This window comes from Lissotriton vulgaris, chromosome 7, assembly GCF_964263255.1.
Source record: "Lissotriton vulgaris chromosome 7, aLisVul1.2, whole genome shotgun sequence".
In the NCBI taxonomy this organism is placed as follows: Eukaryota; Metazoa; Chordata; class Amphibia; order Caudata; family Salamandridae; genus Lissotriton; species Lissotriton vulgaris.
The window spans coordinates 1,589,633,034-1,589,777,212 of NC_141695.1; the positions used below are offsets into that span (position 1 = coordinate 1,589,633,034).

Below are 144,179 nucleotides of genomic sequence, written 5' to 3' on the forward strand. Positions count from 1 at the left end.
CCTTGAGCACAGTGGGTCATGATCACTCTCCACGCGATCTTTCATTACCTTGCTAATAGTTCTTTTCTAGTTATACTCATAGAACTTATAGACTAGAAGTCCTTTGAGGCCTTCTACATTTCCTGGTGCATCTTCACTATGCTTTATTCTCTAATATCGCAGATCCTCCCAGTGTGGTCCATCTCATTTCTTGTGGAGACATATGCCAGAAAATATATCTTGATTAGAAAAAGTGTATCAAGGCTAAGCCTCAGAAATGTGTACCACATCTGCAATATTTATGAACTACGTGTTTTCATCTACAATATAAATCTCTTTTTAAATTCTAAATGAACATTATACTTTGATTTTGATTTTGATTTGAAAAATGAAATTGAAACCAGGTGGTAGCTTCTGAAGTGGCCCAATGCCATTTTAAATCTCAAGTATTTCCATTATTCACGTCAAAAATCTTTAAATGTTGGACAGGGATACGATGACACCGAGGGAAAGAGGGGTGGAGCCGCTCCACGCTTTCAATGAGGCAATGGGCTTGATTGATCTCTGGCGGTTGCATAATCCGGGTATTTGTCAATATACCTTATACTCAGCTGCCCATGACAGTTACTCACGGCTAGACCATTTCTTGACCCATAGAGGAGGAGAGGCGTGGATATCTAATGCATGGAAAGGTCCACTGGATATCGTGGATCACTCCCCTATGGAAGTAGTGGTGAGAGGTCCGATTCGTCAATATACTCTGCCACCCAGACTAAACGCATGGTTCTTCAAGAACAAAGAAAATGCCCAGAGTGTCAGGGAAAGAGCTCCGCTTTATTTCCAATACAACAAGGGGTCGGTAGATGAGGCGTGTACCCTCTGGGAAGCGTTTAAGCCTGTGATGAGGGGGAAGGTTCAAGCATGTATAGGAGTAGAATTTTTTTTTTTTTTAATTGTGGTAGGACAGGTTAGAAACCGAAATAATTGAAATCGAAACAGCCTACCTGGAGGGTGGGAGGCATGACAAGGACCTTGCCCTTCAGTTAGACCTTCGAAAACTTGAGCTGCAGGAATTGGCAAATAATGCTGCCAGGGCGGAGGCACGGGCAACTCGGAAAAGAGTATACAATCTGGGAGACAAAGCTAACAAAATGATTGCCTGGCTGGAAAAGCAGGACAGAGAGCGGAGTTGGGTGGCGGAAATACGGGATAAAAGTGGGAATGCACACTCCGCTGGGGAGGCACTGGCGTGAGTCTTTGCTGGCTATTATGAAGAATTATATGAAACAAACCCCGGCCAGTCAGCTGAGGACTGCTATGAGCTGCTGACGGAGTAAGACAGAGGTATTCTCGAGCGGCATATATCGACGGAAGAAATAGTGGGTGCCATAAAGGATCTGCAGGCAGGAAAAGCACTGGGACCTAACGGTCTACCAGTGGAGCTTTTCAAATGTACAGCTAACACGATGCCCCACATCTCTTAGCTATGTTTAGCGAGGTGAGAGATCGAGGATGTCTGCCGCTTGAACAGTGGACGGCGACTATTGTAGTGATCCCTAAAGCGGTCAAACCAGCGGACCGGTGTAGTTTGTACCAGCCTATATCTCTGATAAACTTAGAGGTTAAAATATTGGCCAAAGTCCTAGTGAACAGACTTCTGGTGCCGATCACGACTCTGATTCACCCAGACCAATCAGGCTTCATGCTCCACCGAAGTACCAGACTCAATCTTCATTGATTGTATGGGGTGATGCATATGGTAAAGACCAACCCTGGGGTGAAAGCAGCGCTGATGTCTTTTTGGCGCCCGTATGGCGTTCGATAGTATAGAATGGCACTATCTATTTGAAGTCTTGAAGCAATTTGGTTTCGGCCCTCAATTTCAATCTTGGATCAAGCTGCTGTATAGGCAGCCCCTGGTCAGGGTTCGAGTGAATGGCTCGGTGTCCTGTTCTTTTGCTCACCGGAAGGGTAAGAGACAAGGGTGCCCTTTATCACCGATCTTATTTGCACTAGCACTCGAACCACTTTCGGCCTGGGTCCGGTGGGGACCCGGTGATTTCGGTCATACATGGGGAAGACCAGTGGGAAGATAGAATATCTTTATACGCGGATGACATTCTCTTGTATGCAACAAGGCCATGGTTCACAATTAGCCGGCTCCTGCAGATCTTTAAGCCTTTTGAAGGATACTCTGGATACCAGATCAACTGGGATAAATCACTCCTGTATATTTTATCGAATGGGCTAAACCCTCCACTGGGAGCAGACTCCAACCTACAGATTAAAGATAGTTTTGAATATCTGGGCATACAGATAGGAAAAACAGACTCTGAGATTTTGGCAGAGAACGTAAAGCCTCAGCTGGAACATTTGAAGAGAGATGTAGCCCACTGGAGGACGTTACCAATTTGCCTTATAGGTAGAGCAATCCTCTTCAAAATGATGTCCCTGGCACGGTTATTGTACATCCTACAAAATACCCCCTGCCCAATACCGGACAAATTCTTTAAACATGTGGATTGTGAGCTAAGACAGTTACTGAGGGATGACGGGGGAGCACGGATTGCATTGGCCAAATTACAGAAGGGGATGTATGAGGGAGGCTTGGCTAACACGGATCTTCAAAAGTATTACTAGGCCTCGCACCTAATGGTCATTAATGACTGGGTATTTGCAGATAGGAATGACCCGCGTATAGGGTGGATCATTTGGCTATGGGGACTACCGGCTATTTGGGGGCACTGTATGGCCGAGTGAGACAGGGACACATGCCCACACATACTCAGATTGTATTGACAGTGTGGTCAAAGACCAATAGGTTTTTGGGTTGGACCAACCGGCTAACAGAACAGACTCCTCTGTGGAGCAGTGACATGCTCCGGGAAGTAGGTAGACTGCAGGACTTCTCAATATGGAATTTAATAGATATTGTACACCTAGGAAATGTGTGGAAAAGGCAGGCCATGGTTTCGTTTTCAGAGCTACATAAAGAATATCAATTGGCGCCCACAGAACTCTACAGATACCTGCAACTGAAGCATGCGCTGGGCAGACACCTCAATGAAGGGGATCAGATCCCTGAATATAGTCCACTGGAGAATAGGTTACTACTAGACCCCATTCCAGAGAAGGCACTGTCATGCACATACAAGAAGATAATAAACGATTCCCCAGACCTACTCATAAAGCTGCAGGAGGCGTGGAAATCCGATGTGGGCTTGTTAGAAGATGATGATTGGGCGGAGGCAGTGCAGAGTCCTAGGGAGGAGGCGATCCAGGCACGATTTAGACTGTTCCAGTTGAGGATCCTGCATAGGTCATATTATGCTAGCACATTCATGTTTAAGCTGGGGTGTGGACTTTCATAAATTGGACCCCCAAGAAGACGCAGGACGCAGGAACTCTTTCTGAGCGTCTTTATTTTACCGCGTCTCCATACAATCTCCCCTTCCTCCTCTGCTTCTCCCTGACCCCTCCAATTCCTGTCTTACCTGCCCTGTCTGGATAACAGGGTCAGGCATAACGACACGACATATACTAACAGAGGAATGTCAGAGGGGGTGCACTCAGAGGGGTACATTCTTTCATATCCTGTGGGAATGCCCAATAATACAGAAATATTGGAGGAAGGTGACCCAGATTATGTCAGAAGTGATTGAACAGGAGGTACCCCTAGATGCCAGGTGGCACGTGCTATGCGTATATGGGGAACAGACTTGGCCCAAATATCATAGGATTTGGCTGCAAGTGGCTGCAATGGTGGCTAAGAGAAATGTTGCAGGGGCATGGGGGGCAATTCAACCACCAACAGTGTCACAATGGAAGAGAGATATGGACTGGTCCTGTGCAGCAGAAAAGACAATCTATGAGATATGCCCCAAAAAATGGGGAAAAGTTTGGCAGCGATGGGAAGATTTTAGGGGGAATGGGGTGGGATATTTGATAGATAGGAGGGGAGGGGGTGGTGGGTGGTTGGTGTCATCCAGGAAGAATCCAAAGGTGTTATGATTATTCCTACATGTGCATAAGCAGCAAATTGTGAAATGTGTACTATAATCTGTGTCTATGTAAATGTATATGGATAATGACACTTGTTTAATAAAAAGAAGTTTCTCAAAAAAAATCTTTAAATGTTACTTACGACATTATATATATTACATATGAAACAATTGGGTCTATGCAAGTGGTTCTCTCTTTTTTTTTTTTACCCATCTGTATCTTTGGTTTTGCTACCCAAATGAATGTATGCTCTGAACGCATTATCATCCATATTTTAACCTGTCACGCATCATACTTCGATATGAAGGGCTTTTTCAAATATAGGAAAACGAGAATTGTATTTTACTGTGAATAGACATCTCCAAGAAGCGCTTCAGAAGACAGATTTCAAGGTTCTCTAATCAAAGAGCTCTGGATTTATTTAGATTTATATGAAGCTTTTCCATTTATCTCCTGGCGAACTTATTTTTCCTTATAATGTCAATTGAAACATTCATTTCTGAATTATTCTAAAACATCAAAAAATCTGTTAATCCAATGAGTTTTTTAAACTGAGTCATAATAATTGGCAAACTCACTCCAAATCCAAAGATCACCTACTTTTTTTCAGAATAATGGAACTGTTACCTTGATATCTTTGGAAATTGTGATCATGAATCTCTTTGTGGTACCACTACCTACAAACAACATAACCCCCCTTTCAGCTACATTGTTTGTGTATCCTTAACAGGCATTTCTTGAACCAAAGCCTCTAGTGTATTTTGATTTTTCAGAATAGTTTTGACTAATTGTATAAGCCATTCACATTGTAGCTAATTGCCTTGTTTTACTAGGAAAGGTATATCCCAGAATAGAAGCTGTGTGCCAATAACAAATTATTTGATTCAATTTTTTATTCAAATCTCCTTTATTGTAAATACAAGTCATTCCTGTATTCATGTAAGAAGTAACTGTTAGCATGTATCCCCCACTGCTACTGCCAGGAACCCCTAAATGTTGTTCCATTATGCATCACCTCACCCTCACCAATTTCTTCAACCACAATGATCCTGTTAGGCTTTAGTGGCCATAATGTTTCTTTCATTTTCCTTTTTCCTTTTCCCCTGGCTTACAAATCCCTTAAACATCTTTTCTTCACGTTATTACAATGACAATGTACTAAAGTGAGTGTTGTCATGTACAAAATCACTTTCAGATCTGTAATGTTTTGAATAGGTGAAGCAGCTGTTAAAAAAAGTTTAGTTGATTATTAGATTACAGAGTTACCACTATTTGCTGGCTCAACACATACAAATATTTTCCCTAAAGAAAATCTGTATTCCATCCAACACATATTCTATAATATAGCAACACTTGCATTGTTTTTTACATAAATGCATTACCAAAAAAAGATCAACATTGTTAATAGCTTGTTGGCAAAGAACTAGATCTCCTCAACTTTACAGAAAAAAATATCAGTGTTTGAGTCTGAAAAAAATTAAATTACAAAAGCTTTAATATCAGAAATGTCTTTTTTCTTCATGGAGCTCTAAAACACTTCAGAATTGAACATCGGGGATATTTCTGAAGAAGTGAAAAGCGATGACTCAGCTACTGGTAAAAAGATTTGTCTCAACAAAAATTATTTGGGTGGGGCATTGTGACATGTGTTCAATGTTCAAAGTTGCATTGCCTCATGGCAAAAAAATGAGGGGCAGCTCAGGGCAACAGTGAGATCAATCTATGTCTTGCGTTGATCCTTCCAAAAGCGTGTCCACACTGAAATATTAAACACTGACAAAACCAATATGCCTATGCGACCCATCGACTTTGTTAATGTTTTTTTCCAATGCTGCATGAGGAGCAATACAGGAATGGGGAGCAATGTGGAGTGGTGTGGCTCACTGGTTAGAGGCGGCAGACACGAGAGCAGAGGACGGCCCGGACCAGGGTTCAATTCCCGACGCGGCAGGGTCGTGGACCAGGGTCAGCGGACTCGATAATTCTCATATCGGTGCCTACTCCAACCAGGGATCACACTTGGCAACTCTGGGCATTAGCTTGCCTCATCTCCACAACGGGCCCCCACATACGCCGGGGATGCCTGGTTTCACCTTGGAGATGCCCAGTAGGGACCATCTCACAGGGAAAGCCAGGACGGGTTTCACAGCGGTCTACTGGGCAGAGATACTCCTTCGGGAGACGATTCTAGCGCATTACAAACCCACAATTAATGTAGGAGCTTGAGGTAGAGGGTTGACAAAAAAATAACGGGGAAAAATGGACAAGATGGGGTTGAGAGGAGGAGGGGGCAATAAGAAGCATGTGGGCTGAGGTGGTATTTGAGTAGGGAAGCAGCACATTTGGAAGGTACCAATAAAAGACTGGCATACTCATGGAGTGCTGAAATAAAAAAAGTAGTTCCCTGAATGTGAGCAATGGAAGGATACAAGTCATCTAGTGAAAGAATGATAAAGAAGTTATGCTCCAGGGGACAGATAAACACATGTATTGGAAAGAAAGCCATTGAATAAGAAGCAAGCAATGAGAATTACAAGAAAAACAGACAAATGTTATTCACAAGGCTCGGCCGAAGCACACTGAAAATTGTTGTTATGGTCCATAAGAGGTCTTTTGGCAATGGTGAGACCTAAAAAGACCTTCCCACTAGAAGTGGTTCTCATCTCTCGCACCATGCCTGCCCTAACAAAGCACCACAACCCATTTTAGGAGTCCTCGTCTGCACCCACCAGGGGTGTCCCTTGGGAGGTGTGCAGGGTAAGTATAAGGCATGGGGCTCCGCCCTCCGCATTCATCCTTTCCTATTTGGAGGACTGTTGCAGGATATCAAGTGGATGAAAAGAAGGAGGATTCCTACTGCACCTCCATGGGACACCAAATACAGGTAGGTGCTTTATATAGGTGCTGCTTAGTATGAGGAAATTGGAAATTAAGCTTACTAGCCAATGTATTATAGCTGATTCAAATTTTTAATCGTAGAGGTCAAATTTGAGTTGGATTTTGCAGAAAGAAAGACAAACAAGTGCAGATAAAAACAATAAGGAAAACGATAGGCATTTTGGCTAAACAGGAGAAAGGTAAATGAACTGTAAGTCAAGGCAGATGAGATTGTGCCTTTGAAAATGTGCAAGGGAAGAACCAACTTATAGACATTTTATAAATGCTATAAATGACCAAGCGAGCTAAGAATTGCTCTTGCCATCAGTTATTTAAAGAACACACATCAGGGATGGATGGATTGCTTAAATTAATCTCAGTCACTGGTAATTATTTGGGATGCATCCAGTCCATAATTGTTTGCCCTCCATGCCATCTCAGATTAAACCCAGCAATATGCAAATCAGCCTCAATCCTGCTCCAATAGGAACGGCCCAGCTCAAACTCCAAGCCAGGACCACTCTGAACTAGAATACAAGCAAGCCAAGACGGGTTTTGGCCTAATCGGGCCTCTTAAGTCAGGTGCAGCGTGGTTCCAAAGGCGTAGTGAGCTCTGGACCAAAGTCTGGGCATACTTATCACACTTTGGGAGTCTCCATGAAGAATACAAAAAAGTGAAGGATGGAATGCTTGAATTAATCTCAGCCACTAGGTATTACTGAGGCTGAATCGATTGCCCATCGTTTATGACGCCAGTTATTTGGCATGGTATTGATCTCAATTTGCAAGACACAGTCTGCAAACTCTGCCAGTGTTTTAGATTTCAACTTCTATGTGTCTTTCAATAAGCTTATTATTCATTGTCTCTCTTCTGGTTACTGCTCGGTGTTGTTCTTTTGTATTCCCTTCTGGTTGTTCCTTGCCTTCATCAGATGTTTCAGTCTCTTTCAGCTGGCTCCCTTACACGAGATACAAAAGAAAAGAAAAGGAGTTATTTCTTGACCTCATCATGGTATCAATCAACGTAGTTGAATTTGAAATCTTTTTACCTCTGCTTTGGCTATATAGAAAATCATGTCGCCCAATAGCAGTGTTCTTCGATATTATGTTCTGGGAGTTATTTCCATTTCTGAATGCAAATGGCTAATACTGAATTCCCCCACAGCAAGTGTTTAATCATTTTCATCTGATCCAATCCATTTTGGTTTTTATGTAGCTTCTTCATTTGTGCTTCATTCCTCTTGTTGTCTATGCCTCATTTATGTGCAATGTAATGTAATGTAATGTAAGGAATTATCTATAGAGCGCAGCTATCACTCCAAGGAGCATCTTGACGCTAAGAAAATAACCAGACGAATGGAAGGTCTGGTTTCAACTGCTCATTATGATGCACCGCACAAATCAGATTAGGCTTTTGCACTGCACATCAGGCAGGCTATAGATCCAGGTTTTTAATACCTTCCTAAACACTGATTCAAAGCTGATTTGACGAAGGTGCAGGGGGAGTTTGTTCCAAGCCTTTGACCCTAGAACTGCCAAAGCTTTTCCTCCCCTGGTGGTCAGTCTAAAGGAAGGAATGGTCAGCAGGTTTGCGTTTGAGGATCTCAGAGTTCGCGTTGGAAGGTATCGCTTAAAACTCTTTTGAAGATATGTAGGTCCTTTTGAATGGAAAGCCGTAAAAGTAATTAATAGGACTTTAAACAGTACTCGCTTTCAGATCGGTAGCCAGTGGAGGGCATCCATTGCCGCAGTAGCTGATGATTTTCTAGGCCATCTCAACACCAGTCTGGCCGCTGCATGCTGGACCATCTGCAGTTTGTGTGTGACCGCTTTGGTTGTACCTGCATATAGACTGTTGCAGTAATCTAGCCGAGATGTTATAAGGGCCACTGCTACCGTGTGCCTGGCTATGAGTGGTAGAAAGTCAAAAAATTTCCTCAGGCCTTTGATGATACTAAAACAAGAACCCGCTATGGCTGGGGCCTGTTGCTTGAAGGACAGGGCAGCATCGAACTTAACTACTAAATTCCTCACTACATTAATTGTATTCAGGGGCACTGTAGCATCTTTAGGCCACCACTGCTTGAGGCTAAAAGAATTACAGAGGCCAAAAGGCAGGCTCTCAGTTTCCCCCGAGTTGCACCTCAGGTGATTATTACTCATCCATCTAAATGTGGCTGAGAGGCAGTTTATTCGGTTTTCTTCCACTTCTGTTGAAACCCACATCCAGCACCAAGATGAGCTGCGTATCATCCGCATAGGAAATTGTGTTTATCCTAAAGGATGATATCAGTTCAATCAGAGGGGTCATATATAAGTTAAAAAGTGTTGGGCTCAGACCGGATCCCTGAGGGACCCCTGAGGTAAGCTTTTTCTCCTCTGAGCTAAAATGCCCCAACACGATAACTTGCCTCCTGTTTTCCAAAAAGTCCTTGATCCAGCACAGCACGTTTCCTGCTATACCTGCTGCGGCTAAACGATCCAAGAGTATTTCATGTGAGACCGTATCGAAGGCCGCGGATAAGTCTAATAGTACCAGGGCGGCCTTCTTGCCCTGGTCCATAGCAGGCCATAGTGTTTCCGGAGTAAAAAGGAGAGCTGATTCTGTGGAGTGTTGGGCCCTAAATCCCGCTTGGTTAGGATGCCAAACATTCTTATCCTCCAGAAAAGAAGTGACCTGTTTGTTCACAATTTTTTCTGTTAATTTGCAAAGCGTAGGTAGGAGCGAGATAGGCCATAGATTTGAGAGGGTAGTGGGGTCAGCTACCTGCTTTTTTTGAAGGGATCTTACCGCCGCTAGTTTCCATTCTGTAGGGATCCGTGCCTGGTCAAGTGAAGAATTTATTATGTTATTGATGGTGGGATTTAAAATGTCCACCATGGACTGCAAGACCATGTGGGGACACTGGTCAAAGGGAGATCCTGATTTAATGGACAAAATGGCTTTATGGGTTTCCTCCAAATTGATGGGGCCAAAGGAGACCACCCCAGCCCATGCCAGTATGGTTAATGATGACATGGAAAGAGGTGGCCTATCTATTTAAAAGACAACAACCATTACTTTTTTGCATTACATTTCCTTTTGCTTGAGTTGGAGATTGTTACCCAAAGGTTACTTGTATTCAAGGACCTGATCCAATAGATTTGGGATCCACTAAGACTCATTTTCTACTTTGTCCCTCACAACAGCTTGCAAAGATGATGCAAAAAAGTGCAGCGATTGCTGTGTTGATCCTAATCAGAGCCGCAGGTCTAGAGGTCTTACCCCAAAGAGTGCTATCAAAGTGCTGCCAGCTTGGTTCTTTGCCACCATGGATGTGGGGAGCAAGTAAAGTGTGGTGATAGGAAATGCGCTCCCAGAGGGCCTCGGCGAGTAGGGAAATGTGAAACTTGAGCTGGAGTGTGCTGAAGCACCTAATGGTAGGGAAATGAAAAGTATGAGCCACAGAAAGCAGCTCATTTGGGATAAGAATTGTTAGTGGGTCCGAGCAGCAAAATGTATGAGGTCCGAGTGACAACAGCAAGAGGGAGGAGGGACTGTGATTAAGACGGTGGAGTGTATGAAGGACAAGATGAGCAGGGCAAAGGGGTAAGAGCACTCAAGGGGGAAACAAAGTAAGAGAACAATATTCCATGTGTAGAAAGGAGCTTCCCAGCCACAACAATGTCTGGGCATGGCACTGCCACACGCCCAACACAGGATACAGTTGGGGGGGCAAAGTGCTCGATGTAGAGGAAGAAGATGGGAGAACACTGTGCTGCTCAGCACTGCAAGCCTGGTGATCATATTGTTAAGGAGGTGGTAAAGTCCAGCAGGAGTGGTCAATTGCTGCAGTAATAAGATATAGGGGGGAGCCTGGAAGAGCAGGAGAGTGAAAAGTATGTGAGTCCAAGGAATCAGGCTGGTATGTGAGTCCAAGGAATCAGCCTTGGCTCGAGAAATTAGGCTGTCTGTGATCAGGAAAGGAGTGATCGAGAGGAAGACAGACTCATAGGTGTGAAGGGCATTCAAGCAAGACTGTGGCTAACTAAATATGGAAGAAGGGTCAGGGTGGGTTATGGCAGTCAGGCAGCCTATGAGGTCCTTGGCCTATGAGGCAGTAAAAGGTGAAGACCATGCAGGGACTGATCTGAAGGATGAGGAGGGAGGATGGCACCTCAGAGGGAAAGCAGGGGACAAAAAGGAAACGTACTGCACCTCACACACCCTAACATAGACCCTGAGAGTTGCAACTGATTTAAAAAATGTAGTACAGTATATTAGTGGCAACCATGGTAGGTCATAAAAGTGATGGACAGAAACCTGAGATTCAAGGGGTTCTTAAAAAATGAGAGAAAGAATTGGTTAAGTGGCCAATTGAAAGTTGGGCTTTGATAGTCCTAATTCGGGCAGTGTTTATTGTGAAAATGCTCCATGTCGTATGTGATCTTTTTTAATACTTAGAGGTCATAAGAATTGCCAGTGGTTTCTAGAGGATGGCCTGGTTGAGTATGAGAAGGAATTCAGGCCCTGCCTGAGAGAAGAGCATTCTCTAGTATGCAGCAAACTTGATATAGGCCTCTGTTTACAATAGATGGCCCCAACCAGGACAGTTGAGCCGGTAGATTTAAATATCCCTTCTGCGCACTCTAGAAGGTACACCACGCAAAGAGGGGCGGGCGAGGGCTACAAACAATCTGGTCCCTTAATATATGGCCAGCTGTTTCACTCTATATCAGCCAGTGATAACACCGAGCAGAGAGGGTAAAACCCTCCTATATGTCCCTTTTTTAAAACAAAGGGATGGGAGGAAACAGCCTTCTCAAAAACCATTAATCTGGAACTCCCTTTTAAAGTTTTAAAACATTATCTCAGTTTCTTATCCTTTAGAAAAGCACTTAAGTCTGAGATGTAAATCGGTAACAAGACACCCCTGGGTTTAGTATGCAATGTTAGGGTGATGATGAGGAAGAGCAGAGGAAATGCAGGGGACCTGGGACATTGGCACGCTGGGTGTTGAATATAGTATACAGAGATAGGGATACTGTGAACGCCAGATACCTGGTACTATACAATTGTATAAAAATCATTATATCACCTCTCTTCCTTTTTAACAAAAAATACATTAGCCTTAATAGCTGCTGAACTTATGGACAATGAAAAAACTATGGGTGTAATGTATCTTTAGTACAGCTCAAGCGGTCTACCCTTAATATCACCTTATAATCTAATTTAAACAAAATGGCCCTGCACTCAAATATACAAATAGGTGATTAGTAAAAGGATGTCAGTGTTCATAGTCCATCACAGAGAAATAAAGTTGTATCTTCCCAAATGAAAAACGTTAGTCAGCGTTTTTGCTGCAGAAAAGGGTTCCTTATATTCTTTTAATCCATAGAAATTCTTTAAAATCACAGCACGCATTTGACAAGACAGCTGACGTGTTTCGTCCCTCTTGGGACTTCTTCAGGGCTTAACATGTAAGAGACGTATACCATATGCTCTTTGAGGTTTGTCCTTAAGAGAACGAGAAAAGTAGTAGTACGGCAAATGAATGGGATATGTATCTCCCAGAAGTCGGATATAGCATCCAGTTCAACATTAAATCGGTAACAAGACACCCCTGGGGGTAGTATGCAATGTTAGGATGATGAGAAACAGCAGAGAATTGCAGGGGACCTGGGACATTGGCACGCTGGGTGTTGAATATAGTATACAGAGATAGGGATACTGTGAACGCCAGATACCTGGTACTATACAATTGTATCAAAATCATTATATCACCTCTCTTCCTTTTTAGCAAAACATGCATGAATCTTAATAGCTGCTGAACTTATGGACAATGAAAAAAACAATGGGTGTAATTAATCTATAGTATAGCTCAAGGGGTCTACCATTAATATCACCTTATAATCTAAAGTAACTTGCAGCTGACAGACCTCGCAAACAAAGCAAAGCAAACATTTTGTATTTTCTCATGGGTTTAAATTTTGAAAAATATTAACGGTGCAGCACTCTTTAAGCTGCACCTATATAGACAGTTGAGCAAAATATTTCTAATGGCTATTGGCACCTCGACTGCAAAGTGAACAACTAAACAATCATTAATTAGGGAAATGTTCAGACAGCTATCGGAGTCCAGTTGAGTAAGTGAATGATTAATTTTAAATTGATGTTTCAACCCAGTAGCGTAAGTACTAAAGCCTTCAACAGGACTTGGAGTTATAAGTTTGTGAGCACCCACAGAAACCGATTAACTAAGTTCATAAGATTTACCAAGGTAGTTGAGAAAAAAAGGCTATGATAGTTCACAGCTGCACAAGTCATGAAGCCAAAAAGACCATAATAGAACTGAGAAAGGCAAAATATGTCTAAAAAAGGCTTAAAGTTGGCGATAAGTGAGAGCGAAACTATCCAAATTATTTGGTGGCAATAGTGAGTATTCGTGTTAACACGGTTTGCTTCTTCAGCAGGGAAGACCAAAGCAAATTAATATTCTAAGTCAATGAAAACTATTTAAAACACTATTTGTTTTCCTCTATCTCTAGTGTGTTACCTGTGGATATTAACACTCCTGAAAATGTGCCTTTCCATAGTTGGCCAGCACTCTACAAGCTGTCAATTTTTAGGAGTGAGCATCCTATAAATGTTTAAACTTCTATGCATTTTTTGTGGTTGGGGTAGAAACAAAACAAGCCACAGGCTCTAGCCATTATGGGGCTGATATACAAAGTAATGTATGAATATGTGTAAGAAGTCCTTTAGGGGTACTAATTAATGTACCCACAAATACTTTTATTTGTTTAACCTGAAATGTCCAACTACCTGTTAGTAAAAGGAAAAAAACTACACAATTCTTCCTATTTGTACTATTTATTACTTTTCTCTAAATATTCTCCACATATTGCCATTTTAGATGATTTTGGGGCCAATGTGCAGTTATTTATGAGTTTATTTTCATTTTCCATTCAAATTCTGGGCCTTTAACTTCACTGGAAATTAAATGAGGTGGGAGGGTTTTTTCTAGGGTTGGTTGATGATGTTGTGGGTGAGCGGCGGGGGGAGGGGGCAGCTAAATTGTGGAAAACGGAGCAGCTCGCGGAGGTCGAAAGGTGTCAGCCTTTCTCTCAGAAGGCCCCGGGCCACTGCTGATACTCACTGTGACACCGCAGACCCGCCCGGGTCAGACACAATCAGGGTCCCAGGTGAAGATTTATGGGCGCCAGAGGGCGGGCTCTAGAGGCAGGCAGGCACCTTGTTTTCACACAGCCAGGCGGCAACCTATGGAAAGATACAAGTATTGTTTAATTTAGCTACTGCGCTAGCATCACTGACCCGGAAACGCGATTGCAGATGCACTGCTGTGTACCATTTTATGCAGTATATGGAATGGTGATATATGAAGGAGGGACGGGTGAGGAAAGAAAGCAGAGGCCGTGCAAGGGAGGGTGTGAGAGAATAGGGAAGAAGAGGAGGCGTGAGAATGGCAAGGTTATGTGAGAGGAAGTGTGTAGAAAAGTAGGGTTCACACGTTATTCACTATAAACACACAAACATATGTATATATATATATATATATATATATATATATATATATATATTCATCGTACATGTACAGAAAGACTGTTTGGTATGCTAGAAAAAAGTGTCAGTATACCCATAATTGGGGATTTGCTTGCAAGGTTGTGGGTCGAGATGTTCCCCGAAAGTTAATTGAATTCTACACTCTTTTTTTAGGGGGGGGGGAGGGGGCTTATTTCCTCATGTCGTGTCGATTTGGCTCTATATGCAGGTCAAAGACAAGTGGAGTGCCTCTCTGACAGTCTGCAATTACTCAAAGCTTGGGAACAGTGAGGAATTATCGAAAATCATAAAAAAAACACATTCAAATTGAGAGAAGAAGATTGGGGGCGACAAGAATGAATGGCGTATTTTAATATGGAGAAATCTTCAATTGCCTGGAGCGAACTGGATCCGATCCAGGATTTGAAAACTGACATTTTCATTTTAAAAAACCTGAATGCTTGCGAAGAGATTCGGAAATATAAAAAGTACCCTATCGAATTTTTAGTAAAATGTTTGTATTTTTGATTGACTAAAATTTCACTTTTAGGACTGAATTGTGAATACAGCGTTCTAAATCAAAGCGTTATTATATTTAAGAATATTGACTGATGTGCAAAACGAAATTACTCAATTATTCTTTTAAAAAAATCATTCACTCTCGAAGGAAAATATTTTTTTAACAAGAAATTTAGTTTTTATATTAATCTTTGTAAACCAGTTTGACATACTCCACATGTTGCGCTGCTGCTGCGAACACTGGCAGGCGCAAGAAAAATGCCCAGCAATTTATAAAAGGTTCATTGATATGTTTACACTCCCAGTTTGCTTTCATCCTTGTAAACTTTACATTTTTAGGTACACGTTTCCGACCATCATCTGTATTCCGTTCTGGCACACCGGTGTCCTGACTTCTTAATTTTTCCAAGTTTCGTTTGATCTCTGCGAAATTTACAATTGTGATTTCTAAGGTCAAAATATTCTCACCCGTCTGTTTAGTGAATGATTGTATTAAACAGTATTTATTACAAGCTGCACGGAGGGACGCGAACATACGATTTGCAACTTTTTTTTTTAGTTTACGGATTTGTCTGCTAGTGAATGCTGAAGGGCATGAAATTGCCCATGGGGGTATGGGTGCCCTGTACACCAGCAATCTAGAAACGATCAGAGAAGAACAGAGCACGGATGCTGCCTGCAAGAGACCTGTCCAGGATCACAGGCTTCCAATTCCAGGATGCCAATTTGTAAGAGGGCGTGTCCTGCACCCCCTTCAGCTTATTAAAATGGTAACAGTGTTCTGCAAACTGCAACAATAGAGTAATATGTGCCAATGTTACATATGCAAGCCAATGCTTACCGGTGTGAACCACCACTGCTCACAAAACGCTACAATAAACCACGCCCATTCCGACACCAGTTTCATGTAATTTCATTGTATGTATTGGCCGATATGATACAAGAGGAAATGAAATGTACCTGCAGCGGGAGCGGATGAGGCATAAATGAATCTTGGGTCTCACGCGGGGGGGGGGGGGGGGGGGGGGGCGCTAGGGTGGTGTTTCAAGCGTGAATGGTGTTTTTTACAGGAGGATGTCCAATTAATGTTCGCTGTAAAGGGACACCTGCAAATTTATTTATTTTATGTATTGTTCGTATGCGAATATATGTATTTTATTTATGTATATTTTTTCATCCGTCCTTGCTTTTACAAATAGTTTTGGGTACATGTTTTCCATTTATGCAAATTTAGTTTATGTTTTAATTATGTTTCTTTTTAAGGTGTGCATTCTTTTCTGTTTATGACTTTGTCAATTATTCAACATATATTGTTGGCCCCATCTTTTATAAATGTATATTTCAACGTATGCGTATTTTTAATTATGCATGCTCCATGCACTTTTAAATTCCTATAGGTGTTTAGGTCTCTCTGTCAATACATTTTATGGCATGATTTTGAAATGACTGCTTTTTTGCAATATTTTGGAGGTATTCGGTTTTCGTACCAGGGCATCTATTTTTTCCCGTCTCTATGTTTAGGGGTATCCTTTCCTGTATTTGTGAAGAATGCATTTTCCTGCCTTCATTTGTATGCCTTTATTTAATTACGGTCCTATAGGTATGTTTGTTTCTAGTTCTATATGCATCTTTTGCATGCATTGTTTATTTATTTCTAGGTATGCACGTATGCTTTGATAGGTATGTATATTGTCTATGGTGCCTTCTTATGTGCGTATGATTGCGCAGGATTGCATTTTGCCTATCCAGACATGTTTTTATGCCTATGTGCATTTTGTGTGATTTTCTATACTGTATGATTGTCTGTGCTTTGTGCAACAGTGTTTATTGTTTGTGCATGAATTTTCCATGCCTAAATGTATCTTGTGTATCCCTTTTAATGTATGTGTGATTCTGTAGGTATGCTTTTTGTTGCAACTGTATACATGTTGGGGCATATTTACAAGCCCCTTGCACCACTTTTGCGTCACTTTTCCCATGTTAAAAATGATGTAAAAGTGGCGCAAGGGCCTTAGTCTTTGCGAGGCTTCTGTCCATATGTCGTGAATATGCCTTTCAGTACTTTGATAGAATGTTGTTTTCCGTGTCTATGCGTTGTACGTGCCTGTCTTTTAAGTGCGTGTTCATGGTGTCTGAATTGCACTAAGTTGTGCATGTGAAAAGCATGCACTTCTGCAGAGAGCAGCAGCTCAGCCGGGCTGGGAGCTGCAGTGACATCAGGCCGGCTCTGCAGCAGCAGGCAGGGGGCGGTGGAGGAGGGGGCGGGGCAGGGCTTCACCTCACCTGGTGAGCCACCTCGGATCCCGCACTGCGCATGCGCCGAGCCCCAGGCAGCCAGTAGTCCAGGTGCGTCTCTCTGACTTAGGGCGCAGTTAAAGAGGCAGCAGCTGGAGGGAAAAAACAGCCCCCAACACCGGAAAACCATGGCGCTACTGGGGAGGACCGAATGGCAGGTATGTGCCTTTAAATGTGTACCCCAGGCTACCCTCCCAGCGCCCGAGAGCTTCCCTGGACCCGCGGCAGTGGCGGTAGTACCGTATTTTTGTGCCACCAGGGCCGTGGAGGCGTGCAGGGACGGCAGGTCCAAGGCATCCGGTCCTCAACTTTTTTTTTCTTCTTTAACACAAATACTTATTTTACGTGTGTTAGTTCAGTTCCTTTAATTGAAATAAACGAAGACTACAATTCCCAGAGTGCACTGATTTGTTAAAAGAAATACCAGGAGGGCCAGCGTAGTGTCCTGGTGTGGGTGTAAAGTCCTAGGACACGGAGCTAATTCACCTACCCTGAGGTCAGCATCGTAACTGATGTAATAACTGGGCGGTAACGGACTGTAGCCAAGTGGCCCTGGAGGTAACCTGTACCCCAGATCCGGGTACCAGTTCACTTTAGGATAATTTAGTTACTACGTCCTTGAGGCGGAGAAGAAAACACGGGTGCCCGTGGAAGTCCCGTCCCTGTGGCGGAGAAACAGCCTCCTGCGAAGAGTCCAGATCGCTCGGAAAGTAACCCCGTTCCTATCCAGTAGTCCACCCCGTAGGACCGTGTATTATTTCACTCCCCGCGGCGGTAACATAGTGCCCGAGCAGCTAGTCCAGACATTGTGGGGTGAAATAGCGCCCGGGCCGAATGTCTAACCTCTTTAATGCACTCCACCTGAAAGTAATCTTGTGACCTTCGAAGTAATCCAGTACCGGTAGTCCACCCCCTAGGTAGTAATCTAGTCCGGTGTGTCTAGTTCATACCCCGTGGCGGTAACCTAGTGCTCGTGCAGATAGTCCGGACAGCATGGCGGTAAAAGAGCGCCCGGGCAGATAGTCGGTCACCTTCAGTCCCTCTAGAAGTGACCTGGTGGTCTTCTAAGTTATCAGGGTCCGGTGGTCAGTCCCCCCGGCGTTAATCTAGTGCCTGTGTGTGTGGTGGAATTCTTCGATCCTTTCGGTTAACTCCCGGAACGCTCTGTGGTCAGAGTAGCTTGTTACAGAGCGCCTAGAGGCCTCGCTTGTTGCCGCTCAGCAGTTCAGTCCCTCGAGCAGCGCATGTTTTACCGCATCGGCAGTCCATTAGTGAATCTTAATGACTCCCATCGTGGTGGAGGTTAAGAGCGTCAAGAAGCGGCCGTAACGCGAATGACTTGATGTTAGGCAACCTGCTGGGCGTGCTTGATGTCGAGGCGCTGTGATGGCAGCTTAAAATGGGCTATCACATTTGCCGTTTGAGCGCCTCGTCGCTGCATAGAGTAGTGAAGCGCTATGAAAATGCGACAGCATGAAAGAAGTACCTGCCACTGAAAAAAGATACTCTTAGCAGTACTTCGGCTGGTCAATAATTGCGTAGTGTGCAGACTGAGAGAGGTTGGGGAGGGTTCTCTCCCCCATCTCTGTGAACTCTCTATAGCTCCTTATTTTACCCTACTTCCATTCAGATTTGACTGGAGTAAATCAAACATGGAGTGTAACGATGGCAGAGTGTCTGTCCCGTGGCTAAATGCACGTGTGCATTTACCATTCCTATTATTGAAGCGCCCAGAGGACCCGTGGTGGGCGCTGTAGGCATGTTAACAATCTGAGGTGTTGCAAGCTGCTCATTCATCCTACGTACACCGATATACGCCCCCTCATGCCTGAGTAGCTCTGTGTTGCGAAACTGGTGTGTGCTGTCCGTATTGATTTCCACACAGTGAGTGTTTCTCTCACACGTTACGCGGGGGTGCTCTCCAGGCACCTTTCAGCCCCAGGGTGGCCGGGCTGCCCGTAAACAGAAGCCCCTGGGGTCGGTGAATCATTGCAGCCCTGAGTTTGAGGATAATGTGCCCTGCCTGCGGTGTGTGGCGGGGACTGGCCCTGTGTGCACCCCCCACATGCACGGAAACCTGATCGGGGACTCTGTGTCCCGGCCGTGCGCTGATTGCAACAATTACTCGCCCGGCTGCACATGCCCTTATCGGAGGCGGCATCGCATCAACGGAGTGTGACAATGGGGGTGTTTCCGCGTTGTGCAAGAGGCATCTCCCAGAGCGGGCACATTTTCAAATAGCAGATAGATCTCCCCCCCAACGAGCACAGGTGTGTATATATTACCATTTTTTGTGTATAGAATGATGATTGGCAGGTGACCAGTTAGTAGAAGTGGGCCAAACTTGCATTTAAACCTAGATTTGCAGGAATAACGAAAGGGACCACGATCACGTTCCCCATATAAATAATCTCTACGCACATTAGATGTACAGAAGGCTGGGCTCACCTGTTATGGAGGGCGCTATACATCACGAGTAGTTTCTAAGCCCCACCTCTGAAGTGACGTTGGGCCTCTGCGCAGGTATAATACAGAGGTCTTTGATTTACATTTGAGCCCATCAAGATTGGGTACATTTTAGGGCCACTGACATTACCCCGCAGCGGAGGAGCGATCAACAATGCAGCAGTGGCATTGAGGCCCACTAGGCCGGAGATACTTTTTCAAATGTTTATAAACATCAAATTAGGGCTTGGTGGTTCTTCCTTTTGCCTGTTTTGGGGACTCGGGTGCATATTACCAACAACTAGCGATATTTATCTCTAAATGGGCTTAGCGAGTTTTTTTTTTTATCGCCAAGCATCGCTGGATATTATCGCAGAGATCACGTGCGATTAGCAACGTTTATCTCTAAAGCGATAAAATATCCAGCGATAGCGGTGAATATCGCTGAGAATACAGCGATATTCACGCATTAACGCCAATAGGGTCTTAGCCATAATATCCACCTCCCATTGGATATAATTGCTAAGAACTGGTCTAAGCAGGGGTTAGCTTTTGGAGATATTCACGCTTAGTGCGAATATTTACATTGCTACGCCTGCGTTGATAAGACAATAGCGATGTTAGCGACTGTTTTCAGTCACTAACAGGTTGGGTACACCCACTTTGCATGTCATTAGCGATAATATCGCTGACATGCAAATCGGGCCCGCTCGCTATCGCCTCAAAGCTGTCGCTAACAGGGCGATATAATTATCGCAGCGAAAACGGCCACTAAAGCGGCGATAATCTAAAATCGCCAGGCTTGGTAATAAGCCACTCGGTCCGCCTTTTTAGGCCACTGGGCAGTGGAGGGCCAAATTGTGGCTAAACACGTGACTGAATTATGTGGCAAGAAAATGCTGTGCACGCTTCTTGTAATAAAGGGTGTGCCTCTTTTATTCTGTGTATTCCAAACTGGTGTTAGGGTTTAATTTGCGTAGACCCACTATGAACCTCATGAGCATCTTTCCTTTTAACCCCTTCGAGGCTAATGACGAGCTGGGCTCGTCATGGCGCTTACCTGCCGTGCGCGGATGACAAGGCCAGCTCGTCATGGTGTATAGGATTTATGTTTTTTTAGCGCAGGACGGGAAAACGCCTAGCAGCCAAGTGGTTAACAGAACCCCCCTCCCAAGTCATGTGCACTGAAAATATTTTGGGTAAGTAACTAGGAAGCAGTGTAAGGTACAAGATATGAGAACTTGAGGAGAGAAATAAGGATTTATTTTATTAGATTTTCTACAGCGAGTCTTATTTTGAACAGAATGCTACTTTCAGCATACTGTATGTAGTGTAAATGAACTTACACAATCACAGAAGAACATGTGTAAAACAAAGGTGTATCCGTCTTTTGCCACGTTTACATCTTAAAGGATTATTTCATGTAATACATGGACTTGTCCATCACCCCCCCCCCCCTTCATCATTTAGGGCATTAATACTATCTTTGAAACATGCTTAACTCTTACCAGTTTAACAGAAGTAACCAACAGACTTTATCGATTTGTTTTCCACTGCATTACACCAGGCGTGCAGTCATTTCTCGTAACTATTGATCCTTTGATCTTGAAATATTTTTCGCAGCAATCTGCAACTCAAGCAGCTGATGGGGCATTATGTGACAAGTGCCACATATCTATTATTGCATGGAAAACGCCTAGGCTGCAGAAATGCATGATTCCAGGAGCCCTGGACGTTTTCAGATGTTAAGTAATACCTTCCAACTGGGAGCTTTTAGCACTTCAGTATGTTTCTCCTCCACCATGGAGTGAAGATTGAAGGGGAGACCGCATGTTTTCCCAGCCCTGAGGTTTCTCAGAGGATGTTAGGGTGCAATTAGCTCGTGTGCATTGGCTGTCTACAATTTGCTATAGTTTAAAGCACTTAAAGGAGCTCCTGGCCTAAACAGCTGCACTGAGCAACCAGCAGAGGGTTTAAAACGTAACCCGTGAACTAACAACATACTCCTGAATTATATTTTTTTAACCAATGAAGCCAACTTTTGTACAGGCCTCTGACCAGAGCCGGTGGAATGGCGCAGCAAGGTTAGCTAAATTATGTGGCAAAGAAAGACGCATTGTGCGGCGTCATTCGGCATTTTGCTTGTCACTGTATTACATCATTGTTATTTCTTACAGAGGTGGCCTCTCATTGGTATTATTTTAACTGCAACAATCAGTAAAAGAAAGACCTGTCACCGCACATTAGAAGCGCAAAAACAGGCCACTCGGCCGCAACGTTCGGCGGGTTTTTAGTAACTTGATCCACTTGAGCTACAAACAATTTTCTTTCTAAATCTGCAAATTATGTGGCAAATTAATAACTATGGGGTAATCTCATAGTTCCAGTGGGCCAACCTACAATGCCACCTAGGGGGTCCTTGAGCTATTTCCGGAGCACTCCCCTTCTGTCTCTTGGTTGCATATCACATGCCAACAACTCCAGGTAGGCCCTCTTGGCGCTATGACAGAGTTCCACGTACTCCCTTCTTCCCTTATCACACAGTGGAGCTGACGGGTATATGTGTGTATTTATAACTTCATTATTGTTGTGAGGGGGTTGTGCGCACAGGCTAGTGGTTGGACACAAGGGACAGCATATTTGATGACATATAGCGCCTTCCACACTTTCAGAGAAGTGATCATTACACTGTTCTGTTTCGGGTGTTCGAGGGTGAGGTGAATCGGGTCTTTCCTTCGTGATTTCCCGATGTTTTGCGCCACGCACCAGTGATGGGGACAACGGCGCGTTCCTTTGCGTAATTCGTCAAAAGTTGCTATGTCGACACAATTTCGCTACTTTGTGCTCTGCCGTCACAATATACGTCTACATAGGTGACACTTTGTCATGGAGCCACTTGTCCTGTTCAGAAGCTGGATTCCTGTTTTCGGACGTTTGTTCGTGCTTCTTCCCAACAACCGCCCCCTCCAAGGCACGTTAAAAGGCGGATGAAAAGCGGTCCATATTTACGTCACCGGATCCTCGTTTGCAGGCTGCTCAAGTTGGTACTTAGTACAGGTGACGTTAATACTGAACTGAAGGAGAGTGAACTCGGCGCTACGATGCCAAATTAATGGCCACGTAGCGCTACACAAGTCTTTGTGAACGTTACAACCTGGGATGCCAAGAGCATTGGTTGAGAAAAGCAGGCCTGAGAGCGCCATGGCAGAGCAACGTGTGACCTTGGTGTTGGCGTGCGGTGTTATATAAATAAAGTATATTGTGTGTGGGGGCTACAATATAATTTATTTATATAATCATAGCACTTTAGAACCGATTTTCGCTCACGTTAATCTATCGTATTTCTGTGTGTAAACAGCGGAAATCCCCTTCACTGTAATTAAATGCCGGGTTTGTGTCTGCTATTCACAGATGAAACTTTTCGTAATTCAATACCATACATTCAGTCACCACGACTCTGCTACGCACTTGCACCTCACTAGGGTCTTTTAAGCGATTTTTTTTTTAAAGCGGTGCGGCACGTGGAGCTTTTTGGGTGGCGTTACGAGCCTCAGCTGCCAAAATAAATTGGATTTGATCACAGTCGGCTGCTATTAATAAACATTGACAGGTGCGTTTAGTTGCCAAAATATACCCCCCCAAACTCCTCAGAGGACTCTGCCGTGAAGGCCCTTATACCCCCTACTGGAAGTAAAAAAAAGCGGTTTAAATGTAACGGAAAATAAGTTTATCGAATCAGTTTCTCGGAGTCTGACGCTTACTTGTGTTGTGTAGACTGTCTCTCCCTCTTTGTGTATAGTCTAATAAAGGATTATTATGAGGGTGTTGGGATTAAATAGAGCTTTATTCTCTCAAGAGCCCTGCCCGCTGGAATGCTCTTATAAAAACACCCCCGGGGCCGGGTATGGTAGGGCCGTGTACACAGTGCGCCGAATGCAAACCTGCCTCCTTGGAGGGGTGCGCGGAGCAGCGCCGCTTCCAGCGCGCAACCGCTTTAGTTTAAAACAAGCGGTGCTACGAGCGATTTATAGAACGAATCCTTCATTAAGCCGGCTGCACGGGAGAGTTTTTCTGAAATAATTTCTCGGCGAAAATGCCCATGTATATACCTGCACAACTCCCCGGAGCGAGCACCTCGCCTTAAAACGGCAGCATGATAAATCGCTTGTGTCGGTTAAGGAAATCGGCCTTCCACCTTAAACATGCATTTAGAAAACAAAGTATAAATCTTTTTGGGACGTCACAACCCTTTCAAGTATATACATACCTTTAAACGGGTTACTTTGTAGGATACCTTGTCTTTTTTATAAAGCGCTAAGGGATTTGAGGCGCTGTAATTAACGCGCGTTAAGATTATTATCCATGACCAGTTTATAGTCTTTTCGGGATTCAAAGACGGTAGCTAAAACCACTGAATCTTTTCCCCTGAAACGACCTTTACGTGCTTGGGATCCTACAAAAACCCATAGGTAATAATAGTCTTATGGAACTAGCACATTCCTTTCTAAAAGCGGTGGGAAAGTTACATTTGTGCATACCGAAGGCAGACGCTTTTCTTGAAAAAACGCACGATGCTGGAAAATTATAGCAGGCCTGGACTTGGACACCGGAGCAAATTATTTTCAGGTGGAACAGTGGTTCGAAGTGCCCATATAACACGGGGTGCTTTTATAAATCTCTTACGCGAACAAACCGATCAATGACCTTTAAAAGGTGAGAAACTCGTATTTACATGTTCTAGGCTAGGCGAGGACGTGTGGATAAACGGGACTTCACGAGCGAAATAAAAAATCACAACCTTGGAAAATATCGAACTGCAATTTAGCCTTTCAGAACCGGTTTATTGACTCTCTCCTCTCGTAAAACCTCTTACAGATGCACGTTTGGTACATACATAAACCCACAAGCTCGTTTATATAATAAATCCCTAATTAAGCCACTGTCATGCTAGAAATGTGGGACTCCGTGGTTCCTTGTGTTGCTATTCGAGAAGCCACACCAAAGTGATACGAACTCTGGAGCGGTTATAAACCTCTCTGTGCATCAGCTATAAAAACCGGGGCACAGCCCCCACGCCCTTTCCCGGCGCTATCTGTGCAATAAATACATTATTAAACAGGTTGGGGGCGCGAACTAGTCCAGAAGTCACTGACTCCACGGGGCTTCAGAGTATAAGCCGCTTTATTGCCAGTTCTAGGAAACACAACATATGCCAGGGAGGAAATAGTCAGTCAACCCACTTTAAAGAGTTCTGCCAACAATATAAACCTCGCCACCACTCGGGAAGTTATACAAGCCTCTTGTTAAACGAGCTCTGAATGTGGGAACAGGGACTCCTGGGGCCTATTTGTGGGGAAAGACATATTAAACACGCCAAAGGTAGGGTACGATTCTATGTTGTGTACACTGCAAAGCGGTTTACAATATTTTAATTTGCTGCAAGGCAATTAACTACCGCCGTGTGATAAATTCACACCTCCTAAAAAGAAAAATCCAAACACTTCCATGTTTTGCAAATTGTCATCAACGAATGTGAGATTATACAAGCTAATCTACTTGCTATGTACAACTCCTGTCCAATCATTTGGAGTGCGTTTTTTTCACACCTTATTGATAAGACCTCCCTGGATAAAAAAAAAAAATGAAAGTCACAAACCTTTTTAAAGTAACTGAGCCTATATTGGCTCTTCACATTCGTAGGAAAAGTCGGGTGGAATAGGCTTGGAGTGCAGTCTCCGACTTCCTGAAACATGTTACACCACCATTTGTTCCTCATTGTTTTGCATTTAAATTTAAAACCAGGTTCGATCTTAATGCCATTTCTTCTTGCATTTCTTTGGGTCCGATTACACGCATTGCGTGGGCGGTACAAACTAATGTGTGTTTAGCACCAAATCCGCCCCATTTGCAGCAAAACAAATATAGATAGAAGACATAATGCCAATTTTTTTTTTAATTGCTTATTATTTGTTATGAAGCTGCAAAGCAGCACGGACGGTCTACAATAATAAACGGGAACAAAATGCAAGCTACCTCCCCACCATCACAATGAGAAATCTCGTACGAAACAACACCACGGTGCAGATTTGCGACCCCCGAGCTGACACAGGAGCCAAGCCCTTTAAAAGGAAAAGCCCCATTGAAGACCTCTCCTCCTCTCTGGTTTGTTTACGGTTTCCCTCGCAGGATGAAAAAGAAAACCCAAAAGTTGCCATTAAGAGAATGCAGAGCAGATAACAGGGTTGGTCTCATAATAGGGCTGAAGTTGGCTCCAACAAAAGGGCGGCCTGTGGGGCACCATTGACATGCAGGGATCCTCTAAGGCGCGCGCATTGGAGCCCGCTGCTATTGGCTTTGGATGACCCGACGCTGCCCGCCGTAGTGACGCCAGGCCCCCTTGGGACGTCTGTCTGCCTTCCAAGCGCCCCGGGGGGACAACCAGCAGATCACCTATGCGTGCATTTCAAAGGGCTTCTATCAAGGGACAGCAGTCCTCCGTGGGCCCCACCAGAAATGCTAATGCGGATTAGGGTGCGTCCCGCAGTTTATGGGGCTGTAATGGGGCTGCTCTGAATGGGCACCTGTATGAAAAGAAACACCTTCCCTTGTACTCTGGCAGGCAGGGGAGGCTTTGCGTAGGTCCTAGTAGTGGTTTCAGGGCCCAATGAAATGGCAGCGAGAGGCGCCGTGAAGTGCGTTTGTGCGTCTAACGAAAGGGGCCGTCCGGCGCTGGTTTCGTAAATGAATACTCGACGCAACTGCCCCAAAAACAAGGCTGCAAATGATAAATGACAATATTCAAGAGAACCTTTAGGGTTTTTTTTCACGTTAAACTGAAGATTAAAAAAAAAGCTAATGGAAGTACATTTATGACAGTTGTGCTGATGTCACACCGAATATATTTGTATTGTTTGTCTCTAAACCAAATATTATTACAACTGCATCAAGTATTTACATATTTTTTGAAATGTTATGCAGAATGGACTTTGAATGCAAACATTAAATTGTTCAACAAAATTGCTTTTACTGTTTGGGGGTGAGGGGGTGGCGGTTGGGGGTCATTGAATAATAACAGAATGTGATTCATCCCTGGAGAATGATTTACTTGAAAATAATAATAATAATAGTCGAATCATACATGCTTGAACACTTCAACTGGAGTACTTCCTCTCTAGGGAAAATTGAGCCCATAGCTCGATGGACTCAAAGGACCGACCAAGGGGATCCGAGTGGTCAGATCTTAGTGCCCTCACAGACCCGGAAGGGTGTCGTGCTTCATCATAGATTGCTCCTCGTCAAGCTGGCGCTGCAATTCTTGATGGGCCTGGGGGCTCTTTATCCGATTTTTGATACGTAGACGCGGTTAGATGAGTGCATGTGAGGGATTTTCAAAACTAGGGTGGTGACAGAAGTGAGAGTAAAAGAGTCTAAGGGAACCAAGGAGATATTTGTGGGGTAGTGGTCCCTTGACCCAATAAAAATAAAAGGTGCTATCCTGAGGTCACACTATACCCTAATAGCTAAAGTGTGAGGAATAAGGTGGGCTCGACATGTTTCATGCCTATGTTGCCAGGAGGGTCAATCGGCATTTCATCAGCATATAATTACTCCTACCCTATACAAGGGTGTGGGCCCACCTAAAGGCCATGGGAGCCCACTAGAATGAAGGATACTGCACTTGAAATTCTGGATAGAAATACACCTTAGGTGAGGCAGCAGGCCCGGACTGGGCGTTGCGGGCACCGGGCAATCCCCCGGTGGGCCGCACGGGTGGGGGCCGTTTTGGTTCGAGGGCCTTTTTTGCAGCTATGTAACAAAATCGGCAGAAAACCGACCCTGGCAAACAGCGGCCGCCCCCCTCCCCCGCGGGCTGGCCGAGCACTTTGCCAGGGCCGGTTTAGGTTCCCAGTCCGGCCCTGTAAGGCAGAAGTCCCCAACACAACTGTGGGAGAAAGTGATTTTTGCAGGAGATTATCCCTGGACCTCCCCTCCTAGGTAATCATACAGACCAACATTTTGAACATAATAAGAGGGAGGTATTGGGGGGGAAAAAAATTATTGTGGGAACTGATTTTCTTTGTGTTACATTGAAGTAGAGGAGGTTTTAGGCAGGAGACACCTAAAATTAAGTTGTTTTGGAGTTTTTAAAAATCTGACCCCCCCCCCCCCACGGATTGGGTTTGTTGACATGTATATGATCAATGCCTTTCTTAGGCAGCCACAAGAATTAGACTAATCTAGTCAAAATGGAAAATAATTGCAGGGAGTGACATTCCCATGAAGTATGAGTTTGCATCCAGGGCTGTTGTGGAACAACAAAGTCAAACCTGTAAATTGTTATCAATACTTAAGACTCTTCTGTCCAATTACTAAATCACCTCTGTCTTTTTTACTTTAATTGCTTTTCGTAACTCCTATCAATCTGTAGATCCAGCTGCTTAATTAATACATCTATAAGTATATGTTCACTGCCACTTAGCGTTAATTTGCCAAGAAAACATTAGTTTCACGGTGAAGCACTGTACAGACATGCATAAAACACATTGCAGCATCTTGGTGTTTTTTGTAACTTCATTTGTAACCACACAAACACATGTATTTCTGAGGTGAACTTTTAGGAACTGTGCATGATATTTTTTTTCGATCTGCTATTCTCCATTGTTTCCATATCATTTTTCAATCTGTGGTGTGTTCAAAAGGACAATAATTCTTTGTGTTTTGGTTAATCCTTTTATTCCTCCACTGCAGTATTTTAAAATGTGCTTTGTATTGAAAATATATAAGGATACATTAATTGAATAGCACCAAGATTGTTTAGTCTAATTCTTCTTGCCCCAAGTGTCAAAAAATAAGTTAATTGCCTAAAGCACAAGTAGCTCCAGTAGGTTGTCCAGGAGTACAAGGCTGGGGACCAGCACAGAAATGCAGATTAGAACTCGAGCCTCCTGCTCACATTGCTGGCCATTTATATTTATCCACACACTTCCCTGGCAGAAATAAACAGCAATTTGCTCCACCTCTGCATGGCAGTGACTAGAAATGACCTAGAGGTATGTTTGGGAAGGTACTCCTTCCTCGTTGTTGCGAGCCTGCCTCCCTTGTTGATACGTCGCCTTGTGCAAAATAACACCAAATGTATGTGGATTAGGTGCCAATAGTTCACCCCTTAAGAATGGTTATATATATATATATATATATATATATATATATATATATATATGTATACATACATTTTTTTTTAAATGTCTGGTTCTGGGGCGGCCCAGGCTGATTCCTTAGAGCAGGGATACTCAAAGTATGGCCCAGGGGCTGCATACGGCCCTCCTGACTGTTGATTGCGGCCTATGGTAAACAGCAGCATTTGGTTGCTGCTCACTTGACAGAGCAGGAACGTTCAGAAAGCAGTGAAACAGGCATACATTATTTACACATAAACTAAAGTAATGGTGAAGATGTCCTAGATGACTGATCTCTAAGAACACCTTTAGTTTTAAAGACATCTTGCACTAAACATAAAAAAACTAAACTCTGTGCAAAAATTCAAAAAAGTGTCTTTTATTAACGTTCATGAACATGCTGCTTTAGTATATCAGATTAAAGCAATGTATTGAGAGGCCTTTATTAACAGTAACAGTTTTCAAACATTATCTTGGAAACATTCATACCACCACCCCCCCATTCTGAAAACAATGCCATTAGTAAACCAAGAGGCAAATCATTTGTCAGGTGCACCTTCTGTGTAGCCTTGGTTGTTATATAATTGGAACAACATTATAGTGTATTGAATAAAAAATACAAGTGTTTTTTTTTTTTAGAGCTCCTGTATGTGGTAATAAAGTAAAAGGAGGCAAAGTGAAATTAGCCAATTGCTTAGGTTCACATAATTTGGTAAAGTGGGGAAGCCAGGACTGATACCAGGTTTTCTGGTTGCGTATTTTGAAATTCAGCCATCAGATGAGTATCTCTTTTCCTCTCATGTTTTACATTAAAAGTTAATTATTTGACTTTAATCTTGGTGCATGAGAATAGATCGTTAGTTGGAGACAGCAATCACTTGAAGGTTCGGTTTGTTGTCCACACCATGCACCTGCTTCATGTCCCCCCCCCCCCCCCCCAAAACCCACCTTTGATCACCCGACCCTCACCCTGCTGGCATAGGTGCAGCCATCGGGCGTGCCACAGACAGAGCTTTGTGGCCCCTGGGGAACTGTTTGCGAGTACCCATGCCTTACAGAAAGTGGGAGAATATACATCAGGATGGCCTTCTTCAGCATTAGCTGTGCTAGGCGTGCATAAAGCACATGGCTACCCAATGGGTTTCCCAGCGTTGAAATCATGTCCTTCTTCTTGCCAGCACAGTAGGTAGATCACTCAGAGTTGAGTTTTGAGAAGCTCCCTGAATTTGATTTCATCGTTGGTCGATCTTAAAGGGAAAGGGTTCCAGAGCTGAGCTGCCAGAATGGCAAAAGAACGTCCACAACTTCCCTAACCCCTTGGGCACGGCCACGATTCTGCGCCTGTGCGGCGCTTTTAATGAGTGGGCAGGTTCATGAGGGCGCCCAGCCGTCATCAGCACACGCCCACCGTGGTGCATGATGGACGGGGGCCGTCATCAGAAAAGAAGGGGTTAATTAGAGTTGGAAAATATTGACACTCCCCCTAAAACAAGATTTGGAGAGTTTCCACACCAGGGCAGCTTCTGTACATATGCTGGGATGTGGCAAGTTGTAGGGCTTGCCATGCCTCTGTATTATAATGGTAAGGCCACCTCAAGGGTTGTTAGTGCCCCAGGAGAGGCAATTTTGCCCTTCCACCTTCACCCTTATTTTTTTATATACCTGTGTAGCTGCAGCTGCAACTCCGTTAGTGTCACAACACCTCCATCACCCTCCCTGACTGGCCTTTATATATTATCATTACGTTATACAGCTGAGAGTTTGATGGGCAGCGGATGTTTTGAAGGTTGTATTTGATTTCTGTATGTATATTTCCTCAGGGGTGGGATGGTGGGTCGAGACATAGTGTATGGCACGCTGCTTTAGCTACTGACTGCACTCCAGAGTGTAGAAACTGTTGCTTACGTGGGGGAAGGGTGCATGTCTGGGCCACACATTTTGCATTTTGAGCTGTGCTCCACGATTGTCCCCTAGAAGTTGACACAGAGGTGGTTTTGGCCATGTGATGGGTTGGCATGAAATTGTGGTGTTCAGTCTTTGTAGAGCAAAACCCCCACTAATACATTTTAATATTGTAGAGAATAGTTAGAATATGGTTTTAACAATGTGTGCCTAAGAAAATGGGAGATCAGTGCAATGATGTGTTGAACTTTTATTTCTTCAATAATATTGACCTGTGAGAACACATGCAGTCTAATGTTCTGGCTGGCATTGTTTGGTATGAGTGAGAGGGTGTCTTGGGACAGAGCTTGCCACATCCCAGCATACTTACTGAAACTACCCTGGGTTGGAAACTCTCCAAATCTTGTTTTAGGGGAGTATCACTATTTTCCAACTTTTCCCAGGAGTTAGAATATAAATGCTGCATATTTTAAAAATAATTTCTACATGGACAGCATGTATTGTTTGTTCATACCAGGAAAGGTGGACTCGCCACTGTTCATTTACAGACGCAGCCGATGGAATTGTGTGGCAGGAGAGGGCCAAATTATGTGGCAGGGTTGAGTTAATTATACAGGAATAAAAGCTAAATTAACTCTGAAAGTGTCAGAAGACTTCATTATTTATTTATAATATGAACTCATTTAAGTATTTGATATAATGCAGATTGAGCTCCAAGAAGCAGCAGTGCTGTTTTTCTTACTTCACACATATTTGCACTTAGGGGTTGGATGCTACCATGTAGCCATTCCTGGAATTTTTTGTATAAATTATTTCATATACGTTGATTGAGTTCCTTTGAATGACGTAAATAGAGATGTTGGGTTACAGAAGGCATGGATTTGTTATATGAAAGCGCCAAAACTAAATGCATTATGCCCACTGAAATGCTGCAATAGGACTACCATTTATCATTTATTAATGTCTATTTACCAATCTCCAAGGCTGGAATTAGAATGCAGGCCGGAAGTATAGTGACTCAGTCACTTGACCACATTTTCCACTTACACCTGGAAATTGCAATCCTTTGCTTTCTACCGTATATCAGAAAAATACAAACAGCCTGGCAGGCGTCCTTACGGCACTTAGGTAAAATGACCACTGATAGAAGGCTGTCTAATGAGGGAAAACCTCAAAAAGAAGGCCACAGCCATCATTCACGTAAATACTTGTGTATGTAAAGGTTCTAGTTTAGTGCACACCTAATTACGAAGCAACAAGGAGTTGTACTTGGGGGGGGGGGGGGGAAGGCTCAGTGAACGGTAAAAGCAATTTAGAAGAATTTGAGGAGTGGCGGATAGTGCTTATTCATAATATATATATTTTATTCCAGTTAGAGACGCAACGTTTGCTTTGGTTGCTTCTCTGTGGAACTTGCCCTCGGTGCCCATATGAGTTGGCGTACATGTGAGATCTTTAGGCAAAAACTGGAAACCATCCTCTACTGCCGAATTCTTACCTCACTGCTTAATTTGTGCAGGTGGTGGGCACCGACTGTTGTCTTTGAGGCCGGGATTTTTTTTCCATCAACTTGCTCAAAATGAATGTAAAGACCGAAAAAAGGAGCAAGAGAGATTTAAACCATAGTGACGAAGCAGGAGTGAAAAAGAACATGCAGGAGTGTGATTAAATGACAACGTTGGGTACTGGAGAAAAAGACATGAGGTAAAATAGACTTTGGAGAACTGGTATTTGGAAAATTCAGCCTTTGGCAGCACCAGAGGTGGTCTCCTAAGAAACTGTTTATGCACTTGCATTATCTTTCGCAAAGTAAGAACTGGATCATCCAGACCATATCATGAAACAGTGGCTACAGTACTACCTTTTATTCCACAATATCTGTAGTAGTATCAGTGGTTAACTTTATTACGTGGTTCGTCTGCAGGAAGGGATGAATACAAAGACATTACAGAGATGACAGGCTGAACCAAATAGGTAAGACCAGGCCACTGAATAATTTGCTACTGCAGTTTTTTCTGTTTATATATATTTCTCACATTTCCCATAATCTGTTATCTGCTGCATCATCTGCAGATTCCCATACCCCTCCCCCCCCCCCCCCCCGGCCCTTCTAAAAAAAAAATGGTTTCTGGTTCCGATAGATTAAACGTTACTAAATACTTGGCGACACGTGTTTCTGTGCAGTGGAAAGCCCACCGTAAAGTTTCAGATCATCTCTAAATTGCTTATTAGTACCAGTTTAATACTACAACACATCAATAAGGTGACATTTTTTTGCCAGTGTTACCAAAAAAGTCAAAATATTGAACTAATACTATCAAAAAATGTGCAGCATCAGGCCGCATACTTGCCTGTGCTTGGTGCATAATTTAGTCCACTGTAAATTAATAAGGAGATGTAGGTAGTGTAGCAGTGATACTCAAAGTACTGGCCACATGCAGCCCCCTGCTGAACAACTGCACTCGGCTGCTGTTTACTTAAAAGGTCTCCAACTTTCAGAAAGATGTTAATTAAACAGGCAAGCATTTATTTACAAGATAAATGAAGCAGAAAAAAAACAAATAAGGTATCCTGCATCACTTCTTACAACAAATGTGTATAAATGATAGTCTCTTAAATTGAAAAAAGTTTATTTCATTAACATAAGGAGCGTTTCAAGTTGAAGCATTACAATTATATCTGTGCACTGAAGTATTTTTTAAAAGTGATAGTTTGAAAAAATGAATGTAGAAACATTCGTTCCTCCTCCCACCCTGACAGCAATGCCAATTGTTAACTAAGATGCAAGTCAATTGTCCTGTCGAACCCTCTGGGTGGCCTGGGATGCAATTACACATGGGCAAAATGTTCGTTTTTTAAATCAAACACAGGAGAATGTTTTGTACAGTGCATATCTGTAACACACATTTTTCAAGCTGAACCTACAAGTGGTAAAGAAAAAAAGGAAGGCAAAGTGACCTATAACAATTGCCTGGAATCACACAATTGGGGCAAGGTGGGAAGCCAGGATTGGTCGTAGGTTTTCTGGGTTCATATTATGCACTTCTATTTTATTCCAATTCAGTATTAAAGGATTTTTTTTTTTACACAACTCGCCCAAGGTGGTGATACCAAGTAGACAAGGCTTACCTCCAGGTCCAGTAGAGGGAAAGGTATTCATATATTGCATAGCACAGTATTGTCAAATCTATGACTCTCCTAGAGGATTAATTTAGATGGCAGTATGGAATAAAACCCTCAAAATAACCCCGTGACTCACTGACCACACCATGCAATTGCTTCGTAACCCCAATGCCCAACTTAACACTCCACCCCTACAAAGCCCTACTCCCACCTAGCTGGCATGAATGCGTCCCTCAGACACACCGCAGACCATACTTTGTGACCCCTGGGAAAATGTTTGCTAGTACCTATGGTGTAGAGTAGAGGCTACTCCAAGCAGTACACCCTGACGCATAGTTCTAGGGACCCTGGGATAAACTTGTTATTAAGAAGGTTCACACAATCTTTAGATTGGTATTCTCTGGAAATCATCCATTTATGTGCATTTAAGTTTAAATGGGGGGGGGGTGTAATTTTGAGTGATCTTTGAAGCTGCCAAGCATGATTGCTATCCCACTAACTGTGCAGACTGACACTTAGGGGGCAAGCGTTCCTAAAGAAGGTTTTAAAGGTTGTAGTTGTGCACATGGTTGTACTGGAGTGCTAATGTCATATGAGTGTATGACCTAAAAGCAACGCATTATCCTTGGCTTCTTATACATGAAAATCCATTGGGTATCCAATTACAAGTGTGCTTTTATCTGTGAAGTGTGAAAAATACGTTTCTGGTTCATTTTTTTCCCAAAATGTGTGGATAATTGTATATTAAGAGTATAAAAAATGGATTATTACTCTTGAAAATATTAAAAAAATAAATACCATAAAACTAGGGGACATAATTAAAAGTGAGGAAGGTAATTCCATGCCTGAGGTGCATGCATTACACTTCACTGGTTGAAACAGGAGGGCAGGTTTACATCAGCATACTTAAACTAGCATAGTTACAACAGGGTCTTTCAGGGGCACAGCTATACAATACTTATGTACGAAAATCCTCACTGATCAAACAGCTGTTACTTGAGGTTACAAAACGTAAGTCTGCTGAGGCATTTTTATGCAAATCCTACCTTGATGGGAGGTAGGATCTTCAAACTATTCCTGCCAATTTATGGACCATCTGGCTATTTTTGCAAAGCCCAAACCCCACCACCCCCGCCTTCGCCCCCGCAGGGTTTCAAAGATTGAGTAAAATTGTGTTCAACAACATGGATGAGGTATCAACTGGTGAGGCTTTGGTATGGAACCAAAGCCCATGCTGATATAAATCAAATTGGGGGGTGGGGTGGGTAAGGGTAGTTAATTTCTGAATTTTAAGAGTTCGAAGACAAGGTAACTGATTCAGATACCCTCAAATAAGGCCGGCAAAAGATTAACATTTTTAGTAGTTTCACTGGTGGCTCCAAGTTCAACATATGGGCTTGAGTGTGTTACAGATTTGTGAGAGACCTACATTTTGAGGGTTATTAGGTTAATAGAACATTTCTAAAGTGCACTCAAAACTGATGGGGTGGCTCTCGGCCTCTTTTGTGCTAGCTGCAATGCAGAACCATTCACAAAAAAATTAGGAATCACCAGGCTCAATCATGGAGTTTTCTCTCTGGTTCTAAATACTCTGGCTCTTTGGTTTGGTCTGCACCCTCTAAAAAAAAAAATATATATATATATATACACACACACACACTTACTTTTATAAAACCATGTTCACCCTCTTAAATGAGACATACAGTGATTGAGGTTACAACAGATCTCAACATTTAACCATAACTCATCAAACAAAGTGACCCTTTGGAATCTTCATTGCTGGTGATGTAGACCTAGGTAAACCTATAACTAGATGGCTTCTCTATACTGAATGGATGGCACTGTAAAGCTACTCCACAAGGTATATGAATTGCCCTACTATCTCTGCAGCGGAGCTCGTCCACTGTATTTCATGACAGTCAACTAATGTTGGGAACGTTTTTGCTTCCCTGCTCCAAATCTTTGAGTTCATTACTCAGGATAGACCAATGCACATTTCTAAATCATGCATTCCAAGCAAATGCGCCCATCTTAATTTGAAAACCGGTCTTGGGTACCTTTGTTGGATGTTGATTGGCCAAAATTGGCTATGGTGGCAGAAGATCTTAGTGTAATTGGTAGAGTGGTGTGTTATACTGGTTTCCCAGGGGAATCTTCTTCAGACAACCGGCAGAAGAGCATAACCAGGGGGGGCTTGCATGTAAAAAAAAGTGGGAGATTTCCAAACCGAGATGGGCCTCTAGCAGTCAGTTTGTCGGGCATCTGTCAGAGAATGACTTGTGGCTGACTCTACTACAGTTCTACTTTCTGCCAAGAAAGTTCCTAATGCCCTCATAGGCCAGTCTGCCTGTGGCCTCCACAGCAGGCCACTGACTGCAAGTGATTGGTGAGTAACAAACCGTGCAGATTCCATGAATTCTGAAAGGATGTGCTCTGTGAATACAAGCACTTCAAGATGAACACATTGGAATATGCTTATGAGGCCCAGGATAGGATTGCCAAAGTAGTTTTCTTGTAAGTTTAAGTTTAGACCGCACATCCCAGCCCACAGTGCTGTTGCTAAAAAGTCAGGAACTGTTGATTGGTGACCATCGTGACATTATGACATGAGACCAGGCTGCATCAATGAGGCTGAATCTGTGAACAAGCTGCAGAGTAACTATTGCAAAGTGCAGAAAGTGGGGCCACTGGGATCTGCGAAAGTGAAAAGGATTTTTTTGCATGGAGTACACATTGCATGCCGCACGCCCATTACCACGGCATTGTCTCTCCATTCCCCTTGGTACATAGCACCATGGTGGGTGACCAATGATGCCATACGCTCCTTCACAAACTTCATCTTTCTTGGGTGATGCTCAGCAGTGGGTTGTAGTAGGGGAAGGTGCAGAGCCAGATGCAGTTCAGAGCCAACAATGTAAAAGGCTACATCACAAGTGTCGTCCATACACTAAAGGCTGCTATTGTGACCATAGTGCTGGCACACTTGGGCACCAAAAATTTAACCTGATTCTCCTGCTGACATTTGGGGGGGGCGCTCTCCACATGTGTGCAGATGGGGCTGACCCTGAACCATGGTGGGCACTGAAAACGGATGTGCAGGTCAATTCATTACAAAATGTTTATATAGTGTGGACTATGACCAGACAAGGGTAAGTGCTGTGCATAAGAAGCATCAGCTATGACCAGGGTAACAAACTCCTGGTGTGAAAATAAGGAAATGGCATAGAGGGAATGTATATTCTCGAAGGGTAGTTTAACAATATAATCTGAACAGTAGGTTGATGGGTAGATTTGTAATATACATAAAAGTACATGTCTTTCAATAGTAAGGAGATAAAAAAAATGATTCTCATGTGGTTTCGACTTGGACCCTGATTATGAGTTAAGCAGAATTCAAATGTGAGATTCCCAGCTGCAGGGTGCTGTCGTCCAATGGAAGTAAGTCCATTATGAGTCAAAACCCTCAGAAGGAAAAAATAACTGTGTGGTTGTGGATTTACCATACAGTATTTAGTTTACCGAGCAGTTCAATGGCACATTTACCTCCTGCCACTGTATGGTGGGTGACCGATGAGGGAAGGGACACTTAATTGATTTGTGCTGGTGGTTGCAGGCGGGGTGCTCCGGCAAGCATTTTGGGGAACAGAACTTATTTATCATCATCAGACTTTGAACCCAGGGAAGAGAGAGAAGGGGAGAAAAGAGGAGGAAGAGAAAGCGATGAAAAAAAGAGCCTACAAGAGCCAGGAAGATGAAGGAAGTATAGGGTGGTGGATACAAGAGGCATGAGGTGAAATCGAGGCTAGCAGTAGCGCTTCGTTTGTTTGGCCGTGGTTACCGGGGTCGGGCACCAGCACTTAATTGTCCGCTCCGGCTCTAGTGACAGTCCACCACATAGTGGCGCTGTCTGTTAAAATAAATTGGAGGTCAGCGAACGGCGTTTAATAAGTCCAATATACACACAAAAAAGACCCCTGTTGCTCACACCATTACTATAGCTTTTGGTGGCCTGGAATAGTGTGAATTGTGACCCTTGTAGGAGTGTGGTGGTTGGAACACGTGTGGGTTCTGTCAATGGCAGCGTTGGCAGGGGCAATGGGTGGTACAGGGTCTCCCAAGATGGGCCCTGGCACTTTCAAAAACAAATGTAGCACTGCCAGCCTTCGTATTTGGCACCCCCGGGTTGGCCCTACACTTATTTGTAACTCCAAAGGCACTGGGGTCTAGGTTTGGTGTACAGCACAGCAGCATGTGACGTGTTCTCAGCTCGCGACGGTTGGGGTGAAAGTGATTCGATCCTCTTCGGCGATCCCACCTGCAGGGGTCGGGTGCACCAAAGTCACGTGGGAGGATAACTGCCTTGGAAGCCCTCGGCATCGTGCTCTCGACACCTCTGAAGATCGCCCTGCCCCTTCTAGGCGTTGACAACAGGTGTGGGCACTGTGCCAATGCTGCCAGCCCCTACAGTGACTGGGCAGATGGACCCCACTCTCGACTTTCTCGCATCCTCAGCGTGCTCGCCAGCTCTGTGTGCGGGCATAGGAGTGAATCTATCAATGGTGCAGCGGGTTCAGTTGCACCGGGGCACCCTGCACCACAATGATTGTTTTATTTAAGTGTCCAACCACGGTTTTGGACACACGTGTTTTTTTTCGCTTGCATTGTGACCCTTGACACCCTTGCCAGACCACTGTCAAGCGCACAGACCCACCGGTTTATCCGTTGGCCCATCCAGGCTCCGGAAGCGCCCAGAAGCCCGCCCGCATCTAAAAGTGCACCTGACTGATTTACCTCTCTCAGCCATGATTTATATGAGGCAGAATCTTCATTTTTACAACCCACGATCCTCCCCTGACCGGTGTGGGAAATTGCCACAGCGCCCAGAAGCTCCCTCCCTCCCCTCCCTGCTAGGCGCCAGACCGATGACGGGGACACCCCACTGCGCGCCAGCCTGCCTGCTTTGGGGCACACTGTGTTGTGTGCCAGGCTGAGGCTCCCACACTCTCTCCACCTCCTCGATCCAGCCCCTCCGACTGTAGCGCGCTTCCCCTCCCCAGGGAGGAGCTAGGGTAATGTATCGGGGTGGGCGGACTGGGAGAGGGAAGGGCAGGGGAAAGCTTCCCGTGGCCACTAGAGACAAATCACTTCTGAACGAGCTCCCATGCTTGGCACCTCCGACTCGGGGACCGCCGCACACCTCCTCTCCACTGCCACGGATTGCACCCCCTCTGGCCTGGATCTGCTTTGGGCTTTTATTGGACACTGGACGCCATGCTGTGGAAACTAGCAGATAACGTGAAGTACGAAGACGAGTGCGAGGTGAGCAGCGACATTACGCACCTGATAAGGAGGCGATGGGCACGAGACTAGTGCCGCAGATCACACCTGGCGACGGCCCCTGGTGTCTCACGCGCTACTAAGATAATTAGGTGCTAATTCCCTCACCACAGCTCACGGGCTCCACCTCGCAGAGGCGGAACGTGGGAAGTGTTGCACGTTACACGTTTTAGTGTGGCTTTTACCAATTTAACTATTTATTTTAAAAATGCCAGTTTACGTCCTCCAATTATTAGTTCAACATTTGCTCTACATGGACTAAGGCCGGATTCTTTGAAGCACAGAATGGGAAGTGCCCCCACTGTGGAGCCAGGGCGCGATTTGTAGTTTTGAAAGTATTTTTTTGCTGATCTGCAGTTGGGTTTTGGGGGGCGCTTCTCCCCTTGCAAAATGAATCACAAGTTCTTGCACTATTGACGATGTAGTTCGGGGCTTCCTCTGTGGATATTGTATTCTCTTCCCAGGGTTGATTGCTTTGGAGGAAGCACATCGGACGTGAACGAGGAAAATTAAGGTTTTGGGGAAAAGGTGTATCACACTCCGAAGTCCGTGTTACAGTGTGCTGCGGCTGAAAGCAGGCGTGTCTCACTTTTTTACACAAGGCTGGTGCACAGGCACCAGGGATCTCAGTAGGAACGGAAGGCACTTGACCGCAGAGGCCCTTCGCGCAGTATCGCTGATGAAGCTGCGCAGTATCGCTGATGGAGCTACACAGTTTTAGGCGCTACATGTGCTCTGCTCGCGCCCCTCACATTGTCTGCCTCGCGTGTTTACCATAGGCCTGCAGGATACAAATGCATTTTTAAAATTGGACACCGTCAACCAACTGACACCGCCGCTCGCAGATAAGACAAACATGCCGATGAAAACTGAGGGCGCGGGGCAGGGAGAGTTGATGCGGGTGAACCAGCCTGTCCGACCGGTTCGTGGTTAAAGGACCTATCCTCAAAGCGCTGCTCACTCCTGGCCGCCAGAGGGCGCGAGAAACACACTTATGTGAGCACAGAGAAACGAGTTCACCAACCTCAGTCTATTCCTGAACCCGTGAGCGATCGTGGAGAAAAAAGCACATAACGCAGAACAAGCCCTGCATATAATGCAGCTTAACGCAATCCCCATTTTTCCCATGGGGGTTGCGTTTGAATGATCCCAAATACCGTGCCACTATTAGTTTGTATTCTAACTGGATGGATGTTTGTGTGTATGTAGGAGTCTCATTCATGCCCCGTTTATACAATATTGGCAATTAAAATTCGCAATGTAAACTTCTCAATTTTCGTTGATTTAAAAAGTTCGCGCCGTATATTCCGCACATATGTCGCCTGGGCTTGCACCTTTCTCGCCATGTGGTGAAGCTGTGAAGGCGATAGCCGTATACATTTTCCCATGTCCCAGATTGTATCGCCCTCCCCATCTCCACACAAGGCGGCACATTTAATATTTGTTTTCCCAAAAGCATGTTTATACTAGGGTGATGGCTCCACGTGAAACGCTAGCTGCCTGGTTTCACGGGTAATGTCTTTTCATTTACGATGTTATGTTCAACCCCTATTAGAAACGCATTACACGTTTTGCTCCAATGTCTCACTTGTTTAATCAAGGCAATACCTGTTGGTGTTTAGTTATATGGTGGCACCGACCAATTGTTGTTCTGCCGGAAACACCACGTCTCCAACCTTAAAAGAACTAAATGTACCACTTTGTGTATTTGGTTCTAGGGACCCATGTGGTGCCCCCACCCTAAGGGAGGGGTCTTAATGTGCCCACTGGCCTTGCTCCATCTGATGAGCAGCTTTCATTCCGGATCAGTGCGGCCTCTGAACTGGGAAGGGCCTGTCCGCACCCTTGGGCCCGCCTTTTTTACTGACTGAGGAGCCAAGACATTTTAATGACCCTGACGCTGTGAGCTGCAGCTCCTCGGCTCACCTCCAGGCAAAGCATCCCCGGGCAAGGCACGGACGGAGCCCTGCGGGCGACTCCTCATCCTCCGGGACAGGCTACCAGAGGCTAGTACCACCTCGCGACCCCACAGCCCGGCGAGCCCTCGCCTGCACCCACACACTGCCGTCAGCCTCTACCCTGGTACCCCCAGCGGGCACAGACCCCCCCCTCTGGAGGAGTGGTCCCACTCGCACCCACCCTCCCAGACACGTGCGCCCCGACTTGCACCCACATCACCAGTGAGACCCCCACTCCCCCTGGAGCAGGAGTCGAACCCTTCCGGAGTCGAGGAAGGAGTCGCTCGCCTTCAGTCCGTGGACTGACTTTGGGAAGAAAACTCTCTCAACTGAACACCATGCCGGTGGTCACGCACCAAGAAAAGCCCAACCGGATTGGCTACACGCAGGTAAAAAAAAGACACACAAAACCAGACCGCAGCATGCAATACGGAACTGCACATCATATTTATTTTTTCGGAAGTTTTTATTGGTTCGTGCCATTCACGTTGCTTTGTGCTCTGTGGTTTTGCTTTCGTACTTTTCTGCATTACCGTGTCTATCTAGCGCCTGCTACCTTGCCGTGGGACTCTAAGCGTTTTGAATTGAGTGGTAGGCATTATAGTCACCCGGTGGTATCGGCAGCCCAGTCCTGGGACTGGGGTATATATAACGCGAAAAGAGGGGTCTTGTTAAGAATGCACCGAGGGGCCGCCGAGTCTTTTATCTCGGATATTCATTGACCATGCGTTGAATGGGGCCCATTTGAATGGTTGTTGCCCCTGAGCCTTCACGGGGCTTGTGTCATGTCGCTGTTCTCTGGCAAGGCTTTCTAGGCGCTTCTTTTCCTTAAGTCTTACTGGGCCGTTCCGGCTCGCTCCCTCCACTAACGTGTGCTCAAGGGCAGTTCCCTTGCTCCAGCCCTTCCGGCTTTTTATCAAGTAACCATGCGCTACTGTTTACCGATGCCTCAGTCAGTCGGCGTGTACAGCTGTTCCCATATTTGTAATCACCTCTCAACATTTTTGGTCTTGGTTCCTATTCATGTCAATGGATTCGGGGAGAGGGGGTCGTTTAAGACCCCAGAAAAGCCCGTTGAAAGGGACTCTCCTCTATATGATTGTGAACTGAAGTGTCTTTTGGGAACAGAATGTATTGAGAAAAAGCGCAGGTTAAACAGGTGCTCAACTGTCATGCCTGAGATAAAAATGAGAGAATTAATATATATCTATATCTATATAATCACCGGAATTAGTTCTACCTTATCGCAAACTCTTGCAGACATGAGATTAAAATGTTTATTTGCGCTCAAAGAAAAGTCGCGGCCTTTATCCTTTTGGGCAGAGCATCTTAAACCGAACTCTGGCAGTACGCGTTAGTTCATATCTGGGCATTGCGCGGAGCTGTAATATACGCATCCATAAAACCGTTTACACTTTTTAAAAAAAATTGGGGAGGAAAACGGTCTCAGCAAAATAATTTGCACACATGATTTGTTCTACTTAAGGTGTACAAAACGGCGATTTCTTCGTCGCGGAGGGGTTCGTCAGCTGGTTGGTGCTTGCGTAAAATTAATTTAGAAACGGTCGTTTTCAAGCGTCGTAACTGCAGTATGTGTGCGACTATCTTTAATTAAGTATTTGTGTATTTCCAGCAAGCATCGAGCGGTAAAATCACGGCACAGTTTCTTTCCGTGAGAAAATATGTTAATCTGTTTTTCTTCGCACTGGAAGCGCCTTGCCCTCGGATGACAGGCTGAGCCACTGGTGACGCACGTTTTTTCTTTAGGCAACCAGTCTATGTTTTTAAATTCAGCAATCGTTTGCAAACTAATCTATGTATTTTTCCGCAGTGGGACCCCTCACCCCTAAAAAAAAAAAAAAAAGACTTTGCAGCTTTCCCCGTACTTCTAAAATACAAAGCACACCGCTGAATTGCATTTCTTGGCAAATGTGTTTTTCCTCATACATCAATTGATTCTTTACACCCGAGAACTGGTGCTCAAATGCCATTATAATCTCTGGTACGTTCCCCGTTTGACTGATGTGGCGTGTCTGTGGTGATTACCGTGAGCTGGGGATGTCATTTGTGTTGGAGAAGCACTGTTTGAGCATTAATGCACATGGAACGCGCTGTCATACATGTGATCAAGGCTACATTGTAGTTTACGCAATCCCGAGTCCAGAGTTTTACAATGTTTTCCAGCGCCATCAAAATTGTGTGATCCTGGGCAAATCGTGTTTCTGTCTTGATTCTACGAACTTCCAATAGTGAGCAGGTATTGGATAGGGAGTATCCGGAGCTAAAAAAACGCAAGGAGTGAATTCCATAGTTCATTTTTAGATGGATAATTGATTTTATTGATGCATATTTTGTCCCAGCAATTTTTGGCATTAGATTAATCTGTTAAATATAGCTATATAATTTCTTTTTTTTTATATCGATGATTGAAGTGAAAAGCGCAAAACTGAATATACGAAGCATGCGCGCGGATTTTGAGTCCTTTTTCTTTCTCAATTACCTACATCTTGTGTTTTCCTCTCTCCTCAGGACCGACATGATGGCAGCAGCAACGGGAACCCGAGGTTACCTCACCTTTCGGCCATGAGCCAGCACCTGTACAGTCCGGCCCCTCCTCTCTCTCACTCTGGCTCGTCTGACTTTCAGCCTCCGTACTTCCCGCCCCCCTACCAGCCCCTGTCGTATTCCCAGTCGGCAGACCCCTACTCCCACCTCGACCCCTTCTCCATCAACTCCCTCCACCAGCCTCACCAGCCCTCCCCCAGCCAGCAGCAGGGCTGGCCCAACAGGAACAACCAGGACCCCTCCGGCCTCTCCCACCACTCCAGGTCCGGCCTTGTCCAGCACCTTTCGGCTTTGGATGCGGGATCTGCGGGGCTGAGGCGGGACGCGTACCGGCGGTCCGAGATCCTCCTGCAGCATGGCCACAACCTGGACTCCGCTAACCTGGCCGAGAACTTGGGTCTGCACGAGATGGCGCATCAGATGGAAGAGGTACAGGTGCTCTCAGCGTGGGCAGATTGCCAGGGGTTAGTTATCCAGGAAAACAAAATGGCGTCCCACCTTCAATCGGCCTGTTTATTGGTCGAATCCAAGTAATCGCGCATAGAGTGGTTGCACCACAGGGACCGTTTGATCTAAACTAGGGCTCCAAAGGGCGTCAGCACCAATCTGCAGGGCTTTCCTTGGTTTACTTCTGTTTCGGAACCAATTGGGTTAACATAAAACATGACAAATAATTGTAAAGTCTGTCACGTGTAACCATGTCAGGCCCATACCCAAAGAGACATTCTAGAGAAGAAAATGGGCTGTCTGCCTGGCTTGGCCTTTTCATTGGTTGACCCCCCTCTTTGACACCTGACCCCATTCATTGATTGGCTGAGACACGATAGGAGAAGGCATGCCTGCGTATTATTTTGGAGCTGAATGACCTTTATTTCTAAAAGATGGGCAAAAAATATTTCTTTTGATGTAACCAGAAACCAAAATTAAAGTGTACAGTCCCTTTCAGAATGTGAATTTGATGTAATATTTTAGCTGGGCGCCACTTAGTTTTTTTTTCTGCTTGTGTATAAGGCTTGATATGTTAGCATTTTAAGAAGCAATATTTTAGTACATGCACACCGAGGTCATTGGTATTACACTGTAACGCCTATGTATTTGGGTTTTCCAACAGCAGGCACTGATCCTCATTTTATGCAGGTCCTGTAAATTTAAGGATGTATGCACTTGGAAAACAACACCTAATGTGCCACATTAAAAGCTTCCACACAATTTAATAACCTGCTGCTAAACAAGAAGCTCAAATCCGAATATACCCGATTAATTATCTTGAATAGCCAGTGCAGATTTTGGATATCTGATGCACAGCTCTAATGCCCCAAGGCACGTTGTTGAGTGAAAAATTGATACCACTTCAGTATGAGTGTTTCCAGTTCATGGTATGCAATCGGATTCAACCCCAGGACTCCCCGAAGTGTCGGTGCATGCTTATTTAAATCTATCTGCATTACAAATTAGTAGTTATGACACAACCAAATTCCAGCCACTTCACTTCGTTAACCCTGTGGATATTGGGGGAAATTTCGACCTAATCCTGCAATCTTACATAGTCTGGTATTAAATCATTTCTCCCCCATCAGACCTCCGGTTCACACTGAGGAAAAGTGCTGTTTCATGTATAACTGACATGGAAAAGTCTACATTAGAACTACCCGTAGTGAAATTCCTTGATTATTCTCCAGCTCTCACTTTTCTCTTATCAAGCTATCAATCAGGAATTTATAAAGCAAAACAGCTACACCTAAGAATGTCCCGGCGCTACATAAACGTCACCAATTCACCACATTCACTGAGTAAATCCCTCAAATGCCCCGATGTAATAGCCACGTTTTCACCGGTTTCCTAAAGAGATATGCCCCCCCTTTTCCAAAGCTGGAGGCATTTGTTGAACTGCAAGATAGGGGATTTGTAACATTTCAGTTATAGGGGTTCCTTTCTCCCTGCCCAGCATTGAGAGATCAAGCAGACTAGTATGGCTGTTTTCATTTGCGTGACTGACCCATAGAATCGTTTTTTATTCATTCCTAAAAAACATAACTTTTACAGTAAAATTGTGCATTCGAACTCTAAAAAGGGTATCTTTCAGAACTGATACATATGTTCCTTGGTGTCCTTGTTTATGCTATTCTAGATGGTGCTCTACTCTTTCATGGCACCATATTGGAATTTCTATGGAAGTGTACAATCTTTAGCAAGTATGAAGTGTAAGGTGTTGGCCAGACTGTGGTAATAACTTTAGAAAAACCTGCACTGCAGTATTGAAGGCTAGTTTGAGGTGGGCATAACCAGGTGAAAGTATGAATCCTTCATGATTTCCTGTCTTAAGGTTTAATTTGTCTAAAATGCGTATTCTGCCTTTCAGAATGTGGAAGACCAGAATTTAATAATGCAAGACCAGACTGTCATTAAAAAAGGTGGGTTTTGGCTTCATTTGAATACTATTCAATTTTATGTTTGTTACTTTCTCTGCGTATTTGTACTTTGAAGAATTGCTGTCCATCCAATATAGATAATAAATGTTTATCCAATGGTAAGGTTTAATGTTGCGAAGTTTGAGGTATAGTATGCGATCATACTTTAACTAGTGTTTGTGTTTCTTATAAATAAGTTCCTTAATTGACCCTTATTTTGGAGGGAAAATGGTGTTTGAATTAGGTATGACAAGATGGCAACGGTTTATTTGTTAAAAAGTGGATAGTTAAAATGCAAAGATCACAGCTGTGCCATTTTATTCCTTACATGGCCTTGTTTGTCGCTGAGAAGGATACAAAATCAGTTATATGCTGGTTCCACACAAATTAAGTGTTTCGCTGAAATGGCTCTTTGATCCATATGCCATGAAGGCTGATTATTATTTTTTTTTTAAGACTGGATTGTCAGAAGTACTTGACTATTCAAAATATATCTATATATAAGTATTTTCAGGAGCTATGATAGCCACTGAAAATATTTATTATATGATGTTTGTTAATCAGTAAATCGTGGACAGAGCTAATTGAGTTTAGCCTCATGTTTTTCGTGGCTGACGAATGGTGAAATGTTTGTGTAGGCAGGGCACAACATTTCTTAATTTGATACTTAACTTATTTTTTGGGAGCTTCCCCCTTGTAATTCTGGAACCATCCTCTGGTTTGCTCATTAAGTTGTGGTATGTACCGCGTACTCTCATTATGTAAGGTGTGATCTCGCGCATACGTGGTTGGACGGTTTTGTGCAGTCGATGCTTCCCAGGACATTAGTATTGCGGATAAGTGCTAGTGTTTGACACAAAACTATTGAAGGCCTTCAGGGAAGTTTCAACACAACCTCTATAAGGAAACCCGAAGGGTGCAGCCTGGGGTTGTCAGGCTTCTCAAAAGCTTTCTTGTGATACACATGCTTCATGGGTTGTTTTTGATTCTTTCTCACATAAACAAAGGCATGTGCCGATGAATGTTTGATTCCTAATGCACTTTATATGGGGTTGACAGTAAAATTCCTAGCTCACAAATGGCCCATGTAAGGAGGTGATAAGCCAGGATCACTTCACTGACTAGGGAGTTGGGGGCGGGGGGGGAGTAGAACTCTGGTTTCCAGACTGCACAGCGTAAAGGTTTATTAGCATGCAGAAAGTTTACTTTCCAATGTAATATGATTCTTTTAGGATTGGGTTTGGAATTTCATCCACTCTTAATCGCTTTGCCTTGAATCTATGATGGTGAATTTGCCAACGGCGGGGTAGCTCAAAATGACTGAGCACCAGCTTAGAAATTCAGCTATGGTTAATTTCACTTTATATCCGAAGTAGTAAATCAATTCCATTAGTTCTATTACATTTCCTATTAAATCCTCTTCTTTTATATATTGTGTGGTGACTTCACCAGCTTGTTTCTGAGCATTCCCGATTTTGGGAGATACGGTTCCCATGGAAGGATCACACATTTTTATGGTTGGGAGAAGCTGGTACTTGGGCCTCCTGTTGCCCGTTGAACTCTTGTAAGCGTTTGTCATACACCCCCCATCCTGTTCGAGCTGCATGAATAATATTTGCCCCCAAGGGAGTTACAGCCGATGTTAACTATGGATTGACGTCTTTACGATAAATATGGGGCAGAGAACACATAGATCTCAAGATGGTCTTCTAAAACATGCAGTGGTGTCACTTTGAAATGAAAAATACCTACACGCTCCAATAATTTTTTTGTTGCGTTTTTAAATGATTATCATTTTTATTCTCTCAAAATTATCTCAGAACTATCAATGCGGCTACTGAAATGTATTAGTGGGTGAGCACATGTTCTGGAAGTCAGTGTTTAATTTTCCGATAACCAGCTGAAACCCTGCCAACAATAGAAGGATTGCCACTGAGTTGAAGGCAAGATATTCACTTTATGTTGGGCCATTCTGGACATGGGCCATATTCCCTTTGGAACACTATTGCACCCAAGTCCAAGCCATGCGCAATCTTTCTCTTTCGTATGGACAATGTGTTTATGCTCTGGGCAAGGAAGATTCTCCGATGCGGAATGTTTGCGATTTGTTAAGAGGAGGTAGTCCGACTTGCAAATGCTCGCAAACATGTGGGTAGCCATTACGAACACCGTGAAGAGGAGGGGCTTCATACAAATTGGTCCCGGGGCAACCATATTTGAAAAGGATCTTTTTGTATGACCTTTTACTAAAGTGGCCTTAAGTCCTCAGAAGTTCTCGGGTTGTGTCCCTGGGCTGTAGATTGATGTACGATGGAGTAAAATCTTCTGCTTCACAGTGTTGTGACCCCTATGTTTATTGAAGGCTACACTAAATTGTTTACTAGGCATACATTTTTTAACCAATACTCAGTTTATGATATACTGGTTATCCATCTACATTTCACTTAGCAGAATTCGTGTTGATGCTTAATTTAAACAGGGTATATTGATGGCACTTGTGAATGAGAAAGTTAGTCAGAAACTGCTTATGGCCGAACATATTGTATCACTCGTGACATTTTAAATGGCATCACTGATGACCTCTCAAATAAAGTGTTTCTCTCTATGGGGCCAACACTAAAAAAAAACAAAATGCTTGGAGTGTCATTAACTGCTTTACTAGAAGTACACGCTTCAGCTCTCTCCTACCCCCCCCCCCCCCCCCGCCTGGGGGAGGGGGTAGGGGGAAGCTTGAGAAGGATAGTGGATAGGGGGGATAGTTGAGAAGAATTCTTTTATTTTGAGGAATAGATTTTGTGTATGTTTCTGCTCCCATTGAAGTGGAATTGGCTCATAGCACATTACACAAGAAATAAGGTACACGATCGTTGGAAATGAGTGACCCGGATATTTTGTCTACAAACATTATGTTGAGTCCCATGGTGTATCCCTATAGGACTTTTTTAGTCTTCGAAAAGATTTGCCCAGCCTGGCTGCCTTCAGGACTACAGGAGCAGTCTAAGGCATAGGTGGACGTCCTAGGAAAACCGTATGTGGCTCTACTATTGGCCGTCATGAAGAAAACAAATCTGTGAACCCCAGTGTATGTTTCCGCTCTGCATTTCATAGACCTTTAATTTCTTATATTTTAATGTATGTATTTTCTGGACTTCTAGAAAAGAATGAAAACTTGTCGTATATAGGTCAACTTGAAAATGTGTGTTTTTTGGTGGTGTTTTGGACACTTTAGTTTTGATCCCCATTTGATTTGCTCATCAATGTTTAGCACTGATTGGTCACATCTATTTCAAAGGAGTGCATTTTTCCCATGCGTTGTGCGGATTTACCATAATCTTTTGAGGCTTATATTCTCAGTGGTGTCTCCTCCGATTCTTCCCCACGGTGTCCCCTCCAATTCTCCCCCCCCCCCTTTTCCCCTATTTCACCCAACAGAAGGTCTATATTATGAATGTTTTTCTTACTACCTGCACGTTTTGGTTATTTCTGGCTGTCAGTGCCTCCAAGTGTTCCCCTGGTATAGAGATCAGAATAAAGAATCCTAGGGAGGTAAAGAAACTTGCACAGGATGTCTGCAAAGCAAGCTTTCAAACGGTGTCTCTTGGTACCAAAGGTGACTCCTAACACACTGCTAAACGTCTTGGTGAGTGTGAGCCACAGGCCCGTAGAGCTTGCATGATTTTGTTTTTAGTTACATTTCTGGCTGCTTGGTTTGGGCGATTTGCATTTCCATTTTGAACACTGACCTAGAGTGAAGCCCACCTAAACCACTATGCCTCTCCCACCCTAAGTTGGACAAGTTGCACAGTTGACGATTGCGTTTTCAGATGAGACCCTTTGCCATCATATATTGTCTAGACTGGTTTGCTCTTTTTAATTTTCACTGGATGGCTTCATGTTGGCCTACATAATCCAAGGTGTGGACTTTGTCGGTAGGGATACTTTTGTTCTGGTGTATTTCTAGGAGGCATATTAAAGCCACAAAACATGTCGCAACGAGTGTGCCATCTGGACAACATATGAAAGGAAGTGTCTTGTAGAAGGAGATCGTCTAAATTAAGTGGTGGTCTTGCGTTCAGGCACTACCGATGCTACGGACTGTCACCACACATCCATTTCCATCAAAATACCCAAACGCGTTCCTGTAAAAGGCATGCCTGGGGGTTCTTTGTAACCCTCGCGTGTGATCTGATCCCCTCTATAGCTGTACTGTTGTGCTCTTTGGCCACACGCACCAGTAGAAGAAAATCTAACTTTAAATTCCACTTGTTCTTCCTTCGTTGAATGCTATGCATTGCATAACTTCTGGGTGTGACTCTTCAGTTTCTGAGTTGTTGCCATTTGATCCCTTATTGTGTTCTGGTATACACCTTGTTTGTAGGATTACATAACCAGCTTTACATTGGTGTGGCTGATCTCAATTTATGATCTTCCCTAAAACTGAACACCTTTTGTGGGTTTTTCTTTTTCTTCTCCAGGTCCGATATCTATGAATAAAAACAACGCCTTGAGTCTTCCATTTCAGAAAGACGCTTTGATGGGAATGGTGCTAAACCCCAATGAAGTATTTTGTTCTGTTCCTGGGAGACTGTCTCTGCTGAGTTCTACGTCGAAATACAAGGTGACGGTGGCTGAGGTCCAGAGAAGGCTGTCTCCTCCAGAGTGTTTGAACGCCTCTCTACTGGGTGGAGTACTCCGAAGGTACGTGTTAACCTTACATAACCTGAGCCTCAAAATCATGTTGGAAAAGTATGTCTATTGTACAAGTCTGCATTGCTTAATAAATATAGCATGAGATTGAAAGCCAGAGTTCTGTTCAGCTCAACTTCTGGGCCAGTTCCTCCGTTGCTTTCCTCTTGGAACATAAGTATACCTAAAATGGGAACTGTTATGCAGAGAACAAGACCTCTGGTCAATTGCAAATTACAATCTTGCAAAGACGGTATTCTTGAAGCAGGCATCACCCCAGATAGAGCTGAATACCAGGGTTAGAGGACAAAATTTATTTCCATAGTTCGAACGTGTTGCCATAAAAGCTGTTTATAAGGCAAAGGAGGTCAATTGGCACAATCAACAGTCTACAGAGGTCTACTTGTGATGGCCTAAATATGCATTTGTGACTGGAGGTGAATGTTTGCATTGTTCAGCATTCTTTCCATCATTTGTTTCTTTGGCTTTTGTCGCCTTAATTGGGAAGAGTATGCCAAGAAGTGGACCCCATGCTCACTGCGCCACTGGATTCAAGCTAGCTTGGCTGATGAGTGGTGATGCCTCAAAACCAGTCCAGGATGCTTGTTTTTGGTCCAGGAAGGACCTGACTTGGCAGTTCGGGCTGGACAGTTCCCATGAGGAACAGACTCAAAACTGATTTGCAGATGCCTGGCTCCAAACTGGGGTAGAGTGGTTAGCAAAAGAACAATGGATGAAACCCAGATCTTGTGACTGGTGGTGAATATTTGCATTCTTTAGCATTCCTGTGATTCTGGGCAAATCACTTAATCTCCCCGTGCCTAAAAAAAATGAATGTGTTTCCTCATGTAACGTAACTGGTGATATGTAAAGCGCTCTGATACCTGATTCGGTTCGGGTCTAGTTCGCCCTATATAAAACTCTGCAAAAAAAAGTGACACATTTCTGTCACGTATGGTTTGTATCCGTTCACATCTCTGTGACAGTGCTCTCCTTTCTCGATGTCAATAATGCACCATGAAACAAGGGCTGTTATTGGTAGATGAGATTTTTTCTTCATGGCCCTTCCAGTCTGTTGATGTGGCCCACAATCCTGCCTTAGTTGAATTACCCCTTTCAAGCTTAGTTATGAAGGGTGTCTGAGAAGCCATGATGGGAATTCGAACAGTGTAACAATTGTCCTAATGCCATAATCTGCTCTGACCCCATTTGAATGTGAACCCATCGCCAGATGAGCTTAATTGAAAGTCCTGCATACCTGCTGAAAATTAACAATGGAAATACCAGGTAGTGTCCAATTTCAAGTGTCCAAGGCCCAAAAAGTGAATCCGTACTCATTGTAGGCTTACCAGTCTGCCCACCCTAGGACAGTATCCCTGAACTCGACAAGACCCATTAGGTCCATCAAGAGCCCCTTAAGATTACAATTGACTAAGATGCGGACGGATGCACCTTACCAGGCCAGTAACCTTCCTGGTACAATTCCGCATTAATTTTATTATGTCTCGATCCCTGTAACATAGACTGTCTCTTTGAAGAGTCCATTGGTCTAATCAAAGAATCTAGTGGAAACCTGTTGAGAGTTCCCGATCGTACTACATAACTTCATACGACTTGATCCATAGGTACAATAACTAAGTGAACCATGACTATACATATGTATTTTACATTGCTTTGTCATTTCCGTATTGAGAGTTTGGACACTTTAGATTCTTCAATACGTTTGTAGGGGCAAACCAAAAGATCTTGTGTAACTGTGACTGTGGAAGCAAGATACAGAGAGATGGGATTTATTTGAAATTGTGTGGAGAAAATAGTTTCATGGTTCTTCTCAATTTCTTGTGATTGTCAATGCTGTGAAAATGTAATTGAAAGAAGAGTGAGTTGATTTCACTTTACAGCATTCTCTGGGCCATTGAAGTGAGAGTGCGGGTCCCATGTGGATTCCTTTTTGGGCGAGAGTTTGACTTTTTTTCTACGCTTACCCTGTGGTTGAAACAATGTGAAGAGCTTTGGTGTGCATGGTTATCATAAGAACAACTTTTTTCTTCATGCCCTAATTTGTAATTTCTATGTAAAAAACGGTAATTTTTTGTTGTTGTTTTATGATGTACCTTTTTATAATCTTTGTTTTCCCTGGATATTCCACGGTGTTGATACGTTTATAGTTGGTTCCGCTGTTGCTTTGGTATAATCCTTGTCAACGTGCCTGTAGCCTTTTATGGTATTCATTTTTATTAAAGAATTCTATCCTTTTTATAATTACAGAAGTGGAAGAGAGCTCCTTCACTTGAAACATATTGGCATTGTTCGATGTGAATTGTTGGTCGATGGCAATAAGCCATGACTCCTGGGCTGCAAGACAGATCATTGCACACGCTTCATGCCTGTCACTTTGTAGTTCCGCATATGGGATGTTTAGCCTTCATAATGAATGTGAATGTGCCAGGATTTTATTTTTATTAAAAAATTATATTCTCAACCGTGCATGGAGACGAAACTGGTCCATTTAATCAACTGGTGGCAATCTACAGGAACACAGTATTTATAATTTTTTCCTCTGCCGATTATTCACTGTAATTACGGCATTTCACACATACGTTTCAGTATGTAAAATATAAAATGCCTTAGAGTATAGAAATACATGGAGGTCTTCTAGTAGATTTCTCTGGTAAATTGGCTTTGAACGCTTTAAAAAAAAACTGTTTTTACTCGCCTCTTGGGTAAACATTAACGGTAAATGGCAGTGCATCTTTGATTCTTATACGGTCTTTTTAAAATGATTGGTAAAATTATTTGAAGATTTTGGCTGCCTGTGATCCGAGTGCCTGGTCAGGTCTTTATTATTTTGTTTCCTTCTAAAATAGTATAATCCAATAAAAAAATTAAACTTCACTAGTAAAACAGCCATATCAGTGAATGGTTTTTCAATGTTAAATTTTCCTTGCAAGCATCTAGCACCCATATTTTCTTGGCGTATGTTCGCGGTTTAAAAAAAAAGCATCAGTTTACGAAGGCCAGAGTCTTTTGGGTTTGCCAATGCTTGTTTGCACTGGGATTGACAGTAGTTGAACTGGTCCGTCTGGTCTCTAAACAGAACACCAATAACAAAGCTCAGGTGGTGCTTTTTGGTGCATGTTCCTTATTGTATCTACATAACATTTTGAATCAACACAACAAACAATGTCAAAAGAAACTTGAACATGTGGACATTTTATTATTTTTTGTAGTGTTTCAGGGGTTAATACAGCTCTATACCACCTTCAGTCCAGCAGAAAATTTAGTGATGTAGAAGAACTGCTTGGGCCCTGCAATATCTGTGATTTGATGTGCAGGCTCATGTGGGTTAGCCTCCCTGGGTTGAACTTCTAATTCTTGTTTGCTCTAGTTCACTGGTATCCGCGTGCCTCCCTGGTTCGGAATGCGGAAAGCTTATAATGTTATAAATGCCATCATGCAAGTGTGTGGGTCTAATATTTTTAAATTTCAGACCTAGATGTTTTTACAAAGAAAACTTCTTGTGTTAATAGCAATTTGTAATGACTTTGTCGCCAGGGCTTCCAAAGGGTTCCATGTGATAAGTGCCTGTAAAAAATAGATTGCTGAACTACTTTGACTGGTTTTAAAATACATTTGTCCAACCAAATTGTTTCCAACCACTAATTATTATTCAGTGCTGCGTTTGTTTACTATTCAAGTTCTTGTCTTGGTCTTGTATATTGCTGATCAGAGGGATGTCATTTTATTTTTTGGGTCTCGCCCACCAAACAGTGCAGTTTCCTGGTTGTGAAATACCTAATGTGGATTTACTGAAAACCTAAGGTGCTTAACATCCCACCCACTGATTGGTTTTATGGGCCCTCTCCGTTTCTTGCTTCTTAGTCAGAGTCCTCCCTTGCTACGGTTGGTCCATTCCCTGGAGTTTACCATATGTACCATCTCTTTGATTGGCTGACTTGTATCCTTCCACTGCTCATTTTTAAGGGACTATTTTTCCTCTCTTTAGTTAAGCTGAAAGAGAATTAATGTAATACCCAACTTTCTTCCACACGTGCCCCCCTCCCCGAAATACCTGCACGAAGCAGTAATAGCATGTCTCATAGGAGGGAGTGGCAAGAAGGGTCTTCTGTTACCACACTTAATACAATTAGGCACCTCATCATAAAAATGTATGTTAATGAACACTGGGTGTTTAAAAACAATTCCACGTGGTTGCATTAGGGGTGAAGCATTGTTTGGCATAGGTGGAGTGCACCTGTCTAGTAATGGGAATTAAATATTTGTGGAGGGTGACTCTCGCCTCCTCGTTCTGAGGGGAGCTTATGTGCTCCATGGCTGTTGGTGGGGGGGATACAGTCTGTGCCAGGGGACCAAATTTGGCCTGTTTTCCAAGTCCCATCTCTCGAATGGGTGGCTGCAATGGTTTTCAGTCCACATCTGAGTGTGTGTCTGGGTTTTGGGACTCCGGGGGAGGAGTAAGCTTTTGAGCTCACAAACTGTGGCTGGAGGATTATGGTCGAGAAGTAAATTTAGCTAATTGTATGGAGATCAAAAATCATGTATATATTTGTAAACAAGCTTTTATGGATTTTATTCCGTTGAAATGTATGCTGATAATTGATGTTGTCTAATCGTCAAAAAATGAGTAATTTTTTTTGGGCTTGGTTTGTGCGGTATCTTTGTCTATTCCGTGCATTTTCCCCATAGGTATATATTCCCTGATGCTCAGCCAGTGTGTGTGGGGCAATAGAATGCTGATGTGTGCATGGCGTGAGTGAGTGTCCTCTGGAATGAGCAGCAAGGATGTTTCTCCCAGTGGGGCCTTTCTACTTCCCTACTACCATCTTGTACTTGTAACTTCAGTCTACTAACTTGAGGATAAACCATCCCCCGTTTAACCTATACTACTGGCTACCCTGCATCTTCGTTTATTACAGTTGGTGGATTACTACCGCCTACAATGCTTTTCTCAAACCACAAACTGATCTGTAGGCTCAGATCTTGCTTTTCTGTTTTCTTTTGTTCACCTCACCATGCTCGATGGGACCCCACGTTATTAGATTTGCCTTTTGTAGCCACTTAAAGGGCTGAGGTTCAAGATGTTGTCAACAGATCTATACTTTGTATTTTAACCCCTTTCTTGCGGCCGGTATTTCCCCGCAGTGCGGCACTTCCGCAAAACGGGCGCGGCCGCGACGTCCATTGGCCGATGGCAGCACTGGGGGGGTAGTGCAGCCGTCGGCCAATGGCCGACGGCAGCAAGGAAGGGGTTAAGAAGAAATCAGGCCTGTCAAATTAATCCTCTTGAGTTGCTTTCTCTGGCTCCGAGGCATGGGGGGGGGGACCTCAGACTATTTTGAAAAGCAGATGGCACATGCTACATTTACTAGATAGCTGTTCAAGACAGGCGCCATGTAGTTGAAGTTGTTAAAACTCTTTTGTACAAAATAGTACCCAGGTTCGGACTGGCACAGCCTGAACCCTAAATAAAAGTGGCCCTCCTTGGTGAATAAGATACCTTAAAAAAAAAAGGTGGCCCACATCTGCAAATTGGGCGGCAGTTCTTGTTAAGACCAGATGCATACAAATGTAGCAAGGTGTGAGAGCCCGCGTGCATTTGTGCTTGCTGTGGGAATAGTTGAGGTAATATTCAGGAAATAAACATTAAAAAAAACGGCACACCAGACCGAAAAACAAGCTCATAAACAGCCCAAAAACTGGCCTGCACACTAACCTGTCAGATCAGCCCTTCAGGCATTGCCGGATTACCCAATAGGCCAGTCCAACCCTCTCTGTCCCATGGGATTGTGAAACAGGCGTTGGCTGAAGGTATAAAGATGTAAATGGTGCCCAGTTCCCTTGCGGGGTTCAAAACTGACCTTGCGCAGCAAGTAAAGCGGCATTACATTCCCTGCTGGCCTTTGCTGAGAGCCACAGGGAGGAGTGGGAAGGACAGTGTTGGTTCAGTTTGTTATCATCCATATTAGTAATTGATGGGTGTGTGATGCATGCATAACTTGGATACAAGAAGCTCGTGTAGTGGAATAAAGTCATTGACCTAGTGGCCAGACACCCCTGGAATAAATGGCCACAGAGGACCAAGGAGGGAATACTTATGCCGAAGACTGACTTCCGCATTGACCTGAGCATCTGGATTAATTGGAACTGTAAATAAAGTACTTGTCTGTGACGAGTTTCACTGGAGTAGCAAGTTTACCTTGATTCAAACCAGGAAAATGGGCCCCATTCCATTTGGTTTTTGATAGTAGGAAAAAAGGCTATAATTGAGGTGCACTAAGCCCCGCAGCTCCCTGGCCCTCATGACTCTACCAATTGTTTTACTACTCGTAGCTACGCACATGCAAGACAGCTAGGTCTTTTTCTTCCTTTGCAAGAAATAGGGACTTTAGGGTCGAACAGCGCACACTACATGTGTAAGGTTTGGGGAGGTGCTCCAACCCGGTAGCTTCAGGCATGGTGCAGCGCTTACATGTGTCAGCGATGTAGAATGGTGTTGGTAGACCGAGCATCGCTTGACCTTGCATCAACTGGTTTCCATGGTTGGATCTTTTGGGACCAGGGTATACAACGACCCCATGTTGAGGAGTGGTCTAGTTGGGGGTGGTAGGTGCAGCACTGATGCTGGCTTATTTTGTTGTATTAATGAGACGACTTTGGCAAAATCATGGCAGTGTCAGGCTTATTACCACCTCTGAAACTATTACATATAATGATGAGGCAGACCGCCTTGCATTACTGGTGATGTTTGAAGGCACAAGGCATGTCCATGGAGGGCTGATGCAAGTGTGGAGCAATGGGTGGTCCTTTCCCACACGTCGCAACATAAGTATGCTGGGATTGGGGCCTGTCGTGGGTTTGTTGGGCGTCCCCAGTATTCTTAGTTTATCATCCGAGAGAATACCTTCCTGCTTCCTGTCTCATATCCCAATTCCACTGTCTAATGGTCTTCCAGATGTGTGCCACACACGATCCGCCAACCAAGCCCTTGCCACTGTACCTCGCATCAACAAAACCACCATGGGAGGTAGATCCTTCTCCTACCTGGCAGCTAAAACCTGGAACTCACTTCCCACTCACCTTCGCCTTACTCAGAACCACCTAGCATTCAGAAAGCAACTTAAAACGTGGATATTTGACAAATAATTCCCCACCCTTCTCCAAGCGCCTGAGACCCTCTGGGTATGTAGCGCGCTATATAAATTTATTGACTTGACTATGCCGCTCTGTTTGAGGTTGGATGCGATTGTTTATAATGGGTTTTTCTCTCACCATGTTTCGGTGGGGGGGGGTTCTTTTTGGTGTCTGAGTTCTGGTTAAAAAATTATTCCATTACCATTCTTAGTTTTTGTCGACACTACATGCTATTTCACATCGCGTCGTAACTTAAAAGGCTCATGGTTTGCAATTGCATAGTGATACTGTAATGTTATGATGTCTTGTCATTCTAAGCGCAATGTAGCCACTGGCTTTGAATATCTATTTGGTGATCCCAATAAAAATGATGGCTTAAAAAAACTTGCTAAGTAAAACTGAACTGAACAACATTCTTGTCCCCAGAGAGTTCCATTTATCATCCCCTGAAACACTTGTAATGCCTCCCAGCCCAGCATCTGTAAAACTTCTCTACATATCTTTCTGCAATATTCTCGAGCTGCCCCTCGTGTTTCCACATTACTGACATTTTTCACTCCACTGCACCTATTGGTCAAAGGACAGCATCCTCTGTCCTCCTTCTAATACTGTCATCCTGTAACTGTAAACACTATATAGCCCAGTGTTGTGTAATTAATCTAGCGACCTGTTTTACAGTAAATAGTTGTGTTCGTCTGTCTTGCTAGCAGCAGTGAATTCTCATGACTAACAAGGAGGTCTGAAATTTGTTAATGGCTCCAGAGGAGCATGATACTAGATGCACCCTTCAAAGGAAGGGCTGAAGCGTGTGAAACGCTCTCAAATGCAAGTGAATGACAGTAGATTGTACACAATTGTGATGCTTTTGCTTCCATATCTACCGATGTGTTCATCACTAATGTGTCCATGTGCTTGAATTGTTTCAGAGCAAAATCCAAAAATGGTGGGCGATCGCTCCGTGAAAAATTGGACAAAATTGGCTTAAATCTCCCAGCTGGCAGAAGAAAAGCAGCCAATGTGACCTTATTGACGTCGCTGGTTGAAGGTGAGTCTTGGTGTGATTTTGAAGAGTAATAGGAGTTGATGATAAATGGCAGGGAAAATGTGACCAGTTTGCCCTCTGAGTGCACAGGTGTTAATAATGTTAAATACTTAAGTGTATATACTTAAGTGTATGTGTGTGTTTTTTTTTATAATGAAGTGCAGATGGCCCCTTTCATCTGTTAATATATTGACTCACCACGTCACTCTCCAATTAAGCTCTTAATTGAGTTCTTATTGATGATTATAATTGAAATCAACATATTGGGTAATAATTAACTTTAAAAGGAAATTGTGTGTTCTCCAGCCAAAATTGAGGAATGACTGGACTGGCAGGCAGGAGATGAGCTATGTGCTAAAAAAACAGTAATAAAAGAGTGTCAAGTTTTGGTGCAACTGGGGAATGTCTTCTCGGAAAGGAAATGATTGGAGATGATCTCCAGTAATGCATTATGGGCAAGAGTGTTGTGTTGATGGTATGTTTGACTGACTAGACTGTAGATCTTTATACTACGTGTCTTTACAGCTTTTTAAGTTGTACCAGTGTTATTGAATAAGGCAACATAACGGAGTGACCTAAAGCATGCACGGTCAAATTGACTCCACCAAGATTCTGAAAATTGCTTCTAAGCAAGATGGTGAAGGGGCTCATCAAGGTGACACTCCAGATCCATTCCAGCAGATCTTACTCATTCTACTTTCAACATGCTTCCTCCCATCCTCTTTAATATATGAATCTCTCATGATGCAACTTTCTGAGAAATTGATGGCTAAGAGTATAGGGGAGACTGAGGACTGGCTCAGTGTAGAGTAAATCCGGTGTGCTTTGTAAATAATACAGGACCATGATATCCCTTGTTCATGTGAAGTCCAATGACGTGTGTTGGCACCTAGTACCAGTGTATCTCAAAAACATGTATAAAATGTTCCCTCAAACTTGAAAGAACAATGTTTATAAATTGGATCCCTGTCCTTCTCAGGTGAAGCCGTCCACCTTGCTCGGGATTTCGGATACGTGTGTGAGACAGAATTTCCATCGAAAGCAGTCGCAGAATACTTAAGCCGGCCACACATGGAGCGCAACGAGATGGGCAGCAGGAAAAATATGCTTCTGGCTGCTAAGTAAGTGCACAATGTCCTTTGGGGGCTTTGTCCTAATTTCTAGGTTTATTTTTATAACTTGATGCATGCCCAATTTTGGAGTACATAGAGAATTTATATTTGCCATAATTATATTTTTTTCAACAACGGTTTCTCCTCTGAATTGGTCTGGCATAAGTTGCGGCAGTGCAGGTGTGTGCCTCATTGCTATGGTGCATGGTGGTTTCCATGGGGACTGAGGGTGACTGGTGCCCTTTACTCAGTAATGCCCGTCTTCAGACTGTGCCTGTTGTGGACGTCCTACTAGTGTGGGTATCTTGTGCTCTACAAAGTCAACTCATGAAGCCAAGTGTTTACATGGGTTCAACATTTCATTGGCCGCTAGTGGTAAATCCATAAGGCGCTGTCCATTTAAGGCTTTGCAATTTTATGAACCACTCCAGCAAACTTGAAGAGTGGCACATACCAAAATTTGAACTGACCTCACTGAGGCGACTATGGCGTTGTCTGTGAAGGATATGTGTTTATAATGCGCAACCAGTGCCATGGGTCCAACTTCTAGGTGTAATACACACCGCCTTGGATGTACATGGGTAACAATCATTCTGCTATTACCTAAATCATGTGCTGACTAGGACCCTTTTTCTGAGTGTCCGATAATCCCGGTTAGCGCACTTTGTGCCCTGTCACGCTTGCCAACTGGAATCTCACCGCCTGCACTGCAGCGGCTACTTAAACAGTGCTTCAATTGTAGGTGGTGAAATGCCCGGCAGTAGAGTGGGAAGGGAAAACGGGACACATGGTGGAACACCCCGTTTAAAAAAAGAAGCAGCTATCACCATGGGGCAAACACTGGAGTAGAGAGTGAGTCTGTGTTTGCCCAGCGGTGAAATGTCCACAAATCAGATAGTCCAAATTTTGCAAGTAACTGGAGTTACAAGCTATATCGAGGTTACCAGGGCAACTGGGGGGAGTTTTTTTCTAAAAGCAGGGACAAGCAACTGGAAGAAGTGTGTGAAAAATTAGGAGTAAAGTGGCAGAATCTGTGTGGAGCCACAGTTATTCCCATTTCACGTGTGCAAACTTGGAATACCATGTATTTTCGCACCTCGGAATTACTGATCCCTGCAGCACTGGTAATTCTGGTTGCGAGAATACAACCTGTGTTCACGGCCATCTCAAAATGAGGCCTAAGACCTCCTTAATGAAGCTCACCAGTTTAATGCACCTGTAGCAGCGTTTGGTATCTTTTGAAAATTCGAAAAACATCACAGCAAATTCATTAGTATGAGAGCAGAAGTGGATGCCAGTCCCTTTCAATCACATAAGTGAATGCTTAATCAGACATAGAAGAACTGCCGGAAAGTGCATTCCATATAAATGTGTACCAACTACCATTTGAGTGAAATGCTCATGGTCTTTCTTTGAAGCATTGGCTGAGCTGGAATAAGTGGTCAATGGACCCATGTAGTTTTATCTATTTCCTTGTCTGTTTGAAAAAATTCCAGCATCCCTTAAACCCACCCTTGTTGCTCTTCTACCTCTGTCCAATGTCCAATACAAAATTTACTTTTCTTGTTTCCTGCACAAGGAACACAATCTTGTCTTACATCTGACACCCCTTCACACACTCCTCTCTTGCACCTAGTTCTAGAGTTGCTTTTGCACTGAAACATATTTTTCTCTTTTTCTGATACCAAACTCTCATATTCTCTTTTGTCCTCGTGGCTCTCCTCTTACATTGCAGACTCATTCTCTCCTAATACGTCCTATTGTTCCAGCACTTAACTGTAACCAGTAGAGGCCGCATTCGTAGGATGATAAAGCCTGCATTATTTTTAGTTGTGGTGTTATCCAAGACCTATTGATGATTCTAAAATGTTAATATATGTAATAAACTTGCACACAGAGGCTTTCCGCCAGCTCTCTTCATCCATTGGTCTGTTGTGTCCCTCACATTTTTCTCTCTCCGCCCCCTCCCCCAAAGCATGCGACAATGGATTTGCCCACTCTGCAATTAGATAACTTAACTGAGTGACAACATTCATTTCTTCTGCAAGGAACACATCCACACACCATACCAGGGACTACCATTCCAATGTCGTTTTTTTTTTTAAAGCCCACAAATGTATTTGTTTGTAGCAATTCTTTTCAATTTTATGTTGGAATGGGTCTGGCAGCTTACACAATACCAGAGTCTGACAAAAACCATGACTAAACCAGCATGGAGAAAAAAACGTGGCAGCGAACACCAGGACCTTTTGGCTTTGCCCCATGCAAATGAGGGAATCTCTTTACCTCTGCGACTGCGCTATATTATGGATGTGGGCGCAGAGGCAAAGAAGCTGTGAGGTGGTGCACTCTCAGTGTGCCCCCTGGTGGCAGGCATCAGGAGGGGATCAAGGGGGTCCTATGGACCCCCAGAAATCCCCTTCCAGGTGGGTGCAGTCACTCACTGCACCTGCCTGCAAAGGGAACTCTCTTCCCTCTTTAAAGGCAGGCCGGTGCCGCATGCCGCATGCACAGTGAAACATGGAACAGCTTTGAAGAAGCTGCTCTGTACTTCACTGAAATGCGCTGCCCCCAGGGCAGCATGAATTTGCGGCTGCCATGAGGGCACTGCATTCAACCCAATAAGGTGCACTTTCTCTGCTTGCACCTGGCGCACGTGCATAAAGGTTCTCCATGGCGCAAGCAGGGAAAGTGTACCCTATACATAGTGGGGCCCCTAATGTCCCTTTCCACCATGCACCTTAAGTGCCACTATTGTGGTCACCCATGCCTCATACTTGCTTCAAACAATGGCTGATCCCTCTGTTGCCTGTCTTTAGTACTGGATGTCTCCTCCCCAGAAAGGCCTCCAGATGTGGTCACTCATGAATGATTTGCCTCCAACAGTGGGTGCCCTCTTCAATTAAAGCTTTTCCAATCTATTGTTGATGTTTGCCCTGGAAACTGCCTTCTTAAGCGGACCTGACCATGATGCACTGTCTGATTTCTCTCGCCAGACTGATTCCGGCATGTGTTCGGGATCCATCTTGAGGCAGCCATATTGTGCTTTGTGCCCGAGTTCCCCAGAATCAAGTTGTGGCTTGAGGATTAATGAATTAATGAACCCAACCCCAGTTTCGTGCTCGCTAGTCTAATTCTTATAGTGGCGGGCAGCCGCAGATCTTCCCAAACCCACAACCATAATTAATTGGCTTGGGATATGTGCCCCCTTCGTGGAAGCGCTCCCCCTAATTCATTCTCCCTTTGCAAAATCACTTAACGGCAGCTGTGAAAATTCTCACAGGAATGTGCGGTAAATTGATCCGAAAATGAGGGTAAATGAAGCGTAACAGCCAGGACTGAGAAGCGGGCACAGGGACTGCCGAGGCGATAAAGCAAAAATATTAGCATGTCAGAACCTAATTGAAATTATGCAGAGAGCTTTAAACGTAAGATTGGGCCATTAGCAGGATTGGTGTTTTTGTGCTGTTGCTGATCAAATATTTATGCTGGATAATAGATGGAACCCTGCCTGGTTGAGTGACTCGAGTCACGAGATGACTTGTTTTGTACTCCGCTTTCCCTTATGGGAAATTGTCCACAATAGGAAGATGTCTTTTTTTTGTTACTATTTTTACATGGAATGGGAAATTAAAATGTATGCACTTGCTCCAATGATGGTTTTCAATTGAGAGTAAATGTTCCTAAATTGAGAATTGACAATACATTTCTGTCTTTGTGTGTGGGGGGGTTATTTATAGTGTGTGTATAGAAGAGACAATTGGAACTGTCAGATGGAGACGGTTGGCGGGGGACTAAGGTTGGGCACACTGGCACAGCAGCTTGACACGGGGCCTGTAGGCCTCCAGGTTGCCAATTCGGATTCTGTCCAGGACAGCAGCGATCAAAAATTCATGCCATATGGAACCTTGTGTGCCAGCTTTTATGAAGGGTAGTCCCGCTCTACTTTGCAGTGAACCTTGCCCGCTTAGCCAGAAGTCTGTGAAGTCTGTGCCACTGTTGGCTCCCGAACACTCTTATTTTCGGGCACGTCTAGGGCCGAATGGGCATCAAAGCTGAAGAATGCTTTCGCCATCTGGAGCCTTGATTTCGCTCGTTGGCACAATAAAGCCTCTGTTGCCTGTGCTGCCTTGACATAGTAAAGTGCGCTGAATATAGTTTAGCGTGTTGTGTTTTGCTTAGTCGTGTTTTTTATTTTTTGTGACCTTTTTAATACATTTTTTTAATAATGTTGGTTAGTTATTTTTACCTGCTATTTTGCATGATTTGTTTCGGATTGTTTTCAGCTGTGTAGTTATTTTGGATGCCACCATTTTGTGATCTTCTCTTCTGGCATTGCACATGTCCCCAGTCGAGTCCCCATTCGGCCAGTCGCGTAGTGCAGGGGACACTTAATTTTTTTTTTTAAACACTATGGCTCCAGTGGGTTAACTAATTTTAGACGTCTTGAAAAATCTTTAACAATTGAGTCGATTTTCTGCTAATGACTTTCACAGTGTACGGTTCACTTTAAATCTACAAAATTGTAGTATATTTGCAGCAGGGATTATGGTCTTATTAACCAAAACGTGCCCTTATGACTAAAATTGGTGCAGTGTGAAAATTGAAAAACCATCCATTATTTTCAGTGGTCCTTCGATGTAGTTTATAGTTAAGTCTGGCAATGGATTGGCGTAAACTGAAGTGCGAGTTGGGGAGGTTATGCCTCATAAATCTTGGCATCAGCCTTGATCTACATTAACTACATGGAATTCTAATATTTCAATACTATTGGCTTCAAGCTGCCTTTTGGGGGATTTTAGTGAACGATGATGTAATGGTATCAAGCCTAGGTTTTCTACTCCAACCACCCTATTCAACCTCATGCCGTCTTCCACAGTGCAACCCTATCAAACCTGGAGTGGTGCTAAGCCCTCCAGCCCTCTGGTCATTCTGAGGCCTGCACTGGTGGATCAAGACCAGACTCTACTCTTAAGCAAATCTATCAAAAGAATAAGGGACTAGAATGGGAGATGGTATTTTGCTTCATCTCTAGGTAGTAGTTGCTTACATGTAATGTTACAAGTTTCTGCATCAGTCGTTTATAGGACCTGGACACCTCCAGTCTGGCCCAAACCCCCAACCACCCAAACGAGGTACCAACAAATCTACAGAGAAGCTTTGTTGTGGATCACTTTATTCAAAATTGGAATATCACACTTGTGAAAGTGAAAAGGTTCTAAAAAAACTTCAACGTGAAAATACACTTGGAACCCATAACAGTCATCAAACCGTGAAGAAAAAGTGTCAATAGAATATGTGCTAAACACAGTTTGGGAGGGGAACATTCATCAACATTCTGAAGTGCCACCTCGCAATCTTGAATTCCATTTGACCACACAGGTGCAACCACCTGCATCCATGAGGGGCAGTCCCGCACCATTGTACCCTTGTCCTCACTATGGGCCCTGAACACCAAGCTCCCCAGTGGCTGCGAGGAGGTGGGCAGGAGCAGCGCACCCTGTGCCCACCCCAAATGATCTCTGTGTGCCCTAGCCCACAAGCTGGTGTACATCCTCTGGTTGGCTCAGGACTGCAGTAGCTTACCCCTTAGTGCTGTGTTGGAGGAGTGGGGGGGGACGGGGACTGCCTGCTTCTGGAGGTCCCCACTGCTAACTAGGGGTGACTATGATTCTAGACCAAGTCACTCTAGACCCCATGCCTAAAGATAGGGTCGGGTTGGAGGGTAAATTGGTGCAGATTCGGATGCTGCTGCCGCGACGATGGTCCCGTCAGGAGAGAGGCCAAGGCCAAAGGGTATTTATACCACCTTGACGACGACGCGGGGAAGTGACTAGCAATGACGTGCTTCTGGCTGCCTGCCCCCCCCCCCCTTTCTTGTGGGACTCTGCGACCGATCAGAGCCGACCTTGGCCGGCACTCTGTCGGATTGCAAGAGGCTCGGGCCACGGATGCCCTGTGTCCTAAGCGCCGCCCCCCCTCCATGCTGGAGGAGGCAGGGGCTCTCTGTCCACTCTGGTGGTTTGCCACTTAAATATAGAGTAGGGAGTATGATGTATGGTGGAACATTGATCATTTTTATGTTTTTTGTGATATGTTATTGGTGTTTTAATGAGCAGTAAGTGACATGGTTTCTTTTCCCATTTTTAGGCAAATCTGCAAAGAGTTCACAGACCTTCTAACCCAAGACCGGACTCCAATTGGTAACGCCAGGCCTAATCCAATCCTTGAGCCTGGCATTCAGGGCTGCCTGGCTCACTTTAGCCTCATCACCCACGGCTTTGGCAGCGCAGCCATCTGCGCAGCCATGACTTCTGTCCAGAACTACCTCAACGAAGCATTAAAAATAGCGGACAAAATGTACATGAACGCCGGAGACCAGAGCCCGGCAGACAGCAACAAAAATCTTGAAAAAATGGACAAGCACAGGAAGTGATCCTAGGATGAGCGATATGACTTGTAAAATTTGGAATTCAGGAAACCACAGCAAAAATCTGTTCCTCCCTAATGAGAGATTGCCCCGTTGACTTGCGGAGGAGGTGAGGTGGATGCCCGTCACCTTGCAAGCGGGAGCTGTTGGCGATTCCCTATTTTGGAACATTGGGACTTGTGGGTCCATAAGTTGGAAGTGTGACGTTTCAACGTTGAAGTGCCCCTCCTCTGTGGATACTTAACCAAAAGATACAAGTGTAAATCGGAAATAACTTGCCTTGGTTCCTTTTTGCCCCAAAACTGGCACTATTTTCCATGAACACGTACAATGTAAGAAAAGGATTTTTTGAACATCTTTAAGCAGAACTGGTGTCTGATTAATATGGCTGGTTGGCTCTGTCGATTCTTTTATCCTTCCAACTCTGTGATGGAAATCATTCGAGACCAGATTAAGCAAAGACAAGGGTACACTGAGCCAAGTTAGATCGAAATGCCATTGGTCCACATAGCTGTCAGTCAATGATCAGCTCGTATGCAGTATTACATTAGGGTATTTACATAAATGCTCATTCAGTTGCTCAAAACAATGGTAAGTACGTACTCATATTTCAGGATTTGCACCAGCTGCACTGTGGAATGGGATACCAGTCGAGTGACACTTGTTTGCATTTTAATAGCACATTTCTACACTTTTATGCATTCTTTTTTTTAATTGAATTTTACATGATTTTTTTTTCTCTCATTGTTTATGGCACCTTTTCTTTGTCATTTATGCACTGCTAAAGTAGATCTTAAACATGCCATTCTGGTGTACTATAACCACATTCTTGCCAGCACTGTAAAAAAAAATTCCTGTTGGGTTATCGCAGCATTTTACATGTGCACCCCGCAAAGCGAGCACCAAAACAGAGACTCAAATCTTGCCCGCTTCCACGCTTACACAATTCAGAGGCACAGACCACAGACCACAAGCACATCCTTTCAAAGTCCAGGGAATATATGATGTATAGCAAGGGATACCGTGTTTCTTGATTGTATATAGTTATTTATGTATTTAATGGGATTTGTAAATACTGGTGAATTTTTTTAGAACGTTTTTTATAAATGGGTTTCCAATGTAATTTTTTTGCTAAGTATTTCAAAGGTAATGGGGGAGAACTAAAACACCTCTTTTAGATTTGCGCACAGGTATGTTATACAGGGTATTTAAAATGTATGTTCTCTTTTTTGAAAAGAAATTGAAATTCATGCCACTAAAAACATTTTGAATCTGTGAGTGTTTGTGTGCGTGCACGCACAGCAATAAGTTTGTGTACCACTTGCCTGATTGCTGAATCGATGTCTGCAAAATAGAAGCGTGTGAGCTGCATAATCGATGTGGACTACAAAGAGGCTATGAATCTTTTTCTTTACATATTTGGAAATTGTTCCCAGTATAACGTGTTGTATATCATAACCATGTAATAAAAACAATTCTGGATACGTTTTTTTTCCATTTTATTTTTTATGGAACCTAAAAAAAAAAAACAACTCGCATGAATTTTTACATTCATTGCACCAATGTATAAATGAACGAATTGCCTACGAGTGTTGCACATGCTGATTGAGTTTTGGTGCTCACTGTGGTCAAGAAACTTCTCAACCGTTTTCAGTTCTGGGACAGATGCCAGGAAGTGCTCTGTGCTTGGCAAGAGCATAGCAAATGGAAAGCCAATGTGGGGCGATGGAGGGGGGATGGTGATACGCATGAAACTGTCATACATTTTATGCCTTCAAAAGTGCTTAGAAACACTCAGACTCACTTCATACACTTATTAATTCGCAGGTGGAGTCAGCAACATCCCAATGTTTGAATAATCCTAAATGTACTTTCTTGTACAAGCCAGAGTTACACATGCAATTGCCATTTTCCCTAGATGAGAAAAGATCATCAGGACGCTGGGGATCACGGTTCGATCCCTGGCTCTGGCGGCAGGGGTCTGCCCAGCACCATGCGACTCTGGGCAATAGCTCGCTTAATCTTCCCAACGGCCCCCAGCGCCTTGAGACCCCTTCGGGGGTGATTTGTGCGCTATACAAGTACTGGATTTACATTTACATTTATGTATTCACCCCCTTCACTCCCCTCCCCCCCCCCCCCCCCCCCCCCCCCCTATTTAACAAAACACAGAAAAACCCTGCTGACACTTTTTTGGAAGAAAGCTGAAGGCTATGAGGATACACCTGCCTTTGTCTGACTGTCCCTTCCTCCATTCTTCTTCTTCACCCTCCCAAGTTACTACACTTGACTGTTGAAAAGAAGTTTGTCAGTTTACACTCTTTTCTTCATGACCAACTGGACACACAAGGTTGTTCTTTTCAAACCTATTGTCCTTCCTAATTGTCTCCAATGTCTCTACTCTATTTGTGTAGGAACTCTGTCCAATATGTGTTGGACAAATCCTCCATGATAAACCCGTGTCTGGGAAGGTCAGCATCTTAAGCAAAACATAGAAGATATGAAGGAGAGTTCTGTCACTTCCAAATGTGATCACTGCTACTCCATTCACATCTGTCTCTTTGGCTGCTCTTGTTGGACATGACCATCCGGTCTGGGTAATGGGAGTCATGAGATTTGTAATGGCCAGGTGAATGTCTGCTTTAAGCATCGGGTGACCAGAGGAAAATTATCAATTCACATGGAGTGATATACCCACCTGGTACTCTGCAGAGTATAGGGTTCAAGAGATATTTTAAGGCATGGGCAACATTGGCATTCAGCAGGGGCATTGTGAACCCCACGCTTTATCAGCTACAGCGGGAGTTGGGTATCTTTATGGGCCTCTCTGCATCTTGACAAGTAAACACTTATAGTTATCGCTGAAAGAACAATGGGCTGATAGAAAAGGGAAAGGAGGATGGGCGAGTGTATGCATGAGTAAGTGAAAGGATGAATCAGTGGGTGAAAGGGTGGATGGATGAGTGGATGAAAAGATGGTGGATGGAAATATAAGTGAAAAAGGGTGGGTGGATGAAAGGGTGGGAGGTAAAAGAATGGATGTGTGGATGAAAGGATGGTTGGGAGAAAGTACGGAAGAGGAAAAGGATTGGATGAGTGGGTGAAAGGATGGGTAGAGGAGTGGGTAAAAGGATGGGTGGAAGAGTAGGTGAGATCGGTGGATGAAAGAATGTCAGAATAAATTTAAATCTGAGGATGGGTGGGTGGATGTATGATACGATGGCAGAGTAAATGCAAAATATGATGGGTGGGTAGATTGAAAGGATGGCACAGTAAATGGGGATCTGAATGGATGGGTGGCACAGTAATTAGAAATCTGGGTTGGTGAAAGGCTGGCAGAGAGAATGGTAAACTGAGGATGGATGGATCGAAAGGCTTGCTTGGTGTCATCAGAGCTATTGAATGGATGTTCTATTTTGGTAATAATTTTGTGCAAAAACAAAGATACATGGAATGACATGGATGCTTTGATTCACAAGAGCATTGAACTATTGTATTTATGTTTTGTAAATAAATCTGTTGATGAATTTATGGAAATACCTTCATGTGGTGAATTGTTGATGCTAATGTAAAGTTACAGGGACTACCTTGACCCTATCTAAACGTACTGCTATTATGACCCAGGTCATGTATTTTTATGGGTTTACCCCCTTAAAACTTAACACTCTTTATGTAAAAGCTGCACTGCTTAAAATTGTATGGCAATTGGAACATATTTTGCAATGCCACAATTGATGTATCTGGTCAAATGTAATAGTATATTTTGATGTATTTTTGTATTGTATCTTTTTAGTCGAGGCACGTTCATCAAAGACTGAGGTTTCTATAGAATTACAGAAAAACTAAGCAATGACCAGTGAGCAAACGCCCCATTCTTAGGCCCAGGAAGACGAATTAAATTCCCAACATTAAAAATGTTCTTGATGTGGGCAAATTCTTCTATGTAGCAGTGAATAAAACCGTCAGATCGAAATCTAAAGCTCCTAATACATGATCTATTAAAAGGTCACCAACATATCAAGACGTCCAGAAATGTAACAACTTTACTTTCACAGCCAAATGCTGTCTGCAGATACAAGGCACTTCTATGGGCATTTGGAACATCGACAGTGGCAAAACTGAGGTGCTTCTTAAATACCTGTGTACCTAAAATGGATTAACACATTTTCTAATGTCGTAGGCAGGAAGTATAAAAGTGTAATAATTTACCACCAATATTTAATTGCAAGTAGCCATGCTGAGCACAAGCCTCCTCTCTCGCTCATGGACTTACTACTCCGCATTCACAAGCAGTAAATTCAATTGCAATTGATCAGAACAAGAAGACAACAGAAGCTCATCTATATATCAACTACACCTAACCTCATCCATGCCACTGTAAACTCTGCAACTAATGCTGCTAATCGATCAGTTTTTGCATCTCCAGCCATGATTATGCTTTGAAAAAACATCTAGAAGAGCATGTGAGACTTTTGCATAAGTGTGGTTGTTCTATGCATATATTATCAACAAACCGGCAAATCTATGTAGGTGTCAAAGGAGATCTTATTTGGAAGGCCACCAGTGACAACAAACGGCCGTCCTGTTTGTGGAAGTTTATCATTGGTCTGCATCGAACTATAAAAAACGATGCGAAAAACATTTCCTAGATCAGCCATTTTACAAAAAGTTCTATAGACGTTTCCAATACCTCTTGTTATCACGCAGGTAATAATCATCAGCAAGGCCCAGAGTTTTTCAGAAGGAAACTCTCTTGGTATACCCCCCACAAGAGCACTGAGGTAATCGACGGCCAATAAAATGGTAACATGCACTGCAACCTTTTGTTGATGTGTCCCTACCCGGATCTTTGTTGCCAGTGAATTATTTGGAGGGATTTCTATGATGTAGGTGATCATTGAGTCACCCATTTCTACTCACTGATATAGCCTCATTCTCCGTTTAAAATGTAGTGACAGTGTTTTTTTTTCTCACTTATTATGTCTTGTTTTACCTATACTTTTATAATGATTGTGTTTGCTTTTAAAACCACATCATTAGAGCAGAGATACTCTAAGTACGGCCCGCGGGCCAGTAGCGGCCCGGCAAGCCTATCAGTGGCGGCCCGCGGAGCTTGAGACATCGCACCAGTGTTTTTTTTTTTTTTTAAACTTCAGCAAACACCTCTGGGAGCAGCAGTGCGGAATCCGAGAGCCTACTCTGTAGGGTCCGGGCGATTCCAGCCGCAGTCAAGAGTAGAGCTGCAGGGGCGCTAAGAGGTGAAAAAAGCCTCATTAACAAACAAATGGTGATTTAAAGACCTGTGAAGTACTAGGATGCCCGGGAGGCTGGGATGCCCGGGAGGCTGTGTCAGCCCAGGCTGACGCACAGGGTAGGGGGTGGGGAGAGGGGAGAGAGGACAGCAGGAACTGAGAGCTGGGTGAGGTGTGAGGGCAGAGCAGGGAGTGAGAGTCCGGGTGAGGGAGGTGGGAGGGCAGAGCAGGGAGTGAGAGTCCGGGTGAGGGAGGTGGGAGGTGGGAGGGCAGAGCAGGAAGTGAGAGCCCGGTGAGGTGGGAGGGCAGAGCAGGGAGTGAGAGCCCTGTGAGGTGGGAGGGCAGAGCAGGGAGCGAGAGCCCTGTGAGGTGGGAGGGCAGAGCAGGGAGTGAGAGCCCGGTGAGGTGGGAGGGCAGAGCAGGGAGTGAGAGCCCTGTGAGGTGGGAGGGCAGCACGGAGTGAGAACCCGGGTGAGGGAGGTGGGAGGGCAGAGCAGGGAGTGAGAGCCCAGTGAGGAGGGAGACAGAGGGAGGAAGACAGACAGACAGACAGAAAGATGGAGGGAGGGCGACAGACGGAGGGAGACAGACAGAGGGAGAGGGGGAGACAGAGGGAGGGAGACACAGAGGGAGGGAGACACAGAGGGAGGGAGACACAGAGGGAGGGAGACACAGAGGGAGGGAGACAGACCGAGGGAGGGAGACAGACCGAGGGAGGGAGACAGACAGACAGAGGGAGACAGACAGACAGAGGGAGGGAGGGAGACAGACAGACAGAGGGAGACAGACAGACAGACAGAGGGAGACAGACAGACAGAGGGAGGGAGGGAGACAGACAGACAGAGGAGGGAGGGAGGGAGACACAGAGGGAGGGAGGGAGACGTAGAGGGAGGGAGACACAGGGAGGGAGACCGACAGAGGGAGGGAGACAGACCGCGGGAGGGAGACAGACCGCGGGAGGGAGACAGACCGCGGGAGGGAGACAGACCGCGGGAGGGAGACAGACCGCGGGAGGGAGACAGACCGAGGGAGGGAGATAGACCGAGGGAGGGAGATAGACAGGGAGGGAGAAAGACAGATGGAGACAGACAGATGGAGACAGACAGATGGAGACAGACAGACAGAGGGAGGGAGGGAAACAGACCGAAGGAGGAAGGGAGACAGAGGAAAGGAGGAAGGGAGGGAGGGAGGGATGGAGACAGACCGAGGGAGGGAGGGAGACAGACAGAGACAGACAGAGAGCAGACGGAGGGAGGGAGACCGAGGGAGATGGACAGTGGGACATAGATAGAGGGAGACAGATGGAGGGAGACGGAGAAAGGGAAGGGAAGGAAAGAGAGGGAGGGAGACAGAGAAAGAGAGATGAGACAGAGGCAGACAGAGGGAAGGAGGGAGCGAGAGAGATAGAAGGAAGGAGACAGGGAGATATATATATTGGCCCAGTGGATGAACGCGTCCACTGCAGAGGCCTGTGTTCAAATTCATGGTCACAGTTTTTTTTCTTTCTAGCCCCTTCCCCCTCCTTCACTGGTGCGGCCCTCGGCCACAAACCACACTGTAAATTCGGCCCCCGAGAGAAAGTTTGTGAGTACCCATGCCTTAGAGGATGGGGAAGTCGTTTTTCTATTATGAAACGGATCAAAGTCTTATTATTGCCAATAAGGAACATTGATTTAAAGTAAGAAATCTTGTACGGTCCATGATGTGTGGAAGAAAGTAGGGCCCGAGTGACTGAAATCTGTCAGGTGCACTACATTAGAACAAAGGGAGTCTCTAGTCCTACAAATGAGCTGAGTAAGTGAAAGCAGGGACATGATGCAGCCAGATGAGAAACATTGTCACTTACAAAGTAAATGGTATGATTTTCGAATTTGTCCCGAACCTCTCCTTTCTGAATGAGGTCAAATGAAATGTGTTAATTTAAATCCTGTGTAATTCATAGGACTCTGCAGTTTGGCGTTGGCTGTCAGGTAGTCGTCTGAGATGTAAACCCGGCGTATCTTCACGGTCATTTTGTTTTCTCAGTACTCTTTATATATCCATCGACATCATAGCTGAAGAAATGGGTAACTATGATGATTATAGATATATCCGTTCATTAAATAAGGGGCAGAGTGGAGGCACCCAGACACAAGGTGATTTTCTCCTTTTAGTAAATACCCCTATGTAGTATGTTATATGGGCAATAGATTTGAAACTTGAGCATTTACTCTGTTTTAAAGGCTCTGTTCGACATTTCCTAGGTACAAAATAGTGAAAGGCCCTTGAGGATTCCATTTTAATGGAGGGCACGGACACGCTGTAACAAAGCGGAAAGCACCACCCCGGCAGGCTGTAGTGTGAGGCGAAGTGGAATGCACATGTGTACCTAAGCCATTCATTTCAAGCCAGTTTGAACACAGAAGCTTCTTGAATTATGGAGTACACAGGGATCAGACTGATGACGCTGTAATGTTGGACTTAACGGGGACGATCCAGTGGATGTCTGATGTAAAAAGTGTGTGGACATGGGCAACAACTGGTGTAGTTGATCTTAACCTGCTTTTACCTCTGGCTTGCCCTTTGATACCCGTGTTCTCTGGGGTCCTGAAGGGATTGATGGAGAATGAAAGTAAGCGAAGCTGTAAAAGCCAGGTTTATTAGCTATGTTTTGCACTGTTCTTCCTACACTAGTTCCATATCGTTTGTATTTAGTTTGAGCAGATGGTTGATGCCCATTTTTGGGGACCGGTACTTATTTGCCAACACTATATTTTGACCCACAGAGAGAGAGAGAGAGAGAGGCAGAAAAGTGAGAAAGAACGAAGAGATAGATGGGAAAGAGTAATAAAGAGAGAAAGCAGATAAATATAACCTGCAGGGCTGAGAAACCGGCAGTGTAGTGTATAGGAAGAAAAAGGCGTGTGGTGGAATCAAGACAAGGCGCCGTTGGTATTGGGCAAACCTGGAATTTGAGGGCAGTGGCAGCAGGATTCTAAGGAAAATCATTGGGCCCATGTAGTTTGGATCATTTTATTTTCTTTAAAACTGCTCATCGTCCAGTAGGGTAACCATGGGCGGAGGGTGTGTCAAGGGGTCTGATATCACTTCCATTACCCCTGCCACTAGCATGAACCCACATAAGTGATAGTTTTGTTGCAGGACAGGGTGGATGTATTTACATTGGCCTGCCTGGGGTTGCACGATCCTGTTCTAACTGCCAGACCCTCATGAATGCACATATAGATACTTCACTTGCAAGTTGTGTGGGCTTATAGCTTTACTATAGTGTCTTTAGTTCAGTCCTTGTAGCTCTTTTCGGGCAGCTTTGTTGCAAGTAGCAGCTTGAAAAACTAGAACTTGAAAACCAATAAAGAGTCAGGTGAGCAGTCATAAGAGCTTGTTTCGCTCTGCTCGAGTTCCTCTGTAGGGTGCAGGAGCACGGCTTGGCTTTTGTGTGGAGAGCATACAGTAGAGGCCAGAAGGAACGAGGAATGCTGGCGGGGGGAGCGTGAATAGGCGTCCACCTCATGGTGTGTAAACCAAACGCTAACAACTCGAAGTGCACGTGCCGGCCCTTCAGTCATCGCAGGAATAAAGGCGCGCGAGAGCGTGGTTTCATTCTCTCTGGCACGAGATGCCTGCCACGGCGTGGATAAAAACGCCTTCCCAGCATCCTTTGTGTCCAGGCTCACAAGCTGGAAGACAAGTTTCTGTGCGGGGGATTTGCTGCGCCAACACCGTGGCCCAGAAGGCCTGTCACACAGGACAGCTCTTTGTTGGGGTCCAGGGAAGGGCGCTGCCCCCTCACATTAGGTGGTCTGAGAGCAGGGCTTGCTGAATGATTTAGAGATGGTGGCACCATGAGACTGATGGCTGCCATTTCCACTAGAGATAGTTCAACTCAACATTTTGTTTGCAAATGTTTTACAACGCCATCGAAATCTGGGCAAATAACCGAAACTCCCTTTAAACCCCCCCCCCCCAATAAATGAATTGACCTTGTGCAATCTGATGCTCGTCTAAGGCGCTCAAATGCCCTTGGGTTGAGTTGGCGTTGTGTAAACCTGGAAAGAAAATCTGATAATATACACACTTTTAATGAGAGGGTTCTCATTGTGAGGTGGAACGTGTGAAGATATATATATGAAAAAATAATCCCCAATCGTTTCAGATATATATACCACCCTCACATACTTTCCTACCCCTAGATTGCAGATTTAGTCTTGTGTTGTGTGAACTAAAGGAGCGTGCATGTCACATTTTCAAAAAGCTTATGATCATGACTGGGGGAGGGGGAAGAGATGAACCTTTTACAGTTTTTTCCCTTTATTACAGTATATGTATTTTTGTCATGATACACCTAACTAACTACCTGTTCTATCTGGGCACGAAAAAAGCAATTACCTACAATTTCAAGGAGCAGCTCGCACAAATCCTTAATCACAAACCTAGAATGTTTAAATAAATTGAATAAATGACCATAGGAAATTCTGAAAATTAATTGCATTGGGGAAGAGGGGAGCAGTACTGACCTGAGACCAGGTTTGTGTGAAAAAGGCCGCTTTATTGAAAGGGGTACACATCACAAAATTTACCTGGGCCATTACCTTACAAAACTATAAGCTCACTATACAAAGTTGTTCACCTATGCTCATCTACCACCACCCCTAAATATCCTGCTCCCCAACAATAACTTCATTCTGTAACTATTTGCTCCTAAGCTAATGGACTGCAACTGGGACCTTTAAACTCCCCTTCCTCCTTAGTACAACTATTAATCTCAAGTTAACTAAACTTCCTACTTAACCTATAACCTCCTGGCTCCTCCGAGAGTGAACTTGTCCACCTATTCCCTTTCTGCTGAATTGCTGCTGTCAACAACCATAAACTTCTGTAAACCATAGCAACTTCTTGCCAACCGCCTCTGCACCTGCTTCAAAGCGACAACTTCACATAAGGAAAAAAACCCTGCATACCTGTTTCAAACAAAGCCTGCCCCAAACCTATAACTCCTCTCCAATTACCAGCAGAAAAAGGAGGATCATATTGACACTACGTTTGTTGCCTCAATGCCTTCCCCCCCCCCCCCCCCCCCCCCGGAGCCTGCTAGTGAATGTTCAACGTTAGCTAGCACCAGTTTTAACTGAAGTAGGTACAATTCCATTCCCATAAAGGAGAGGTGCACTCAATCCCCACGGAAAAACACTACGTCCTCAAAACACACATCTGAATGTATAACCCTGTCGAAATCAAATTCCCTGCAGAAAGACCGCATCTCCCTGTTAAGATTTTTCCTTCCTCTGTCTATCGCTCCAGGCTTTACAGCCCCATGCCATACTCTTCTAGGCACAAACTCACTCAATAACAAATGACATCCGGCTCACTGACTCCGAATCTCCCTCAGATCCTCCTTCATGCATTTAATTAATGCTAAACCCTTCTCCACAACCAAATCATTTTCTCATAAGTGTAACAACAAAATATCAAGACACCAACCACCAAACGACAACCTATTTAAGCCCTCGACAGCCTGAAATACTGGCAAAGATGTGTTCCTAACTTCTTCTCCCCTTAACTCGCTATACTCAATGTGGCACCAAGCCCCCAGTCTCTCTGCGTATATGAGCCTGTTCTCTGCACTCCAGCGCAGGCCACACTGACAGTTGCTGCGGCCCTGCCCCTTTTTTCGAAAGAGGGAGGCCTCCCCAGACTCTAGGGAAGCCTCACGTGCAGCTCCAAACGCTGCCACAGGATCATGGGCCTACTGGCCCCTCTCTCCACTATGGCCCATTTTGTGGAAAGCCCGGGCCCTTCTACTACCCCAAGACTTACTAAGCCCTTTGCAGGGGCTGCTGCCCTGATGCGGGAGTGTCCACTACCCCTTACCTGCCATCCTGCTACCATAGTGGTCCGGTGAGGTGGCGAACAAGCCAATACCGCTGCCACCGCAACCCCCTCCGCAGCCTTACGAGAGGGCTGACCGCCCAACAACAGCACTCCTTCTCGCTCTAGATCAAGCTGTTTAGCATCCAGGAGGATACGCATGGTCTGGGCCACCTTATCATCATAGGACACCATCATGTAAGTATAGCAGGCAAATATAATGACCAAACACTAACCTAAACTCACTATCCCAAACCCAAAAAGCTCCTTATGTGTGTACTAGCCACAGTGTCACCTTGACAAAATAGTTGTTGGATAAACAAAATGTCAGTTTGTATGGGTTGTGCTATAACAACATCCCAAAAATAGCCTAAACCCCATGCAGTCGTCAGACTACACCATCTTCCCCAAAATACCCGGGGGTATGACCTCTTGTGGTCAGCTGCCCCCATCCCTATTCCAAGACTGCAAGACCAGCACATAGATTCGTCTGCCTCACAGTTTGATACATCTGGGTCTGACAACGCTGAATTGAAGAGACTTGTTCAATGGATGGATCATTTCCTGCGTTGGCACGTAAAAGTACAACTCAAATCTTGAAAGTAACCCTGGACTGGAACAACCATCTCCAAAGAGTTGGAGTATCAACCTCAGACCTCTTTTGCAATGATGAACTTCCTCTGTGTGTGCCAATCTGATAAAGCATTTGAATGAATACACAACTACATGTGTGATGTATCAGGAGTGCATTCAAAAGATTAACCTCTCTCTTGGGTTCTAAGGCTTTACCATCCCAAGTTCTAAGCCTTTTTGTTGATGTCTTTATCGCAATTTGTGCTTAGGCCTTCAAAATGTATTTCCCACAATAGGTATGCAGGCCAATGTGCGTCCTTTTTCCCTCCACATCTTGGGCATTGTAAACTTATTGTGTGATTGTGGATTCCCCTTGAGGGATCCAAGAAAATAGCCAAGTGAAGGAAAATTTTATTATTTTATTGTTGGAAAAATGGCACCAACAAAAGGTTTGCTGAGCTAAAACCAGATTCCTGCCAGCTTTCAGGAATAAGCAGAGTTGTAAAAGAAAATGACTTCTTTAACACCATATGTGCGTTTTCTAACTGGTAGTCGTTTATTTCCTATGTTTTGCAATATTAACGTACAGTTTGTGATGAGACAGGCTAGAAACCCATTAGTGAAATTGGAAAGCTTGAACTTTGGAACAACTAGACAAAATTTAGAACCTGTAAGGGGCCATTTGTGTAGATTGCTCATTATTTTCCAAAATAAGTCAATTGATGAAATAAAAATAAAAAAAGATGAAAATATGCAGAAAAAAATTGCAATTGGTGACCATGTTTTCATCTGCAAGTTTTTGCCCTAATGGCTGATTTACAAAACAAAAACACTGTTATTTCTGATATACCCTTCTGGTTCCACGCCGCCGGCCACATGCTTGACCCCATCTTCTCCACAAGCACCCACGTCTCCTTCGACCGCACCACCAAACTCCAATGGACGGATCACCACTGCATCCATTTCACCTACAAGAAACCCACCACAACACCCAACAACTGTCCTGCCGCTGTTGGAACAAAATCACCGAAGACCAGCTGGCCACCACCCTTGCCTAGAACCCACCCACCGACCCCACCAACCAAGACGCCGCCGCCCGCAACCTCAGACAGTGGATCAATGACTGCACCAACACCCTTACCCCGCTCAAGAAACCCTCCAACAGCCGCACCAGCAAGAAAGCCACCTGGTTCACCGAAGAACTCCAGACTTCCAAACAGATATGCCGGAAATTGGTGACAAAATGGCTCCACGAACGAACACCGGACAGCCACGCAGCCCACAAGGACGCCACCCGCAGACATCACCATCTCATCAGATTAGCCAAGAGATCCTCCTTCAAAGCCTGCCTGGACAACAACGCACACAACAGCAAAGAGCTCTTCAGCATTGTGAAGGAACTCTCCAACCCCTGCGCCAACGCCATCCCGCCCTCACAAGAACTGTGCGACTCGCTGGCTAACTTCTTCCACCCCAAGATGGCTGACATTCACGACAGCTTCAACATCACCATGACCCCCCCAACATCGTCAGACTCCACCCACCCCTGCAAACACCACTCGCATCAACCGCCTGACCTCCTGGACCAAAGTCAACAACGATGAAACACGCAAGATCATGAACTCCATCCACTTAGGATCACCGTCTGACCCCTGCCCACACCACATATTCAACAAAGTAGATGCAGCCATCGCACCCCAACTATGGAAAGTAATCAACATCTCCTTCGAGACAGCTACTTTCCCGGAAAGCTGGAAGCACCCCGAAATCAACGCCCTTCTCAAGAAGCCCGTGGTGGACCTCAAGGACCTCAAGAATTTCTGGCCCAACTCCCTGCTCCCGTTTCCGGCGAAGGTCATCGAGAAAATAGTCAACACGCAACTGACCCGCTACTTCGAGTAAAACAACATCCTAGACCCATCCTAGTCCGGATTCCAAAAAAAACACAGCACTGCGACAGCCCTCATCGCTGCCACAGATGACATCAGGATCCAACTAGACACCGGCGAAACATCAGCCCTCATCCTCCTGGACCTGTCAGCCGCCTTCGACACGGTCTTCCAACGGACACTAAAAACACGCCTCCAAGAAGCCGGAATCCAAGAGAAGGCCTTGGAATGGACCACATCCTTCCTCTTTGGCAGAACCCAGAGCGTCCGCCTCCCCCTTCTGCTCTGAAGCCACTGACGACATCTGCGGCGTACCCCAGGGTTCAACCCTCAGCCCGACGCTGTTCAATGTCTACATGGCCCTCCTTGTTCACGTCGCCTGCCAGCACGACCTCAACATCATCTCCTACGCCGACGACACCCAGCTCATCCGCTCCCTCACCAAGGACCCGCACACTGTCAAAACCAACCTCCATGAGGGAATGAAGGACGTCGCCGAATTGATGAGGCAGCCGACTGAAGCTGAACTCGGACAAGATGGAGGTCCTCATCCTCGGATCCACCTACGCAGCCTGGGACGACTCCTGGCGGCCGACCACACTGGGAACAGCACCGACACCCACCGACCACACACGTAACCTAGGAATCATCCTCGACTCCTCCATGTTGAAACAGGTCAACGCCGTCTCCTCCTCCTGCTACAACACCCTCCGCATGTTCCGCAGGATCTACAAGTGGATCCCCACCGAGACAAGAAGAACGGTGACACAGGCCCTCGTCAGCAGCAGGTTGGACTATGGCAACACACTCTACGCAGGAACCCCGGCCAAACACCTGTGACGACTGCAACGCATCCAAAACGCCTCCGTCTGACTGATCCTAAATGTCCCCCGCTGCAGCCACATCACCCCCCCACCTGAGAGACCTACACTGGCTCCCTGTCGACAAGAGGATCACCTACAAGATGCTCACCCACGCTCACAAAGCACTCCACAACACCGTACCAGCCTACCTCAACAGCAGACTCCGCTTCTACACCCCCACCCGCCAGCTCTGCTCCTCCAGCCTTGCCCTCGCCGCTGTCCCCCGCATCCAACGAACGACCTCCGGCGGCAGATCCTTCTCCTTCCTCACCGCCAAAACTTGGAACACCCTCCCTACCCACCTACAACAGACCCAAGACCTGCTCACCTTCAGAAGACTCCTCAAGACCTGGCTCTTTGAGCAGTAGCGCCCCCCCCCCCCCCCACTCCTCCCCTCCCTCCTTAGCGCCTTGAAACACTCACGGGTAAGTTGTGTGCTTTATAAGTATAATGATTGATTCATTCATTGATGAATATACAGTGTTAGTTGATTGTCCTAAAATGTGGTACTCCGAGCCAACAACTGAGCTGCTGCTTGTAATGATTTTTCATTGAATACCAAACGTGCAGCAATTCAAATGGTAAAATATATTGAATGAATAATGGGTAAGAAGGAATCCAATGTATTATTGAAATGTGCACAAGATACAGAGTTTAGGAATAATGGGTGTACACCTGAATTTGGCATTACCCAAACTATCCTGTGATTCAGAGGCCAATTTCAAAATGTGATCTTTCTTGCACACTGTCTTATATTTGAAAATCAATGATGGAGAGAAATTAAATTCACAATAACAAATTTCATACTATTCTGTGTTTCCACACTTCTCCAGATTAAAAAAAATACCCACTTGAGCAGCTGGGCTTAGTGCCCACAAAACGAAGGGTCTCAAAACACAGCTAGAGTCATCAGCATTTCCTGTCAAAAAGTGACCTTTTTATGTGATGGGGTAGCAGCAGTAATTTGGGACCGGCTTGGTAACTATATAGGGAAACTTAGCAAACCTAGACATTTTTGGCAACTGGAGAAAGAGGGGTGTCAGGGTGATATGCCCTGCAAACCCTAAGCTTTGCCTAAAGTCACACAATTTCCTAACATTTCAGAGATAAACACTTGCAGAACTGCAGGGATCCACAAAAATTCTTACCACCCAGCATTCTCACTCTTCTCTTGATAAAACGCTACCCCACTTGTGTGGCTTGGCTTAACACCTGCTTTACAAAAGACTTTAAAATGCAATGTGGAGACATTTGCTTTCCTGACTAAAAATTATCTGTTTGGTGATTGGGGTAGTTGTGGCAATATGTCCAGAGTTTGATTTTTATTTATTTTTTGGTTTTGCTGTGATGAGCAGCACCCATAGCCCGTTATTGTCACAGCAATACAAAGTGAAAGCAGACCTTGTTAGTGGTGAGGTCCACTTTCAGTTTTGATCAGTGCTGAGTGGTATAACTCTGCCACCCTAAGCACCAATCACCATAGAAGAGGCATCATTAGAACGCACTTTCTCTTTCCCCCTAGTGGATCCATGAATGGGGTTCGCAATGGACAGGCGATCCCCCAAGCAGGGATCCATTCCACTAGACACCAGGGATGTTTTCCTGGGGTGAGACAAGTCCTGCTCCTTGGCAAATATGTCTTTCTGCCCACCAGGGGCAGATAGGGGCTGTTTACCTGATATCTGCCTGCCCTGGCAAAAGCTCCCTAGGAACCAGGGAATTGCTCAGTGTAATATATTGGGTGGGGGTGGAGGGGGGGGGGCAGTTCCCCTAGGCATGGCTTGTGTTTCCTCCCCTGCTCTGGGCACAACAGTCTGCCCACAGGAGGGATGATAGACCGTGTTACCCCAATCTCCGCCACCAGGCGGAAAGCCTACTAGAAAACTAGGGAAGGGTTCAATTACTGTTTTGTGGGGATTGTGGGGTGAGGAAGCAACCCTGTTGGGCACGGGCCTGTGTCTCCATACACCCTCTAAGCACAACTGTCTTTCTGCCCCAAGGGTGTGTGTGAACAAGGAGTGTATAGTGCCAAAATGCAACGCCCCCAAATGGGGGTCAGAAAGCCCACCAGAATACCAGTGAAGATAGTATTTACTGTGTTGGTGGGGGAGAAGCACCCCTGGGCATAAGCATGTTTGTTTACCCCAATCTGCCCCGTGGCAAAAAAGGCCACTGAAACACCAGAGAATGTTTTATTTGCAGGTTTTGTGGAGGAACAGCCACTGGTATATGAGCCTCTGCTTGCCCAACCTCCATGCCAGGGCACAAGAAGTCTTTCTGCATTCCCTAACGAGCAGAGAGGGGGTGTTTATCCATAATCTGACCCCACCCATGGGGCAGAAAGCTGGACTGTTTCAGAGGTGAGCTGCTCGCCCTGGGCATGGTCTCCCCCACCCCTCGTCATCTGGCTCAACAGTCTGTCTGTCACACATGGGAACAAATAAGGTGAGTTTACCCCCAATATATCACCCACATGGAAGGTGTGGCAAAACATCCAAGTTGACACCAGGGGAAAAAATGAAAAGGGGTGGTGAGTGGCCTTGGCTGTGCCCCCCCCCCCCCCCCGAACTTGCCCAGTGGTCTTTCTGCCCTCTGGGGTCAGATTGAGGAGTTTATCTCCAATCCCCAATCCTCCCCTACAAGAGGCGGGGCAGAAACCCCACTAAACACCTTTTGATTCAGATTTGTTTTTTAGGAAAAAATATAGGGTGTGACCACACTGACTCAAACTTTATGGCCTTTTTAGAAAACTTTGGGAACTTCATCCAGCATGTTACAGAATCCTTCCACACTGCTGATTTTTCTCCTCGATCAATATCACAGCTGTCAAGCCAGCAACTACGACCTGGACAGAGTACACCCATGTCAGTTTCAGCATACTTGTCCGGCACCACCACAGATCTACCACCGTCAGTCCCGCCCACTACAGCTGGGAAGGCACCATCTCCACACAGTAGCCCGAGCACACAAAGAACTTTCAGAAAGCCATCAGGAACCTCAACTACTGGATAACAGCATGTGTCTACAATGTGGCTCCCCTCAAGCGCAACCCAACAGCAATAACCTGACCACATGGCAGCTAGTACACAGAGGAGCCCTGGGTGACAAACCACCACTGCAAGTAACTGGAGCACAAATGGAGTACAAGTCAAGACAGCACATATAAAGACATCTTCACATCTGCCCTAAGGTGCTACCATCAGCAGATACGGAACAACCAAGTGCACAACTCCTGCAGAAGATATTGACGCTGACAATATTCAACGCTGCTCTGAGATAGACGCAGACGTCCTTGTTGCTATTTTGCAAGTGATTGCTATGGCGGCACTCCCCAGAGGCTCTCCTGTTTTTCACATTGTTGGTGATCGCTACAGCGACACCCCCCAGATATACCCACCGGCTGGTGTTTGGGACAAAGTATTAAAGAACACAAAGGAACCATCCCCTGCAAGAATACCTCTTGAGACTGTCGGCTGACATTCTCACTACCTCCCCTCTTTGAAGGACCCACTGAAGAAAGTATAACCATTCAGGTTGTCCTACCTACCCCCGTTTTTTGTGTCCTGATGAAGGCCCGCCACTGATGCTTTCAAGTCTGCACTATCACACAGGGTCGAAGCGTTGACGTTCTTTACGTGTACCTGTCCACACAAAGTCTCAATTTAACCACTTGGGTGCGGCCGCGATTCTGCGCTTGTGCGGCGTTTTTTGAAGTGGGCGGGTTTATGACGGCCACCAGCCGTCATCAGCACACGCCCACCGTAGTGCATGACGGCTGGGGGCCGTCATCAGCATCGAAGGGGTTAAACAAAGGAATAGTACTGACAGTTGTGACAATTGTACTCTAAAGTGGACACTTTTGGATTTAATGTTTTGTTTATTTGTATGATTGTGTCATTTGTTTCAGTTTCTGTATAGCACTGTGTCACCAGTCACGACTGGATCACTAAATGTATATAGAGTCTTTATGTTCTGGACAGCTATTCCCCCGAAAATAGTGTGGATTTCTTCCCCTAGCCAAGGTTCATACGAAATTGATTTACCTTTTGAACCTTATTGTGTAGTGTCTGTCTCCTTATATCCTTCAAGGGATATATTCTTCGCGTATGTAATAATTACAGGTTGTTCAAATTATTTACTTGTGTATTAATTACAGGTTGACCAAATTGTTTGTGATCCCCAACAGAACCATTGTTGTTGTTTCATTTACATACCCAGGTTCTGAGGGTTCCTGGGTTACCCCATTACTATTTAATGGCTGACAATAACAGCAGTAAGGAAATCTTCACCACCATCAAACAGTTCAACACTCCTCCTGCTGCCTCCAGCAACATCACCCAATCGCAAGACCTTTGCAACTAGCTCTTTAAATTCTTCTGAAACAAAATCACCTCCATATATGGCAACTGCGACCATCAACCGGACCCCTCACTGTTGCACTTTAACTTCCCATTATGCCAGAAGAATGAACCCTGACCTTGTGGCCGACCATCACCACCTTCAAAACCACTGCTACCATGGAGACCATCCACTCAGGGTCTTAATAGACTCCCACCATGCCTTCACCAATAGACTCCTACCAATCAGCAAAACATTTACACCCATCCTCAGCGTCTCCATCCACCCAGGCACACCTGTAAACAAGCCACAGTCACGCCCATGCTGAAGAAAACTTCTGCTGACCCAGCCAAACTTTCCAACTCCCTCCTACCAGAGCCAACACAGTTTTTAAAGAAACTAACCAACCAATGCCTCACCAACCACCAGTTAGGGGCACGTAAAACACAAACATTTTCAAACTAATAGACCTTTTTAAGGCATTCAAAACAGAGACAAGAGAAGGTGTGTGCATGTGTTTTAGTGAGTTTTGGCATGTAAAAATCCAAAGTAAATCCGACTGAAACTTCATTATAATCGACTAAAAGCCCTAGTACCCAATTATTTACTACAGAATAATTTTTTTAGGGGAGTGTAACACTCCAAGCACCCCTCCCCCGCCCCCCGAAGCTACGCCCCTACCTACAGAACAGGAATTTTAAAAGGGGGAAAACCCAGTTTATGAGCTTTAGTGGAATAACGTTCAGAAACCAGATATCTGAATGTTTTACCATTGAACAGTGGATATTGCGCTTAACTCACAATTCTGATGGGCCCATTCACCCCGTTACTCGACCTATCAGAATGACAGGCCAGTTTTAATGAGGGCCTTGAACAGGAATTATTCAAATAATGTCTTGTGTAAGCACAAAGGCCCTACTTGAGAACGTTTTTTTCTGTGAATAGAAACCTGATTTAATCCTGAAGTATGTGTAATTATCCCAGAATTTCAAGAAAATAGGCTCACTCACTTCACAGATTTATTAATGGGATACCTAAGAGCATTTTCTGGTTATTTTATGATCATTTGCTATAAACATTCTGCTGGATAGGCTTTGAAATTATTAAGAAATCATTACATTTTCAGTATTTTCTGCGGAAGAGCTATGACATGAGATGGATAGGATCCATTCGTTTTGCCAGTTCCACAATTCCTTGACAACAGCAGAAGCACCATATACTAATTCCGAACGTGAACAGAATTGAGGCAATGTAGAGCTTTTCTGCAATCCTCTTGTACTTCGTAAAGAAATAAAAGGAATTTTACTTAGCAGTCCATAAAATTGGAGCAGGAGGAATTTCACACTGTACCTTTGGGAAGAAGAGTCCTCGCAACCTTATTCTTGTCTAAATTAATCCTTTTCACTCAGAATGAGATACTGAGATGTATTCAGCACTACTCTTTGCTCTGTCATATGATGTAAAATTATATATTCAACTGATTTAGTAGCTTATCACTTAAAAAAGCGGAATGCCTGTGGTTATAGCTGAAATCTTTTTAAAACCATTAACTTAGAAGTTTGTTGTTTATGTTACAAATGTATTTTTCAACATCATATCACATTACATCCTAAAATACCGAATATAAATCTTCTAGAGCCATTCAAACAAAATGCATCAATATTTCTGCATTAGGCCCTTTTCCTACCCCCACATTCAACTAGTTTAAAATATTCTTGAAAACCCTCTTGTAGGGAAAACTACTAAGACATACTGACTACATTTGAGAGTTATTTTGGGCCATTAGTTGTAATTACAGTATTGGATCTGATAAGGATTTGAAACATTATCTTTTCTGTGCTGTATTCTAAAAGGACATGGTGGTCTGAAATGTGATCTATGGGACGAAGACCCATCACAATGGGCCTTTTTACAAATACTCTGAATTGCAGCTGTGTCCCTTCAACGTGGGTGAAAATGTGGATCAATTAATTTTTAAGAGTCGGGTGAGCACCAAATGATTGAATTTTGATTAGGATGTGTGCAGGCCCATGTGAAACATGGTTGAGCAACTCTATGTAACTAAGGCCAATTATAGGGCTCCTCGCTTGTCCATCCTCCAGGATTCAGCTTTGTGCCTTCAAGAAGGGTGGAAGCCAATGAATACGTGGAATCTGGTGCGCACCCAGGATAGGACCTGCACTCCGCCATCACACTGCGCAGCCTGCCCTCCCAAAATGCAGATGTCCCTTTCTTGAGTCACTTTTGTACATATTGATGTGATTGGGGCCCACAGTTCCGCTCTTTGTCCTCTGGAGCTCAGCTGCACGCTAAAAGACTGACAAGGGCCAATGTATATGGAGGAAATGGGTTCACACCCTGATTGTGGATATTTATAAGTGAAACGCAAGTCTCCTACGCACTCTTCTTCCACCCCCCTTCCTAATGCGCATGCCTCCTGAGTGAATCCTATTTGAAAAAAATGCAAGCGAATCTGACCCATGATTCACCATACACTTCAACGCCCCCTTACCCCGCTCTCATAACTAGGTTTTTTTAATGCCTGAACCTGGATCTGATTGTCTGGAGTCCAGCTAGTAGCTACATTCTGTCGTTTCCGTTGGGTTAACAAACGATAACTGCTGCTATTGTTACCAAGACAGGCTGTTTTGATTAAACCTTCTTAGAAGTTAGGCTCGAGACAGCCTGTTGACGGCATCCATGTTTGGGCTGTAATGCCAGGGCTGAGAATGCTTTACTGCGGCCCCCCTGTGTGGCCAGTCCCTTAGCCAAGGATGAGTCACTGAAGATACTCAAGGGCCGGCCTGTTGCGCATCTTCATATACTCGTTTATCCTGTGCGAGGAAAGAGGCCCCGGACGGTGCACAGTGCAGCGGAAGTAAACACTCCCAGCCCCGTGCTTGACTGCACCCCCCACGCGGACTCTTTAATTGAATCCATGCGCGTTCATCGGAGTCGCTGTCTGCTAAAATGCTGCAAACAGACTTCCAGGGCGCAGATGACTCGACATATGTTTTTGATAGAGCGGAACATGCCGAGGAACATCTTTATTTATGTTTGATGTTTATTAAAGTGGCAGTCGGAGGAATGTATTCCCAGCCTAGTCACATTTGTTGTCCTGTTTTCTGTCTTGATTAGAGCTCGCGCATGTAACTGCATCTTTCCAGGCCTTGGCATGCACCAGAGCAAAAAAAGGCAATGTTTACCAGGGCTGGCAGAAAAAAAGTCCTCAAACAGGAAATGCTGCGCGCACAGAGGGTGGTCTCGTACCACGTACAGGAGTAATTAAAAGCATGACGTCACTGCTATCTGAAGTGCAATTACAGTGCCAAATAATTCCATCTCCGTGAAAGAAAATTGAAATTGTAGAGTTATGTTATGCTGTTTGTGTGCAGCTCATAGTCCTTGATGCCAGGGCGGAAGTAACATGCAAGGGACGTAGCACGCTATTCAGGAACCAACAGGGATCAATGTTTTTTCACCGAAAAGGGCGAGTCATGCTTCTGAGTCAATTTATTTTGTTGTTATATCTTTATCTACTCACATAACAGCACTGCTAAACATTTAAGGCCCCTTCAATTTGGTGAGGGCTCGGTGTGTGCGCGCGCATGTGTGTGGTAGGCGGGGCAGGCCTTCAGCATGTGTGAGCAGTGCCCACGCTTAGGGCATAGACCTCCAGAGGGGTGCTGGAGCCTCCTGCACAGTCTCTACCATTACTTTGGTCCAAAGAAAAGTGTGAGAAGTGGGTCCCAAATTTGGTTTCGCCCCAGGCACTCTCTGAGCAAAGACTAGCACAAGTAGTGGGAGCATGTGCTATGTCTCCCTACTTCACCTTTGGCCTCTTCTCTTATACTCAGGGGTATAGCTTAAGGGGGGGGGGTGTTTGGGGTGTTACACCCCCCCTAATAAATGTATTTTCTGATGAATAGTTGGATACAGCTACTTTCAGTCGGGTATGGTCAGGTGTCTGTCGGATTTCACCTGAGACTTTTCCGTACATATACTGACAAAAACACACACACACACACACACACTCTCTCTCATCTCTGTTTTGAAAGCCCTAAAAATGTTTCTCTCATTTAGTACTCCTATAAATCCATATTTCTCTCCATTTCCAATGCCTCTTAACCTCACGTATGCACCCTGCTTGTCATAGTGATGGTCGGAAAATCTGATGCTCACCACCCTCATCTTACTGACCAAGCCATGTCCCTGCTTATTCTGTGATTGGCTAGCCTGTGAACATTGGAGGGATCACGTTGCAGTGCGGTCCTACTTGCCGACGAGCATCAGAAGATTCTATCTTCCTCTTTTCTACAGCCTTATTTTATAGAATCCAAACTAAAATGTTACATGTCATTCAGGATCTAGCGTTGTTGATGTTGGCTCTTAGGGGTGGCGGAGCACTACTGTGACCACATAGTGAAAAACAAAAACTAACACATTTGACAAACATAGAAGTAGGACTATAATGTGACATCGACCAAGGGACACAGAATGACTTAATTGGCAGCACTTGATCCAGCGGCTCACCAGCAACAGCTACTCCAATACCATATACTCAACTGGGCCCATAAACACTCACACAACGTGGCAATAACCGCTGGAGTCAATGTTTGTTATTTTCTATCTTTTCAAGATTAGTCACCTCTTATTCTCAACTAATCTTTCACTGATCAAAAAGTTCTTTCCTCTGGTCAAGGGACCATTAGTTGAACTAGTTGATGGTGAAATGACATGAGTTATCTATACTACTATTATAAAGAGAGAACTTGCACCTTTTGGCAAGGTAAACTCGAAAACTACACCACCAATCTGAACACCCAAGACATCTTAGAAAACCTCAGGGCAAGCAGAAGGACATAGGCTAAATTAAAATAAAAAAAACGTTGTTTAAAATATTTACAAATAAAAATAAAGTAGTCCCTTGCAAGTAGCGACGGCCGCGACGTATGCGTGAGGGGAGTAGCGTCGTTCACAGCAACAGGAAGAGCGAGGAAATGAGTAGCGTCTGCGTGAAGGGAGGAGCGGAGTTCACCAGCAACAGCAATACGGAGCGGTGAGAAGCGGAGGAGCAGTGGCAGCGCGGGGAGGTAAGTCGGGACCTTTGGGGGGGGGGGGGGTTTACAAAGCCGGGGCAGGAGGCGGGAGGCGGGCGGGAGACTCGAGGCGTGAGGCGGGAGGCGGTAGGCGCTATGCGCTATGCTCAATGCTCAATGTCGGGTCAGGGCGGGGGGCGGCGGGCGGCGGGCGGGCTCAAAGCGGGAGGCAGTATAGCCAATGTCAAGGCGGGAGGCGGGAGGGATGCGGACTGGGCAATGTCGGGGGGGGGGGGGTGCGGTGCACAGAGGCTTACAATGCTGCCCCCAGCCCCTTTCTGCCCCAGGCAACGCTGGGGCGGGCTGCTAGTTTTCTAATATAATGAAATAATCACAGACTCGGGGAAAAGGTTTGAAATCTTTATCTAAATTATTTCATGTGAACCATTTCTCAAAGTACAGTACAGTTTCCGTCACTCATAGGAAGGAAATTCAATGAATCAATTAATCACCACAATGACGTTGCTGAGAAAGGAGAGGATAGAGAGAAAAGTACAGACACATTCATGACAGTATATTTACCTAGGATGGTGTGAAAACCAACCCCCTGACCAAGGATCTGGGAAGGGTCCCCCTGGAAAGATCAGGAGACAAAGGCTATAGGACAGGAATCAGGACAGGATAGAAGACCTCTCTACCACCGACGCTTGCGTAGCACCCCGCTCTGACACTCTCTTCCTCCTTGAGATTCTTCAGTGATCTTCTTCTAAATGAATTTATTTCAGATAAATGGTTCTGCATTCGATTCTTTATCAGCTTCTCTTGTCACTCCGACAGCATCCTGGTCTCCGTGTTCTCAGCAAATCAACCTCTGACTAACTAACTAGGACTACCTCAATTATACCCTACAATATTCATGTACCACCCATTAATGTTTCAATATTGTAAAAATACTAACTCTGATTGGACAGGCAAGGGGGGAATGATCATCACACCATGCTTATTTTTCATCTTAGTCTATCAGTCTATTGTTCAAAGATCCCACCCCTTAATTTTTATTCATAAATCTTTATTCCCACCCGAATTCACATCTTATTAGACACAAAAGTATCATTTTCATGTATTCCCGTTAGTTTAAAGAACTGTGAGGCTGGTTCCCAGGGTATATATCTCTTGCGCAATGGACTGCGGTCAAGAATCACATCACATGTTCTGATTCAATCACACCACGCATGTGCGAGGTCAGGTGGGTTATATACTCCTGCTCAGTACGAGAGGCCCAAATGCATACTAATAGGAAAGTCAGAAAGACAAATATTAATTTAAAAATAAAATGGTTTCACTGTATACCACCTATCTCTACTCTAATCCCATTAATTTATTAATGATTTCCCCACATTAGCATTAGTAAAATAGCTTGTTTTAGTTCCAGCAAAGCAGATGCTAAGCATATGAGTTCCCGTTAGCAGCCATTTCAGAATTTTGCTTGAGTTACTTATTTTTAAAACACGTGGGCCATCTTCTCTATCTATTCTATACAATGTTATGCATATTAGTTTACACAATACATGGTTGTTGGACCCGGCCCTTTTGGCAGGTTCACCCCGAGACTTTTTGCTTTTTCCTAGCCTGCTTCTGGAACCTGGTGGTGGTGATTTTAGACCTCTGCGCACTTTTTCCCTGTGGTACAGTGTAAAGTGCTTGAGCTCTCTGTGTATGTGTGGTGAGTGACCTGCCCTCCCATAGGAATGAATGGGGAATATGTATGCCCATGGTGGTTCCTGATGTGTGGGGAGTGCAGGGGCGAGTTTGGTATGAGAGAACTCGTGAGACTGAATGCTGCGAAATGGTATATGCGGCATGAGTGTGTCTAGTCTAGAAGTGCCACTTTTATAAGTTGGCATATTTGTGTAATTTGTGTCTGGCGTGTGATTGGCTGGTGAGCCTGGTCCAGGAGTGCCTGGGCCTGCTTGTGGATTGACGGTCTGGTTTGAGGGTGACAGGGGCTGGAGAGCCCAGGAGGTTGTCTGAGTCAGCCCATGGATGAAAGGCAGCATCTGCTGCCAGGGAAGTGGGAGGAGATGGCACCTGATAGTGAAGGGCTGTGCCTGCCAAACCACAATGCTGGCTCCACCCCCCGCTGGGCGACTGTCACCTCTGTCCCTGATACTGACAGGACTTCCCTATAACCAGTTCTAGCTGGTTCTCACACTGCCTACACAAAGACTTCAAAGACTTTTCTGTGTATAAGAAGGGGCTGTGTCCCCTTCCAATTTGTTCTTGTTTCTGACTTGAATCTACCAGGGGCGGGTGCTGCCCAGCCCCTGGATGCCTGGAGGACTCCTGGGGGACCCCTCTGCCTTGCTTGGGCTGATGGGGGGGACTCGGCTTTGCCCCCTGGGAATCTCTGGGACATTTGCAGCATGGAGAAGCTGCATTTTCCTTGAGAGCGCTTTATCTGGACTTTCTAGCGCTTAGGAGCGCTTTATTTTTCGCTGGACGCGCTGAGGTTCCTTGCCCGTATTTATTTAATTATTTACGAGTGCCCACCTCGATTTATTGATTAATTGTTTGAGGCCGGTGCCCACCCGGCATTGCCCCGTGTGTGATTCACCGCCGCCGGCCCGGAGATCGAGTGAGGTGGTGCTGGGCCCGCCTCCCTGCCCAGGGCCGCGCTGCCATTGGCGGCCCTGCAAGACAGGAAGCCAGGCAGATCCTTTGGTGACGTGGGCGGGCCTCGGGCGGTCACTTCCACTTCCCCCCCTGGCCGGGGGAAGCCTGTTTGTTTCGTTTCCGTTCTCCCGTGTGGAGAGGGAGACCGGAAAGGCTGGCCCATGAGGAGGGAGAAGGCACCCGGGAGATGGCGGCCGGTCGCGGGGCTCCCCGGTGCTAAGGTAGCCCCGGAGGAACGGAGGAGTAGCGGAGGGGGCACGGGGCACATTGCCGGTGCCCGCCCCCACCGCACGTCGAAGAGGCGGAGAGTGGTGATGGTGCGCCCGGGGCTCCCGTGTGCTGAGGGAGCCCCGGAGAGAGAGGAGTCCGGCCGCAGCATTGGAGAGTCCCGAGGAGCGGGAGCTCTCCGTCCCCCAGCCGCCGCCGCACAAGAGAACCGGTGAGTGCAGCTCAGAGGGGAGAGGGGGGCCGTCGGGGCACATTGCCGGTGCCCGCGCCCCCCCCTCTGGTGTGTAGAGCCTGATGAGGCTCGGGGGCGTATCTCTGTGTTCAAGCCCCCGAGCGGGACTCCAACCACCGGCTGCATTTTTCTTGTGAGCCCTGAGAGGCTCAAAGGGGGCACAAATGTTTTACAAGCCCTGAGAGGCTCGAGGGGCATTCGCGGTATCTCGAGTCCAGAGGGGGGGACTCTGACCAAGGGCGGCCCCGGTTGGCAGTGGGTCGCCCCAACGTTTGGAGAGTCCAGTGGGGCTCTAGGGGGCACCCTTGTTTTCAGAGCCTGAGGGCTCCACAGGGCCTATTGTTCTTAGAGCCTGTGTGACTCCAACGTTTGCCCAGTGTTTTTAGAGCCTCTGTGGCTCCAACGTTTAGGTCATGTGTGATGCCCAGAGCCTGTGTGGCTCCAGCAGTGGCGCAGTTTGCGCCTAAGGGCCAGTGAGGGCCCTGGCGCAGTTTTGAAGATTCCCAGCTGCCCAGCAATTAGTGGGCAGCTGCACCGTTTAGGCGCAATTTCAGGAGAGAGTCCCTGTGTGGGACAGAGAGGGCACAGTGGTGCCAGGCCTTCACAGCTGCGCAGCACTTAGTGCCAGCTGCTACGTTTAGGCTTTCGTTTCTTGAGACTGGCGCTGCATGGCAGCGCACCCTGACATTGAGACTCAGGGCGTCTTAGCCCCAACAAGGCTAGTTGGCCTAGGGACTGCCACAGGTAGTGGCTTATGTGAGTTTTTGCGCAATTGTATGGTTATTCCTGCACCTCTGAATGTTTTAGGCATCATGTGTCTTCTTGCGCTGCACCTCTGAATGTAATTTATTGCATCATGTGCTCTGTTCTGAACACCGCTGAATGTGTAGGTTTATGCATCATGTGTTTCCTTTGTCTTACACCTCTGAATGTTTTATGCATCATGTGTCTTTCTTTCCTGCGCTGCACCTCTGAATGTTTTAGGCGTCATGTGTCTCCTAGCGCTGCTCCTCTGAATGTGTTTGTGATGCATCATGTGCCTTGTTCTTAACACCGCTGAATGTGTAGGTTTATGCATCATGTGTTTCCCTTTACTACTCCTCTGAATGTATATTTATGCATCATGGGTAATGTGTTCTTTCCTATACCCCTAAATGCTGTGTGATACTTAGGTGGTTGTTCTTTTTAGTACAGGTGGTCCTAGTAATGGTCCTGGTTCCCTGCGTGACATGCTCCTAAGGTGTTTAGGGTTGCGTAGTGTGTACTTACCTGTTCCCAGTAGTTACTGGATGTGATTTATAACTGTTACTGTGTGCTACAGTGATTTTATATTCTTTTATTCTAATTTCTGACAGTATTTCATTTCTACTAAGTGCTGATTATGACAGTGGCCCATGTGGCCCTGTCTTGTAAATAATCCCTTATGAATGTTGCCCGTGCCAGTTGGCACAATGTACATGTGTGATTTTTTATCTGATGTGTTTTTACAATACAAAAGTTATTTTATAATAACCTTGTGTGGAGTTCCTTTTGTGGTGTGCCTAGTATGTTGTTGCTGTTGTGTGCTGGTGCAAATGCTTTACACATTGCCTCCGAGTTTAGCCTTACTGCTCGTGCCAAGCTACCAAGGGGGTGAGCAGGGGTTATCTTGGCGTGTGACTTCCTTGCCCTGACTAGAATGGTGGTTTCTGCCTGGCTTTGGCGTCAGCCTTAGCCAACCAGAAATAGCCAGTTCTAACAATGGTTAATACAATATTAGAAGTTAAATGAGAGGATTTCTTCCGAGCAAGTCTCTTTTCTATGAGTCCTTGCTCCATCACACTCACCTAGTAAACACAGACAATGAGGTACTCGGGAGAGTGCAACTTTTACACAGAGTAGCATCTGTTAATTAAATTGCTTTCCGAAAGCCTGGTAATTGATCCCACATTCGAACACATGAAAGCTTGCCTCCCTCTGTGTTCAGTCGACCCTCTCTACAAACTGGCACAGGTGCTGAGTTTAGTGAAAATGTTGAAAAACTGGGACTGTCTTGGCAAATCCAGTATGCCTGATAACCCTACACAGCACAGCCATGACCCTCATGCTAACAAGAACAAGGAACTGTGAATATGAAACGGCCTAAGTGTGCGCCACTCGTGCCAATGGTTTTTATGGGGACGGGTGCACTAACGCTCTGTCAGAAAGCTGGGGTTCAATCCCCAGTCCTTAGCTCCCTAGCAGAACGGTATGCACCCAGGCTCAAAAGCCATGCACAGTCCCCATGCTCACAGTGTGATTGACGGAGCATGGCTAAAACACAGGCAATCACCACGTAGCTGAAAGCAAGTGAAATGTATAACAATGAAAAAGGTTATCAAAACAAATTCTATGAGTATTTACATTCACAATATTTTTGACCTACTTGTGATACTTATGAGCTTTTGGCCATGTTTACAAGAAATTGGGTTGAAAGATGCTCTGTGTTGCCACTATGTTCTTAAAGTGTTCTTTTTTAAGGTGATTGCCCACAAAAGCAGAGCTCCTAATAGTGCAGCATGTGTAATTGCACCGGGGCTGGAGGTGGGAGGGGGACAGTACACCACCATTCTGGCTGCTTTTTTGTTTTGCCAGAACTGGGGGAGGGGTGTCCATTTTTTTCTTTGCTTTATGGCTATGAACCCCTTGCCATGCATCATTAAATGCCTCAGATGGGACAGACCTGCTTGGCACTACATAACATTATCAGAATGTTGCATAACTGCCCCTGCAAGCCATTGACTTTTCAGCAAATTTATGTGAAACACACTCTTCAGGCCCATTTTTAAATAGGGCTCTTGGTGGTGCCTGTCCCCGAAACGCTCCTAGTAGAAGTAAGGAAGACAACATCTACCAACAGTCTCTGTTCTAGGGCACAATAAAATATCTTTACCTTTATTTTCAGGGTTGATTAAGCACTCTCTGAATTTTTAGTTATGTGTGCCCTAACATTTTCAATGATTACCAGCCACCACATCTTCTCAAGTCTCTCTGTTCTGAGTCTACCAGGAAGTTTGAGTTGGGAGAGGCAATGTTGGATGTAAACATGATTTCCTTCCTCTCTTCACCCCCCTCAGGCAAAGGTGAATCCCTCACTGGTGTCCTAAAAGTGTAGGTAATGCACTAATTTCCTTAAAAGATGGTGGGAGCTGGGATGACACAAAAGTCTGTTTCACAAAGTGCATTGGAAGTTCTGAATTTAGTCAGGGAGTGACGTGGGGGTTCAATTGATGTATGTGCCTGCCTCCTGTGCCACTGGTGCACTGTGGTTTTACAGAAGGGGCAGCAGACGCTTCTGTGGCCCATTTGGTAATACAGATAATGCCTGTGCACATATACCACTGGTGCTTTCTTAGGGGGACCTCATGCTAATGTGGGAAACACTTGCCACTGTGCCCATGCCGTATTATAGATGCAAGCGCAGAGGCAATGGGTCCGCTAGGAGGTGAACCATCTGTGTAGCAAAAGAGGGGGTGCACAGTAAGAGCACTTCATGAGGGCACCCTATGAAAAGCCAAATGCGGCCTGCACTGTGAGAGGCAGAGTGGCTCCTTCAGAAAGCTGCTCCAACTTTCACTAATGCATTTCCTAAGAGGTGAGCTGCAAGTTGACGGGAGCTCTGGGAGCAGAGCATCATAATATGTGATAGGGCTTATTATCCCTGTTTGCACCCAGTGAAATTCACTAAAGGTGTGCTTTGGCAAGAACAGGGACTGCGTGGCCCAAGTATAATATGACCCATGGTTTCTGACAAAGTTTTGGGGCGCTTGGTTTCTTAAATAGTTGAAGGATTTACTTTAGGAGAACCTATCGAAAGTTCAAACACTGCAGACGCTGGTGGATCATGCAACACGCTAAGCTGAGCATGTCATCAGATTCAACATCTACCTGACAATACCTGCAATGGAGTTGGTGTATGCATCCTTTTCCTGGTCCCTTGCTGTAAGGGACAACAATATAATGTCTGAGTTACTGGCATCCTACAATATATACAAATAAAAAGTATGACCAGGGATCTACGGTCTATCAGGATGATACCTATATAGGCTGAAGAATTGTTTGTGGTTGACAGCCACCAACCAGGTAAGCCCCTACTTGGCCTGATGAATTAATGCCAAACATGTAAAAAGTTAAACGTTCTATATGATCAAAGCCCCCCTCTTCCATGTCCCAAGCCACCAGTGCACCAACTGACCACGTAGGAACATATTATAGGGAATCTTCTAATTGGTTCCCCACTCCACTCACAGACAGACATACACACACACGCATATACACACACAATATTATTGTAAAATTGCATAGCAAGAATAACTGTGCATTGCATGAATACACGTTGAATCCATCCTTTGGGATCCCAAGATTTTGGTATAAAATTGCATCAGCACCAGTGCATTCAAATCTAGTCAGCCTGGGTCTGGTTAAAAGTTCTAGCTCTGATCAAACACCACATAGTTCTTCTGGGCAATCAACTGGATGCGAACGACCTTCCGCTGTGGCGGATTGCTCCTTAAGCTCACTGTGACTCAGCCCTTCATGTCCACAGGCCATGCACAGACATGAATACAACTGACTTGTGACAAATTGGTTATGCATGCTCCCAGCTACAAAGCGCGTGTAGTCACCGCATTAAATATACTCATGGGGAATCCTGTATTTCCTACATTTTTTCAGAACCTGCCAACACTGCAAACCAGGCAATTACAGTGATTGCCTTTATCATCATATACCTGGTAGTGCAGGAGGAAATTCAGTGATAGGAGGGCAGCAAATCTGAAGCACTCTTGAGGTATTGAAATAAATGACACGAATACGCTCTGTGATAGAACTACTTAAATGTATGTCATGTTAAAGAATTTGTAAAGCGCATGGCTGCCCCAGCAACGGGGTGTCCCAGCACTAGCCTCAGAAGAACCAGTTGCAGAAATAAAAGCAAACAGGAAGGGTTTTAAACTGTTTATTAATGAGGTTGGTTTGGCATTTTTATGATATTCTACAAAACATGCTTAAAAATCATATGACAAACTTATGCATTGTATTTTGTATAAGGTGAACTGAAGCCAAACCATGGTATTGTTTTGTAGTACCAGTTATGCAGAGCTTCATACTCTTGATGAGGCACCAAATCAGTTATCTACACCCTGGCCTGTGCTTAGTCGCAAGAATGTTTAATTGACTTGTGAGGCAGGTGTGAAGTGTTTTGGGCCCACATTTACAAAGGTGTTGCATGGGGATCGCATCACTTTTTGACAACTGCGTTGCATTGTTAGAAAAATAACGCAAAACAGCTTATTGTGCTGCCTTGCGTTACTTTGCTACGTAAACACATGATGGACGGAATGCTATAATTCATACATTCACCCCCAGCCAAGAGATCTGGGTAAATCCATTGTTCTTTTGCTTACCATGCCACCCCAGACTAGACCCAGCCATATGCAAATCAGTCTTGACGCTGTGCCTCATGGGAACAGTCCAGACCGAACTGCCAAGCCAGGTCCTCCGTGGACCGGAAACAAGCATTCTGGGACTGGTTTCTAGGTATTACCCTTCATCAGCCAGGCTAGCTTGATTCCAGTGGCACAGTGAGCAAGGGTCTGGGCATACCCGTCCCACATAGGGTGAAAAGTGCCACGCAAACAAATGATTGGCGGGTGGCTGAATAAATCATACATTCACCCCCAGTCAAGAGATCTGGGTTAAATCCATCGTTCTTTTGCTCACATGGCCTGGCAGTTCAGCTGGACTGTTCCCATTGGTTGCATGGTCAAGACTGATTTGCATATGGCTGGGTCCAAACTGGAATGGCATGGTGAGCAAAAAAACGATGGATTTAGGCCCAGATATCTGTACCGGGGTGAATGTATGACATTGTTCTGCATTCTGTCAATCAATTGTTCTTTTTGCATTTGCATTACTTTGTGTCAGGGGGTTGTTCTAAGGGTGGTGCACAGGCGTTCCCGTGCTTCCACCCATGGATTTTGACACAAAGCCATATTTACAAAGAGTTACGTTTTATTGTATTGCAGCATTTATATTTTGCTTATTACCCCTATGTGGGCACTGAAGCACATACCTACATCGGTGGTATGCTTCACAATGTAGGGTGTTTCATTGAAAGTTTGTTGTCTTTGTTTTCATCCTGTGTGGAAAATGTTTCCATGTTGTGTATGAGGATCACCGAGCTGCAGTTATCATGCAATGGGATGCAGAACTTAGCAGTGTGATGGATGAAGATGCATGGGAGATAGGCATGCAATTTTTTTCCAGTAAGCTGGCAGCTTTGAAGAGCATTGCATTTCCCTTTTTATTAGGTCTCGCCTAGGCAGCGCGCATGCGCTACTCTAGGAGGGCCTTTAGCCATCCGTCTGCTCATTTTCAAGCACACACTTGTGCTTGCAGCAGCATCAACCATTGCGGGAGCGAGCAGCGGCGTGCCACAAGCACGAGTGCAGTGCTTGAAAATGAGCAGACTGCTCTCCCAAGTGTGCGTGCCACTCGCGGGCTCACCTCCTGCTCTCCCTCTCTCTCACAAGTGGACCACTCGCGGGCTGTGTATTTTCAGCAAGCGCTGTGTAGTTTCACTGATCCTTTATTTTTCATCGCTCATTTTTATGAGAAGACATTTTTATTATTGGCCTTGTATAACACAATGGCCCGAGTCTCAGCAAATATTGCGTATATTTATATACACAAATACTTGCAGAACACATCGACTTCTCTATCAAACTGTTTTCTTTTGTATTACATGTCATTGTGTTTGCTCATTCAGTCAAATTAACCTTGGCTAATGTTTCATGAAGAATGCTGCTGCATATTTTCACTTTATTAAACAGCTGGATTTCCGAAATCTATTATTTTAAATCTTTTAAGTGTTCCTGCTCACTTTATCTTGTTTTACATAAAAAAATGTTTATTGATTTAAAATGTTACTCCAAATTAGTAAAACTTCAAATGACAAGTAGGGGTGTATGTAGCACTGGACCATAAGAGACTAAAGAGCAGTCTGCATGTTTTCCCTTTCACGAAGGAGATGATTTACATGCACACAATTACTCTAGATTTCGCAGTAGTATTGTTGACTGTGCCCACACTACGTCTGCATTTGAGGTTTTCCTAAATTACTGATGCAAATGTTTGTGCCTGTATTCTCTTCACATCTGGGTCGCCCAAACAGTGTTAAAACTGGAGCCAGCTGACTTCTTTCACGCCACATAAACAGGGGTTTCGCTTGTTGGGTACCCCAAAACAAAGCTACATTTAATGACGTATTTGAGAAATGGGAACACTGAAAGCTGATGCGACGGAACCAACAATGGAATACACAAAGATAAGATACATTCGAATATAATCAATTAAGCAAATGAGAAAGGGGGAGAAGATGCTGCGACAAGAGACGTAACACCCCCCCCCCCCCCACAGAGGTTCTTTTAAGAGAACACACTATCACGATGGGCATAGCTCAATTTCTAATATTTAGCAGGCCCCAATCATATCGCTCATTTTTATGAGAAGACATTTTTATTATAGGGCTTGTATAACACAATGGCCAGAGTCTCAGCAAATATTAGCAGAGCAACGCTTCAACCCCATAAATGTGCGAGCCGCTGTACAGTGTAGAAGGCAGGGTAAAATAAATGAATTTCAGTTTGTAAACCAGTGTGGATGTCTTGTAAAGACCTTGTTTTTCTACTTTTGTAAACGCTCCTATGTCAGCTTTTAAACAGCAGCTTTTTTACATCCAGCATGTACAAGTAAACACGAGGAAGTGGCGAGCCCCATGTAGCTTGGTGTTTCAAAAGGGGAACCTTTAATGTGAGGCGCTCGACCTGCTGTCCCCAAAGCGGAGTCACTGTGCACACGAGGTAGCTTGTTTGGAAGTATTTGGTTTGTACCTCTGCGTTTATCGGGTTGCTGCTATTTTGAAGAACCAGAATCCAGACCCACGTGTAGTGTAGGCCCTGGTCTGATGAGTGCTTAATTTGTAGAAGAAGTGCGGAGCGCAAACGTTTGCTCAGCTATCACCGGCACTGCAGAAGCTTGTGGTGCTAAATAGCATGGCTGCGTAGTCTTTATTAACCCTCATGCATCTTTAATCCACCACCAGACATTCCTTACCCCTCCAGCTCACTCCTGCGCTTTCTTTTTCATTCCTCCTTATTCCCTTTGTCATTGTTTTTCGCCTTTCTCTTCCTCCTCCTCCTTTCCACCTTTTGTGATTTTCTCTCTTGTTGTAGCTCAAAGTCTGAAGAGGAACGAAATGTGTCCGTGCCCAAAAATAGGTGTTGCTGGACCCCACAGGTAACAACGGCATCAATTTAGCACTGGTCTACTGTATTTAAGGCCTTCGTGGCTTTTACTGTAGTTCTGCAGATTAACTGGTTCTTCAGTGAAACCAGTGTTTCTGTCCATTGTTAGCATTCACTGCAGCCTCCAACCATGCTATGTCTAATACCTGAGGGACATTGTTGCTCTCTCAACCTTGTACGGGTGCAGTAATATCCCCTGCATGGTTTTAGAGACAGGCATCCATGCCCGAATTAACTAAACTGCAGTTTTCACTGGTGTTGACTTTTTTTGTGAGCCTAGTACACAGAAGCAGCTATACATGATCCCTGAGGCCTAGGCTGTGTGAAAGGTTCTGGGACCCAAGCCCATGGCTCTGTGGTCTGGAGTGGCGCAGTCTAAAGCTACTTAGTGAATCTCAAGACAAGAAGCCCAAAGACGTTGCCCCTGTGTTGAACCATGATCTGCTGATCAGGAACACACACAGAGCAGTGAGTACGCCAGTCCTTAAGAAACACAACAAGCATTGGCATAGCCAATAGGTCTCGCCTTTGGGACCTTATAAGTGTTTAGCCATGCAACAGTTGATGTTGTTGCACCAAGGATATTGTGCTGGATAACTAAACACTTATAAAGTCCCAAAGGCGAGACCTATTGGCTATGCCAGTGCTTGCTTAGTAATTCTTATGTTCATAGTTCAATTAGTTGGTTACTGTTCTTGGTTGCCCTTTTTGAGATATGTTGTTGAATATTTTTGGTCCTAAGAAGGCATAGGTTAGAGGGAGAAGGGTTGGAGGGTTCATCTGGGATGGACTTTGTTAATATCCTCCATATCTGATTTTCATTGTGAAATGCCAAGAAGTACAGTTCTGTGTGATGGATATGACCCTTAGCAGTTTTATCTTACGCCATTGTAAGAGTGTCATGCAGAATAATGGAATTATTAAGCAGCCGATGAACTACAATCGCCTGTCTAACTGCTGAGTAATATGGTATTAGTTTTAGGGTGTATTGTATTGTAATTGCACTATATAGGATTTACTACCCCTATAATGGCATTGTGGTGCTTTTGGACTGGGCAGCACACTGCTCCAGCTCCCAGGGTTAGTTTTTTATTCTGGTAGTTATTGTTGGTTATTGGAATTAGTCTTGTGCTCTACAGGAACCATTCCATGCCTTTACTCCAGTTTTAGCGTGTGAGATTACATAAGTAGAAATTAGATGTGATCTTTAGTGGGAGAGGGCACTTATGGGAATTTCCTGCATTGGTAGCCATGGATTTTCACCAAAATGGTGCACCCGTTAGAGGGTGGTGTAACTAGGAGAAAATCTTTATTTACCCTTATTATTTTCTCTTTGCATGTAAACTGCATTGTGCAGTACACATACAAAGAGAAAAAAGACCCTAGGGATAGTTTTTCTGCAGGAAGGGCACGCTGCTCCAGGTTCCAGGGTTAGTGTTAGTTTTCTGGTAGTTATTGTTGGCTATTGGGATTAGTCTTGTGCTCTATAGGAACCATTCCATGAATTTACTGCATCTTCTGTATGGTAGATTGCATTAGGAATTGAGTGGCTTATTTATAAGCTTCTTGCTCCGTCGGTGTGCCGCTTTTTGTGACGCTCCAATGGCGCAGGAGCCTGCTCCATACTTACCAGCCGGCATTTAGCCACTTTTTATTGCTTAATGCAGGCTTGTAAATATAGTTCTCTTTAACACCATTTTCTGCAATAAATGGGCGTGCATTTGGTTTTGCTGGGGGCGTTCCCAGCAGCATCCATGGCTTTTTGACACTGTCACAGATATACGAGAAATCGTAAATCTTTGGCAGAGTCAAAAATGTATGCCTCTCTAGGGGAGGCGTAAGGGAGTCTCCAAGAGGAGAAATGTCTTTATTTCTCCTCATTTTCCTTTTTCTATGGGTGCTGCATTCTGCAGCACACAAAGAAAGAGGAAAAAGCCTCTTGTGATTGTTTTTGTGCAGGAAAGTTTCCCTTCCTGCACAAAAAGAATCTTACCCGCAACACATGCACCCTTGCACCATGTGCAAAGTGCCTGCATTGACGCATGGCAGCCCATTGTGCGCCAGCGCAGGGAAAAATGACAGGAATGCGCACATCTGATGGATACAGGGCATTCCCACCCTTTTCTTTTGCTGGCAGCAGCAAGCCCTTCGGCCCTGCTCTACAGCAAAAAACTCATAAATAAGCATAAGTAGGAGAGGGGGATTTGGTATTTTCATGCATTGGATGGCATGGGTTTGCTCCAAAATGGGGCACCTGCCTGAGGCTGGCATCATAAGATGAAATATCTCTATTAGTCCACATTATTCTATCTTTGCATGATGTGTGCGGAGTTCTGCAGCACAATTGCAAAGAGGTCAAACCCTACAAGGATAGTATGGTGACGGATGGTGCTCCTTCCTGCACAAAAACTATCCTGACCATAACAGCGGCACCCTTGCACTATGGTGCAAGGACGCCTGCCTTAGTGCCATGTCTCAAAAAATGAGGAAACCAATAGAACCTTGGAGGCTTTGGCAATTAAATAAGCAGGTTGCCTTAGTGCCAGTCAGCCAAAAGTATGCCAGCACAAGGAGTAAGCAGATTTGTAATATTTCTTTGAAAATACGGCATAGGTCTGGTCTCTCCTTGCGATGAATCAAAGAGTAGCAACACCACTTGTTCCACTGCATTGCGTGAGTTGTTTGTAAATCTAGGCTTTTGCGTCTTTCATGATGGCGAGAGTTGTGCTCTTATCTTGACATGAGTTCCAAGGATCAAGAGTGTAGTGAAGTGAAGAAGACTGAGGAATAGAAAGGACGAACGTTACATTAGTTTATTGTTGTGTCAGGTTGGTGGGGGCGGGTAGTAATCGTGGCCTTTGTAGGAAGTGTTCTGGTGATTTGTGGGGTAAGCAGTGGAACACCTTTCTCGGGTTCCTCCAATCTTCACCCTGTAATCAGATAGCTGCACTTATTCCTCCAGTGACATGAAGTGGATTAAGAGGTAGTTGCATATGCCGTTGTTAATACTGTCTTTGAGGGGCAATAAGTTACGGTTCTTTGGGTGGTATGTGGTCCTGGATCTTGTGCTATGTGGGGACAGAATCTGTTCATTGCTTGTTTTGAGGCTGCACTCTTTGTTAGGAGTTGAGACAGGTTTTCACCAACATCAAATGTTTCATTCATTATTTTTAATTTACGACTTTGGTATCATGGAAAATACAATTTCTTACACTTTAAATCCACAAAGTTAGAAAAAGCCTCAAAGCACACTAACAAAGTACAAACATTTCACAGTATTGTGGTGGTGGGCAAGTAAGGACAAGTAGCGGAGACTGAAAGGAATGGTAAGTTCCACCACAGAATAGAAAGATTTTTGATACATAGATCACAAGAAAGGCAATATCTACAACATTTTATTGGTGATTTAGAGTCATCGTTTTGTCGGCCACGTCACAAGAGTTTAAGGGCCAGATGTAGGTAATTCCGATTTACTGACTCTTAAATAGCGAATCGGTATTTAAGAGTCGGTAAATCGGAAGGGGGCAGATGTAGGTAATTCTAATTTTAGAATTACCAAATCTGTACTTGGGGTGCTAGAGGGTGTCAAAGTGACACCCCCTGCACCCTTGCAGGATTCGGTATTTACCGATTCGGTAAATACCGAATCGGTATTGCCCATTGATTCCTATGGGCCATGAAGCCCATAGGAATCAATGGGAAATACCGATTCGGTATTTACCGAATCGGTAAATACCGAATCCTGCAAGGGTGCAGGGGGTGTCACTTTGACACCCTCTAGCACCCCAAGTACAGGCTTGTGTGACATGTGGCACACATACATGCCCCGAGGGCATGTCTGTGTGTCACATGGCACAGGTGTACATGCACAGATGTGCATGTACACCTGAATTCGGTATTTTACCACCCAATTGGATTGGGTGGTAAAATACCGAATTCTGAAGGCCTGTAGCACTGTAAACAGTGCTACCTACATCTGGGTTTTACCGAATCGGTAATATTACCGATTCGGTGTTTTACAGAATCGGTAAATTTACTGATTCTGTAAAATAATGGCCCCTACATCTCAAAAACCAATTACCGGTCGGTAACGGCCGAAATCAGCTGTTACCGACCTGTAATTGGCGACCTACATCTGGCCCTTACTGTCCAAAGACAGGTACTTGTAGGTAGGCTGGTACTTGTAGTTGGACTCAAACACAACACAGACAAGACCTAAGTTCTCCTCTTCAGAAACCCCCCCAACGTGGGACAACTCCTGGTGGAAGGGCCACCAGCACCCACCACCACAACCCATACCTGCAACCTTGCCATCATCCTTGACAGTGAGCTCTCCGTGAGATAACAGGTCGACTCAGTGGCCACCATCCTGCTTCAACACCCTCAGAATGCTCCGCAAGATCTTCAGATGGATCCGAACGGACACGAGGAGAACGGTCACACAAGCCCTCATCACAAGTTGACTTGACTACAGTAATGCCCTCTACGCCGGAACCACCACTCTCCTTCTCAAGTGCTTCCAAACCATCCAGAACGCAGCACCAAAAATCATCCACGAACTGCCATGGCGAGCCCACGTCACCCCCACCTACACAACCTGCACTGGCTCACCATCAAGAGGAGATGCCACTTCAAACTGCTCACACACATCTTCAAAGCCCTCCATAACACAGGACCCAAATACCTGAACAACCAACTGACCTTCCACCACCCCACCAGACACCTGCGCTCATCCTTCCCTGGCCCTACCACCTTCCCCCAAATCCATCGTACTCGAGCCGGAGGACACAACTTCTCCCACCTCGTTGCCAAGGCCTGGAAAACCCTGCCCATCCACCTCCGAACCTCCCCCTCCCCCGTCGCTGAATTCAGGAGAGGCTTCAAGACCTGTATGTTCGAAAAGCTCCCCCTCACAGAGGGCCTGGGTAACCCCCGATGATTAGAGTGCTTGAGAAATACTAATTGATTGATTGATTGATATGGAGTAGTCAGTGTAGGTGAGGCAGGGTTCAATAGGATTGGTCGTGTCCATATTGCATCTGAATTGCGCGGAGTAAAGGCTTTTTCTTGGAACATTTTGAGCAGGAACAGGAAACCAAAAAAATATTTGAAGCACTTTCTTTGTGATATCCTCACTACTACCAAAGCAGCCGCATTTACTAAAGGATGTCTTTATTACAACTGTGTTCTGTGGCGGAGTGTTTCGGCTGCCCCTGCAATCCGTGTGACTTTGTTTTATTTTTTTTTTTATTTGGTGCATTCTTTTTTTACATTATTCATTTTGCCTTGTTAAACCTCAATTCTCATTGTGATGAGTACTCCCCACTTCTGCTAGGATTTTTTTGTTAAGAAATATCAAACGTTTTTGGTGATTACACAAAGCTGAATTTCTTCCAGCCTTTAATAATGGTCTTATCTGCCTATCCAACATGGCGCCCACTCTTGTTGAGAAACATGTGACTGGGGTGCTCTCCATCTTCTAGATCATCACCCAAGCATCCCATCACCAAGGTGTTTCGCCAACGAAGGTCTGAAACGAAGAGAATTTTTAATTGTGAACCACTTTATTTGGTTCTGTTTGGGGCTTGCAGGGCCTTTGGCTATAAAGTCTACAAGACTTAACAAGACCACGCTGACAACTACCACAGAGTGAAAGAGTTATTTTATGCACTTATGCAAAGAGCCTTAAGCTGAACCAAAGGACCTTATTGTTCACACAAAATTCACAAATGACCAAGATAGCCTTAAAAAATGTTGTAAGTCAAATCACACCAAGTGAAACGTGTCAGCGCTCATTACCTGAACTCACGTACCTGGAGTCAGGACATGGTGGCACTGTAATGCATTGAATACAATAAAAAGAAACTATAACCAACTAAAAGAAGGCTCAGGAACTTATTCCATATGACCAGGTGGAGAGTGCTGAGATTGTCTACCTCAGCATCATGGTCCAGAACATCTGACCCTGGTATGTAATGCCGCAAGCCCCAAAATCCAAGACTAGGAACCACTGTCATTGCCCTCTACCTGACCTCTCTTCATACTAGACAACTGAAATTGTATTGAAGCATTTCATTAATAGCAACATACTGCAGTAATGGAGTGCAATGCATCAGTGCCTAACACGTGGAACTATGTACCCTAACAACTATAGACCAGCAGTTTCTCCACCCAATAAAACCTGTCCAGATATATAGTGTGACAAAGGGCTTCTGTCAGCATAACTTCCACTTATCGAAATCTCTCATCTGAATTGACTGGATCGGGGTTATTTTTTCACAGTAAAGCGCATGGAATTGTACGACCGCATGGAATTCTATGACCTGAGGAATTTTCAATATTCCCTCTTTCCCAACTCTATTACGAACCGGGATCAGAATTATTCACAGCGTTCCTCTTCATAGCAAACCAGGGGTATCTCCTTCAGACGGGTTTGTCAACACTATTGGTAATGGATTCCTTGGAGTCAGTCACGGCATTGCTTGCTCCTCCCTGTTTTCCTTGCTTGTTGTATCTGGGTTGACTTTACAATGGACATTATCATTACAGCAAAGCCTCCACAGGATTCACGGAAGGCCTCCCTACTGCAGCACGGCGTGAACCACCCCAGAACTCAGATGTCGCTGCCAGTTGTTGACCCAGTATGAGATTCTCGCACCCAGATCAGAATCAACAACAAGGTGGAACCATGGTCCATGAATTATCTCACAACCTAAAGGAGGGTGTCTTTGGAATGCCACTAAAGACCATGGTATGTGTGGTAAGTGTGCTGTATTTTATGGAAAACTCTGAAAATTGCTGCATGAACAAGCCTGTAGCAAAAGCACATATTTGACGCTCCTGCAGCATACACATCCACAACTCTTTAACCCTTTGTGTTCTTTCTAAGAGAACCAGGCACTGTAGACACACCAAACACCTCATCTGCAACAGTAGCATGCTTAGTCAATGTAACATGCCTACAGGACTCCCCCCACCTACACTCTTCTTCCAGCACTCACCATGCTCTGTGGCCGCAAGCACTTCTGTACAAAACAACTGTGCCACGAGGCCACAACGAAGGTAGTTATCATATAATAAGCAGTTAACATAAGATAGCATAACATTAGATAACCTAAACGAACCAAACATAGTGTAGCTTAACATAACATCAAGACAGCGATGCATCACATAACCACAGCATTTCTACTCATTTCTACTAACTAGTTGGACAAGTTGAAGAGAGAGGATGTCAGATTCTCTGTGTCCTAAAATAAAATGTATTTATTTCCTTTTTGAATGGCAGTGTCAGATGGGCAGTTTTCTTACGAATGTCAGTGCTGGGCTGAAGTTTGCTTTATAGGTGAAAAAGATGCTGTGGCAGACGAGAAGTTTGTCTAAAGCTGCTTTAGGTTCACTTGTTAAAGAAAACAAATTATGCCTTGATAGGGGCCTGATCTGGTACAAAAATAACATTTTCTACGTGGGCGCTAAAGCCAGCTTGTGCCTAAACACTCGCATGGTAACCAGCATGTTCCCATCTGCTAGTTACACTTTCGAAAAAACGCGCGAAGAGTCCCACACTAGGAATGTCAGGTTCACTCCACGGGCTTATGTTTCCTGGCCCAGTTTGACATCATGCAGACAGTGAGGCCTTCTGTACTTTCACTTATGTGAGTTGAAAAAGGAAGAATCTTTTAAAAAAACACTGTGATGATGAGTTATTTTTGTGAAAAAGTAATTCAAAGGCCACAACATGTTTATTCAGTAATTTGCATTAATATGGTCTGCAATGCATTAATGTAGCTTTGAGCAAGATAAGCATTGCAAGTGCTGTGCTTCCAGACATACTGCTAGCAAATTAAGTTATTACCCACAGCTGTGGGCAGTAATGGCCGTCGATTACCCCCTGCTGAAATGATATGCCCGATCCTCATACGAGATCCAAGAAGGAGCAGACAATTAACTGTCGCTATTGCCCGCAGCAAAGGGCATTAAGACTAAGACCAGATGTCAGTCTCCTCTAACTCCTCCCTAAAGAAAAGGAACAAGCATTGGCACAGCCAATAGGTCTTGCCTTTGGCACCTTGTAAATTTAAATGTAACCTTATAAGTGTTTAGACATGCAGGACATTATCCTGGGTGCTGTACCACCAGGGATTGAAGCGCTATACAATTTCGACACACTGGGTCATGCAGTGTGATTCACAAATACATGCTTGCCTCAGGAAACATTTATGGACACATTCCAAGGCTTTTTAACGCACAGACAGAAAGACAGCGTCCCGGAGGCGGACGGAGCGGCGGGTGGGACTTTACCACCAGGTATGTGTCCTCCTGGGACCCTCGTCTTGCGCTATTCCCCTAGCGACCTTCGCTCATTTCTTCCTCATGGCTATGGCTGCCGTACTGTATTTCCTGCCCGCTACAACGGGAAATCCCGCTGTCCGGGTTGTGGTTGGCGGCCCACCCGCTCGCTCTCTGCACGGCCGAGCACTAACATCTCGAGTACGGGTTTCGGATGCATGCTATTGAACACCAGGTCAGCTTGCAAACATGCGCAGGACATTTATGAGCTTCTCGATGTAGATAAACCACTATGCCTCATGCTCACTGAGACATGGTGGGGCGACTCTTCTAACCCAGACGTCGCTCTGGCTATCCCGCCTGATTACAACATCTTCAGAAAGGATAGAGCCAATGGAAGGGGAGGTGGAGTTGCGCTGGTGGTCCGAAAAGGAACTCCTTGTGAGATCCTGTCAGCTATGGACATCCGTGGCTCGGAGACCCTAGCCTTCTCTATCTCTCTGTCTCCCCACCAATCCTTTAAGGGACTGCTTGTTTACAGACCACCGGGTTCCCCCGGCACCTTCTTTGAAGATCTGGATATGGTGCTGGTGGAGCTGGCCCTGAAAGCCGAACATTTCATCGTGGCTGGCGATTTCAACTTCCGGATGGATGATTCATCCGATCCGGCGGCCGCCAAACTGTCGGAGGCGCTGACCCCGTTGGGGCTCTTCCCCTACTTTCAGGAGCCCACACATGATAAGGGGCATACCCTCGACCAGGTCTTTTCGTCTGTCCCTCTCGAGGGGATAGAGATCACCCCTGTCTTATGGTCGGACCACTTTCTTGCAAAATTTGTGATCAAGGGCATAGTTAAATCTGTGCCTATCCCGGCACATCAACAGGGTCGTGTCTATAGGGCTTTCCATCGTGTCACCCCGGAGATGCTGGCTCAGGCAGCTGAAGCCCATCCATGCCCTCTCTCAGGTGATCTAGACAGGGATCTGCAGACCATGCATGACTGGCTACTGGATAGGCTTAACGATCTCGCCCCGGAAGTAACATCTCGCCCAACACCGAAACGGGTCTCTGCGCCTTGGTTTACCGCTGCACTGTCGGCTACGCGGCAGCAGTGCAAGGTAGCCGAAAGAGCCTGGCGGGCACAATATGACTCTGGTGCCAAGTTGACCTACAAAACGGTGGTTAAGGCCTATCACCGGGACATCCGTATGGAAAAAAAAGCCTACCTAGCCAGGAGAATTGATGCGGCTTCCAACTCCTGCAAGGAGATTTTCTCCATTGTGAGAGAATTCACCTCACCTTGGTCTAACACCTCGGACCAAAAACCATCTGGTACCTGGGCCACGGACCTTGCGGACTTTTTTACGAGTAAGATCCAACGCATTCAGGAGTCATTCTTGGCACCAGTGTCTGCGGGCCAGACTGAACCTGACACCTCCACACCGCCACAGGTCGGGCCAGGGGCGACGTTGAGCGTGTTTCCTTCTATCTCTGCTCCGGTCTCCCTGGCTCTCATGGGCAACTTAAAATCGGGTTCTCCCCTCGACCCTTGCCCCGCAAAATTTCTGGCGAAAGTTGCGGAGGTGATCAACCCGTTGGCTAATCCGCTCTTAAATCTTTCGCTGAGGCTTGGTGTGGTCCCGCAGGCCTGGAAGCAGGCGATGGTGATTCCATTGCTTAAAAAGCCTGGTTTAGATCCGAAGGCCCCGGTTAATTATAGGCCAATCTCCCTGCTGCCGGCCCTCACGAAGATTCTGGAAAAACACGTCCAGGGCGTGCTTTCCAACTTTCTTGAATCTAATGAGATCCTGCACGCCACCCAATCGGGCTTTCGTCCCCATCTCAGTACTGAGACTGCGCTCCTGGAGGTTTCGGAAACCATTAAAGGGGTTCTGGACTCTGGGGGCAAAGTCATGCTGGTGATGTTAGATCTGTCGGCGGCGTTCGACACCGTTCCCCATCATGGTCTTCTCGACAGACTTTTCGAGATAGGCATACGGGGGACGGTGTTCGACTGGTTTTCTTCTTTTCTTGCCGGCCGCCGGCAGTCGATCTGGGCCCCACCGGATTCCGCCGTGATGCCGCCTCTGGGAGTCGGGGTCCCTCAGGGCTCTATCTTGAGCCCGACCCTCTTTAACATCATTATGACCCCCTTGGCGGCATTGGTGGAGTCGCATGGTGCCCAGATCGTATCCTATGCGGATGACACCCAGCTCCTCTTCTCTTGTAAGAGAGGAGGCGACTTTGAAGGGGAGAGCATTCGGGATTGCCTTGGGGCTGTTTTCCACTGGTTCCATCTAAACAGCCTTAAGTGCAACTCCGACAAGTCCGAAGTTCTGTTCTTTGGGTGCGACACAGAACCGGACTGGCAGACCTGGTGGCCACGGGATATGTTCCCTCCGTCCTGCTCCTCTCAGGTTGCTAAGAATCTGGGGGTGAAGATGGATAACAGGCTCACCTTGAAATCCCAGATCCTGGGGGTTTCGGGCGTTTGCTTTGGCATCCTCAGGATGCTGCGGAGGTTTCTTCCTCTGTTATCCGTGGAACACAGGACGCTGACTGTCCAGGCTCTGATTGGGTCCAGGTTGGATTATTCCAACGCTCTCTACCTGGGCCTTCCAGAGTACTTGTTGCAGCGGCTTCAAGTGGTACAGAATGCCGCTGCAAGGGCAATCTTTGGCCTCAGTAGGCGCTCCAGGACCTCTGGCTTGCTGGCAACTCTACACTGGCTTCCTATCCGCAAGAGGATTGCCTTCAAGGCGCTGACCTTGACCTACAAAGCTCTCCATAAGGAGGGAGCCAAGTACCTCCAAAAGAGACTGGTCTTTTACCACCCGACCAGGTCTCTGAGGTCGGAAGCCCTGCACCTTGCTGTTGTCCCCCGGGTCAAGAAAGCGCGCCTCGGGGGCCGCTCTTTTGGACTGCTGGCTTCTCAGCTGTGGAACTCTTTACCTCTGACCCTGCGGGGAGCCACCAGCCTACTGGCTTTTAGGAAAGGCCTTAAAACTTGGCTGTTTACTCAGTAGCCTGTCCTCCTTGAATATTTGCTCCACTCTTCCGTTAGTTTTTTTCTGATGTTATGTTTTTTATGTTGCAGCATTGTCTCTTTCTCCGCTAAAGCGCCGGGACACTCTTTTTGAGTAGCCGCGCGCTATAGAAATAATTAAATAACATAACATAACATAACATAAGTGCCTCAATGGAAGTCAACAGGACTATAATATTCTGTGTGCGACAGCATCACTAGAGTATTGAACAACCAATGAAAAAAGCAGTGAAGTACTTTCCATTGGCGGAGACGTCACATCCCTCCACCGCCAGGCCTCTGTTCACCAGGCACACTTCTCCAGAGTTTTTTATTAACCCCTTCACTGCGGCGGCTATTCCGCAGCAGTGCTAAGGGGGCGGGGCGGCCGCGCGGCGGCCGCATGCTGGTGACGGAACCGCTCCGTCACCAGCGTCGGTTGAGCTGTGCTTGTGACGGAGCGGTTCCGTCATGGCCCGCCCCGCTCAATAGAACGCTCAGCGCAGGTGCGAAATTCGTGCCGCGCAGGAGCACCGAGCGGGCCATGACGGAACCGCTCCGTCATCAGCACAGCGCACCCGTAGCTGATGACGGAGCGGTTCCGTCATCAGCACTTAAGGGGTTAAAAACGCTGCTCGCACCATCCGTTTACCAGCATGCACCTGGCCCGCCCTCTGTCCCAGCCCTCTGGGTATATGAGCACTAGACACAGCAACAACAACAAAATGCTCCCATATGTCAGGTAGAGGGGAAATAATGAATAAACAGGGATGGCGTCGGCATCACTTAATCTCCGCACACCTAAAAACAAAGAAATAAACCTGACCTTGCGTAATGCAACTGACTCTTTTGCAAAATGCTCCAATACCTTTGGGTCAGTCAAGTTTGCGCTCTATAAAAATGCCCCCAAAAATGTATTTGCCTTGTGTAATGTAACTAATGCTCATGTAAAGCACTCCAACACCTTCTGGTTGCTCAATTTCACATTATATAATAAAAAATTAATCACAGACCCTGGTGAGCTACTTTGAATGTGCTTTGACATTAGAGCTCTGAGAGGAGTGGGATGACAGCAAGAGGAAGAAGGGCAGGCATGCAGTGACAAAGGAGGAGGTGGGAGGGACAAATGCTGTTCCCATTTGTCAGGTAGAAGGCAAATAATTAATAAACAGGGACAGTGTCGGCATCACTTAATCTCTGTGCAACTAAGAACAAAACAATGAACCTGACCATGTGTAATGTAAGTGGCGCTTTTGTAAAGCGCTTCAATACCTTTGGATCAATTGAGTTTGCGCCATGAAAAATCCCCCCCCCCCAAAATTAATCTGACATTGTGTAATGTAACTAGCGCTCATGTAAAATGCTCAAACACATTCAGGATGCTTCAGTTCACATTATATAATAAAAATGCCTCACAGTCCCTTGGGAGCTTTCATGAATATGCTTTGAAATTAGAGCTCAGAGAGGAGAAGGAGGACGACCATTACAGAAAGTGGCAGTGGGGAGGCATGCAGAGACATGGGGAGGAGGTGGGACAGACAAATGTTATTTCCATTTGTCAGGTATAGAGGAAATAATGAATAAACATGGGTGGCATCGGTATCACTTTATCTCTGTGCACCTAACAACAAAAAATTAACTTTACCTTGTGTAATGTAAGTGGCGCTTTTGTAAAGCGCTTCAATACCTGGGTCAGTTGAGTTTGCGCTCTATAAAAATGACCCCAAAAATAAATCTGACATTGTGTAATGTAACTAGCGTTCATGTAAAGTGCTCTAACAACTTCAGGTCACTCAAGTTCACATTATATAAACAAGCGTCAGAGAAAATACCTCATGAGTTACCCAGGTTTTGCCCTTAACTGTGCTGCAATGTTGGGTTGTTGAAGATCCGGTGTCCAAGGCTCAATAAAGCAACAAGCAGTTAAGTGGGAAGAGTTTGGAAGAAAACGATGCGCTTTGAAGTCAGAGAAAATTGAAGAACTGATTTAGATTAGGGCCACCCGGGTCACTCGTGACCACCTCTCAACCTTCCACACAAATAAAGAGTTGGTCAGGCAGTAGAAAATACAAACCAAAGTGATTTATTAGTCATACACTCAAGCGGAGTCCAGTCTGACCAGCCTCCTTGGCTTGCTGCAGAGGATGCTGACCTCAGACAACATGGTAAGGTGTAAAGTACATTTCCAGCACCCCTAAAGACACGCCCAGACTGGATTTTTCCATTTGGGAGCTAATGAACAAAGGAGGTACAGAAGGATGAGTTAAAATCCTAGGACCGGGCACACTTTATCGTGTATTCAAGGTTACTCTGCTTGCCCTCACCTCTCCGAGCAGTGGGAGCAAGCCTATCTAGTCAGGAAGGTATATGCTAATAAAACATTCTATTCAATAACAAAGCAAACTCAGCCTTGGAGAAATACACATACAGAGGACACATTGGCAGCTGCTTTTCGTTGAGGCAAAACACAAGGTGAGACAGAAGTTAGTTTCGATCACGGCTCAAAATGGCAGCTAAATACAAAATGGTGCTACAAATGCTAACTTATATCATACAGTGCATAGGAAATTCGGGAAAAGCTATTTTCTAATCCAACAGACCCTTCTTTTAGCATTTGCTAACACATTTTGCTACTATTTGGAGCAAACAACTCCCTACAGAAGTAAAGGACAACCAAAGCTAATATATGCATTATCGAATTTCAAAAATACCGTCATCTATTGACATGATATCTTGTATATCTTGAATCATCATGGCAATTGTCTTAGGGTCAGATACTAAACCCTTCGGCTTGGGCATTAGAGTCTTGGCACAATGAACACAGCAAGCAGGGAGACAATGTGTGCACAGGCAACAGGTGAAGAGTAGGCCAGCATCTACAGCTAAGAAAATTAGGATCTTCCAACCCCAGGACGTTAACAGACTCCAGAACCATCCAGAGAGGGACCAAGTACCATTCTCTTGTGGGATGTCGGATGCAAGTATGTGAAACTTCTGAATGGAAGCGTATACATTAGGGGCGTGGCCAAGATATAGACGCAGCAACTATTGCCAATGACGCGACAGGCCCTTTCCGATCAACAAGGATAACGTCTAACACCGTCCGGTTTTGAAAAGGAACAAGTCTTGTTGCCTGGAACTCAGCTGTAATATTCGTTAAAAAAACAGCTGCGGTATTAATGACCCCCTCTACTACTCGTCTGAGGCGACGTATTTTGAGACTGTTAGACATGGGGCCCCAAAAGGGTATGAAACCCATCATTGCGTCTGTGAACTGTTGCAGAGTGGTATCTGTCTGATCTATATCTTCTGTGTTTATTAACCTTCTAACTCGGGGCAGCTATGCACTCCTATGTTGTAATTGATGATCCCTATGGTAGGTGGATGGTGCTATATACACTGGGGAAGAAGAAAAGAGAGATAACAAGTACCTGACCATCCCCTAAGAAGCCAAATATAAGCTTGAAACCCACAGACAAAATAGACATTATGTGGTGGAAGTAAAGGCGGAATACTCTTTGTACATAACATATATGTGTAATTGTAATTGATCTCCCCTACTTGTACTTCCCCTGGTCTCTGGACACAAAATCCAGCTGTTGTATTGATTATTGGGATTGGCATGCTTTGTCCTTAGTAATATTACATGTCTGGAAGCATTTTAAGTATTTGGTAGCATTAAACCCCTGGAAGTCCAATATTTCATTTCAAAGCCATGTTACATTTTTCTCCTGTTCATATACATTCATACCGACTGTCGGGGACAATGTATATGGGGCCCTTGCTCCCCTGGAGTGAAATCTTGATGAACACGTATATATTCTAACACTGTATATTAATCAGCAGATGTCATATCCATAGTAGAAGAATGAAAATGTATTTATATCATAGTAAACAGTTCAAACCACCCCTCACAGCTTGCTAGATATGAGAATGGCATAGACAGCAAAATATAGCTTCTATGTCTAACTGAGGGGAGTAGACCGCAAATCCACCAATTTGTAACCTTGGACGTACCATGGGCCTGATGTAGCATTTGCAAAAATACATTATCTGTATATCTTTTGCGATGTTCCCCTTTGTGAGGGGCCAAAGTAACAAACATGTGTTCAGGGGGAATATGCCTAATGCCAACCAGAGAATGCAATGGATATTTCTCTTCTAAGAACCATGCTACTCCAAGTCCTGTATTAAAATATCACAACAATCACTACGAAAACAATGTTACTATTTATTGACCAACTAGACCAACTAGACTCATTCCGTTCAGAACGCGTGGCTGCAAATGGTTGATCTTCTTCAGCAATGGGTCAGCCAAACGGGTACATTGTGAAATCAAGGGAAAAGAATGCAAGCAAATTAGGGCCAAAAAGGGAAAGTTCCCAGCGTCCGTTAGAGCCTCACTGGCAGACTCCTATTGTTCATCAACGTTGGCGCTGTTGAGCCCCGGTGGTGGAGCTATCGGACCAGCTCTTGAAGAAAATCCCACGTCGTACAGGATGAATGAATGAATGAATACGATCTTCTATAGCGCATGGCTACCCGGAGGCATCCCAGCGCTGTGTGACCTAAGTACGGGACAAAGACATTCAGTGAAACAGGAATGTCTTCAGGAGCTTCCTAAAGGCGAGATGATTAGCTTCGAGCCTGATGTTATCGGGGAGTTGGTTCCAGAATTTGGCTGCTTGAAGGGAGAGCTGGCGGTCACCCATATGTGACCGCTTGACCCTCGGAACTACCAGCAGATTACGATGGTTGGATCTCAAAGATCTGAGAGGTTGATGTCGGCGGAACAAAGGGCGAAGAATGGACGGGCTGCTATTGGAAATGGATTTATGAGCCATACACATAGTTTTAAACCAGATCCTCTCCTGTATCGGCAGCCAATGAGGAGACCAAAGCGTGGCCTTCACCAAGCTACGTCTGGGTACATTCAGAAGTAGCCAGGCTGCATAGTTCTGAACAGATTGCAGTGTCTGAATAGATCCTGCGGGGACCCCAAGATAGACAGCATTTGCATAGTCCAGATGAGAAAGAATCAGCAACTGGACTGGCAAGCATCTGGCCTCGAAGGGAACAAGCATCAAGACCTTCCTGAGGACCCTAAGTAGACCGTAACAGGTTGCAGCAACTTTTCTGGCCTGAACCTGGAATCCCAAGGTGGAATCAAGCCAAACCCCCAAGCTCTTAATTTGATTCTTAGGGGTAGGGGCAATTTGGCCACCAAGGATCAAGGTTAATAGGGGCCTTATAGCCCAAAAGCATGATGTCAGTTTTGGAGCCATTAAGCTTAAGGAATGAGGCATTCATCCATTCTAGGACCTTGGTGAGACATGGGGTCAGATTGTTAAGCCCCTGGTCTCTGGCGTCATCCCTAACCAGGGAGACCACCAACTGCGTATCATCGGCGTAGGTGAAAAGCTGAATTCCCCAGGGAAGAACCACCTCAGCAAGTGGTCTCATGTAGATGTTAAACATGGTAGGACTTAATGAGGATCCCTGGGGAACGCTGTGATGCAGTGGGAGTTGTTCGGACGACACTTCATCCTCAAAAACAGAGAAGAATCTCTCTGACAGAAAGGATTGGAGCCAATTAAGGGCCATCCCTAAAACTCCAATCTGATAAAGTACCCCCTCAAGGGGAGCACATTCAATCTATCCTGTCCAATATCCGAACAATGCACCAGTTGCACCTTTTCCTCAACTAACTCCGTTGGTACTGCAGCAAAGTACACCCTAACTAGTACAGTCCGTCCCTAACTAGTCGGACTTCTTCTTTGGTGCACCATTCTTCCTTCGAGGAAGCAAGCTGTACCTAGTCACTCCAGGCACAGACGGGTCGGAAAAGAGGACTAGGGGTTCAGGGGACTCAGACACAGAAGTGATAATGGAATGAGGCTCAAGAACAGATGAGTCAGCAGAACAGGACTCCTGATCTCAGGTGGGACAGCTTCATTCAACACTGCCTAATTCTCCTCATCAGTTTGGGTCCAAGTTAGCTGGGCATCCGAGAAGGGGATGAAGCGGAGCACCTGCTCCCCCTCAAAATCCCGAGGCCTTTAAGGGCCCATTGGTCGTAAGGCAGGGGAATAGGTTCCCGGCGGCAGTGCTGTAGGTGAATCCAGTTCTCTCTGCCGGTGACCTTGACTGCACTAAGGGTGGCAAGGAGTATCTGTACCGGCCCCTTCCACCGTGGCTCCAAGGCTTTATTGCTTTGAAAGTTACGAGTGAGAATGTAGTCTTCACGCCGAATATCATGTTCGGGCCCCTCAGTTGCAGGTGGTAGGAGTCCTGGATCTGTTGGTGAATAGAACGTAGACTTTTAGTTAACTCATACAGATAATCCATCAACTGAGGGTATTCAATCTCAGAAAACCTTTTGGGGTGTGGGATGCCCCAGACATTTGCTGGGCGCCCAAACACAAGTTCATAGGGCGACAGCCCCGTTCCGGAGTGGGCTGTTGTTCTTGTTGACAAGAGGGCTAATGGTAAAGCATCTGGCCATTGCAACCCTGTACTCTCCTGTATCTTTGCCAACATCAGTCTAAGAGTACCATTGTACTTCTCAACCAGGCCTGCTGACTGGGGGTGGTTCACAGCATGAAACTTTTGTTTGATGTGGAGTCCCAAGCAAACCAACTGTATCATTCTTGCATTTCCATTATCACTTCTAATCAAACGGCACAAGCCGAAGCGAGGAAAGAACTCCTTGAGGAGTACCTTTGCAGTCGCCATGGCTGTATTTTTTTAGTGGGATTAAGCCTCGACCCATTTACAGAATGCGAAACAACCACCAACACATATTTCAAATTGTTGACACTGTCCATCTCAATAAAATCTATTTGGAGAACTTCAAAAGGAAAAACAGGAGGTGCAAAATTACCTGGTGAAGCAGGGGTACCCTTCCCAGGGTTGTGCATCATACACACCATACAATATTTAACCAAATGGGCCGCTGTCTTTGGGATATTGTCATTTTCCACATGGGGTCTAACAAATTGCAAATGCCTTTCGCACTGATATGAACTGGCCCGTGAGCCATGGTAACCACGGGAAGAACATATGCCTCAGTAACATCCATCTCTGCTTTCCTAACTTATAAGTCCAACACCCATCCTCGTACAAACGTGCTGGGCTTTCCTGCCATATTGCTAATTCCTCAATCGTTGCCTCACTATGAATCTCCTTGACATTTGCCAATGTATCCTCAAACATGGTAACCTCGGACACCCACCTAGCAGGACCTTCTACAAACGTCCTTTTCATTTTTGCTTGAGCTGTTTCCTTAGCTGTCTGATCTGCAAATGCATTCCCTCTGTCCACATCATCTGTTATAGCCTTGTGGGTGCTACACTTCACTACCGCTAATTTCTGGGGAAGTGTCAAGGCTGACAGAAGCCTATGTATCAGGGGGCCATGCTGGATCCTCATCCCATGGGAAGTGAGAAACCCTCTCTCTGCCCAGAGCTGCCCGAAATTCTGGGTGACTCTGAGGGCATACTGGTTTTCAGTATAGATGTTGACAGCCTGTCCCTCACTCAACTCACAGGCTCAAATAAGGGCAACAAGCTCTGCAGCTTGGGCAGACTGATAGGGAACACATGATGTCTCAACGACAGTGTGTAGTGTTGTTAATGCATACGCAGCTGTTGTAGTGCCATCTGGTAACTTGAAACAAGAGCCATCGAAATATAGTTCCCCTTGGGGGTCGGAGAAGGGAACATGTCAGGTCTACCCGTCCCTTCGTCTCTTCCTCTGTCTGAAAGATACAATCATGTATGTCAATTTCCTCACTCTTAGAAGGAAGGGGTAGTAACGCAGCTGGGTTCAGAGTAGCACATCTTTTTATCCTGATATGCGGGGCAAAGAGAGTTAGCTCACAACCAGTCAGACGCGCACTGGTGAGGTGCTGCATCTTGGTCTTATTCAAAAGGGTATCCACAGCATGGGGTACCATATCTGTGAGGTCAGTATCAAGTATCAGCCCAGCCGATTGTTGATTCGAGACAGCCACAGCAGTGATCACTCTTAGATAGCTCGGGAGGGCTCTGGCGACAGGATCAAGCAAAGCGGAAAAATAGGCACACAGCCGATGCTTACCTCCAAAGGCCTGTGTTAAGACAGAAAGCGCACAACCAGCCATCTTGTGTACGTAAAACACAAACGACTTCGCATTATTAGGCGTGCCAAGCACAGGAGCAGAGCAAAGTGTGACTTTTAGTTGCTCAAAAGACAACTGACATTCATGCATCCAAGGCAGGGGTTCATGCACATCTTTAGTGGTTAGTGCTAACAGTGGCTTTATTAATAACGAATATTTAGGAAGCCATTGCGGACAATAGAAAGTAATGCCAATGAAAGCGCGCACCTCCCTCTGAGTTTTGGCGGTAGGCATTTTAACAATAGTACTGATGCGCTCAGGAGTCAATCTACTACCCTCCTTCAACAGTAGGTGACCTAGATAGGTGACCTCCTGTCGACAATATTGAAATTTAGAAAAGGACATGATGTGCCAAATGCAATAACAATTTGACTGTGCTGTCTCTGCAACCCTTTTCAATGTCAGAAGCAAAAATAAAAAGTTGTCGACATATTGGAGCAATACATTACCTGATGGAAGTGTGAGGGAATCTAATTGGGCTTTTAAAGCGTGACTATATATGCTTGGGCTCTTAGTATAGCCGTGAGGAGCGCAACAGAATCTAAAGCTCCTGCCAGCCAGTGTAAAATCAAACAAATATCTACTGTCTGGATGTATTGGAATACTGAAGAATGCATTTTTCAGATCAATGACAGAAAAGTATTTAGCACGGGAAGGTATCATCGTCAGACGGGCAGTAATGTCAGGGGCCACCGGAAAGTGAGGAACTACTATTTTATTAACTTTGCGCAAGTCAATCACAAAATGATAAACATCTGGATGGTCATCAGAGGAACCCAAAGGGCCCCTCTTAAGGATGGGAAGAACAGGGCTATTGCATACATTCGCAGGCATCTCCTCAACAACCCCAGACTCAATCAAGTCCTGTATAATTTGCAACAAGGATCGCTCCCCGGCCTGCAGTATCTTGTACTGAGGAATACAGGGCAAGATGACATTGTCTTTTATTTTGATGGAAATGGAGGGGTCTGCAATAGTCCTACGTCCATGTCACCCGTTGTTCACAGCGTGGGCGGGACGCCTTTGAATTCAGCAGGGAGTGGCGCATCCTTGGACAGACACTGCTTAGCGTTGACCTCATTAGGCCCCATTGTCATGGAAACACCTTCAGGGGAACAATAAATTGTCACATGCAACAAATCTAAACCCATCAGATTTTCACAGCAATTAGATGTCAACAAAAACGGTGAATCCACAGTAAAAAAAAGGCTCTTTAGTCAGTGCAAGAGGTTTAGAAATGGAGGTCACAACCGATACACAAGAAAAACCTATTGAAACATTATTTTGACCAGACAGAGCTGCCCTGGGGAAAAGTGAACGAGAAATGGAGCCATTCATTGCACCTGTATCCACAAGAAATTCCTTGGCTGAGCCATGCAAATCCACTGTAACATAAGGACCGTGTTGATCTACAGGTATCAGAACTGGTCACTCACTCTGCCCTTGGCTGCACCTAACTGTGAGACATCCATGTCACCTCATCCATTTCTGAATCATCATGATAATACTGTCCACCCCTATTGTCATCAAAGTAGTTACCACTCAAACTATTCTGTGATGCCGCGGCATGCTGAGCTCTGTCCTGTCCACCAGTGACACAACCTCATCCACAAGAACCTCGTCCTCTAGGGGCTGCGACTTTCTGAAACAACACTGGACACTTGCTAAGCCAGTGTCCCTTCTCCTTACAATATTCACACTGATTCAGCCCTACAGGCGTAGTAGTCCAGCTGGTATGCGGAAGCTGCCTGTCCGAATTGCCAAGTCCTCTACCATTCCTCCTAGAAGCCTGCTGCAACACCATCGTTTTCAATCCCTTATGCTTTTTCTCCACCTTCTCCACCTTCTCCTCATTCTCCCTATACTCATAATACTGCGCCATACTCAATATTACAGAAGGGGAGGAGGTCGTCCAAGTGCTCTCCGAAGCCTGCAACTGACTTGCTATCTCAGGAAGCAAGTTTGTAATAATTATATTAACGAACAATCAAACACCTTCCACCGACAAATCCTGTTCGCTAAAATCCCAAAACGACACCCTCAAATGGGTGGAGAAATCTGGCACACTTTCATCTTTCTTCTGACGACGTGCCATTACCTTCTCCCAATCTACCCTTCCCGGTGGAATGAGTGCATATACGTAATAATTTGGCCAGGCAAAGCTAGTATGCCCGAATTAACTAAACTGCAGTTTTCACTGGTGTTGACTTTTTTTGTGAGCCTAGTACACAGAAGCAGCTATACATGATCCCTGAGGCCTAGGCTGTGTGAAAGGTTCTGGGACCCAAGCCCATGGCTCTGTGGTCTGGAGTGGCGCAGTCTAAAGCTACTTAGTGAATCTCAAGACAAGAAGCCCAAAGACGTTGCCCCTGTGTTGAACCATGATCTGCTGATCAGGAACACACACAGAGCAGTGAGTACGCCAGTCCTTAAGAAACACAACAAGCATTGGCATAGCCAATAGGTCTCGCCTTTGGGACCTTATAAGTGTTTAGCCATGCAACAGTTGATGTTGTTGCACCAAGGATATTGTGCTGGATAACTAAACACTTATAAAGTCCCAAAGGCGAGACCTATTGGCTATGCCAGTGCTTGCTTAGTAATTCTTATGTTCATAGTTCAATTAGTTGGTTACTGTTCTTGGTTGCCCTTTTTGAGATATGTTGTTGAATATTTTTGGTCCTAAGAAGGCATAGGTTAGAGGGAGAAGGGTTGGAGGGTTCATCTGGGATGGACTTTGTTAATATCCTCCATATCTGATTTTCATTGTGAAATGCCAAGAAGTACAGTTCTGTGTGATGGATATGACCCTTAGCAGTTTTATCTTACGCCATTGTAAGAGTGTCATGCAGAATAATGGAATTATTAAGCAGCCGATGAACTACAATCGCCTGTCTAACTGCTGAGTAATATGGTATTAGTTTTAGGGTGTATTGTATTGTAATTGCACTATATAGGATTTACTACCCCTATAATGGCATTGTGGTGCTTTTGGACTGGGCAGCACACTGCTCCAGCTCCCAGGGTTAGTTTTTTATTCTGGTAGTTATTGTTGGTTATTGGAATTAGTCTTGTGCTCTACAGGAACCATTCCATGCCTTTACTCCAGTTTTAGCGTGTGAGATTACATAAGTAGAAATTAGATGTGATCTTTAGTGGGAGAGGGCACTTATGGGAATTTCCTGCATTGGTAGCCATGGATTTTCACCAAAATGGTGCACCCGTTAGAGGGTGGTGTAACTAGGAGAAAATCTTTATTTACCCTTATTATTTTCTCTTTGCATGTAAACTGCATTGTGCAGTACACATACAAAGAGAAAAAAGACCCTAGGGATAGTTTTTCTGCAGGAAGGGCACGCTGCTCCAGGTTCCAGGGTTAGTGTTAGTTTTCTGGTAGTTATTGTTGGCTATTGGGATTAGTCTTGTGCTCTATAGGAACCATTCCATGAATTTACTGCATCTTCTGTATGGTAGATTGCATTAGGAATTGAGTGGCTTATTTATAAGCTTCTTGCTCCGTCGGTGTGCCGCTTTTTGTGACGCTCCAATGGCGCAGGAGCCTGCTCCATACTTACCAGCCGGCATTTAGCCACTTTTTATTGCTTAATGCAGGCTTGTAAATATAGTTCTCTTTAACACCATTTTCTGCAATAAATGGGCGTGCATTTGGTTTTGCTGGGGGCGTTCCCAGCAGCATCCATGGCTTTTTGACACTGTCACAGATATACGAGAAATCGTAAATCTTTGGCAGAGTCAAAAATGTATGCCTCTCTAGGGGAGGCGTAAGGGAGTCTCCAAGAGGAGAAATGTCTTTATTTCTCCTCATTTTCCTTTTTCTATGGGTGCTGCATTCTGCAGCACACAAAGAAAGAGGAAAAAGCCTCTTGTGATTGTTTTTGTGCAGGAAAGTTTCCCTTCCTGCACAAAAAGAATCTTACCCGCAACACATGCACCCTTGCACCATGTGCAAAGTGCCTGCATTGACGCATGGCAGCCCATTGTGCGCCAGCGCAGGGAAAAATGACAGGAATGCGCACATCTGATGGATACAGGGCATTCCCACCCTTTTCTTTTGCTGGCAGCAGCAAGCCCTTCGGCCCTGCTCTACAGCAAAAAACTCATAAATAAGCATAAGTAGGAGAGGGGGATTTGGTATTTTCATGCATTGGATGGCATGGGTTTGCTCCAAAATGGGGCACCTGCCTGAGGCTGGCATCATAAGATGAAATATCTCTATTAGTCCACATTATTCTATCTTTGCATGATGTGTGCGGAGTTCTGCAGCACAATTGCAAAGAGGTCAAACCCTACAAGGATAGTATGGTGACGGATGGTGCTCCTTCCTGCACAAAAACTATCCTGACCATAACAGCGGCACCCTTGCACTATGGTGCAAGGACGCCTGCCTTAGTGCCATGTCTCAAAAAATGAGGAAACCAATAGAACCTTGGAGGCTTTGGCAATTAAATAAGCAGGTTGCCTTAGTGCCAGTCAGCCAAAAGTATGCCAGCACAAGGAGTAAGCAGATTTGTAATATTTCTTTGAAAATACGGCATAGGTCTGGTCTCTCCTTGCGATGAATCAAAGAGTAGCAACACCACTTGTTCCACTGCATTGCGTGAGTTGTTTGTAAATCTAGGCTTTTGCGTCTTTCATGATGGCGAGAGTTGTGCTCTTATCTTGACATGAGTTCCAAGGATCAAGAGTGTAGTGAAGTGAAGAAGACTGAGGAATAGAAAGGACGAACGTTACATTAGTTTATTGTTGTGTCAGGTTGGTGGGGGCGGGTAGTAATCGTGGCCTTTGTAGGAAGTGTTCTGGTGATTTGTGGGGTAAGCAGTGGAACACCTTTCTCGGGTTCCTCCAATCTTCACCCTGTAATCAGATAGCTGCACTTATTCCTCCAGTGACATGAAGTGGATTAAGAGGTAGTTGCATATGCCGTTGTTAATACTGTCTTTGAGGGGCAATAAGTTACGGTTCTTTGGGTGGTATGTGGTCCTGGATCTTGTGCTATGTGGGGACAGAATCTGTTCATTGCTTGTTTTGAGGCTGCACTCTTTGTTAGGAGTTGAGACAGGTTTTCACCAACATCAAATGTTTCATTCATTATTTTTAATTTACGACTTTGGTATCATGGAAAATACAATTTCTTACACTTTAAATCCACAAAGTTAGAAAAAGCCTCAAAGCACACTAACAAAGTACAAACATTTCACAGTATTGTGGTGGTGGGCAAGTAAGGACAAGTAGCGGAGACTGAAAGGAATGGTAAGTTCCACCACAGAATAGAAAGATTTTTGATACATAGATCACAAGAAAGGCAATATCTACAACATTTTATTGGTGATTTAGAGTCATCGTTTTGTCGGCCACGTCACAAGAGTTTAAGGGCCAGATGTAGGTAATTCCGATTTACTGACTCTTAAATAGCGAATCGGTATTTAAGAGTCGGTAAATCGGAAGGGGGCAGATGTAGGTAATTCTAATTTTAGAATTACCAAATCTGTACTTGGGGTGCTAGAGGGTGTCAAAGTGACACCCCCTGCACCCTTGCAGGATTCGGTATTTACCGATTCGGTAAATACCGAATCGGTATTGCCCATTGATTCCTATGGGCCATGAAGCCCATAGGAATCAATGGGAAATACCGATTCGGTATTTACCGAATCGGTAAATACCGAATCCTGCAAGGGTGCAGGGGGTGTCACTTTGACACCCTCTAGCACCCCAAGTACAGGCTTGTGTGACATGTGGCACACATACATGCCCCGAGGGCATGTCTGTGTGTCACATGGCACAGGTGTACATGCACAGATGTGCATGTACACCTGAATTCGGTATTTTACCACCCAATTGGATTGGGTGGTAAAATACCGAATTCTGAAGGCCTGTAGCACTGTAAACAGTGCTACCTACATCTGGGTTTTACCGAATCGGTAATATTACCGATTCGGTGTTTTACAGAATCGGTAAATTTACTGATTCTGTAAAATAATGGCCCCTACATCTCAAAAACCAATTACCGGTCGGTAACGGCCGAAATCAGCTGTTACCGACCTGTAATTGGCGACCTACATCTGGCCCTTACTGTCCAAAGACAGGTACTTGTAGGTAGGCTGGTACTTGTAGTTGGACTCAAACACAACACAGACAAGACCTAAGTTCTCCTCTTCAGAAACCCCCCCAACGTGGGACAACTCCTGGTGGAAGGGCCACCAGCACCCACCACCACAACCCATACCTGCAACCTTGCCATCATCCTTGACAGTGAGCTCTCCGTGAGATAACAGGTCGACTCAGTGGCCACCATCCTGCTTCAACACCCTCAGAATGCTCCGCAAGATCTTCAGATGGATCCGAACGGACACGAGGAGAACGGTCACACTAGCCCTCATCACAAGTTGACTTGACTACAGTAATGCCCTCTACGCCGGAACCACCACTCTCCTTCTCAAGTGCTTCCAAACCATCCAGAACGCAGCACCAAAAATCATCCACGAACTGCCATGGCGAGCCCACGTCACCCCCACCTACACAACCTGCACTGGCTCACCATCAAGAGGAGATGCCACTTCAAACTGCTCACACACATCTTCAAAGCCCTCCATAACACAGGACCCAAATACCTGAACAACCAACTGACCTTCCACCACCCCACCAGACACCTGCGCTCATCCTTCCCTGGCCCTACCACCTTCCCCCAAATCCATCGTACTCGAGCCGGAGGACACAACTTCTCCCACCTCGTTGCCAAGGCCTGGAAAACCCTGCCCATCCACCTCCGAACCTCCCCCTCCCCCGTCGCTGAATTCAGGAGAGGCTTCAAGACCTGTATGTTCGAAAAGCTCCCCCTCACAGAGGGCCTGGGTAACCCCCGATGATTAGAGTGCTTGAGAAATACTAATTGATTGATTGATTGATATGGAGTAGTCAGTGTAGGTGAGGCAGGGTTCAATAGGATTGGTCGTGTCCATATTGCATCTGAATTGCGCGGAGTAAAGGCTTTTTCTTGGAACATTTTGAGCAGGAACAGGAAACCAAAAAAATATTTGAAGCACTTTCTTTGTGATATCCTCACTACTACCAAAGCAGCCGCATTTACTAAAGGATGTCTTTATTACAACTGTGTTCTGTGGCGGAGTGTTTCGGCTGCCCCTGCAATCCGTGTGACTTTGTTTTATTTTTTTTTTTATTTGGTGCATTCTTTTTTTACATTATTCATTTTGCCTTGTTAAACCTCAATTCTCATTGTGATGAGTACTCCCCACTTCTGCTAGGATTTTTTTGTTAAGAAATATCAAACGTTTTTGGTGATTACACAAAGCTGAATTTCTTCCAGCCTTTAATAATGGTCTTATCTGCCTATCCAACATGGCGCCCACTCTTGTTGAGAAACATGTGACTGGGGTGCTCTCCATCTTCTAGATCATCACCCAAGCATCCCATCACCAAGGTGTTTCGCCAACGAAGGTCTGAAACGAAGAGAATTTTTAATTGTGAACCACTTTATTTGGTTCTGTTTGGGGCTTGCAGGGCCTTTGGCTATAAAGTCTACAAGACTTAACAAGACCACGCTGACAACTACCACAGAGTGAAAGAGTTATTTTATGCACTTATGCAAAGAGCCTTAAGCTGAACCAAAGGACCTTATTGTTCACACAAAATTCACAAATGACCAAGATAGCCTTAAAAAATGTTGTAAGTCAAATCACACCAAGTGAAACGTGTCAGCGCTCATTACCTGAACTCACGTACCTGGAGTCAGGACATGGTGGCACTGTAATGCATTGAATACAATAAAAAGAAACTATAACCAACTAAAAGAAGGCTCAGGAACTTATTCCATATGACCAGGTGGAGAGTGCTGAGATTGTCTACCTCAGCATCATGGTCCAGAACATCTGACCCTGGTATGTAATGCCGCAAGCCCCAAAATCCAAGACTAGGAACCACTGTCATTGCCCTCTACCTGACCTCTCTTCATACTAGACAACTGAAATTGTATTGAAGCATTTCATTAATAGCAACATACTGCAGTAATGGAGTGCAATGCATCAGTGCCTAACACGTGGAACTATGTACCCTAACAACTATAGACCAGCAGTTTCTCCACCCAATAAAACCTGTCCAGATATATAGTGTGACAAAGGGCTTCTGTCAGCATAACTTCCACTTATCGAAATCTCTCATCTGAATTGACTGGATCGGGGTTATTTTTTCACAGTAAAGCGCATGGAATTGTACGACCGCATGGAATTCTATGACCTGAGGAATTTTCAATATTCCCTCTTTCCCAACTCTATTACGAACCGGGATCAGAATTATTCACAGCGTTCCTCTTCATAGCAAACCAGGGGTATCTCCTTCAGACGGGTTTGTCAACACTATTGGTAATGGATTCCTTGGAGTCAGTCACGGCATTGCTTGCTCCTCCCTGTTTTCCTTGCTTGTTGTATCTGGGTTGACTTTACAATGGACATTATCATTACAGCAAAGCCTCCACAGGATTCACGGAAGGCCTCCCTACTGCAGCACGGCGTGAACCACCCCAGAACTCAGATGTCGCTGCCAGTTGTTGACCCAGTATGAGATTCTCGCACCCAGATCAGAATCAACAACAAGGTGGAACCATGGTCCATGAATTATCTCACAACCTAAAGGAGGGTGTCTTTGGAATGCCACTAAAGACCATGGTATGTGTGGTAAGTGTGCTGTATTTTATGGAAAACTCTGAAAATTGCTGCATGAACAAGCCTGTAGCAAAAGCACATATTTGACGCTCCTGCAGCATACACATCCACAACTCTTTAACCCTTTGTGTTCTTTCTAAGAGAACCAGGCACTGTAGACACACCAAACACCTCATCTGCAACAGTAGCATGCTTAGTCAATGTAACATGCCTACAGGACTCCCCCCACCTACACTCTTCTTCCAGCACTCACCATGCTCTGTGGCCGCAAGCACTTCTGTACAAAACAACTGTGCCACGAGGCCACAACGAAGGTAGTTATCATATAATAAGCAGTTAACATAAGATAGCATAACATTAGATAACCTAAACGAACCAAACATAGTGTAGCTTAACATAACATCAAGACAGCGATGCATCACATAACCACAGCATTTCTACTCATTTCTACTAACTAGTTGGACAAGTTGAAGAGAGAGGATGTCAGATTCTCTGTGTCCTAAAATAAAATGTATTTATTTCCTTTTTGAATGGCAGTGTCAGATGGGCAGTTTTCTTACGAATGTCAGTGCTGGGCTGAAGTTTGCTTTATAGGTGAAAAAGATGCTGTGGCAGACGAGAAGTTTGTCTAAAGCTGCTTTAGGTTCACTTGTTAAAGAAAACAAATTATGCCTTGATAGGGGCCTGATCTGGTACAAAAATAACATTTTCTACGTGGGCGCTAAAGCCAGCTTGTGCCTAAACACTCGCATGGTAACCAGCATGTTCCCATCTGCTAGTTACACTTTCGAAAAAACGCGCGAAGAGTCCCACACTAGGAATGTCAGGTTCACTCCACGGGCTTATGTTTCCTGGCCCAGTTTGACATCATGCAGACAGTGAGGCCTTCTGTACTTTCACTTATGTGAGTTGAAAAAGGAAGAATCTTTTAAAAAAACACTGTGATGATGAGTTATTTTTGTGAAAAAGTAATTCAAAGGCCACAACATGTTTATTCAGTAATTTGCATTAATATGGTCTGCAATGCATTAATGTAGCTTTGAGCAAGATAAGCATTGCAAGTGCTGTGCTTCCAGACATACTGCTAGCAAATTAAGTTATTACCCACAGCTGTGGGCAGTAATGGCCGTCGATTACCCCCTGCTGAAATGATATGCCCGATCCTCATACGAGATCCAAGAAGGAGCAGACAATTAACTGTCGCTATTGCCCGCAGCAAAGGGCATTAAGACTAAGACCAGATGTCAGTCTCCTCTAACTCCTCCCTAAAGAAAAGGAACAAGCATTGGCACAGCCAATAGGTCTTGCCTTTGGCACCTTGTAAATTTAAATGTAACCTTATAAGTGTTTAGACATGCAGGACATTATCCTGGGTGCTGTACCACCAGGGATTGAAGCGCTATACAATTTCGACACACTGGGTCATGCAGTGTGATTCACAAATACATGCTTGCCTCAGGAAACATTTATGGACACATTCCAAGGCTTTTTAACGCACAGACAGAAAGACAGCGTCCCGGAGGCGGACGGAGCGGCGGGTGGGACTTTACCACCAGGTATGTGTCCTCCTGGGACCCTCGTCTTGCGCTATTCCCCTAGCGACCTTCGCTCATTTCTTCCTCATGGCTATGGCTGCCGTACTGTATTTCCTGCCCGCTACAACGGGAAATCCCGCTGTCCGGGTTGTGGTTGGCGGCCCACCCGCTCGCTCTCTGCACGGCCGAGCACTAACATCTCGAGTACGGGTTTCGGATGCATGCTATTGAACACCAGGTCAGCTTGCAAACATGCGCAGGACATTTATGAGCTTCTCGATGTAGATAAACCACTATGCCTCATGCTCACTGAGACATGGTGGGGCGACTCTTCTAACCCAGACGTCGCTCTGGCTATCCCGCCTGATTACAACATCTTCAGAAAGGATAGAGCCAATGGAAGGGGAGGTGGAGTTGCGCTGGTGGTCCGAAAAGGAACTCCTTGTGAGATCCTGTCAGCTATGGACATCCGTGGCTCGGAGACCCTAGCCTTCTCTATCTCTCTGTCTCCCCACCAATCCTTTAAGGGACTGCTTGTTTACAGACCACCGGGTTCCCCCGGCACCTTCTTTGAAGATCTGGATATGGTGCTGGTGGAGCTGGCCCTGAAAGCCGAACATTTCATCGTGGCTGGCGATTTCAACTTCCGGATGGATGATTCATCCGATCCGGCGGCCGCCAAACTGTCGGAGGCGCTGACCCCGTTGGGGCTCTTCCCCTACTTTCAGGAGCCCACACATGATAAGGGGCATACCCTCGACCAGGTCTTTTCGTCTGTCCCTCTCGAGGGGATAGAGATCACCCCTGTCTTATGGTCGGACCACTTTCTTGCAAAATTTGTGATCAAGGGCATAGTTAAATCTGTGCCTATCCCGGCACATCAACAGGGTCGTGTCTATAGGGCTTTCCATCGTGTCACCCCGGAGATGCTGGCTCAGGCAGCTGAAGCCCATCCATGCCCTCTCTCAGGTGATCTAGACAGGGATCTGCAGACCATGCATGACTGGCTACTGGATAGGCTTAACGATCTCGCCCCGGAAGTAACATCTCGCCCAACACCGAAACGGGTCTCTGCGCCTTGGTTTACCGCTGCACTGTCGGCTACGCGGCAGCAGTGCAAGGTAGCCGAAAGAGCCTGGCGGGCACAATATGACTCTGGTGCCAAGTTGACCTACAAAACGGTGGTTAAGGCCTATCACCGGGACATCCGTATGGAAAAAAAAGCCTACCTAGCCAGGAGAATTGATGCGGCTTCCAACTCCTGCAAGGAGATTTTCTCCATTGTGAGAGAATTCACCTCACCTTGGTCTAACACCTCGGACCAAAAACCATCTGGTACCTGGGCCACGGACCTTGCGGACTTTTTTACGAGTAAGATCCAACGCATTCAGGAGTCATTCTTGGCACCAGTGTCTGCGGGCCAGACTGAACCTGACACCTCCACACCGCCACAGGTCGGGCCAGGGGCGACGTTGAGCGTGTTTCCTTCTATCTCTGCTCCGGTCTCCCTGGCTCTCATGGGCAACTTAAAATCGGGTTCTCCCCTCGACCCTTGCCCCGCAAAATTTCTGGCGAAAGTTGCGGAGGTGATCAACCCGTTGGCTAATCCGCTCTTAAATCTTTCGCTGAGGCTTGGTGTGGTCCCGCAGGCCTGGAAGCAGGCGATGGTGATTCCATTGCTTAAAAAGCCTGGTTTAGATCCGAAGGCCCCGGTTAATTATAGGCCAATCTCCCTGCTGCCGGCCCTCACGAAGATTCTGGAAAAACACGTCCAGGGCGTGCTTTCCAACTTTCTTGAATCTAATGAGATCCTGCACGCCACCCAATCGGGCTTTCGTCCCCATCTCAGTACTGAGACTGCGCTCCTGGAGGTTTCGGAAACCATTAAAGGGGTTCTGGACTCTGGGGGCAAAGTCATGCTGGTGATGTTAGATCTGTCGGCGGCGTTCGACACCGTTCCCCATCATGGTCTTCTCGACAGACTTTTCGAGATAGGCATACGGGGGACGGTGTTCGACTGGTTTTCTTCTTTTCTTGCCGGCCGCCGGCAGTCGATCTGGGCCCCACCGGATTCCGCCGTGATGCCGCCTCTGGGAGTCGGGGTCCCTCAGGGCTCTATCTTGAGCCCGACCCTCTTTAACATCATTATGACCCCCTTGGCGGCATTGGTGGAGTCGCATGGTGCCCAGATCGTATCCTATGCGGATGACACCCAGCTCCTCTTCTCTTGTAAGAGAGGAGGCGACTTTGAAGGGGAGAGCATTCGGGATTGCCTTGGGGCTGTTTTCCACTGGTTCCATCTAAACAGCCTTAAGTGCAACTCCGACAAGTCCGAAGTTCTGTTCTTTGGGTGCGACACAGAACCGGACTGGCAGACCTGGTGGCCACGGGATATGTTCCCTCCGTCCTGCTCCTCTCAGGTTGCTAAGAATCTGGGGGTGAAGATGGATAACAGGCTCACCTTGAAATCCCAGATCCTGGGGGTTTCGGGCGTTTGCTTTGGCATCCTCAGGATGCTGCGGAGGTTTCTTCCTCTGTTATCCGTGGAACACAGGACGCTGACTGTCCAGGCTCTGATTGGGTCCAGGTTGGATTATTCCAACGCTCTCTACCTGGGCCTTCCAGAGTACTTGTTGCAGCGGCTTCAAGTGGTACAGAATGCCGCTGCAAGGGCAATCTTTGGCCTCAGTAGGCGCTCCAGGACCTCTGGCTTGCTGGCAACTCTACACTGGCTTCCTATCCGCAAGAGGATTGCCTTCAAGGCGCTGACCTTGACCTACAAAGCTCTCCATAAGGAGGGAGCCAAGTACCTCCAAAAGAGACTGGTCTTTTACCACCCGACCAGGTCTCTGAGGTCGGAAGCCCTGCACCTTGCTGTTGTCCCCCGGGTCAAGAAAGCGCGCCTCGGGGGCCGCTCTTTTGGACTGCTGGCTTCTCAGCTGTGGAACTCTTTACCTCTGACCCTGCGGGGAGCCACCAGCCTACTGGCTTTTAGGAAAGGCCTTAAAACTTGGCTGTTTACTCAGTAGCCTGTCCTCCTTGAATATTTGCTCCACTCTTCCGTTAGTTTTTTTCTGATGTTATGTTTTTTATGTTGCAGCATTGTCTCTTTCTCCGCTAAAGCGCCGGGACACTCTTTTTGAGTAGCCGCGCGCTATAGAAATAATTAAATAACATAACATAACATAACATAAGTGCCTCAATGGAAGTCAACAGGACTATAATATTCTGTGTGCGACAGCATCACTAGAGTATTGAACAACCAATGAAAAAAGCAGTGAAGTACTTTCCATTGGCGGAGACGTCACATCCCTCCACCGCCAGGCCTCTGTTCACCAGGCACACTTCTCCAGAGTTTTTTATTAACCCCTTCACTGCGGCGGCTATTCCGCAGCAGTGCTAAGGGGGCGGGGCGGCCGCGCGGCGGCCGCATGCTGGTGACGGAACCGCTCCGTCACCAGCGTCGGTTGAGCTGTGCTTGTGACGGAGCGGTTCCGTCATGGCCCGCCCCGCTCAATAGAACGCTCAGCGCAGGTGCGAAATTCGTGCCGCGCAGGAGCACCGAGCGGGCCATGACGGAACCGCTCCGTCATCAGCACAGCGCACCCGTAGCTGATGACGGAGCGGTTCCGTCATCAGCACTTAAGGGGTTAAAAACGCTGCTCGCACCATCCGTTTACCAGCATGCACCTGGCCCGCCCTCTGTCCCAGCCCTCTGGGTATATGAGCACTAGACACAGCAACAACAACAAAATGCTCCCATATGTCAGGTAGAGGGGAAATAATGAATAAACAGGGATGGCGTCGGCATCACTTAATCTCCGCACACCTAAAAACAAAGAAATAAACCTGACCTTGCGTAATGCAACTGACTCTTTTGCAAAATGCTCCAATACCTTTGGGTCAGTCAAGTTTGCGCTCTATAAAAATGCCCCCAAAAATGTATTTGCCTTGTGTAATGTAACTAATGCTCATGTAAAGCACTCCAACACCTTCTGGTTGCTCAATTTCACATTATATAATAAAAAATTAATCACAGACCCTGGTGAGCTACTTTGAATGTGCTTTGACATTAGAGCTCTGAGAGGAGTGGGATGACAGCAAGAGGAAGAAGGGCAGGCATGCAGTGACAAAGGAGGAGGTGGGAGGGACAAATGCTGTTCCCATTTGTCAGGTAGAAGGCAAATAATTAATAAACAGGGACAGTGTCGGCATCACTTAATCTCTGTGCAACTAAGAACAAAACAATGAACCTGACCATGTGTAATGTAAGTGGCGCTTTTGTAAAGCGCTTCAATACCTTTGGATCAATTGAGTTTGCGCCATGAAAAATCCCCCCCCCCCAAAATTAATCTGACATTGTGTAATGTAACTAGCGCTCATGTAAAATGCTCAAACACATTCAGGATGCTTCAGTTCACATTATATAATAAAAATGCCTCACAGTCCCTTGGGAGCTTTCATGAATATGCTTTGAAATTAGAGCTCAGAGAGGAGAAGGAGGACGACCATTACAGAAAGTGGCAGTGGGGAGGCATGCAGAGACATGGGGAGGAGGTGGGACAGACAAATGTTATTTCCATTTGTCAGGTATAGAGGAAATAATGAATAAACATGGGTGGCATCGGTATCACTTTATCTCTGTGCACCTAACAACAAAAAATTAACTTTACCTTGTGTAATGTAAGTGGCGCTTTTGTAAAGCGCTTCAATACCTGGGTCAGTTGAGTTTGCGCTCTATAAAAATGACCCCAAAAATAAATCTGACATTGTGTAATGTAACTAGCGTTCATGTAAAGTGCTCTAACAACTTCAGGTCACTCAAGTTCACATTATATAAACAAGCGTCAGAGAAAATACCTCATGAGTTACCCAGGTTTTGCCCTTAACTGTGCTGCAATGTTGGGTTGTTGAAGATCCGGTGTCCAAGGCTCAATAAAGCAACAAGCAGTTAAGTGGGAAGAGTTTGGAAGAAAACGATGCGCTTTGAAGTCAGAGAAAATTGAAGAACTGATTTAGATTAGGGCCACCCGGGTCACTCGTGACCACCTCTCAACCTTCCACACAAATAAAGAGTTGGTCAGGCAGTAGAAAATACAAACCAAAGTGATTTATTAGTCATACACTCAAGCGGAGTCCAGTCTGACCAGCCTCCTTGGCTTGCTGCAGAGGATGCTGACCTCAGACAACATGGTAAGGTGTAAAGTACATTTCCAGCACCCCTAAAGACACGCCCAGACTGGATTTTTCCATTTGGGAGCTAATGAACAAAGGAGGTACAGAAGGATGAGTTAAAATCCTAGGACCGGGCACACTTTATCGTGTATTCAAGGTTACTCTGCTTGCCCTCACCTCTCCGAGCAGTGGGAGCAAGCCTATCTAGTCAGGAAGGTATATGCTAATAAAACATTCTATTCAATAACAAAGCAAACTCAGCCTTGGAGAAATACACATACAGAGGACACATTGGCAGCTGCTTTTCGTTGAGGCAAAACACAAGGTGAGACAGAAGTTAGTTTCGATCACGGCTCAAAATGGCAGCTAAATACAAAATGGTGCTACAAATGCTAACTTATATCATACAGTGCATAGGAAATTCGGGAAAAGCTATTTTCTAATCCAACAGACCCTTCTTTTAGCATTTGCTAACACATTTTGCTACTATTTGGAGCAAACAACTCCCTACAGAAGTAAAGGACAACCAAAGCTAATATATGCATTATCGAATTTCAAAAATACCGTCATCTATTGACATGATATCTTGTATATCTTGAATCATCATGGCAATTGTCTTAGGGTCAGATACTAAACCCTTCGGCTTGGGCATTAGAGTCTTGGCACAATGAACACAGCAAGCAGGGAGACAATGTGTGCACAGGCAACAGGTGAAGAGTAGGCCAGCATCTACAGCTAAGAAAATTAGGATCTTCCAACCCCAGGACGTTAACAGACTCCAGAACCATCCAGAGAGGGACCAAGTACCATTCTCTTGTGGGATGTCGGATGCAAGTATGTGAAACTTCTGAATGGAAGCGTATACATTAGGGGCGTGGCCAAGATATAGACGCAGCAACTATTGCCAATGACGCGACAGGCCCTTTCCGATCAACAAGGATAACGTCTAACACCGTCCGGTTTTGAAAAGGAACAAGTCTTGTTGCCTGGAACTCAGCTGTAATATTCGTTAAAAAAACAGCTGCGGTATTAATGACCCCCTCTACTACTCGTCTGAGGCGACGTATTTTGAGACTGTTAGACATGGGGCCCCAAAAGGGTATGAAACCCATCATTGCGTCTGTGAACTGTTGCAGAGTGGTATCTGTCTGATCTATATCTTCTGTGTTTATTAACCTTCTAACTCGGGGCAGCTATGCACTCCTATGTTGTAATTGATGATCCCTATGGTAGGTGGATGGTGCTATATACACTGGGGAAGAAGAAAAGAGAGATAACAAGTACCTGACCATCCCCTAAGAAGCCAAATATAAGCTTGAAACCCACAGACAAAATAGACATTATGTGGTGGAAGTAAAGGCGGAATACTCTTTGTACATAACATATATGTGTAATTGTAATTGATCTCCCCTACTTGTACTTCCCCTGGTCTCTGGACACAAAATCCAGCTGTTGTATTGATTATTGGGATTGGCATGCTTTGTCCTTAGTAATATTACATGTCTGGAAGCATTTTAAGTATTTGGTAGCATTAAACCCCTGGAAGTCCAATATTTCATTTCAAAGCCATGTTACATTTTTCTCCTGTTCATATACATTCATACCGACTGTCGGGGACAATGTATATGGGGCCCTTGCTCCCCTGGAGTGAAATCTTGATGAACACGTATATATTCTAACACTGTATATTAATCAGCAGATGTCATATCCATAGTAGAAGAATGAAAATGTATTTATATCATAGTAAACAGTTCAAACCACCCCTCACAGCTTGCTAGATATGAGAATGGCATAGACAGCAAAATATAGCTTCTATGTCTAACTGAGGGGAGTAGACCGCAAATCCACCAATTTGTAACCTTGGACGTACCATGGGCCTGATGTAGCATTTGCAAAAATACATTATCTGTATATCTTTTGCGATGTTCCCCTTTGTGAGGGGCCAAAGTAACAAACATGTGTTCAGGGGGAATATGCCTAATGCCAACCAGAGAATGCAATGGATATTTCTCTTCTAAGAACCATGCTACTCCAAGTCCTGTATTAAAATATCACAACAATCACTACGAAAACAATGTTACTATTTATTGACCAACTAGACCAACTAGACTCATTCCGTTCAGAACGCGTGGCTGCAAATGGTTGATCTTCTTCAGCAATGGGTCAGCCAAACGGGTACATTGTGAAATCAAGGGAAAAGAATGCAAGCAAATTAGGGCCAAAAAGGGAAAGTTCCCAGCGTCCGTTAGAGCCTCACTGGCAGACTCCTATTGTTCATCAACGTTGGCGCTGTTGAGCCCCGGTGGTGGAGCTATCGGACCAGCTCTTGAAGAAAATCCCACGTCGTACAGGATGAATGAATGAATGAATACGATCTTCTATAGCGCATGGCTACCCGGAGGCATCCCAGCGCTGTGTGACCTAAGTACGGGACAAAGACATTCAGTGAAACAGGAATGTCTTCAGGAGCTTCCTAAAGGCGAGATGATTAGCTTCGAGCCTGATGTTATCGGGGAGTTGGTTCCAGAATTTGGCTGCTTGAAGGGAGAGCTGGCGGTCACCCATATGTGACCGCTTGACCCTCGGAACTACCAGCAGATTACGATGGTTGGATCTCAAAGATCTGAGAGGTTGATGTCGGCGGAACAAAGGGCGAAGAATGGACGGGCTGCTATTGGAAATGGATTTATGAGCCATACACATAGTTTTAAACCAGATCCTCTCCTGTATCGGCAGCCAATGAGGAGACCAAAGCGTGGCCTTCACCAAGCTACGTCTGGGTACATTCAGAAGTAGCCAGGCTGCATAGTTCTGAACAGATTGCAGTGTCTGAATAGATCCTGCGGGGACCCCAAGATAGACAGCATTTGCATAGTCCAGATGAGAAAGAATCAGCAACTGGACTGGCAAGCATCTGGCCTCGAAGGGAACAAGCATCAAGACCTTCCTGAGGACCCTAAGTAGACCGTAACAGGTTGCAGCAACTTTTCTGGCCTGAACCTGGAATCCCAAGGTGGAATCAAGCCAAACCCCCAAGCTCTTAATTTGATTCTTAGGGGTAGGGGCAATTTGGCCACCAAGGATCAAGGTTAATAGGGGCCTTATAGCCCAAAAGCATGATGTCAGTTTTGGAGCCATTAAGCTTAAGGAATGAGGCATTCATCCATTCTAGGACCTTGGTGAGACATGGGGTCAGATTGTTAAGCCCCTGGTCTCTGGCGTCATCCCTAACCAGGGAGACCACCAACTGCGTATCATCGGCGTAGGTGAAAAGCTGAATTCCCCAGGGAAGAACCACCTCAGCAAGTGGTCTCATGTAGATGTTAAACATGGTAGGACTTAATGAGGATCCCTGGGGAACGCTGTGATGCAGTGGGAGTTGTTCGGACGACACTTCATCCTCAAAAACAGAGAAGAATCTCTCTGACAGAAAGGATTGGAGCCAATTAAGGGCCATCCCTAAAACTCCAATCTGATAAAGTACCCCCTCAAGGGGAGCACATTCAATCTATCCTGTCCAATATCCGAACAATGCACCAGTTGCACCTTTTCCTCAACTAACTCCGTTGGTACTGCAGCAAAGTACACCCTAACTAGTACAGTCCGTCCCTAACTAGTCGGACTTCTTCTTTGGTGCACCATTCTTCCTTCGAGGAAGCAAGCTGTACCTAGTCACTCCAGGCACAGACGGGTCGGAAAAGAGGACTAGGGGTTCAGGGGACTCAGACACAGAAGTGATAATGGAATGAGGCTCAAGAACAGATGAGTCAGCAGAACAGGACTCCTGATCTCAGGTGGGACAGCTTCATTCAACACTGCCTAATTCTCCTCATCAGTTTGGGTCCAAGTTAGCTGGGCATCCGAGAAGGGGATGAAGCGGAGCACCTGCTCCCCCTCAAAATCCCGAGGCCTTTAAGGGCCCATTGGTCGTAAGGCAGGGGAATAGGTTCCCGGCGGCAGTGCTGTAGGTGAATCCAGTTCTCTCTGCCGGTGACCTTGACTGCACTAAGGGTGGCAAGGAGTATCTGTACCGGCCCCTTCCACCGTGGCTCCAAGGCTTTATTGCTTTGAAAGTTACGAGTGAGAATGTAGTCTTCACGCCGAATATCATGTTCGGGCCCCTCAGTTGCAGGTGGTAGGAGTCCTGGATCTGTTGGTGAATAGAACGTAGACTTTTAGTTAACTCATACAGATAATCCATCAACTGAGGGTATTCAATCTCAGAAAACCTTTTGGGGTGTGGGATGCCCCAGACATTTGCTGGGCGCCCAAACACAAGTTCATAGGGCGACAGCCCCGTTCCGGAGTGGGCTGTTGTTCTTGTTGACAAGAGGGCTAATGGTAAAGCATCTGGCCATTGCAACCCTGTACTCTCCTGTATCTTTGCCAACATCAGTCTAAGAGTACCATTGTACTTCTCAACCAGGCCTGCTGACTGGGGGTGGTTCACAGCATGAAACTTTTGTTTGATGTGGAGTCCCAAGCAAACCAACTGTATCATTCTTGCATTTCCATTATCACTTCTAATCAAACGGCACAAGCCGAAGCGAGGAAAGAACTCCTTGAGGAGTACCTTTGCAGTCGCCATGGCTGTATTTTTTTAGTGGGATTAAGCCTCGACCCATTTACAGAATGCGAAACAACCACCAACACATATTTCAAATTGTTGACACTGTCCATCTCAATAAAATCTATTTGGAGAACTTCAAAAGGAAAAACAGGAGGTGCAAAATTACCTGGTGAAGCAGGGGTACCCTTCCCAGGGTTGTGCATCATACACACCATACAATATTTAACCAAATGGGCCGCTGTCTTTGGGATATTGTCATTTTCCACATGGGGTCTAACAAATTGCAAATGCCTTTCGCACTGATATGAACTGGCCCGTGAGCCATGGTAACCACGGGAAGAACATATGCCTCAGTAACATCCATCTCTGCTTTCCTAACTTATAAGTCCAACACCCATCCTCGTACAAACGTGCTGGGCTTTCCTGCCATATTGCTAATTCCTCAATCGTTGCCTCACTATGAATCTCCTTGACATTTGCCAATGTATCCTCAAACATGGTAACCTCGGACACCCACCTAGCAGGACCTTCTACAAACGTCCTTTTCATTTTTGCTTGAGCTGTTTCCTTAGCTGTCTGATCTGCAAATGCATTCCCTCTGTCCACATCATCTGTTATAGCCTTGTGGGTGCTACACTTCACTACCGCTAATTTCTGGGGAAGTGTCAAGGCTGACAGAAGCCTATGTATCAGGGGGCCATGCTGGATCCTCATCCCATGGGAAGTGAGAAACCCTCTCTCTGCCCAGAGCTGCCCGAAATTCTGGGTGACTCTGAGGGCATACTGGTTTTCAGTATAGATGTTGACAGCCTGTCCCTCACTCAACTCACAGGCTCAAATAAGGGCAACAAGCTCTGCAGCTTGGGCAGACTGATAGGGAACACATGATGTCTCAACGACAGTGTGTAGTGTTGTTAATGCATACGCAGCTGTTGTAGTGCCATCTGGTAACTTGAAACAAGAGCCATCGAAATATAGTTCCCCTTGGGGGTCGGAGAAGGGAACATGTCAGGTCTACCCGTCCCTTCGTCTCTTCCTCTGTCTGAAAGATACAATCATGTATGTCAATTTCCTCACTCTTAGAAGGAAGGGGTAGTAACGCAGCTGGGTTCAGAGTAGCACATCTTTTTATCCTGATATGCGGGGCAAAGAGAGTTAGCTCACAACCAGTCAGACGCGCACTGGTGAGGTGCTGCATCTTGGTCTTATTCAAAAGGGTATCCACAGCATGGGGTACCATATCTGTGAGGTCAGTATCAAGTATCAGCCCAGCCGATTGTTGATTCGAGACAGCCACAGCAGTGATCACTCTTAGATAGCTCGGGAGGGCTCTGGCGACAGGATCAAGCAAAGCGGAAAAATAGGCACACAGCCGATGCTTACCTCCAAAGGCCTGTGTTAAGACAGAAAGCGCACAACCAGCCATCTTGTGTACGTAAAACACAAACGACTTCGCATTATTAGGCGTGCCAAGCACAGGAGCAGAGCAAAGTGTGACTTTTAGTTGCTCAAAAGACAACTGACATTCATGCATCCAAGGCAGGGGTTCATGCACATCTTTAGTGGTTAGTGCTAACAGTGGCTTTATTAATAACGAATATTTAGGAAGCCATTGCGGACAATAGAAAGTAATGCCAATGAAAGCGCGCACCTCCCTCTGAGTTTTGGCGGTAGGCATTTTAACAATAGTACTGATGCGCTCAGGAGTCAATCTACTACCCTCCTTCAACAGTAGGTGACCTAGATAGGTGACCTCCTGTCGACAATATTGAAATTTAGAAAAGGACATGATGTGCCAAATGCAATAACAATTTGACTGTGCTGTCTCTGCAACCCTTTTCAATGTCAGAAGCAAAAATAAAAAGTTGTCGACATATTGGAGCAATACATTACCTGATGGAAGTGTGAGGGAATCTAATTGGGCTTTTAAAGCGTGACTATATATGCTTGGGCTCTTAGTATAGCCGTGAGGAGCGCAACAGAATCTAAAGCTCCTGCCAGCCAGTGTAAAATCAAACAAATATCTACTGTCTGGATGTATTGGAATACTGAAGAATGCATTTTTCAGATCAATGACAGAAAAGTATTTAGCACGGGAAGGTATCATCGTCAGACGGGCAGTAATGTCAGGGGCCACCGGAAAGTGAGGAACTACTATTTTATTAACTTTGCGCAAGTCAATCACAAAATGATAAACATCTGGATGGTCATCAGAGGAACCCAAAGGGCCCCTCTTAAGGATGGGAAGAACAGGGCTATTGCATACATTCGCAGGCATCTCCTCAACAACCCCAGACTCAATCAAGTCCTGTATAATTTGCAACAAGGATCGCTCCCCGGCCTGCAGTATCTTGTACTGAGGAATACAGGGCAAGATGACATTGTCTTTTATTTTGATGGAAATGGAGGGGTCTGCAATAGTCCTACGTCCATGTCACCCGTTGTTCACAGCGTGGGCGGGACGCCTTTGAATTCAGCAGGGAGTGGCGCATCCTTGGACAGACACTGCTTAGCGTTGACCTCATTAGGCCCCATTGTCATGGAAACACCTTCAGGGGAACAATAAATTGTCACATGCAACAAATCTAAACCCATCAGATTTTCACAGCAATTAGATGTCAACAAAAACGGTGAATCCACAGTAAAAAAAAGGCTCTTTAGTCAGTGCAAGAGGTTTAGAAATGGAGGTCACAACCGATACACAAGAAAAACCTATTGAAACATTATTTTGACCAGACAGAGCTGCCCTGGGGAAAAGTGAACGAGAAATGGAGCCATTCATTGCACCTGTATCCACAAGAAATTCCTTGGCTGAGCCATGCAAATCCACTGTAACATAAGGACCGTGTTGATCTACAGGTATCAGAACTGGTCACTCACTCTGCCCTTGGCTGCACCTAACTGTGA

At 45.2% G+C, this 144,179-nt stretch overlaps 1 protein-coding gene across 3 annotated transcripts; it reads left to right on the forward strand.

Annotated features, from left to right (window-relative positions):
- Positions 1-17,237: 17,237 nt before the first annotated feature.
- TFAP2C (transcription factor AP-2 gamma) lies at positions 17,238-68,035 on the forward strand. Of its 3 annotated transcripts, none has more exons than XM_086932498.1 (7): positions 17,238-17,373; positions 43,686-44,150; positions 46,081-46,132; positions 50,605-50,827; positions 58,894-59,012; positions 59,989-60,130; positions 66,272-68,035. In XM_086932498.1, exons 1-7 carry the CDS (start codon positions 17,344-17,346, stop codon positions 66,555-66,557), a joined length of 1,317 nt encoding a protein of 438 aa, XP_086788624.1. In that variant the 5' UTR covers positions 17,238-17,343; the 3' UTR covers positions 66,558-68,035. The 3 variants fall into 3 exon arrangements, with proteins under 3 accessions (XP_086788624.1, XP_086788623.1, XP_086788622.1); XM_086932497.1 differs by lacking the exon at positions 17,238-17,373 and adding an exon at positions 38,990-39,180; XM_086932496.1 differs by lacking the exon at positions 17,238-17,373 and adding an exon at positions 41,392-41,545.
- The last annotated feature ends 76,144 nt before the right edge of the window (positions 68,036-144,179 follow it).

Coding starts and splice junctions, on each gene's coding strand:
- TFAP2C (XM_086932496.1), top strand. CDS start 41,495: ATGCCGGTGGTCACGCACCAAGAAAAGCCCAACCGGATTGGCTACACG. Junction 44,151..46,080: donor TGGCGCATCAGATGGAAGAG/GTACAGGTGCTC, acceptor TCTGCCTTTCAG/AATGTGGAAGACCAGAATTT. Junction 60,131..66,271: donor AATATGCTTCTGGCTGCTAA/GTAAGTGCACAA, acceptor TCCCATTTTTAG/GCAAATCTGCAAAGAGTTCA.